At 37.6% G+C, this 144,179-nt stretch overlaps 4 protein-coding genes and 2 pseudogenes across 8 annotated transcripts; 3 read left to right on the top strand and 3 right to left on the bottom strand.

Moving 5' to 3' along the window:
* Positions 1-35,725: 35,725 nt before the first annotated feature.
* On the bottom strand, positions 35,726-36,597 carry LOC149830523 (PRA1 family protein F2 pseudogene; annotated as a pseudogene).
* Positions 36,598-50,293: 13,696 nt separating this feature from the next.
* Positions 50,294-68,406, top strand: LOC149830522 (serine/arginine-rich splicing factor RSZ21-like). Of its 2 annotated transcripts, none has more exons than XM_090016564.1 (6): positions 50,294-50,418; positions 51,330-51,428; positions 57,146-57,234; positions 64,827-65,058; positions 66,873-66,995; positions 67,109-68,406. In XM_090016564.1, exons 2-6 carry the CDS (start codon positions 51,340-51,342, stop codon positions 67,131-67,133), a joined length of 558 nt encoding a protein of 185 aa, XP_089872690.1. In that variant the 5' UTR covers positions 50,294-50,418; positions 51,330-51,339; the 3' UTR covers positions 67,134-68,406. The 2 variants fall into 2 exon arrangements, with proteins under 2 accessions (XP_089872690.1, XP_089872691.1); XM_090016565.1 differs by having other exon boundaries at positions 50,316-50,418; positions 51,317-51,428.
* Positions 68,407-70,412: 2,006 nt separating this feature from the next.
* Positions 70,413-95,457, bottom strand: LOC149830521 (uncharacterized). The gene is made up of 13 exons (XM_090016563.1): positions 95,357-95,457; positions 95,210-95,272; positions 94,501-94,674; positions 92,737-92,871; positions 91,702-91,841; positions 84,732-84,818; positions 78,059-78,184; positions 75,763-75,915; positions 75,572-75,640; positions 72,091-72,192; positions 71,105-71,275; positions 70,878-70,957; positions 70,413-70,651 (listed from the first exon to the last, which is right to left on the bottom strand). Exons 1-13 carry the CDS (start codon positions 95,373-95,375, stop codon positions 70,609-70,611), a joined length of 1,362 nt encoding a protein of 453 aa, XP_089872689.1. The 5' UTR covers positions 95,376-95,457; the 3' UTR covers positions 70,413-70,608.
* Positions 95,458-103,012: 7,555 nt separating this feature from the next.
* Positions 103,013-106,415, top strand: LOC149830520 (transcription factor bHLH92-like). Its single transcript, XM_090015840.1, has 3 exons — positions 103,013-103,336; positions 104,068-104,373; positions 105,448-106,415. The coding sequence occupies exons 1-3, from the start codon at positions 103,016-103,018 to the stop codon at positions 105,511-105,513; spliced, it is 693 nt and encodes a 230-aa protein (XP_089871966.1). The 5' UTR covers positions 103,013-103,015; the 3' UTR covers positions 105,514-106,415.
* A 5,940-nt stretch (positions 106,416-112,355) lies between these two features.
* On the bottom strand, positions 112,356-116,737 carry LOC149830519 (pentatricopeptide repeat-containing protein At4g33170 pseudogene; annotated as a pseudogene). 3 transcript variants are annotated; one of them, XR_016433674.1, is made up of 3 exons: positions 113,812-116,737; positions 113,653-113,700; positions 112,356-113,509 (listed from the first exon to the last, which is right to left on the bottom strand). The product of XR_016433674.1 is annotated as a pentatricopeptide repeat-containing protein At4g33170 pseudogene, transcript variant X2 (transcript). The 3 variants fall into 3 exon arrangements; XR_016433675.1 differs by having other exon boundaries at positions 112,356-113,454; XR_016433673.1 differs by having other exon boundaries at positions 112,356-113,700.
* Positions 116,738-129,161: 12,424 nt separating this feature from the next.
* Positions 129,162-130,540, top strand: LOC149830518 (signal recognition particle 9 kDa protein-like). Its single transcript, XM_090015476.1, has 4 exons — positions 129,162-129,233; positions 129,335-129,338; positions 129,429-129,491; positions 130,407-130,540. The coding sequence occupies exons 1-4, from the start codon at positions 129,162-129,164 to the stop codon at positions 130,538-130,540; spliced, it is 273 nt and encodes a 90-aa protein (XP_089871602.1).
* Positions 130,541-144,179: the final 13,639 nt, after the last annotated feature.

Raw genomic sequence — 144,179 nt, 5'->3', positions numbered from 1 at the left:
ATGAGAGTTCATAGCCATATCCTGCCCAAACTCACTTCTGCATTCAAGCTTAAGCAGAACAGGGTCCTGCTCACCGTCGACATAAGGCCTGGGCTCATTGTGGGCGTCGATCGGCTGAGGAGAACGCCGAATCACCTACACAATCAATGGCGAATCCAGGTACGCTCCCTGTCTATTTGTTTTCACAGGGTTTCGCCCAACATTGGGTTATGGGCCCACCACACTTCCGCTGCGCGTGGCCGTGTAGGGCGATTTGGCGTCGGTAGAGTCGTAGTGGGGCGACAACCACCGATTAGCCGAAGACTGTCGCTGTGAGGCGACAGTCATCACCGGTAAATGTCACCTGACAAAAGGCGACAAATTTTTTTCCCTGTTCTGGCAAACCTTAAAAAAAAAAAAAAATTATACCTGTGGCCGTTGGGCTGCAGGCCAGTTTTGCCGTCGCCGGTAGTATTGCCGGAGCCGTCACAAGAAAACCCCTGCACCGTTGGGTTGCAGGGTGGTCGGCTTATGCAGGAGATGTTGTCGTGGTTGAACGCCGGATGGCCGGCAAAAGCAACATAAAAATTTATTCGTATTATGGAGCACACCCATGCACACATTTTAATGCATGTATATTCATGACATAATATTAGTTTATACTACAACAAAAATGCATAAACTAATTATCATAAATTTAGTCATAATTCATGCTTAAAATCATCATGCATAACTTAACCAACGCTAAATACATGAATTAACATGCATAAGTCATGCATTATTCAAAATAAATACTTTATAAAGCATGAAAAATAACAAAAGCATGCTCATATGGGTAAAACTCAGGGTCCACATGTAGGAACCGGTCTAAAAACACTCTGAACCGGTCTGAAACCGCCCCGAACCGGTTCCGAACCTTATAAACCGGTACTTAATATGAACAAAAGTTCCATAAAACCCTATAACCGTATACCAAAACCCCTGTATTTCTTTAAATCTATAAAAACAGGGTCTCAGCATCCCGGAACCGGTGAAAATATGCTGGTGACAGTCACATCCAACATCACATTTTGGAAATGAGGAATATTGCGACTCAACTGAATGACATGAAGTTCGCCATCTCTGACTCATTTTTAGTCCATTTGATCTTAACCTCGTTACCTACTGAGTATGGACCCTTTAAAATCTCCTACAACACACATAATGATGAGTGGTCTTTTAATGACCTCTTGAGTAAGTGTGTTGAGGAAGAGGAGAGGTTGAAGGGTGAGAGGGTGCCAAGTGCACATATGGCCTCTCATAAGGATAAACAGAGGTCGAGGCCAAAGAAAAACTTCTTCAAAAAGAAGAATCAGAAGAGAGCCACTGGGGAGAGTTCAAACTCTCAGGCGAAAGCCAAATCCCAGTTTGGTGGCCCTTCTCTAAAGTGTTTCTTCTGCAAAAAGAAAGGGCATAAGAAGATGGACTGTTTGAAGTTCAAGAAGTGACTCTAAAATAAAGGTAATAAGTCATTCGTTTCTCATGAGTGCAATTTAATTCATGTTCCATTGCATAGTTGGTGAATTGATTCTGGTGCCACGGTGCACATTGCCAACTCTTTGCAGGCATTTCTGAACAAAAGGGAACCAACGGAGCATGAAAGAAGCATCTTCTCAGGAATTAAGATGCGTTCGCATGTCAAGAGCGTTGGGACCTGCAGAATTGTGTTGGAGTCAGGATTCATGTTGGATTTTGTCGATACATTTTATGTTCCATCTTATAGTCGGAGCCTAATTTCAATTTCAAAACTTGATAAATTTGATTTTGTGTTTAAATTTGAAAAATCTGAACTTATTATTATGAAAAATTCAATGAATATAGGTTCTGGATATTTGTGTGATGGTTTGTATCGATTAAGAACCAAACTCCAAATTCAGGAATCTAACTCCATTGAGAACACAATGATTGGCAATAAACGTGGTCTAAAGGATGATCAATCCTATTTGCTTTGGCATCGGAGGTTAGGACATATCTCGAAAGAGAGAGTCCAAAGACTCGTGAAAGAGGGAATCCTTGGATCCCTTGATTTTACGAATATAGAGCCATGTGTTGACTGCATAAAGGCTAAGCAGTCTAACACATATAAGAAAGATGCCAAACGCAGCAATGAAAAGTTAGAAATAGTGCATACGGATGTCTGCGGCCCTTTTTCACCGTGTTATACGGGTGAAAAGTATTTTGTCACCTTTATAGACGATTACTCACGGTATATGTATCTCTACTTATTATCTGAAAAATCAGAAGTCTTTCAGGTTTTTAAGGACTTCAAGAAAGAAGTAGATAAACAAACCGGTAAAGTTATTAAGGTTGTCAGGTCAGATAGAGGTGGCGAATATTATGGTCGTTTCACTGAGATGAGACAAAAGGAAGGTCCATTAGCGCGGTTTCTAAAAGAGGAAGGCATTGTACCTCAGTATACCATGCCTGGTAGTGCTTATCAGAATGGTGTAGCTGAAAGGAGAAACCGTACGCTTAAAGAAATGGTTCGAGCGATGTTGAATCACTCAAATCTTCCTTTGACCTTGTGGGGTGAAGCTCTTAGGACTGCAGTGCATATTTTGAATAAGGTTCCTACGAAGGTTGTTTAAAAGACTCCTTACGAGTTATGGACAGGTAGAAAACCTTCTTTGTCATATATGCACATATGGGGATGTCCAGCAGAAGCTAAATTGTATAACCCACATATAAAAGCTTTTGATCCTAGGACAACTAGTGGTTTCTACATTGGTTATCCAGAAAGATCGAAAGGCTTTAGGTTTTATTGTCCATCTCATACACCACAGATAGTGGAAATAGATAAAGCAAGATTTCTTGAAAATGGTTCTGTTGGGATAGATGCATTTCAAAATATTAATTTTGAGGAAATGCAGGATTCAGGTTTCTCACCTGCTAAGGATAATGACCCGACTTTCTCTATCATTGTTCCTTCGAGTAATGTAAGAGAAAGTCCAGTCAATGAACATCAATCCCAACTAGATCCGGTTGTTAATGAGGATATACAACAACAACAGGATACAGAGATTCATTTTGACCCACCTGTAGCACCTGTATGGAGGTCCACCAGAATTAGGAAATCTGCTATCCATCCGGACTATGTGGTGTATTTACAAGAGTCAAATGATTTCATAGACATTGATGAAGATCCCTTCACATTTGCAGAAGCCATTGAAAGTGAAAGATCAACACATTGGATTAATGCCATGAAAGAAGAGCTTGACTCTATGGCAAAGAACCAAGTGTGGGATCTTGTACCTCGACCTGATGGAGTTAGACCTGTTGGTTGTAAATGGGTTTACAAAACCAAAACAGACTCTAAAGGTCATGTGGAGAGGTACAAGGCTAGGCTTGTTGCAAAAGGTTTCACACAGATAGAGGGCATTGATTATAATGAGACTTTTTCTCCTATCTCAACTAAAGATTCATTAAGAATAATCGTGGCCCTCGTAGCTCATTTTGATTTAGAGCTGCATCAGATGGATGTGAAAACCGCCTTCCTGAATGGGGATCTGGATGAGGAGGTATACATGCAACAACCTCCTGGTTTCTGTATAGATGACTCAAATAACTTAGTTTGCAAATTAAATAAGTCAATTTATGGACTTAAACAGGCCTCCCGCCAGTGGTATAAGAAGTTCAATCAGGTAATTATGAACTTTGGATTCACTGAAAACATTGTTGATCAGTGTATTTACATTAAGACTAGTGGGAGTAAGTTCATAATTTTGGTATTATATGTTGACGATATTCTTCTTGCAATTGATGATTTGAGTCTTTTACATGAAACAAAAGATTTTCTTTCCTCTTATTTCGATATGAAAGACATGGGTGAGGCCACTTATGTCCTTGGAATTGAGATCCGTCGTAACAGAACTAAAGGTGTCCTTGGCCTATCTCAGAAATCCTATATCCTTAAGGTTCTTAAAATATATGAGATGGAGAATTGTTCTCCCAGTTCGGCACCTATAGTGAAAGGGGATAAATTGAGCTTGAAGGACTGTCCTCAGGATGATATTGCGAAGGCTCAGATGGATGCTGTCCCATATGCTTCAGCAGTTGGGAGTTTACAGTACGCGCAGACCTGCACTCGACCTGATATAGCATTTGCTGTGGGAATGCTTGGTAGATATCAGTCAAATCCAAGCATTGCGCACTGGAAGGCAGCAAAGAAGGTCATGCGTTATTTACAAGGAACGAAAGACTATATGTTGACCTACAGGAAAGCTGACCACCTAGAGGTCGTTGGATACTCTGATGCGGACTTAGGAGGGTGTATTGACAGTAGAAAATCCACTACTGGATACATTTTCCTTCTAGCGGGTGGTGCTGTCTCATGGAGAAGCGCAAAGCAGTCTACCACTGCTGCTCATACCATGGAGGCAGAATTTATTGCTCTATACGAGACTTCGTCACAGGCCATTTTAATAAGGAACTTCATTATGGGTCTTGGTATAGTGGACTCTATTGAGAGACCACTAAAGATCTTTTGTGATAATGAAACAGCCGTGTCCTTTTCAAATAACAACAAGAGCTCAACATCGTGTCGACACATGGAGTTAAAATATTTTGTTGTTAAAGAAAGGACTGAGAATCATCTGGTATGTATTGATACAATTGGGACGAAGAAAATGACTGCGGATCCCCTTACTAAAGGGCTAGCACCGGGATTGTATTCCCAACATGTAAAGGGGATGGGTCTTTTTGATTCCTTCTGATGTATGACAATACATTATGTAATCACATTTGTGTTTATGTTTTGATTCTCTAAAGTTTTGTGTTATTGTTGATTTTGCATAAAGAATCTCTCATATGGGTTAGAGAGAATAGCAGAATAACAATATTAAAGGACCAATAGAATAGGTGTGAGACCAACCTATTCATAAAGGTAATTTCTTTACATGCCTATACACTGAAGGTGAATTGTAGTGTAGTACAAGAAAATATGACATTTCATAAAGGGGTGTTCATATCCTTGACTCATACGATTCATCCTTGTGATAAAGGGTGGCATGTGAACCCACATGAAGAATTAAATCGAGATAACGATATACACCTCAATTTAGTACACTTTTGGTGTCAATGGGTCAAGTGGGAGAATGTTGGACATTATGGGTTACGGGTCCAACCCGCAATCTGACCCGGTTTGACACCATGTTAGTGGGTCACGTAAGTGACTAGATGATGGAGGTAGTGGGTGGGAGTTACGTGAATGTGGAGAGACCACATTCACGTAACTGCCCAATTCTCCATTATAAATATGGGATTAGGGGCTATGAAGATGATGAGAGTTCATAGCCATATCCTGCCCAAACTCACTTCTGCATTCAAGCTTAAGCAGAACAGGGTCCTGCTCACCGTCGACATAAGGCCTGTGCTCATTGTGGGCGTCGACCGGCTGAGGAGAACGCCGAATCACCTACACGATCAATGGCGAATCCAGGTACGCTCCCTGTCTATTTGTTTTCACAGGGTTTCGCCCAACAAGTTGTTGTTGGCCTGCTCGGCTGCTGCCCCAGTGGTTGCTTACTTTTTTAAAGGTTTTTGTTGCTCTTCACCTATTTGCCAAGTTAAAAAATGTAAACATGGATGTTAGTGCTCTTAACAATAAGACGTGGCTCTTTTTTGTTTTTTTAGCTGTTCAGATCTGTCACCAATTGGCAATGCCCGGCAAGAGCATGATATATTACTGCATGCATGATAGGACTGCTGAAAACATAGCTCAATATTTGCTCTGTTTCTTAGTCTGTTGAGTTGTTGACTAACCATCGATTTATTGTCTCATGTTAACATAGGCAAGTGATCTATTTTGATCATTTTAGTGACTCACCGTAAAAAATGCTTCTGTTTCATGGTTTCCCTTTTTTGTCCTACATTGATGCATCTCTATTGCACACAATTTTTTGTTTTTCAAAACCATTTTTTCATTCTTCGAGTTTAGTCAGTTGTTGTAAAACTCGACTCGGGTGGGCTCAGCCAAGCCAGAGAAGGGGCAGTCTCTCCCTCTTCCCCACTTTCATGGTGGAGGAAGAGGGGGAGGCTCCATTTTTAATGCCATTTAAAGGGGAAGCCTCTCCTTCTCCCCCCACGAAAGCAATGGTGGGAGGTGAAGAGACCATCCATTAATGGATGAGGAAGGGGCCGGGTTACAGGTGAACCTATATAAGAGGCCCACAAGCCTCTCATCCCCCTTTGGTTTTTTGTGAGAAAGTGAAGGAGAGAGGGAGCACAATCCGGCGAGAGGTAAGCCTTCTCAATTGGCAACCGACAACCACCTTGATTGTCGACAACTTCAGAAAAAAAATAAATAAAGGAGGGCATGAGGGAGCGAAGGGACAAAAGTTCGCCTCTGTCCCTACTGCCCCCAGCGAGAAAGAGGGGGAGGGGCAGGGGTGACCCCTGCCCTGCCATCCTCTATGTGATAAGAAAGAGGGGCAGGGGACAGAGATCACCCCTGTCCTTGACGCTTTCTTGGAAGGGGAGCATAGGGAGGCATCTCCCTCTGCCTTCACCGCCTTTGGTGCACTGAATCTGATATTGGAGTGAAAAAATATGTTTAATTTACTAAATAGGCATAATAAGGGTAAAATAGTTTTTTTTATCTTTCAAACGAGATTGGATCCAAATGTTAAGATTCACAAGTAATCCAGAAAGAAAAGTAGAGTTTCAAGGTTCTGAGAAAAAGGATTGATTATGAGAATGTCACGCTTATACCATGGAAGGGGTATTGTAAGTATCGTAGCATGCTTGATTGAAAATATATCTATGTGATAGATTGTTATCCCTAAAACTGAGGCGTGTATTTGTGATTATATGTTGAACATTAGTTAATGAACATACATTTGATATTTTATAATACACTAACGCAAAAAATAAGAATTTTTTTTTACCTAGGGTAACAACATAGAGATTGATAAAGAACTCTACTAGGAAGAACATGGTCTAGGGCTTTATTAGAGGTAAGAATACCTCGTTTGTGCCTAAAATTTTTAAGAAATTTTTAGGTAACCCTTAAGGGTTAAAAACATTGCCTATTCGATACATGTAGTAAGTAGCATGAACCCCAAACCTTGGGGGCATGTATAACCTCTCGGGCTCTTCAGCTAGCTAACGACAAGCATTTTGAGCTCTCCAGTTTGCAACCGATGAGCAAAGCTGCAACGATGATATGTTCATAGTCTGAACCAATGTGAACTATTTTGTTGTGAGTGATTCATATATCTAGGCAATACTATAGACTCCAGAGTAGTCTATATGGGTTGCTACGTCCCAGAAGACTATTTCCGAAATAGCCGATTAGTGTAGAGTATTACATTGAGAATGAGAAAAGAGAAATGGCAAAGATGGGTAAAATATATAACATGTTTGCTTAGTTAGAGAACTAAACTAAGAATAGAAGCTTAGAGCGCTACAATTGTAATAGTCGTGTCTTATATTGTAAATTAAAACTTACAAAGTTTTAAACTCACCCTCGCTTTGTTATAACTATAGGATCAGAAAGCGTGACGAACATGAGGACATGACTCATGGACTTGGACTAAGCTACTGGTGACCTGAAATACTTGGACTACTTTATTTTATTTCTGTATTTTATTTTATATTATGGATGTCTATTTGATCATTTAGCTTGGATGGACACTTATAATTGTGTTGGTGATAAATGAATGAACTTGATGGTTACGTAGGCCTGTGTTATATAAAAAAAATTGATATGTTTTGAGGTTGTTTTGGTAAATTTTCTTTGGGAATTAACGTCCACAAACCCAGGCTTGAGAGGCGCCGGTTCGGGTTGTTACAGTTGTTGAAATATTTTTTGGAATGTGGATGATAATTTCAGGATATATCAGCTTTGTAATCTTAATGTCTCTCTCTGAGTGTTGGCTCTTTTTTTTTTCTTATTTTTTATCTTTGAATTGTATCTCTTGGGATGAATAACAATTTTTATTTTATGAAAATGGTGCTTTTAAATAGCTATATATTTTCATTTTTCCCAATATAGCATTGACTCTGGGCTTTTTTCTCTGGAAGATTTTATTTATTAGCGTTATTATTCTTTTATTTTATCTGTGTGGTTTCTTATTATATTCTCATATATAACTAGGAGGGGTGCTAACTAAAGACATATTGTCATTATAATTTCCGAAGTGGTGGTTTCAGTGTTGTCAAATTTTGGTATATGATACGAAAGATCACTTTTTGAATGTGAGGTCTTTGGGATTGGTTCATGATATTGAAAGGCATCCCAGATCAAGTAATACATTTTTCCTTTTAGAATTTCGTATATGTATTAGCATGTATGTCGGTATTTGATCATGTGGACTAAGTGACTTGCTGGTTTCATTTTTTATATTCGTTTTAGGTTTCTCATATTTTTTTTGCAGTCTTCCATTTTAAGATCTATTCTCGACTTCGTAAAACTGGTAAACATATAATGCTATGGTTGAAATGAGAGTTTTTCATCTGTATTATGAGAAAATGAGTAATTGGTGTTGCTTTTTCTGTTGCTGCTTTCGAGGTCTTGAAACTAATGAGGTTAATGATAGCGTCGCTCAAATGGCCAAGATATCATGTTTGACCCATGGGAATCATTTATTCATGCCTGCTTTGTTTTAATTAATTGAAATTACTTCATGTCAACTGAACATACCATCCATTATATTTTATATTGGATAAATTTCTTGAATATATATGCATTCACTTGATGCATGTATGCCTATGGATGTTGGTGTAGACTCTATTTCTACAAGAACATTTTTTTTTATACACAGTGAATACGTTTTTGCTGGTTTTCTCTTATTGAAGCATTTACTTATTTTCTACCATACATGTGCAGGGCACTTGAAATGGTAGATGTAGTCCAACAGAGACTCTTCAAATAATGAAAGAGGAACTCAAGAGCCAAGTTCTTGCTCCAACTTCTGTTTACAATGTTTGTCCCATATTGAAGGAAAGAGGAATTCTAGCAAAACCCACACATGACATCACAATAACATTTATCTCCCCCACCATGCACGAAGTATCATGCTTGCTTCAATTTCAAGTCAGTTTATGGATTTTTTTACATTTTTCTTAGAATTTTATGGCTTCTACACCCTATGCTTTTTCAAGAAAATAGAGTTGTCCTATGGATGCACATGTTTGTGTGTGTGATTGCATGGCTGGTGGAAACTTTGATTAGTGTTTTTGTCTTTCCATGATACCATGTTTGTTCCCTAAGTTGCAAATTTTGTTACAGATATAAGCTTGGCAACTGGGCAAACTTGATATTTTTTGCATGGTTTTTTCATGGATTGCATGCCATTTTGGCTTTTAATATCAAGACCATCCTCCTGTAATCCTTTGCAGTCTGGAACTGATCTTTTATTTTTTTTGCAGATAAGCTATGATTAGACAGTTTTTTAAGAGGAAACATACAGGTTATTACAATTACAAATCATCATGGCTGAGAAACCAGTAGGGCTGTTTATTTCTAGGTGTGATCAGAATTCTGACCTTTAGCTTCCCTGTATCATTTTTATACACAAATTTTTTTTTATCATCATGTTTTTTGCTACTATGTGGTTTGTTTAGATATTCACGAGCAATGTCATGTTTGCATGTGCAAAAACTGGGTGAAAATTTGAGAAGAAAACAAGGGTGCTCATCAATGAATATGATAATATTAATAATGGTGGGAATTTGATAATTGCAGTTCAAAGCACTGTTGGAAATTGTAATAGCAATTTTGCTTCTGCTTTATGTATATTGATCAAATCGGGAAGATAACTCTGTGTTTACGAGTAGTGTCCAATTCATCTTTGAGAGTAAGGTGGGTCTCCTTTTTGGGTTAAGGTGCTCGCACCAATTAAGCAACCCTTGTTCCTAAACAGATTCCTGGTCATAAAAAAAAAGGAAGTTTATCAGATTAAGCTGTGGCTCTATGAAGAATATGAGTTATCTAGAGCCTAGAGATAATAAGGTTCAAGTGATAGATCTAGATGGACCTTTATCCAGACCCAAAATTCCAGTGTTCGGGTTGCACCATCTTAACCACGAGGTCTCAATGCCCAACTAACTTGATGTATCTTTTGCAAGAAACAAAATTATAGTCAAGTTCATTCGCAGTGGGTGCAAAGTTGGAGTGCAAACAGAATTTTCCAGGCCGGATCATGCTAGATCCGAATCTGTATATCCAAAAAATAATGCGTCCCATTCAGATGGGACTTTCGACCAAACTCAATTCATTTGCACCCCTTGCTCAAAGTGTATGCAACTATGCAATATTAAAATACAGAGTGGAGAAATTTACTGGGAATCCTCTAATCTTTGCTCATAGTAGCTAGATGCATAGTGACAAATATCGTGAGATTTATGAAAATCTTGCAATAATATCGCGAGAAATTGCCTGAAAGTTTAAAACAGCAAATTCTCGTGAGATTTATGAAAAAACATAAATACCGCGATTTAAACATGATATTTACATTTTAAACTGTTATTTATCATGAAAAAATCGAGTATTTTTTATTTTTTAATACTTTTTATTAATATTTTCTTATAAAAATATGTTTTATATTTTTAAATTTATTTTTTTATTGCCGAGATTTTGCTAAAAAAATGCGAGATTTATGAACATTTTAAAATTTCTCGCGAGTTTTTGAAAAACAAGATTTTGCCCAAAAAGACGTTTGTCACAATGGCTGGATGTAAGGACTAAACAATTTTAGGTCTTTCACTCGGACGTTGCAATCGTATATAACTTGAGGGGGCGTTTGAGAGATCACACAAATAGTCTATCTGACTATTTGTTTAAGCTTGGTGAAAAGATCAGGTGCAATATGATTGCACAAATATTTGTGCATTAAGCACCTGATCACGTTCCATCTTGGGGACAGGCCATTCACTTGTTGGGCCTAAGGCCTGATGAAGGGCAACCAGGTGCTTAATGCACAAATTTTGTGCCATGTGATTGCACCTGTCCGGGCAAAACATTGAGATAATTAGGGTACCTCGCCACTTTTTTTCTCCATTTTTTTTTAAAGGCAAGCTGGGGTTAGGCAGACCCCTACCAGTTATACAACTATACCATTGGGTTTTGAACCTACAACGCCCCAACATAAAGTGAAGTGCACTGGCTGCTCCTACCAGACAAGCAGAGCCCCCTGGTGACTTTTTCTCTCATTGTTGGGGAGAAACTCCTATCAAAACGTGGGGAGAGTTTTCACCATGTTTGCTGCGGCACGTGGGCCCCACTAAAAAAAGAGAGAAGTTTTTTTTTTTTTTGTGAAAGGCAAGCTAGGGTTATATGGACCTCCCCACCAGTTATTATTCAATGTACCCCTGGGTTTTGAACCTGCAACGTTTCACCATAAGGAGATGTGCACTGACAGCAACTACCAAGCAGGCGGAGCCCCCATTGGTAAAAAAAAAAAAAAAGGGAGAAATTCCCCCAATGGAACTTTCCCACCTTGCATGTAACCCGCCCTTAGTTCTGGTGGGATAGCAAAAAAAGCAAGGACAAATACTTCTGTGCTTGCTTGTTAGGTGTGCATGTTAGCAAGATTGGAAGAAAATGATCCTTAAGGATTATTTGTCTCGGCATTCAAACGCTCGATAGGGCCTGTTTGTTTCATGTAATTTTTATAGGAAATTCCTGATTTTCCCTTCCTTATCTTGTTATGGATGAAACAAACATCTAAGCATCATCTCGAAAAAGTGCCGTACCGCGACAAGTGAACCTCAAATTTTCCCACCTTCATCTTTTCATGTGCAAGTCTCATCATACCTCCCCCTTGTCAAAGAACTTTCATAGGAAAGCTGATCTAGCAGGAGTTTTTAGAAATCTGTGTTCTTTTGCATAAAAGACCTTTCTCTTCCACGGAAACCAAGCAAACAGGCCCTTGATGCATGACATCTTGATGAGAACAATTTTCTCCAACTCAAATTCATCACTGCTTAACAACACAACCAAAGAGCTATAGTGATGATCTTTGAAGTTTGGTAAAGTTGTTGCTTTTGCCATCAAAATTCTTTCCTTTATTGCTTCAAAGCTTGAAATTGACTAATCACTGGAATCTTTCAAATCCATATTCGACATGAAGACTATTGCTGTTGCCTTTATTTGGGCAAAGAACACTAAGATCAGATCTGTGCTTTTCAAGAGTAATAGTGGTATTGTTTGCTGTTTCAAATATATCTTAATTTTAAACATAACCTTGCCTAAATGAAACTCAGGCATGATGTCTATAATGCAGTGATCTGCATGTGGTAGGATTGCTTAGAGGTTTTTCTTCACTTATACATAGAATATGAGAACTACCATATGAATTGCAATTTTTTATGGATTTTTTGTTCTTTGCAGCTCTTGAATCATTCTATTATGATGCTTTAAAATCATCAGCTTTAATATTTATAAATATTCACGCATTCAAAAATCACAATTTTCATAAAAAATACATGATCCAAGAGTTTATTCCTAGCAATTTTTTCATGTCTAACACATCTGCATGATTGGATTTGCAAAAAAGCATTGAAAATGCCCATATTTTCTCATATTCTAGTGGGCTTGGGGCTTCACAACAGAGGAGACACATCGGTGAAGGAGAGGCTCGGGGCTTTGCAGAAGAGGAGCGACCTGGGGCTCTGCAGCAGAAGAAAGACGTCGGTGGCCGCTCCAGTTAGCAACAGAGAGAGAGAGAGAGAGAGAGAGAGAGAGAGAGAGAGAGAGAGAGAGAGAGAGAGAGAGAGACTCAGGTTGGGTTCCGTGATGGGAGGAGGGCTTTTCGTTGGGCATGAAAGTAAAAAGTGACAGTCATTCGATCTTCTTAGATGAGACAACTGAGCACAGTTCTGAGCCGTCAACATATTCTGGTGACCCAATATGTATATCATGATGCAATCCTATAAATTAAAATATGACAAACAAGTATGCAAAAATTATTTTAATTTTTTTTTAATTTCGATCATAGAGATGTAATCTATTGTTGAAATTTCTAAATGATTCGAATGTCGACCATGGAGATGTTAAAACAAAAATGATTTGGAGGCACACACTATGGTGCTCTCTTAAAAGCAATCGTTGCCTCTTATGGTAAAAATCTAGGTGCAGAAGGGTGAAATGCAACCTTGCTTATGAAATACAACCAAGCCCGCACCTCTCATGCTTTTTTCGATCATCTTTCGCACTAAGGCAACAAACTATCATGACACAATTACCTTGAGCAGCTTAATAAAGAAAAGAAAACAATTTTTGATACAAGAGTGAAAAGAAGAAAAAATAAGAATGAAATCAACTCGAACCAAGCAATACCAAGACTCTATATCTAGACTAAGGGACCTTTCAAGGTATATATAGAACTAGGTTAGATGGCGGGTCAATAGGTACTCTGAGGCCAATTGGCCATATCATTTAACACGCTCCATAATGACTCTTAAAAGCCTGCATGCATCCACTAACATCCAAAATGTTGGGCTAGCTATTAAGGCTAGGCGACACTCAATTATGATTCAGAATAAACCTTGAGTAGTTGGTCAACCTCCCAGACCCAAACAGAGGTGGGTTGGGCCGAATCCGAATTCAAAGTTCAAAATTCAATTGACAAGTGCCTTAAGGGCCTTGCCCTCTAAGTCAACTCTATACCTTTTAAATCTAATTTATTTCTAAAAAAATATTCAATATGAGATAAAACATAATTTATAAAGTAACCTTTATCTCTAAAACTCATTTATCAAAAACTTAGACAAATAGAGAGTTATTTGGCAAAAGAGTTTGGTTAAAAATTATTAATTTTGTGGGTTAAAGTTATAATAGAAAAAATATGAAGTTGCTCAGAAAAGTCATATGCATAAATGAAGGTACCTTTTATGTTTAAACTTTTATTTAGTGTGAAAAAGATTCAAATCGTCTAAAAAACTAAGTAGCTAAGCTTTAAACTTAATTCTCATTATGGACATCCTAAGCCTATTCACACACATATTTCTTTAAGGTAACCATATGTATCATTAATATATAGATGTTGCATATATTAAGAGTCTTATGCAGCTTTAACGATAACCTAATCTCATAGAAGGTCACCTACACCTTCACACTCATATTGGTGAGCTCATCAAAAGTGGAGAACTATTTGAACCACAATGACCAAATTGGCCTATTGATCTTATTAAGAGTTATATGACTCATTCTCCTATCACAGGTTTTTTGAGCACTTACATCAGATTATTATGTATATCCAATTACTCCAATCACATATTTTTTGTATTGAACCAAAAACTCAGGCAACCTCAATCACAAGATTGAGTTACCATCATAGGTAATTTCTTTAAGAGGTTTTAATTTAATTCCCTTGAATGAATCTACTTGGTTTTGACATGATATCTCATAATCAACAAAAAATATTCATTGCTTGAGTAATAATTCACATAATTGTGCTTTAGACTTTATAAGTCTACATGACGTTATGAGATGGGCCTAGGTTGTTAGGCAAACAGTTTAGGTTTAAATTCCATGAGTGTTATTCCTTGCATAAGCCGAAAAGTGGCGACTCCTTGGGAGCAAGGGGTAAGCCCATAGAATTTTACACTGCGAAGATAATGATCGTAAGTATGGTGGGGCAAAGCCAGCATGACTGGGCATTTGATCCTAGCGGGAAGTTTTTTTGTGTAAATAAAAAAAAGCCTAGATTTCTCTAAGTTCATATTATACACCATTATATAAGTGCTTAATTTATTTGACCTTCTATATAATATATGACTTTCATACTAGCAAATATTAGTACCATCAATTGTATTCATAAAATCATGTGAGTTGTCACCATGTGTCTAGATGTCTAAAATTCTTGAACATCTAGACAAACTAGAGTAAAACTCATCCACTTATGGAATTAGAATTGACATTCTTGTCATTGTACTTTTAAGTACATCATGTCCTATAATATTAAATTATCAAAATTCTTCAGGGCATGAAAAGAGTAGCATTTATACTGCTCATTTTTCTATATTATCAATCTTTGGTTTATCTTACTTATCATATGATTGGTCTAGTTCTAACTCAAAGCATAGATAAAAATTATTATTGGTATCTATATACTTTAATTGAAACCGATATATTCTATTGTAAAATAACACTAGGATCATATTGTATATTAAGAATTAGAATTTCTTTAAAGTTTTTCAAAAGAATGGATTGTGATTCACTTGCATGATAAAACAATTATAACACATTAAAACAATCAATCTCATAACATGAAAATTTGATAACAAAGTCATGTTTCACCAATGTTATAATAATTTAAGGTGATTTTGCACACATAAGAATGAATCAAATATCCAAACCCATGTTTCACCCTTTATTTGAATTAAAAGATATCTTCATCCATTTCTACTACTAGTATATCATCGAGTATGATTATTTTAGTGTCACGAGAATACAATTTGAATTAGCACACCTAAACAACACTACACAACTAACCAAAAAATAAAAGCAAAACATGAAGCATGATAAGATATCTCATTCTTGATCCTTGGTACAAAATAAAACTAGATCATGCACAATTAAACCTTCTTATGTTTCAATACATGCATATGTTATATGTGTCTCTTAAACAATCTTATTTAATTTACAAAAAAAAAATTATCTTAAATAAATGAAAAGCTTTTCAAGTTAAATATAATTTTCAATACAAGGAACATCAAGATTCATATTCTCAAGACCTTGATAAAGGGTCAAGGTTAAAAACATAATGCTTGGATTCAAGAAAAAGCTCATAAATATTACATTTTCTTATTAATTTACACATAATCATATGAGTCTCATTTAGATCCATATAGATGGGTTAAAGAAAAAGTCATCATATCATTCAAGAGAAACTTTAGATATTCACATCAAAGAGTTCTCGAGATTTAAAATAAAGGTCTTTCCCAATGATAATAAAGGTATTGTCTTTACATAATAAGATGAGAGCATTCATGTATCCATATTCATTAAACCTCACATGACATTCATTTATCAATCAAGATACATACTAATCAAAATAATCATAATGAATAAAAATATTTTATTTAATTCACAAGTATAAATATGAAGCCATACTTGGATCAAAAAATTTGAATATGGGTAAAGATCCCAAAAAACAACAATGGTTTATAAGGGTTTGAACCACCTCTAAAAAAATAAAATATAACAACATATGCATCTAACACTATTAGGAACACCAACAACAATAGGATCTAGAGAAATGAATTAAATGGATATGGGTCTGAATCTAAATACATCATTCGATAAATATAAAATAGACCCAATGCAAGACTCAACTTCAACTATAATAATATATAATTATATAAAATTAGTTGACATATATACATAACAAATAAATGATTATTAATCTAAAAAAGATCCAAAGCAAAAAAGTAGATATAAGTATAGATCTAAAACTATGAACTTATAAAACATGCTACTAATAGGACTGATCCAAAAATTAATAATGATCTTAAATGAGCACAACATATAAAATTTAGTTTGCACGGTTAATAAGTGTATATAAATGAACATTAATTTCAACTGAATCCAAAACATGAAAGTGAATATTTATCTAAAAACCAAGATCTTGAGAAACATGTTACATGTAGAAAAGACTCAATGTGAGACCTTGAGTGAACACTAAAATTCAGCTCACAAGGATAAATAACTAAATAGATTCAATTAAAACAAATTTTTTAAAGTGAATTAGGATAAGGGATTGGATCTAAAAATCAAAGTTTAGATTCAAAATAGGGCCTAAAAATAAAAATATACATGCGCCAAATTTCTACCTTCTAATGATGAAAAACACCAATATAATTCATTTAATGGTTTTAAGAGATTAGGAAAAACCCATAGATCTTTCGCAAGGGTCAAAAATACATGAGCATGCAACCACCCTATCCAAAAATGCATAGACTATAGTATCTTGCCAAGAGGATGAAACAAAAATTATATATCGGATTAATAGCGTACCTTACTCTATTTCATTTTCTACAATTGATCAAACATCTCTCTACGTGGTCGCCATGCAACATGATGTCACTTTTAAATTGTTGAAAATTTTGTAGTATCCGATCATCGTCTATAAAGATGTTAAGAACCAAAATGGTTTGGAGGCATGCACTATGATGTTTTCTTAAAAGCGACAATTACCCCTCCGAAAAAAAATTGGATGAAAAAAGGTGATCTGAAATTTTACTTCTAAGATACAATCAAGCCCGCACCTCTCGTGCTTTTCTCAATCACCTTTTTCACTAAGGCAACTGACTAGTACAACACAATTACCTTAAGCAACATGATAGAGAAAAAAAACAACTTTTGATACAAGAGTGAAAAGAAGAAGAAAGAAGAATAGAGTATAATTCATCCAAGTCAAACTCTATTATCTAGACTAAGGGACCTTCAAGAGTATATAGACCTAGGTAAGATGACTAGTCAATAGGTCCCTAGATGTCAATTGACCACAACATTTAGCATGCCCTATAATGGCTTTTAAAGAATTGCATGCACCCACTAACATCGAGAACGTTGAGCTAGCTGTTAAGGCTAGGTGACACACAGTTATAGTCTAGAATGACCCTTGACAGGTTGATCGACCTCCTAAACCATTTTTGGTGTTAAATCTAAGCATTAAATATCTCTTTTAAAAAGGTTTTATGAGGTCCAAAATGGTTCAAATATGAGTGATAATGAGATTGGTCAAAGTTAAGCCAAGACACCTGACTCAACTGAACTGGGTTGAATTCGAATTCGAATCCAAGTCCAAAGCTAAATTTAAAGTTTAAAGTTCAATTGACAAGTCCCTTGAGCCTTGCCCTCTAAGTCAACTCTACACATTTTAAATTCATTATGTTTCTCAAAATTGTTTATTATGGGACAACATATTTCATAAAGTGATTTTTTTCTCCAAAACTTATTTCCCAAAAACTTAGGCAAAGAGAGTTATTTGGCTAAAGAACTTGGTTTAAAAAGCTATTAATTTTGAGCCAAAACAACTTCATTTATGAACTTGATTTCACAGGTATTAACTCTTGGATTTTGTTCCCACATGTAGGTAGGTTTTTATAGGGTTTAAACATCAACGACTCGTAATTATTATAAACTTTTAAGATAAAAAATTGTTTTTTAATAAAAAAATGATCTAGGTATTAATTCCTAGCAAATTGACCATGCTGAACAGGTTTATAGGGTTAGAATTGCAAAAAGAGTACCTGGCAGACCCATTTAGATGTGTTTAATATATTGGAATGACTATATATATATATATATATATGAGAGAGAGAGAGAGATTGGTCCCTCCTAACAAGTTTAGAAATGGGCAACCATTAAGTTTTTAATGAAAGATACCTTAACCTTATATTCCTTTTCTCTTCAATGCTTTTTCGTGTTGGCAGCTTAAATAAAACGATGGTCAACTGGTGCATCAGTTGCATTGTGGTCCTTTTAAGATATCATAGTGCATTTCGGGCACCATAAAGGGTTGGATGAGTCGCAAGAGTTGCCTTTTATTGTTTTTTGTTTTTCCTGCTTTTTCTATTTGACATTGTCTCCATCTTTCTGGCTATGTGCGCTCTCAAAGAGACTACAAATTTCTTTTATTCTTTGTCAACTTTTCGTTTCTTGAATTTTAATTGTACTGAGATAATGGTCTTTCTTTTTTTATAATCACTGCTAACTATTTCCTAAATTATGATTTTACTGTTAATTTGATTTTCCGGTCAAAGTTTGCTAGTTAATTTTTTTACACCATGAGTCAGTTTTTTTCTTAAAAATGAATGCCCATAAAGAGAAAGAAAAGCATATTAGCGGACAAAAAAAATATATGCTTCAAGTACAATTAGAGAATTCATGCACACACTGTATTTTCTAAATCCATCATCCTGACATTTGATCACTTTAACTTTATTTTCCACCACATTACTCCCTAACCATGCTTTAAACACATGCTATTTTGCTTGTCATTTAAGCTTAGAATCAAGAACAGCATTGTATTTACTTGATGCTTTTTTCCTGCTCCTTACTCTTCCTTTTTCCCCTAGTGGGAACCAAAAAGAAAAATTCTATGCTTCAACCATGGAATAGGAATACCCAATGTCAAAGGATTCTTGGAGAATTTTTTCTCCTCTTTATAACCTTTTTTTCCTTTTACCCTTTTTTTCAGTTTTCTGCTTAAGGTAGAGCCTGGCCTCACCTACACTCTTAGTTGGATTGTGGGACTCATTTTCATTCAAGTTCATACCTCCATCATGAACGTTGTCCCACTCATTTCCCAGAGGGATGAGGTCAAGCAATTCAAACCAATTAACATTGTGAAACTGTTAGCTCCAGTGAACTATTAAGAGATGTATCGAAATGGCAATGCCTCTCTTAACCCAATCACATTTTTTATCCATTCCAAAAAGATCATGTTTCTTCCATAGAACTTGCTTTTCTTTCTCTTTGAATTTTGCTTAATATCTCTCTTTTCAGACCAAGACATTTATGCATGACTAGCTTTTCATAAAAAGCATATTGGGGCCTCTACAAAGTGGACTCCAAGTCATGTGAGCAACAGGAGAATCTCACCTACATCATCATGTATTTAAAGGACCCCAAACAACCACAATGTAAAATAATACATGTAGAAGTGAAACTCCCAAACATAGGGGAACTCTCTCTCTCTCTCTCTCTCTCTCTCTCTCTCTCTCTCTCTCTCTAGTTGAGGGGACTGTTGTCTGGTTCGAGACCATTCATATTCAACAAATCACATGAACGATCTCGGACCAGGCTTCATTCCCCCCAACTGACAACTTTCAGCCATATCCATATGGACCCATTCTGCAACTGCAAGGCTTGAGGCATCCTCTTAAAGAATTCATGTGGTTTAGTTCATTTCTAGTAGACTTCAGGTATGTCGGCGTCTTTTAATTCCTTTACATTGAATTCCACCTGATCTTGGTAAAGCATGTATATATCTGACATTTGTGAGGTGCACAGGTGCAGAATCCCAAAGAAGGGAGCCAATTTAATCAAACTTTACGACACATCAGCTTATCAGAAACACCTTATGTTCATACAAATGAGTCTAGAATTCAAAAGGGGTCGGTGTGAAGGCTCTAAAACAAATTGAATCTCTTCTGATTTGATGCCTTTGTATGTGTGATCTTGGTTTACTTAAAACTTTGCTTGAGAAGAAATGCTTTTTTTGACAGAAAATGTATTAACTAATATAACTAATGTACTAGATGATATTTTAAACTTTTAATATTGTAAACTTATTCCATGAGATGCTATCATAGGGGGACCTTTTAATTCATTACTAAACACTAGAAATGTTGCCTAACGGCCTGAATTTCCAGCATATCACATTTCAGATCATGCAGTAAGATATATGAGAGAGTATTTCATACCTCTTGTGCAGTCAAATAGTAAGAATTTTCTCTCTCTCTTCTTTCCCCTATAATTTGAATCGATATCATTGAGAACTAATCTTGAATGGTAGTTGGGCAAAACAAAGCTCAGTTTTTTTTTATTTATAAAAATAACAACAATATTTCGAAAAGAAAAGTAAAAAGCAGGAAGATAAAAGAAGGGAGGTGGGGTATTTATAGCCTACGTGTGTGCCCACGTTGTGCTATCATGGTGGGACCCACACATGCAAACTTGTGGTAGAAGATGGCGATGTGAATGAAAATGCATCTATTTTTCTCTTTTATAATTGGAAAATGGGTAATTTACAAAGAGCTGCTTAACTTATTGCATATTTAGAATGATGATTAACATTTCAGTAATTACATTTAGCTACCCACTTTTATGAATTATGTTTGAAAGACATTCTTGGTCTTAAAAACATTCAATTAACCTTTGTTGAGTCAAACCAACTGACTAGAATACCCTGATTGTCAATTTGTTTAACAAAAAGCCATAAGAAGGCATGAGATGTGGTGTTATGTAAAAGGAAAAAAAATGTCATATACCTCAAACGGGTATTTGAAATGCATTCAACTGAATGTAATAATTTAAAACTTGGGTAGCTTCTGTAAATAGCTGATAAGTTAAGCGGATTTGTGTAAGTTACTTTTGAAAAAATAAAAGAATACACCAATATCGTGTATTAACTATTAAGTCAACATAGTTAAAGATGGAGGTTAAACCATAAAGAAAAATGGTACACATTCTTTATAACTGATTACGTTGTGATTTTTTTAGTCAATGGATTAATCTCCTACCTGAGTTCTCAGGAGCCATTTATAAATTTATTTATTTAATGCTGAGTATGGTTATGAAGGTACATTAATCTGTCTGGAGTTTTCAGTCCTAATATCTCAGCTAAAACCCCATATCATTTTATCTATGACCCAGATATTCTCACATCAGGGATTTTTGGCAGTAACTCATTGATTTTTTCTTTTTTTACTGAGTCATGGAAAAAACCACATATGAGCTAATTCTTTTTACTATGCCGTTGTTATTGATAATGGTCGACACGATTTGTCTAGGTTGACTGCCAAATAAGAAAAATAATAAATGCCAATTTATAATGATATGTCAAAAAAAAAAAACAGCTTGTGTGTATATAGATTGTTGGGGAATTGCAGAGTGGTTAGGGTTCTGACCTGATTGGTTTTTTGATATTTGATATTTACATGGAGAAACCACCCTCAGGATCAAGGACCTAGCCATGCTGGTTAGGTTCTGACCTAGTTAGTTCATAATAATTAAGCACTATTTGTGGCTTCCTCTTTGAGCCTGCAATCAGCAATCTTATATCTGTCAACTGGTCAGATGTTATTCGACATCCGACTAGGATAGGACTGTGAACAATTAAAGAAAACTGAATCCGATTTGGATTCAGTTCAGGATTTCAAATCTGAATCCGACTGATATCGAAATCTGATTGCATGTATTTAATCTAAATCAGTATTAGCTTTTAGTCATCCAAATACAAAGCCTATTGACCAATATCCCATTAGTTGGATCTGATATGGTCATATTCATCCCACATCTGAACTGTTTACATCCCTAAGCTTATATGTAAATTAAGCTTCATGTCTGTGTGTGTGTGTGAGGCAGCATAAACCTTACGTACTGTTAACAAGGTATGAAAGTTTATCTTGAGCTTTTTGGGGGACTGTGACATGGTATACAAATTTATCTTTTATGCTGGCAACCGTGAATTAATCTAATTTTCCTTGTGTTTCCACCACCAGTAGTAGTGTGTGGAGATTTTGATTGGGTTGGAGCTGTATAGTGTGAATACTTTTGGTAGAAATTACTTCGAATTCCAACCTTTTTTTTTTCATCCCAAATTCATCTTTTTGGGTGCTTTTGATCTTCTCATTGGAGTGCCTTTTTGTTCCTTTAATGATTAAAGTTGGTGCATATTTAGAAAAGGTTGAGGGTCTTAAATTTTTTCAGATGGTGTTGATGTTAAACGTATAATAGCAACTTTTGCATACAGTAAACCTGGGATTTATAAATTAGGAAACAGAAATAAAGTGTTGGGTTGTTACTTTTATTGAATTCTTCGGTTGTTTCTAAATACTTTGTTTTTGTGGTCGAGTTCTGAATATTCCAAACCCTTCGAGTACAAATAGGAAACAATCACAATTTGAGAAGGCTAATTATCAGTTTTTTTTGGATAAGCAAAGCGGTTAGGCAGATCCCTACTTTGTACAAAAGAAGGAATTTGGAAAGCATTGGACATACTTGTGGCTATGACAAAATAAATTGAAGTGTATATATATATATATATATATAGCAAATGGGTAGGTGCGTGATGCTTTTTGTGCCTACCGAGTTTTAGAAAGGTCGTTTGTATTTTTTCTAAAATTTGACCATACAGATGTGATCTACAAGCTTGATTTTAATGGGAGTCAATTTTTGGATCGTCCGATCCCAACACCAAGTCAGGTTTTTATAAGATTCAAAAATCAACGGTCTACAATTTCTAAAAATATTCAATGCTTAAAAAAATCATCTTTTTTGTCAAAAAAAAAAAAACATGATCCAAGTGTGATTTCTAGCAAATTGATCGTGCAGAACACATTTGTACGGTCAGATTTTTGAAAAACAGCCTTAAAACCCCTATCCACTGGTGGTTAGTAGGCACAAAGAGCGTCAGGCACCTACCCATTACTCCATGCCTACCAAGCTTTGGAAAGATTGTTTCTATTTTTTTTAAAATCTGACCATACAGACTACATGCTTGATTTTATGGGAATGACTTTTTGATCATTTGATTCCAACACTAAGTTAGGTTTTTATAAGATTCAAAAATCAACGGTTTAAAAATATTCAATGCTTAAAAATCATTTTTTCTCAAAAAATTATGATCCAAGTGTGATTTCTTAGCAAATCGATTGTGCGAGGGTCACATTTTTGAAAAACAACCTGAAAACCCCTATCCACTGGTGATAGACACGCAGTATGCACACCTACCCATTACTTTATATATATATATATATATATATATATATATATATATAGGTAGGTAGGTAGGTGACTGATGCTTTTTGTTTCTAACAAGCTTTGGAAAGATTGTTTCTGTTTTTTTTAAATAAGATGTGATCTCCATGCTTGATTTTATGGGAATTGACTTTTGGATCGTTTGATTCCAAGACAAAGTTAGGTTTTTATAAGATTAAAAAATCTGACCATAATGATAGGATGCTTCCAGAGCATTTGCTCCCAGCTAATAGAAGCTTAGCATTTTCAAAATTTGAGTGTTTTTTTAGTTTATCAGACCATATAGATATGATAACATGTTTTAGATCATGTGATTGTGTCACACATGTAGGTTTTTAAAGATCTTCACAAAAATCAAAGACTCATAATGTACCAAAATTTCATAACTCTTTTGAATTTATAACCCAGCATGAACACCTAGCCGCACTGGCCTGCCATATCTATGGTTGTCCTGCCGGCTGCTTAAAACTCCAAGGCTAGGACCCCCCCCCCCCTACTCCTTAATCATAGCTATTGGATCTATTGAGATCCAATGGATGTGGTGAGGGCTAATATAAAACGCAAATGGGACCTTTTACAATGGTAGGTATTCATTACTCTTTTGTGAATTCTCTCTTTATCTCCCTCTCATGCACCACTTTTTGAGAAATTTTTAAATACCCCCAAACTTTTCAATCTAATTTATGGGCACACAAAGTTTGCAAATTCACACCAAAGTTTTTACTCAGGTTAATCAAATTGCTCCAATCATGAATTAACGTGGGGTTGTTCTTGGGTTAACACTAACTCATATTTTGAAATTATCATTTTACTCTCATATAAATTTACTAATTTATCTTTATTTTAGAAGTTTGATCATAGGACCTACCGTTTAAAATGATATTTGAATTCCTGACCTCTTTAACATAAAAGAAAATGCTAACCACTGTATATCAAATACACAAATGCTAACAATTCAAACAAAAAAAGTAAACCAATGACCCAACCCACTTCGGGTATGCATGAAGTTTCAAGTTTCCAAACATAGAATTAGTTGTGCTATTAGTGGGTTCAATCATTGTTATATTAATAGATTTTAGGGCTGTCAACCGGTCTGGTACCCGACCAATCAAAATCAAACCAAACCCGGTAAAATAATAAATTATTGGCTTCAAGTTTTGCCAAGTCATTATCAAGCACAACAAACACGAACATGAATGTGTTATCAATAGTTCAGGTCATTAATGTTTGATTGGCTTGCTGGAATTTATACATGGTTATGGTTATATGATTTTTTTTTAATTGTTAACTAACATCATGTTTTATGTTAGAGACGTTTCCAGTTCAACCATCATTGCAAACATTAATTATTTTTACATTAAATACATTCTATTAACAGTCTTACGGTCAAACTTATAAAATAAGGGTAAATTTGTAATTTTCTTCATGAGTTGTAGGGTTAAAATGGTAACTTTAAAATATGAGTTTGTGTTAACAGCCCCATATTAATTCATGATTTGGGTAATTTGATTAACTCAAGCATTGGTGTAAATTTGCAAACTTTCAAACTTTTAATGTGCCCATGAATTAAATAAAAAAGTTTGGGGGTATTTGAAAATTTCTCTACTTTTGTTTTTTTATATATATATACTACCACTAGATCATAGACCTAGAAGTGCTGGCTTTGCCTGCAATTCTTATTATCACTGTCTTGACAACGTAAAACTCCATGGGCTTACCCCTTACCCCAAGGAAGTCACCACCCTTTGGCTTTGGCTTGTGCAAGAGGTGAAGCCCATGGGATTTGAACCTAAACCCCCTGTCTAGCAACCTCATGAGCCCCATCCCACTATGCCAAACCCATTTGGGGGCATGCCTGTAGTGTGTATCTATTTACTGCTAATGCATACATGTATATATAGTCCATGCATACATGGATATAGTCCATGCATACATGGATGGATGAATGGCATACTCACACATTCCCCATGCTTATCACCCTCTCATCACTTCTTTAGGCTTCTCTCTCATGTTTTGCACCATCATTTTGCAATATTCCTAATACTACTGGACGAGAGCTCCACCTCTCCTATCTGATGCAGGTAATGTTTCATTTTTCATTGCTAAAAAGAAATGATTTTGAAGATTTAAATATTAAGATGGTGGCTTGTGAACATGAATCAGAAAAAAAAAATAAAAAAGATGGCTTCTAAGGTCTCATGAACACCTTCCCTTGTGTGCATAGGTCACACGAGTTTGATCATCATTCACTGAGTGTGCCTTATGGTTTGATAGATGCTCGGAAAAACCAAATGATCTAGTACTTGAAATGAAATTAAAAGAATTCCTTATGTAGTTTATATTATTTGAAACAAAAAATTTGTGTCAGCCCAGTATTACCCTGACCCATTTATTCAGATAAGTGGGTTTGGGCATTTGCAAAACATATTTGGTAGGGTATGACCCCTTAATATTTATCCAGACAACATATATGAACCTGAACCCATATCCGGATGCCACTAATCGGGCTGGATTAGGGTCAACCCTTACCGGGCCCTGATCCAACACACTTGATTTTGGTTAGCATGTACACATGCTTAGAGAGATAAAAGAGGGCCCATTTTCATAGAGTTTTCAGTAAATGCATGAGAGAGAGGCCTACCAAAAGACACTGGCCATCCATGTATTAAAGCAATGATGCTCATTCATATACGCATGAGAGAGAAAGAGATACATGAAAAGTCAATAACCAAGCGCTTGGCTTCCAATATTGAGAATGAACTTCTGTAGAAGCCTTTTAAAATGAGTCAGGTTTGGATTGGGCAGCCCAACTTGAACCCAACTGGAGGTAGGTCAGGTCTGGTCATGGGTCGGGCTAATCTGAACCCAACTTGAGGTGGGTCGGGTATAGGTTAAACTCACCCAGTTCAACCTGAACCCAACTAGAGGTGGGTCAGGTTCTTGGATCAGGCCAACCTGAACCAAACTTGAAGTGGGTCTGCTCATGGGTCAGGCCAACATGAACAACCTTTGCATTGTGTGTTTTCGACATAAAAACACGACTCTTTGAGGGGGTGAAATTTTGGCACATTGTGGAATGTTGATTTTTCAACCTCTAAGAAAACCTGAATACACGCCGAAAAAACATGATAAAAAAGCTCGTCCCTACTCAACAGAGCACATATATTACATAGAGTTACCGGAAGCGCCTAGGGTAATGGGGAAGCATGCTTCCCCGATACACGCTTCGGAAGTACGAAACGTTGCACTTCCGAAATGCATGGGGGAAGCATCCCTTTTTTGGGAAGCGCGCTTCCCTTTTATGGAAAGCTCGCTTCCCCATGCTTTCCCCTCGCTTTTTCATTTTTTTCATTTTTTTTTGCTTTCCCTTGGCTTCCGGTTCACTTCCTAGGTCGCTTCCAAGACGGTTCATAATTTTCTTCTAAGTGGTCTCACGCTTTCCTGCTTCCTACATTTTTGAAAGTGCCTCGCTTCCCGCTCCCGCTTCCCGCTTCCAGCTTCCTCGACTGGTAACTCTCTGATCTTAAAAAAAACAGAACACTTAAAAAATAATGTAAGGTTAAGATCAGGCCTGAACTGGCCTTTTGATGGGAGACCTGATGAAGACACTACGACATGAGCACTGCAGGGAACTACAATCTTCACGTTGTTTCCTAGATTTGCTTTAACCAGTGCTCCGTGGATATTGCTCAGTGCACCGATTAGAAAGGGTTGAAATTGTCCTCCATAGCTCTGGAGGAATGGCTCATTTCCAACAGCAACATACCTGCAAAATCAACCAATAGTTATTTTTCAGATGAATATCTTAACATCTGTCAAATCATCATTTGTTATAGCATCTTAAGATCACAGGAAGGAAGCTTTTGTGATAGATTTCTCATCAGACAAGTCTAAAGTAGACAGACACAGGATGCTCAGAAGTTTCACGCCACAATTATGAGCTTTCTCTAGTTCAGCGGATCAAGTTCCCTTGGTAAAAGTGCTCCTGAAGCTATGCCCTAAGCATATGACACCCTGCTAGCAATGAAGCATCAGGGAGCAGCAACATACATGGTGAGAACCCAAGAGGCAAGAACTGAAGTTTTGCATGTCCAATTTGAGAAAAACATAATTTATGCCCTTATTTTTTTATTTTCCTACACTTTCTAATGCATGCAGTTAGTTATTTCCATTATGCAAGTCCAACCTTTTTTAGCCCATTTTTTGGCTGTATCATCTCCATATGAAAACCCAAATGAACTATTTATCTCTCATAATTTATAGACAAAACATAGATACTTTCAAGATAACTGTGGAGATCTAATAAGCCAATAAGCAATATCTAACTCTGCAACAGGCCCACAGGTTGGCATGGAAATTCATGAGCAAATGTTACACAAGTGTGGTACTTGACACACCAGCTACATGGATAGATGATCAAGAAATGAAAAATGCATTTAAATGAACGTCATGCTCAATGAAATCCTGACCATTAACAGATCCAACTACATCAGGTCCAGTTGTATGAGTCAGGGACCCACTTGGACCATCTAAAGTTTGGCACCTTTAAAACCCGCCACCAGCAAGCCAGTCTTTGTGAAGACCAGCAACAAACCAATCAAACTAGGAAATCCAAGCATCATAATTTAACAAAAAAGTATGACAACAATTGCTGTGACAATTTCAAAGATAAATGAGAACAATCACCATGAAAATTTCTAAGTTGAAAACAAAATGTCCTTGGTTTAAGAGAAAAGAAAGAGGTAGAAGGCAAACATAGTCAAACGTAGATAAACTTGGTTTCAGGTAAATGAAAAATATTCACAAATCATGTAAAAATCATTCATCACTTTGTTGAAGAGACTGTTGAAAATGAAAATGAACATGAAAGTAATAAATCATTCATCACTTTTATGCAAACATTTAGATTGAAGAGTGAAGACTGATTTAGATTAAAACTATATGATAAACTATTTGATCAGAAACCAGAGTAACACATGAACATCTCAAGCTTCTTCCACAGGACCACAGCCAAGCATGCATTTTGCTAACAGACTGCATACACAATGCAAAATAGTTGCAAATTTGGTTGTAAACTTAGATCAGGCAACAGACTATAAGAATCCATGTTTCAGTCCACTAGAAAAAGAAACCAAATGCATAAGTATTTGAACAGTTAATTTAAATGAAAAAATAATAATAACTTATTGATAATCTGAAGACAAGTAATACGAAAATGCTTAGTTAAATCCTGAATGATTATACACTAAAGAAAAAAAAGACCAGAAATGTATACAAGCGGGAAAAATGATGCTGACCTCTAGATTTGATTGAAGTATCAAGTGTTTTTGAGTATAGAGGTGTATATCCTCTATGTTCCTTGTTACGAGAAATTTTAATCTTGGAATAGCTATAACCAACATCGGCCAAGGGAATTCAGTGACAGGACCTTGGCAGTGCTTAAAGGACTCTTCTGCACTGTGCAAATAATTTGAATATGCTTATGCTGATTGAGTGGACAGGTATGACATGCATATGATCAATAGTTTCCCCTCCTTTTTTCAGGCTGAGGACCAGCATTGGTCGACATGACAATGGATCATTGAGTGGCATGCCTCTTGCAAATCATGTAAGTCTCATTTTTTCCATGGACATAATTGAATACCTGAATGAAATTTATGAAGCATTTTATGGAAATTTACATGTGTTCTTATACTGAAAGCAGACTTGAAGATTTTCAGTTATTTGGAATTGAAGTGGTCAATTGAATCTTAGAATTACTGGAAGGAAACCTTTTGTTGGTTATGAGATGTCTTTATTTTCCTAAAAGGTGTCTAATTTGATATAATTACTGTCATAATGTTTTAGCAGCTTTTCCTATGAGTATATTTCAGAGACTCTTTTCCCTGCATCAGTGTTTGTTTTTGGTTACGTGATTACATGTTCTGAAGTCTTCATCCATGATATCTTGTTTGTTATAAATTGGAGCCAGTGCTGCATTTTGAATGTGTTGGATGTCAAGTCTGACTCACACGATCAAAATCTTGAGCAGACTTGTAGAAGCTAAAATAATTAGAGTCCATGTTTGATCCGGTCTAATAACAGATAAAATTAGTCGTATTCCAGATTATTTAAATTGGTGCTACTGAGGTTTTAGAAAAGGTAGTTCATATTGTGTAACAGAAATCATACAAAATGCACAGTTTCACTATGTTTGGGACCATTATCTTCCCAAAAACTATACAGACAGGCTAGACCTTTCAAGGTTATGGATGAACTTTTATGAGTGACACGACACATGCACTACTTGATGCTACCATGCTTGAGACTTTTGTGTAAGGACTATGACACGTTCTCAAAGAGCATTTAACGAGCAAACGTATATTATTCTTATTTGAAACCCTTGTTTGTCTTAAGAAAATATCCTTCCAGAACTGCCGTGTGCTGCCTAAATCCAAGGAAAATCCCCCCGTGGGACAGTGTTCATTATTTCTTTCAAGGCTGCTTCGAAGTGACAAAAGTTTAAGACAGCAATTTATCTGCCATGAAATTTTTTGGGGAGATTTTCAGAATTTTTATTTTTCTCCTTTTTTATGGAAAATATAAGCAAAATTAAACAAATTTATATTTTTTTAAAATATAGAAAAGAATAAGAAATTTGTGAAAAGATCAAATAAAAGTTTTTTCCCAAGATTTTGCCAATAAAAACATATGACGTGATAAATTTGTGATATATTATTTTAAATGATAGATTTGTGATATTTGTGAATGTACTGCAGTTTTGTTAGCATTTTTAACTTACATCAAATTTTCTGGAAGGTTGATTTTCAGCATTTGTCATTACGGGTGTATGATTAGCAGGCCAAGGACTTGCAGTCCCTCATGTTATAAGCTCTAAGGTCCCCTAGCATGTGAAACTATGTCTGCTGACATTCTTTTTCCTTTCTAGCATCCAGACTTGGCTTTGCCACTCCTTCAGGAGTGTCAATCATGATGGATTGTTTCTCAAACTTGTTTTGGAGGTCCTGTCCTTGGTAATTTATGACTGATGAGTGGTACAGATAAACATAATTAACAGAAGTCTGAACTTCTTGTTGACTAAGGAGTCACATACCCATAAAATCATTGCAATGGCGATAATCAATTATTGGCTCTAAGCTGATGCTTTCTCAGGATAAAAGGCTGGTGTAACTGAAAAACTTAATTCTAACAGTTAATTAAGAGAAATCTCGCAAGTTCCAATCTTATCTTGTATGTGAATAACTGTTCATACCTTGCTCTGCTATTTTTAATCATATGAAGTTGGATCTACTAAATGCATTGTAGTTGAAAAGGCCATCATCCAATATTAAGGAATGGGAAACCAAGTAGGTCATAGCAACAGCAAGACACAAATCAGGATATGGTATTTCAAAACAAAATAATCAGGGAAATGATGGAACAAATAGACATTTTATGAAATATTTTAACACTCCTCTCATACTTGGGATTAGTAGCTATCCTCTTACAGATCAATCAAACTGGGATTGAGGCTGAAGTGATCAGAGTGCATATTATTCACATCTTGTAAATTGTCTTGGATTTCAGTACACGTCATCAATGGCTGTAGAGCAATTCTCATTTACCCATGAGGACTTTTCTTTTCTAAAATTTTGAAGCTTGAGATCCCATTCTCTGGTGTGTGGCCTCTAGATTGTCTCTTGTATACTTATTTTTCAAAATGCAGTTACAAAGAAGATCTGCAGAGGAGAAAATTCAATCTTTTTTATGTTATCCCAATAGGATAGCCTTAGGAAAGAAAAACTGGACATCCTGAGCCAGCAGAATTTGTGTTCAATTTTCATTATCCGGTAATTTTGTTTAATTCTAATGAATTGCCGAATCACATGGAATCAAAGAGAATGCATCTTTGGTAAAGATCTGATTAACTGATAATTGCATGTTTTGCAGATTGCTGATTACATTCAGAGCAGCGGAGCGCAGCCAGATGACTTTGCTGTTGGTCTACATGACGAATTTCATCCTATCAAGGGGCATGATATAGGGCAGTTTCCTGGTTTGGAACCAAAGGAGGTATTTGATAATCAGGCATTCACTCCTTGAGCTGTGTTAGGATATTTTTTTTTTCAAATGATATGGAACCTCACTTACCATGTGGATAGTAATTATGCCGTTTATGCGTGGCTGTAAACGGGTTTCAGGCACTGTAAGTGGGCATCTAGCTTTCACTCATCCCCTATGTCTTTCCCATTGTCATACCCTTCCTAAGATCTCATTGATGCAAGTTGTTTTTTTCAAACCTTCAGCATGGTTAATTTGATAGGAATCAACCCTTGGATTTTTACAAAAAAAAGATATGATATTTTAAGTCAACAAATGATGGCATTTTTATCGGTGTTTATCTTTGGATTGCCAGAAAATCCTACAAACGGGTCAGATTTTGGCAATTAAAATGTCAATATTCACTAAATGAACCATGCAGAGTACACCTATAGGGCCAAATTTGATCAAAACGACTTGCATCAATAAGATCACAAGATGGGGTATGAAGATAGGGATGACATAGGGGATGGGTGGAACCGAGTTGGTAAATAGGTGCCCATCGTATTTCTACCACTAGGGAGTGGTAGAGAAATTTTTGGCAGAAAATTAAAGTTATGTTTTCAAAGGCCAAATGTTTGCACTCGGATAAACATATTATGAGCTTCTTGACCATTATTTGACAAAATGATGCCTTTGTGCCAGATGCCAGCAGTGTTGCCCATGTAGTTAAAAACCAACTATCAAAGATCAGAGCATTTAGCCAAAGAGAACTAAAGCTAGCCACATGAAGCTGGGTCGACATTCTGCTGCAGTTTATGCACTCATTTTGCTAATGGTATTTGAAATTCTGGGCCTTTTGCTAGCAGGGCAACTCCCTGGTTGGGCATTATCTACTACAAATTGACAATCTCTGGAGGATGAAGAGACCAATTGGTTTACCTCGTGGGTTTGTCAATAATCAGCATGTAACACCATATCACGGAAGAATGAGATATTAAAACACACAGAAGTTTAACCCACCTAATAAAAATGGCTGTTAATTTATTAGAATGTTTGGACTTGGAAGCCTGCTCTCTCTCTCTCTCTCTCTCTCTCTCTCTCTCTCTCTCTCTCTCTCGTGTGTGTGTGTGTGTGTGTGTCCTTAAGCAAGTCCGGAATGGAAGACATTTTTGCTTAAGATCGTTTTATAGATGTTTGATTACAAGAAAACATGATTTGAATTGAATTATTTGAACAAAAATCTGATTTTTATTGTAAAATTTTCATGCAGTATCGGCAATTTGTAGATTTCTTAAAAATCTATCTGAAAAAAAAACTGGTACAATGCACGTTTTCCTCCAAAACAACTATAGAGATCACACTTGTACGATCTGATGCAGTAAAACTCACAGGGTTCGTTCTAGTCCATTCATACCTCATTGACAAGCTAGTTGAGCTATTCAGGTTTTTCTTAAGCACAACCAAGATGATGGATCTGTAGCTCTTCTGAAGAAAAATAAATTTGCAATTTAGCATTGAATTGAAGCAAGATGTCTGATTAGACCACGAATTGCAGATGGAAACACCATTACCATATGTTACCAAATAAGGTTTTCCCAAAATGTGGTGTTAGGGATGGAGTGGCCCAAAGCATCCCCTTGTGAATGGTGTTGGGGTTGTTGACTCCGATCAAAACATAGTGTTTTGCCAACACCACTGCTCTCAAACAGCAAAGATGTTTGGGGGAACCGCAATGCTGCATGCACTGCTCCAAAACAGCAGAGGGTGTTGGACAAGCTGCAATGCACCCCCGATGCCCTTCAGATGCGGGAACACCCAACTATCTCCAATGCCAAGCAACCAAACAGAGACTAAGATAAGAATTAAGAAAAGAGTTCAGGTTTTGTGAACGTTTGTGAGGACCTACAAACATTGGCACAGCATATCAACAATATAATAGCGCTGCTAAGCTATTCCAGGGAAAGAGGAAAGCCTGTATCATAGACATAAACAGAAGTGGAGAATGAATATCTGGTGCTAGAAAACACTGGCCAACTCAGCTACTACTGTATGGCAACAACTACATCTTACTGTAAAGTCCCACTGACGGTCTTCAAAGAACCCCATCAGAAGACCAAAACTCTTATGTGAAGGCATGTGTGCCCCATGCTATCTAGAAATTCATCAAATTGGAGGAACAAAGAACATCCTCCAAAAGGATAATACCACTATTCCCATGTGAACATACAGAAAACACCAATAATAGTGGTCAGTCGACTCAGTCCTCTAATGATAAATTTGTGGAGAATATCATGCCCCGAACACCCTCCCATACAGCTCATCTCCGGCTGCATCCCCATTCTTACAGGATTTAAAGGATGAAATTAAGAACACAAATCAAAGAAAAGGATCTTTGCAGCCAAATTGATCCCTAGAACTGTCAAGTTCTTGAAAACAAAAGCTGTTTCTTTGACTAAATTTGTTTCAGAAACTCCTAAATGATGCTTTCTCTCACAAGGCTGTGCCACTAAGGCAAATCTCTTGATCACCACCACAAAAAATTCTGGAATATATCAAGAGTCAATGCAGCAGACTCTACAGCAAAATTGAATCTTGAAATAATTCTTACAGTGCCACACCGTATTGCTGTTTTAGGTAATCCAAAGTGCAGGATTTCTTGGGAGGTGCAGTGATCACAACTGTTTGATTCTGAATTAGAAGCAGAACTCCAGAACCTGAACTAGGGAAAAGAAAAGGTGTGGTTGTAACAAAACATGAACATTGAAAGGAACACCCAAGACCATAACAAGAATATGATGTGATTATAGTGTATGAATGGTTTTGTACATGCGTCCTAGGATAGTGCATCTCATGTTCTCTCATGCATATGGCCATAACCTATAAGTATACACATCTAAGGTGCACATGATAGAAGTCCAAAGATTTCTGTTTACAAAGGGAGCTCTACACGACCATGTTCCTCTTCTTACTCCCTTCACGCTAGATACTCTTGTAAAAAACATGTCAGGTAACTGATATTTCAACTTTAAACCGCCCAACCTGCATTGAGGTACTTCACTTCCATATCCTTTGTTGGACTCAATGTGCGGCTCACGCAACATCTATCAGACTCTTCCAAACTGACTAGCCATCAAGTTCATATAGCTTACCTGGTTTATCCACTTTCCCTTTGCCAATACTTGCCTTTGAACTATACCCTGGAAACATCCACATAAAGATTAAATATTTATATTGAAAGATCAAACCCTCTAAAAGTTCAATAAATAATCCATCCATTAATCGATAGGTATATGAGTATTGCTGTGCTCAAAGTTAGATTCACATTAATTTCTAAACATTTCCTTTGTAGCAGAATTAGCCCACTTACATGATTGTGTTGCACAACAATCTCATTAATGTCTAAATATCGTTTCCTGAGTAGCAGAATTACTCATGTACATGATTGTGTTGTACAGGAATCTCCCGTAAAGAGCACATGTGGAGCTTAATTTCCAACATGCAACATAGACTTTCATCCATTAGCTTTCAAATTCCATTTCCTTCTCATAACAAAGTTGCTGCAATTCAAATACTAGCTAAAATTTATGGCAAAATATATACACTCTGTTTGGTTCTTGGAATTATTTCTAGCATACCATTTCCTTCATATTTGTTGCTGATTCACTCCAAACTTTTCTCTACCTATTCCTCTTCAATAACGCTGGAAATTGAAGACATCAAATGATGATAGAAGATATAGACATGGAGGACAATGTTTTCAAGGCACACGAAAACTCCAAAGCAGAAATTGTTTTCCACAATATCGCAAGAAGGACTCGACCAACACTCCAGTACATCATGTTTCCTGATGTCAAACAGAGGCACATGCAGCAGCATGAAATGATCGGCATTCATCCTACAAAACCACCAAGTTCAAGTGAAAATTTGGTCCTCGAACGAATCCAGGAAGCCTGATACTGGAAGAGCCTAGGTGATAAACTGCCAAAATAACTCGATCTAGTGAAGCCTTATTGTATACTTCACAAGAAAACACGATTTTCGCCACATCAAATACCGGATAAACCAACTTTGCGTAAAAGCACAATGATAAAAGCAATATATATATATATATATATATATATATATATATATATATATATATATATATATATATATATATATATATATATATATATAGGACTAAGGGAGATGCTAGTTAAATAAAGGACCAGAGTGTACAAGAGAGAAGGAAAAAAAAAACAAATACATGTATTTTCTTCCAAAAACCAACGAGAACCTTCTTTCACGTAATTCACGGACATACATGGTTGCGCCCAATGAAAAAAATACAATGCCAAGTGAATTCTACAATGGATCCCAAAACCGTCAAAAAGAAAATAGAAGCACCAACGAAAGAGGGAAAGGAAGACACGATTTGCAATCTAAACTGATTCAGTTACCCAAAAGGTAAGAATTTTATAATGGAATATGGGGGAGGAAAGAAAAAAAGGAAAAAAAAAAAGACCACCTCTCGCGTTCAGACTTCAAACTCTATTGTAAGAATGCATCGAGCCCCCAACCACCGAAAACAACCCTCCCTCTGAGGCCTCCAGCTCGTCGAGAAACAGGCCATCCGTGGACCTAAACGCCGCGTGTATCAGAACAATCGCGGCCCCGATGAGGAGGGAGACGAGCACGTTCAAGGTGACGTGCGTCAAGAGAAGCGCAACGATCGTCACGACGGAGAGCACGACGAGCACCAGGCGATCGTCCATAGTCTGGCCGAGGATCACAAACGGCTCGTCGCGGAAGAAGTAGAGCAAGAACCAGGCGACAAAGACGACGATGAACACGATGAGGGAGATCGGGTGCCAGAGGAGGCCGAGGAAGAGGATGAGGAGGACGATCATGGCGTAGTTGACTCGGAAGTAGGCGAGGTTCTGCCGGATCCGGACGAGAGACTCGCCGAAGCTCGGCGGGCGCGAGAAGGCCGCCGGATTCGCGAGCTCCCGCCAGGGTTTCCGGGTAGCGATGGCCGATTCTCCCCTCTCTTTGGCCCGAGAGATGAAGTCCGCGGACGCCGCAGTGGCGGCGGAGGGGTCGGATGACGCCGGAAGTGTGCCGTAGCCGTACTGTGAGGCCATCGGCCAGAGAGTAGAGGCTACGGTTTGAGTTTACGGCAGATTTTAAGGAGAACGAGGCGTTTTCCGGCAAATGTTTCACCGGCGAGACGACGGAGAGAGCGGCGATGATTCACGAGAGAATCGAAGGCGGGAGAAGGGCGAAGTAGAAGGCTTATATAGGAAGCATTTTATGGAATTGTCACCATATTTTGGACAAAATTACGAACGTAGGACTGTTTGAATGGGCTCGTAATAATTGGTCCACGACGAGCCCATTCAAGCACACCCACGATCAGAGACCTAACTGCGCTGGCTCCGCCTGTTGTTGTCCCGGCAGCATAATACTCCATTAGCCCTTTCTCTTAAGGCACGCTTCGACTGACACTCACAAGATTTGAGAGCCTAGGTCCTATCCCACTATGCCAAACCCCTTTGGAGCTCGCTCATTTGAGAATGAGAGTATAAGCTCAATTAGGTAAATGAGTCCGAGCTCAAACACCAATTTACACTAGCTAAATATTCATTAAGCTTGTTTAATCTATATGGTTTACATATAATCATAGTCACAAATCTTGTTATTGGGATTTTTTGGGCAAAGAAATGTCCCACTTCAAAATAAGAAATTGATTTTTCTCAAATATTTCCTACGTTAAAAGTGACTCAACAAAGGCTGTCACTGGCTGGCAATTAGGGATGTCAAAGGATCAGATTTTATCTGATACCAATACAATCCAACTTCATTTAATCGGATTTGGTAAGTTACCAAAACCATATCCGATATGGTATTGATTTTTTGCGACCAAATCAGACAGATATCTGAATATGTAAAAAATCGGATTTGGTATGAGTTTTCACCAACCTAATCTGAATTCGAATTCGAATTTGAATCTGAATATGAATATGAATAGCCAACATCTGATTAGGCAGAACTAGTATTGGCCACATCTGACCCGAATCCAAACCTTTTACATCCCTACTTAGAATCTCAACTTTGGGAATGGGATACTCCCCAAAAATGAAAAAACATCTCCAAACAAAAAATTATTATGTAAATTGTTTATAAATAAACTAAAAAGCTGTCCACCCTTATGAACTGTTAGCACGCACCCTACACACAAATCAAACATGATGAGTAGAGCTTAATTCAGTAATCTCCCTCACTCACATAGCTGGTAAACAAGACGAACTGAACCGAGCTTGAGATGTGTTCAGGGTTGACTAGTTTGGGTTAGATTTCTAATAGACCATCACTGTGAAGCATTTGCATGTGCACCGTGCATGTAACAATAATTGCATGGAGCAAGGATACTTTTGCTTTTTCCTCGTCTTCAACTTGGCAAGAGTAAAGGTGTTTGGTAGGAGCTGTTAGTGCACGTCACCATGTGTTGGGAGGTTGCAAGTTCAAAACCCAATGATATGTAACTAACCCCAGGTTGCCTTTAAAAAAATAAAATAAATAAGTGTCATAACAACGTATGCTAGGCATGGTTGGTAGGAGCTGTCAGTACAAGTCTCCTTGTGGTGAGGACCTTGCAGGTTCAAAACCCTGGTACCTTGAATAATAACTGGTGGGAGTCTGCCTAACCCCAGAGAAAGAGAGAACATCCCATCACTGTAAAGGGTATGGGACAGGATTCCCTAATGGCCATGGGCCAAAATAATTACCACAAAATTAGGCAGCAGATGCTATTGTCGCTTTACAAGGTGTCTTTGGCGATTCTCATCTCTCTAGGTATAAAAAAAAGCTGCAGGAGCTTCGTCCAAGATACACCCCACTAGACATTATCATATTATCGTCAAGAAAGGCGCATCAATGTCTCAACATGCAATAGAAAGGTTCAGCAAGTATCCCCCTACAGCACTCGGCATCTTCAAATCCAAAACACATGGGATGGGCACCTCGAGGGGACCTATTGGATTTAACCCACTAGTGGTCAGTGGGCTTGTTGGAATTTGGGATCGGTGGAGTGAGCAATATTGTGTGAGAGAGGAGAGAATGGATTGGATTTAACCAGCTTGCTTACGGGGGATTTCTTGGATTCACATCAATATTTCTTGGACAAATCGTGTGCAACAGCTGCACCACGTTCGTCGACCCTCAACCCTCTCTCTCTGTCCACCATCGGCGACCATCATCATCAGTGCCAGATTTGTCCACCAGCTTTGCAAGGGACGAAATACAAGATTGGTTGTCTCTGGTTGCCATTTACAGGCTTACAACGATCTGTGATTGCTCGCTGTGGCGTTTTACTTCGATGCTAGGTTCGGATTCGACAAGAATGACACATGATCTCTGGTTGAGTGTGTTTCATTGCATGGATATTTGAGAAGAGGAAGGGGCAAAGAACATCATTATGCTTTGATTGGTTTTTAAGTTTCATTCAGTGTAATGACTTGTATGTGTGCATTCATACTCGAGTAAAAGGGCTGCAATATTCTTTCCTGCTTGTTTTGGCGTGTGAAAACCTCTAAGCTGCAATATTCACGAATTGTTTTGAACTTTTGGTGTGTGTGTATATATATATACAGTAGTATAACAGGATGATAGTATAAACACTTTGTGTAGGGTGACCTTCATTCATTAGTATACTATCTGTTTATCTCTTTTTCTTCTGAAATGTTCTTGTAAACTTTCAAAAGAAACTCCTATTTTTTTTCTTTTTTATTTCAAATATTAAATCAAAAGGTTAATTCTATGTATGGTTAAGCATATCTTGTAGGATTTGGATAACTTTGTTTCCAAGTATGTTGGTAGCCTCTGAAAAGACTGAAGAAAGAAGAATTGTGTAAAGCATCTTATGTTGGCTATATTTTTCCATAATTCTTTTGTTCCCTTAGATGTGAAGAATAGAGAATAATACTGTTGAATTTTTCTGTTCTTTCCCCTTTGTTAAATTATTTTGGTTATTTTCCTATATGATTTCTGCTTAATAATGCTTTCATAATATGTTGATTGAATATTGGCTCAATGTTAGAGCGGCTGTGAAGGACAAGTTCATACTCACATGATCTTTCAACTAGAAAACCATAGGTAAATAGAAATCAATAGAACTGGAAATCAAAGAATAAAACTGAGAGAGAGAGAGGACATGAAAAAAATAGATTAAAAGAAAAACAAATGAAATAGGAAGCAGAGACAGAAATTGTATGGAATCAACATAACAGAATACAATGTATATTAACTCACCTCCACCACCATTCATGATCTTCAACAACAAGTTGAACAATAATAAATGTAGTGACGATGATGAGAATGATGAAGACAATAAAGAAAATGTTGTAGATGGTGTAGATTCTGTGTCTCCATACACTTGTAAAGATGTAGTAAAGTTCAATATAGATAGCACTGAAAGGCAATAATCATGCCATCACCATCTGGGGGATAGTCCCCTTATACCAAGGCAATGGTGGGATTTCTCTGGGATACTTTGTGGTCCGAACTGGAGCTTGGAACTCAGCCTTATTGTTTTTACCAACTATTCCACCCAAAACAAGCAAATGTGATGTAACTAGTGCCCATATGAGAAGGATAACCGGTATGGTGCCAAATGGCAATGCTGCAGTAGCGCTATATGCTATAGCAACAATGTTCAGGAAACAGAATATGAGGAACAGAGGCCCACAGAAAAAGAACCCTGTCAACAACAAATTCCTCACCTGTAATTCTTTTCTGTTTTTATTAATTGCTTTTGGTGTATTCATACTCAAGTACATGACTTGCTCTCTCTCTCTCTCAAAGTATTATTGTTGTTATTGTTTCTTTTCTGCAACCAAGTAATTCTTGTTGTTTGCTTATTCATTAGATACTCTAATAAGCTATACTTTTGAAGAAGAAAAAAGTTGACTATTGTAAGCCAATCGCTGCAGCTGGCTTATACCAAAAATTTTCACCTTGTGTAGAGATTTAGGTAGCCTGGTTTTAATTCAAATGCAACTTTATTGTTTACAAGTAATAGAAACGTTCCTGACTATTAGTCTATTTGCATTGTAAATCAGAAACGTGAAGCCCCACCTAGCGAAAAGCCTGAGTCAGTGAGGACCCACTTGCGCAACATGATTATTGTGCTTGAAATGATTGAAAGTATCATTGGAGTGTACAATGGAAAGACTTTCAACCAGGTTGAGATCAAGCCAGAGATGATCGACCATTACCTGGCAGAGTTCTCCATAAGCTAAAATCTTGTCAAGCACGGGAGGCCAGGTATTGGTGTCACCCACTCGTCTAGGTTTATCCCTCTCAAGTGACAGGGCTTTTGCCGATTTTATATTTTGGTAGTGAAACTCAAGGGATGCTCTGTAGTGTTTATTTGTTTCTCTTTTGATTAGACAAATTTTGGTTGCACTAGCTATTTTGGATATGTGATTATTCAATCTTGAACCTGACACTATATATATATATATAAGTAGGGCACATAACATCTTTCCTTTGATCTTAAATGGTTGTAGACAACATCTTATCATAGGTATATTGTACAGTTATGTATGCAGTTTATAGTGATTAGCCAGTAGCAATCTTAGGGAAAAGAAACACTCAGCCGACTATTTTTGTCATTGATCTTATTGCAGAAACTCCTTACAACATTAAAATTTTCTGTTATTAAACTTAAAACATAATTTAATTTATGCTGTATACACTATTGTGCACGTAGACTTTGTGTAAGGTTATTAGCACATTATAATGTCTTTATTAGAAAATGACTTTGAATGCAATAGGTTAAAAAATGAACTGATAAACATGCACATAAAGTACGAATACACAAACCCACTAAGGGGTAACCAAATGCACATAAAGTGCAAACTCATAAACCTACAAAGGGGTGAAGCCAAAAGGGCTAAAAAGAATAAGTTGTGGTCCCACCACTAACTCAAGAGGCCACTTCGTAAGTGAGTCGTAGGAAATCAATTTTTGTTATATATACTTCAGGATAAAGTGATTTTTTTGTTAAGTACACAACAAAAATTAAATTATGTTTTAAGTTTAATAACAGAAAATTTTAATGTTGTAAGGAGTTTCTGCAATAAGATCAATGACAGAAATAGTCTGCTGAGTGTTTCTTTTCCCTAAGATTGCTACTGGCTAATCACTATAAACTGCATACATAATTGTACAATATACCTATGATAAAATGTTGTCTACAACCATTTAAGAGCAAACGAATGATGTTATGTGCCCTATATATATAGTGTCAGGTTTAAGATTGAATAATCATAGCAATTTGCTCGATGAAATGAATATCAGTATATAACTTTACACTTACCTTTGGGTGACTCACTTTGGAATCTAACACACGTACAAGGCTTAATGAATGAACTCATAATCGAGCCATCAGGTCAGTTTAAGGCTGGCACAAGAGTTGCCAAGCCAGGGTATTGAGGGTTTTGCACTGGGCCTCAAGTTTATAAAGTGAATACTCCAGTAAATTGTAATATAATAATTTATGCTTGACTGATTTAAAGGTATCAGAGCATTTGTGCTTATCTGGTTTAAAGGTACCAGAGCACTCTGGATAGGTTTGTATAATTAAATGATAAAATTGATAACATACTTATTTAAGGTATGAAGGATTAGGAATATACTACAATTGTGGTATGATTCATAAGTTTTATGAATTTCAGTGTCTTTGAGCTACTGAGTTCAGATTAGGGAAAACTTTGATAAGTTAGGTAATAAAATTAATAAGATAGCAACCCACTCAGACACGGACATACCTTAGAGAGGGTAGGTGGTACACAACTCCGAGAGCATGTGCTTTTAGCGTCGAACGTCAATGACTCGTTGGTCCTCAGTCCTCGGAGTTAGAGAACCCGGGATTCCAAATTATCCTAGGTGGTAGCTCCAAGTTCTTCTGCAAAAGTTAGTGATGCATCCTGTTGTTTGACTTTTGGGAGGTTCGCTCAATTATTTAACTGCTCCCTTAGGATTTCAATTTCAATTAGACGTTCAGGTTAATAAAATACCAAGCATAATAAACCCATGAATGTTCTCTTATGTTACGGTTGCCTTGGCTTGCGAGTACTCGCAGAATAATTTAAGAGAAATTTAATTAAACTTTTTATGTGTTTCAGTCACATAACAGATTGTGAGATTTTATACTTAAACATGTGTTTATTCATTTTATGTTAGTCCATGAATAAAAAATGTGATATGCAATTGATAGATTTCTTGTTACTTGTTTTAATATGTCATGTTTTATCTTAGTTATGCTTTTAATTGAATATTCAATTACATTGTATGTTTGTTATAAAGTATATTTGCATAATCATAGTATTTTCCTACTCAGACTGGTTGTAATCTGATTCAAATTACTTTACCATTTTTCAAGAGAAAAATAAAGGAATCAGAATAGTTGCAGGATGATGTACAAGACATGACACATGAATTAATGATGTTCCTAGGATGTTTAGAACTAGTTTAGTTCATTTCAGTTTTGTTACTAGAATGCTCAAAACACTTACTTTATTATCAATTGTTATTAGAAATGAAATGGATGGTATTTGCTTTGAATTTCCCTGTAACGTGTTTGAGATGCTTAACCTTGTTTAAATTAAATATTTCTGCTGATATAAAAAACAAAATTTCTCAAAATTTGGGTTAGATTTCGGGTTGTTACATTTCTAGCTCACTACTTTTAGTTATTGCATTCTTTTATGAGAATCCAATGATATACTTTAGATCCAATACCTGAATCCAACTTTAGATTCAACATATGGGTTCTAAGTGTGAGACCCAATAGCCACACTGGATTCGTACCAGGATCCAACATCTCCCACTTAGTCATATGGGTCAAACACCCACATTGTATCGTATCTGGTGCATCATATATTGTGTATAGTACTTCATGATGCACCCAACAACCATGCATAATTTCTTGGATTATATTAATGATATTTTTTCTCATATGTTATGGGTTATTTCCAACATAATCATGTGAATTTTTTCATCATTCAATTTCATGTATGAGGTTTTCACACATGCTATGAGTTATTTCTTACATAGTCATGTGAATTTCTTTCATCATTATATTCAACTATGAGGCTTTCGACATATGCTATGGGTTATTTTTCATATAGTTATGTGAATATTTTTTTCATTTTCAAGTATGATGTTTTTCACATATGTTATGAGTTATTTTTCACATAGTCATATGGTTTCCAATCACGTGAATCATGATACTTTTCCACATATAGTATGAGTTTAGCTATGAAATCATCCTTTAATGTACTCCTTTCACATAACTATATGGGTTTTTTATCATGTCAAATTTTTTATCATAACTCTTAATGTGTAATATAACGTACAATAATTTGTTTTTAGTATTTACCATTCACTACATAATCAACTATGCAACTCATAGTTTTAGAACAAAGTAAATACATCATAATGTGGGTCTCACGTAGTCATGGGGTTTCATATTGCTCTTTCATGACCATACCATAGGACTGTTAAATTGTATCTCTTAATATATATATATATATATATATATATATATATATATATATATATTTACATATATATAAATATATATTCCTTTAATTGTAAGCCCTTTGGGGCATTTTGTTTATTTTCTATTTTTGCGCATATTGATAATTATGAATATGACTGTAATTATTTTTTCTCTTTTTATTTATTTTTTCTTTTATTCTATTATTTTTTTTGGTTGACTTTAGTCAACCTTGGGATGGGGTCCAACATCTAGTCATTGGACCCCTTCCAATGACTAGTGGAGCCCTTCAAAGGCCTCCTAGTGGCTTATAAATAGGGGTCTTGCCCCATTGTAAATGACAAAGGGTTTTTACCCTCTCCTTTAATGAAGATTCATTCTTTTTAGCTCTTTTGGCTTCACCCCTTTGTAGATTTATGAGTTTGTACTTTATGTGCATTTGGTTACCCCTTAGTGGGTAACCAAATGCACATAAAGTACAAAAAAATAAAATGGCACTTGAAATGAGTGCATCAACAACTAGAACAAGAACACAAAAGCCACCCATAGTCTAACATCACACACAATGGTGTGAAACAACAAGCCTTGTCTATATATAATGATACTCAAAACAAGTGTATCAACTACTAGATCAAGAGAACAAAGCCAACAATGGGCTAAAAACACACACGAAGGTGTGAACAACATTTTTTGTCTACATAAAGTGACACTTAGATAGGAGGCATAGAAGGAGAAAGTCAATTGAGGTAAGAAGACTTGTATTGACAAACACTAATGCAAATAAAATTAACAATTTTAAACATATTTTAAAACACTATGATTTCAAAAACAATATATATTCATCATAGGTACTCATAATAAAGAGCATCCATAGTAAAATCAATGGGCAAAGAGAAACTGAGTGATATCACACACTCATAATCAGAGACCATAAAACAGTCAATTTGAGTCAAACCACATGTGACAACCAAAACTGGCCTAAACTGAGGTGCCTTTAACTCACCTCAATAAACATCTCTAATATAACAATAATACGGTAGAAAAGGAATCAAATAATAAACTGTGATGGACAACATAAGTGTCATAAAAGGTAAAGAATACTCTTAAAAGGACATTCTTTGAAAGAACCATTTTGGAATAATCCAAGAATCAAGTTTTTACAATGCAATTATATGCATACCAAATAATAATAGATGTAACTTTATGCAAAAATAAGATGTTGAATGACAACAATCTTGAATGAACAAATAATAGATTTAGACCAATATAGTCACTCTTAATAAAAGTGAAGTTTGAAAGATTCATGAAAAACCATGAAAGGAAGTGAAGTCCACAATTAAAATTTTAAAAGAGGCTAAAAAAATAATCTTTCTTAATGAACATAAAGGTTCATTCAATTCACACACAAGAACCAAAACACTTAAAAAGAAAAGAAAAGAAAATATCTCATTAAAGTGAGAAAAACCCATACTTAAAAAAGAATCCTCAAACAAACTTCAAATACTTCTTCACGAACAAGATCTCTTAAGAACCATAAAGGTTCATACACAAAGCAAACACTTAAGAACCACTAGGGTTCACACACAAAATACTCAAGAGAGATTCCAAATGAAAAAGTAAAGAATATATTTCATACAAGTGGGACAAAACCCACACTGAAAGGATTAATAAGTTTATAGACTTGTTGTAACTGTACGACATAAAATTGCACTAAGGCAAACTTATAAGTTTCTTAATGCATAGTAAACCTCATTATATGACTTAAGAAGTTAGAACTAACTCATATTTCAACAACTGTGCAACAACCATTAAAAGAAAACATAAATTTTACAATGGGACACACTTGAAGACAATCAAATTGGAGATTCTTTAAAAACGTCAAGATGCAAAAAGATAACCGTATTTCATATGACAACAATACAAGACTATGCTTTTTAATAGAAACTACTCTTAATTCAAAATAAAAAAAAACTTTTACAATTAAATATTGCTCATATGAAATGATGCATTAAGTGATCCTTGTTAAAGAAATTAGATCTTAATAAAAATTTCATAGATGATATATGTCAAGATTTTTTCTGAAAAATACGCGATATTATAAGACGCCACAAAACAATAATTATGAAGAGAGTATAGAAGAGTAATAATTTTATACTACATATATCATACAAAAATTTTAATCATAAATTCCTTTCAAAGACATACTATTCATATGAAAGGTATACTTACAAACAAAGTTAAGTATATAAATTCAAAGCACCAACGATCATATATAAAAAATAATAATAATTCAAGAAAAAGGTTATATATTCATCAATCTTAAGTCATATGCAAAACTTGTTATCAACAATAGAATCACAAAAGCTCTTAAATTTACACACACAAGTGAGATTAATATCAAATTATGCTTGAAAGCCAAACATTATTAATGACCCATTAAAACAAGATTTTGAGTTATCATATATCTAGAAAAACAAATTTACTGAAAAGATTTGAAATGTGATATGCGAAAAGTAAGGGTTCAATAAAGACCCAAATAACACAAGCACTTAATGTGCAAGAGCGAAAAGAGCAACATCTTAATGAATAGCATAAGCATTAGATGTGCAAAAATACTTTTTGATTTAAAAGGCATAATGATAACAAAAAGCACATGTATATAAATGATCAAGAAAGTAGCTTCATAATGCATGACACTCCAAGAAAAAGAATACATATCGAATAAATTCAAGAAAGAGAAGAGAAACAATAAATACTACCATTTTTTTAGTGACATGCTTCCCGATGCACCGAAGAACAACTTGATCATCTCCTCACTCTAATACCATGTTAGAAAATGACCTTGAATGCAATGGGTTCAAAAATAAACCGATAAACAAATAGCTCTTGATTTAATGACTAATGTTGTCAGTGATTTGGAACCAAAGAGAATTCCATGTTTCATGCTCTAGAAAATTTAGTTTTTACACTAAAACAAATGAAAAAATAGCTCTTTATGCTTTAAATTTTTTGAATGAGGATATTCTTTATTAGACCTCTTTCGTGAGTAATATTGAAATTGAAAAATGGATACTGCTTCATGAGATTTTCTTTTAGGATTTGAAATGAGATACTCAATGAAATGCACTTTTGGTTTATTTATTATTATTTTTTAATTTCCTCTTATTGTTGTATTTCAATGTTAAACTTCTATTCAGGAATGGTTATAGATTTACATTTTTGAATTAGTGCCCGTCCGCCTTACTAGTGATCAATAAAACGTGAGAGCTCCACTCATCTGGTAGCTGCAACCTGAGAATGTCACCAAGTTAATGGAACGCTGGAATTCAAAACTCATGGGTGCGCATCCTTTGTTACAAGGCCTAAGCTGGTTGTACTTGGTGGGCAAGGAGGAGCAGGGATTTTACAGCAAAAAAAACATGGTTATCGTTAAAAAGAAAATTTTGACAAAAACAATGTATAACAATTTAATCATCACCAACGGATGGCTCCGAGTGGACGGTAGGAGCTGACAGTGCATGTCTCCCTTGTGGTGGGTCGTTGCAGGTTCAAAACTCAGTGGTGCGGTGAATAATAACTGGTAGGGGTCTGCCTAACCTAGAGATGGCAGTTGACTGGGGTGGAGGCGGGGGACAGGGTCTCCACCCTCGCCCCATCTCAAACTTTTGCCCTCCATCCCCGCCTTCATTCCCACATGGGTTTTTATTTTAACCTCCATCCCCCGTCCAAATGGGGCGAGGCGGGGCCCCATTTCTCCTCGTTCCACTATCATGCCTAAAGGTATTTTAGTTATTTTACTAATGGGAACGGGACCGTAAGTCCATCCCCGCCACCATCACCACACGAGTTTTGATTTTAACCTTCATCCTTGCCTCCATTCCTGTTTCACGTCCTCTATCCCTGGTCCAAGCGCTCTTCAAACTCGGTCTATAATTTTAACCTTCATCCTTGCCTCCATTTGCCCATCTCTACTTTTTGCAGCAAGCACTCACTTATGTCTAAGGCTGCTAAACAAGATGAGTTGCTTGTGGCTCATCATGTGTCCATCTCATAAAGAGCTTCTTCAAACTCATTAAATAGGCTAAGCAAGCCGAACACGAACAACAATGCTCGGCTCATAGATCAGATAAGGTGATCTGTCTAATCACTTGACATCTTCACTGTCCATTGATTTATCCTTGTGGACATTGTGGAGGGTGAGGATGCCAAATCACTTTTATAAAAGTGATTTGGCCGATCAGTTGATCGGGTCTCCAGCTGACCTCTTACTAACAAGTAATAAGTTTGTAGTTCAAAATTCAATTCATATTACTTATAAGCTATGAAACAATATGTTTATTTTGTAAACGAGTCAGTTTCAACTTAGCTGAGTAGGTTTAGGTTCAAAATTTTATTATTTTAATTTAAATATATATTTTTAATAAAATAAACCAGTTTGAGCTCAAGCTTCGGGTTGGGCTTAACTTGTATAATGACACGCCGAGCTTAAACACCTTTTATTTGGGTCATTTACCAACACTAATGTTATCACTATCAGTGCACATCGGCCTCTACGAGTAGTATCGGAAAAATTGAATTGTCTGTTTTTTAATAAATATAAAAAATACTAAAAAGTATATATATATATATATATATATATATATATATATATATATATATATATATATATATATATATATATATATATATATATGAACCCAATTAGTAAATATGAAAATTATTAAGAATTTAAGAAAAAAATGCAATCCCTTTAATAAATAATAAAAATTTTATGTACAATGAAAAAAAAATTACGGCCTCAAAGTTCATTACTCCTTGGACTTGGAAGCCCACCTATTGTTATTAGTATCAGTGTGCATCGGCCGATACTAATAGGATTGGCAAAATTGATATGTTTCAGCCCTGAATTGTCTATTTTTTAATAAATATCAGAAATACTAAAAATTATTTTGTAAAAAAAAACTAAAAAGTATATATATATATATATATATGAACCCAATTAGTAAACATAGAGGATATTATGAATTCAACAAAAAAAAAATGCAACCCTTTTAATAGATAATAGAATTTTTATGTACAATGAAAAACAAAAATTTAGGGCCTCAACTTCTCTTGAACCGCCCTGAACCAGGAGCAGATCAGGTCATGCTGAACATGAGCGTTTTTGCTCATGCCGACATCGTGGCCGTCTGTTTGCATTTTGGATGAATGCCACGTGGTTTTGTTGACTTTTGTGCTTTTTAAAATGCAAATCGGATGGCCAGGGTGTCTGCATGAGAAAAAACGCTCATGTTCACTATGACCTGATCTGCTACACCCTGAACCCTATCTATGTCATATGGGTATAGACACAAACACTGATGCAATGTATATGGACTTCAAGCACGACTAGGAGATTGTCATGAAAAATTGGGTATATGGACGTATTTTTAAATATTTAATACATAAAAAGATTTTTAATCACATTTTAAGATATAAAATCAATTTATTAATAATAATATCATACAAATGGTGTTGAACATGTGTCATAGCGTGTCTCATCACATGCCTGTTGTGTTGATTCTCCGGTCCTCGCACGTCTGCAAGAAGCACAGCTCGCAGGTCCCACGCCCATCTGTGCACCCACGCAAACGCGGGAAAGGCGGACGCTACATTTGTGCGTCCCACAGATGCAATTTTTATGTCGTCTGATGCCAGACAAACATTTTTTTAAAGGGTGGAGAGGGCCAGACAGTACATCCTGTTCCCTCCATGAACAAGTACAGGACAGGATGCGCTGTCCTGTCTTATGAGCATTCTCGATTCAAACGACCTCTAAAGGGATTGGCACGCATTGTCATAAAGACACACAAATTTGGGTGCATGTCCCTAGTGGCACTAGCGGACACTTTCGCCGACATGGACACTAACACTAACCAACAAATTTTTTGATAAATTTAATAATATTTAATACTTTTTAATAATATTTAATAAAAAATATTTTTTACTATCAAAATATCGAGATTAGCTTTTATTGATTACAAAATAAAAAAAATCAGAAATTCAGTGTGTCCTCGTGTCCTATTTTCTGAAAAAAATCAAGCTTACAAGTCGAAATCGTGTCATGTGTCACGTGTCCTCATATGGACGTATCACCATGACATAGTTAGTACGAGTCATCGGGTCAGATATTTACGAATTATTTTCTATTATGCACGTGGCAGCGCTTTTTGTGAGAGCGTTATTTTCAAATAAAATAGTGAGTCACGTGAGTAGTTTTGGAAACATTTTAAAGATCGGAGCGGGCGGCCGTAGGGTTTCGGAGCGCGTCCCTCTAAGTCTCAGAAAGGGGGAGAAAATTAGGGTTTTTCTGAACCGGAGCGTCTGTTTTCCTTCCTTCTTCCTCTTCTTCTCCCCTTCGGTAAGCATCTCGGCTTCTTCGGTCGACTCTTTATCTTCCTCTCTCTCTCAATTGTTTGTTGGTCGTTTTCACGGAGTTTTCTCGCTCATTATGTTGCTAGCTTTCGGTTCACTCATATTCTTTTTTTTGGGTGCTAGTCGTTGCTTCCTCTTGTTGTTTGTTTTCTTTCTTTTCTCTGATTGTGTTATCTGGCTTAGTGTTTGTCGCGGATTTTGATTCTTCGCTAGGGTTTTGGTTTTTAGCTGCCGAGGATCAAGGAAAAATCTAGTGTAGTTTGTGTAAGATTTTGAAGAATTGATGCTTCGATCTTGAAGGGAACGAATATGGAGGAGGGTCTTGTGTGTCCCAGGGCTTGCTTTTTTATGATCGCGTTCTTTCTCGAAGGGGTTGGTGTCTTGGTCAATAAGACCTAGTTTGTAGGTTGTATTAGTATATAGGTTTGTAGATGATGGAAACGAGGGGACTGTAGTCGTTATATTATTTCGTGACTTCTGTTATTTTCCGGAATTGTATTTTGATGTTTTCAAGATTTGGAAATTCTATCATCTTGTTTACCCTAACCTCGTAAAACATCACAGTATTTTCTACCCATTGGTGACTTTTTTTTATCTAATATACATATATATGGTTGGCCCAAACACGCGCATGCGCTTGCTTCTCACATTTCTTCCTTGACCACATGACTTTAAATTATCGCGCCCAATTTCTTGTTAGATATCCATCTCTTTTTTTCCTTTTCTTTTTAAATTTGAAATTCTCTCTCTGAGTTTCGGGTTCATTTGGGATTGTGAACGGATCGTTCGGAAAATGTTCTCTTCCGCTTTGTATTCTATTTTCATTTACTACATTATGTTCTGGAACTTTGTATCAGTTTTCTGATATCCTGTGAAATTTGGAGCTGGTTGAATCAGGTTTGTCAAAATGTCTCGTGTTTATGTGGGAAACTTGGATCCACGAGTTTCTGAGCGTGAATTGGAAGATGAATTTCGAGTATATGGGGTGCTGCGAAGGTGAGTGTATACATTATTATTTCCCTTGTTCTGTGGCATTCTGTTTTCGTGAATTTTGTTTGATACAAATTCTTGTGGCGTGTTAGTTTTGTTGCACGCAGAACTTCTTACGTTTGTTGATCTATAAATCGCTTCATGGAAAGATGGACAAACTTATGTAATTTACTTCTGAGCACATGATCTTTTCCTTTTATAGCCCAATTTTCTAGTGTACTTCAAGTTACTGATTGGCCCCTTCTTGATTTTCAAAATCTCTACATTTTGGGTAATGACATTTGTAAAAAATGATATTTGTTTAAGTTGTATTATTTTGAAGTTGGTGGATATGAAACTTCTAGATTTTTATAAGAAAAAAGTAATCCTTTTCTTACCAGTGCTAATATATTATATGGATATAGTTACTCTCAGAATTGTCTTTCAGAATTTCAATGGAAAGAAAACAAAAGGGATCTTTGAATAGTTAACTTGCATTGAGGGATAGTATTTGATGAAATTGACAAGCATCATAATCTTTTTATGCTTCTTTTGTTCTGCAAGTTGAACATGGATATATTTTTTGTGTTTAGCTCCATCAGAGCATGGATGATCACATTTTTATTTGATCAGGAAATCCAGTTTCTTGTAGTGGAATATTAAGAGTCTCTTGGAACATGCTTGAACAATGATACGATTGCACAATTTCATCCATCAACTTTGTTCACTTTTATGGGCTCCTTTCAGCACTGCTGATGCATGCAATTGCTCCTAAACCGCTTTCATTCGTTTTTTCCTATTGCATTTAGGGGTCTTCAGAAGTACCTTTCTTCATGGGAATTGATTTTTGGTACTCTATGATGTACTTCATGGGAAAACTTGTGTGGAGAGAAAGTTTCTTAGTTGGCTGGCACTGTGAAGAAATTTTTTAGGTTCTTCAAAGTTCAAACTTGGGGTGGGCAACAAGCTGGCCCAGCTTGCTAATGAACTGAGCTGTTGACCGAGCGGGCTTGGTGAAAGCCTGGTCCATCATTTGGCAGGCCGGCCCAGTGGGAAGTGGGAAGCGAGGCACTTTGAAAATTTGAGGAAGAAGGAAGCGCAGGATGACTTAGAAGCGAACCAAAAATTGTCTTGGAAGCGACCTAGGAAGCGAAAAAAGAGAAAAAAGAGAAAAAAGAAAGAAAAATAAAAATGGTATAAAACATAATACTTCAGTCACCATAAGTTATGGTGGTGCAATACCACCATAGAAGCACCCATATATATATATATATATATATATATATATATATATATATATATATATATATATATATATAATCATTGTCACCGATATCGATGATATTTTGAAAATATTGTGAGAAATACTGATATTTTAAGGTAGTTGATATTAAAGGTAATTTCTCACGATATTTTCAAAATATCTCCAAAAGACAAAATATCATGATATTTTTGAGAAAAAACTCTTTTTTTTTAAGTTTGAATTTTCTGTTTTTTGTTTCATTTATATTTTAAAACCTTTAAAACATGTTTCTTTATATTTTTGAAAGAAAAATAATGCAAAAATTATTATTTTTTTAGTTTTTTTGTTATTTATATTTTTTCAAATTTTTAAACTCTCGAGATTTATCAACTTTTGAAAATATCTCTGAGAAACCCTTGCCGAGAAATTACATTTAACGATACAGGTGACTATGATATATATATATATATATATATATATATATATATATATATATATATATATATATATATATATATATATATATATATATATATATATATATATATATATATATATATATATATATATATATATGGAAAATCTAACCTTTGATGATGTTTAGCATGTTTCTTTTATTATTTTCATGTGTTAAATGACTCGAATATGATGTTCTGTACCATTTTAAATCACCCTTATTTTTGTGAATTGTGAGCCGTTGTTTTTCTCTATCTCAAAAATGGAATACTGAGGTGTATTAGACATGATAAAACCTTCTAATATAGTAAATAAATCATGCCATCCGTTTAGTTAAATTTACCACAATGTGGCTAGATGTATACAAACATGAGTCTATACCACATATTGTATCATGGTCCAGAACCAAAAAGGATGGAGACCTCCTGTTCAAGTACAACCGTGGTGCAATCATACTCCTTGAAGAAAAAGCTTGATGAGCCATGCATTCCTAAAGATCATCTAAAGAGATCGGCTACCTCAAGATGAAGACTTTTTTCTTCTTTAGAGTCATATGTAACAGAACCTTCAGAAGTATGCATATTGCATATTACATACTCATTCATAAAAGCTATATTTCATAAAAGTATACGATAGTTTCAAAAAGCACCTTTTTGAAAACCAATAATTGTACCTTCTTACAAACCTTTATGGAAAAGGTATTTTGACATGATATATTAGCTCATGATTTCAAAAAGCAATAATTGTACCTTCTATCATGTATAAGACAACTTAAAAAGAAATAAAAGAAATGATTTCAAATGTGTAAGAAAAAGACAAAACATAGAAATCGACTAGACAAAGAAAAACAAATATAATATGTTTTGAAAAGACTTTAGTTACCTTTTTACAACTCAAGAATGTCGACTTACTTGAAGTCATCATTCTCTTTGTAAAACATTAAATACCTCCTCTACAACTCTTTCTAGAAATAACTATTTTAATCTCACTCAAGAATGTTGACTTGCTTAAAGTCTTCATTCTCTTTGTAGACATTGAAAAACACATCATAAAGCAATTCTTGATATGACTATTTACAAATAAAGATCTCAAAGCATTTATTGTACTTACACTCATTTAAGTAATGAAGTGACAATTTCTAAATAAAATACTTAAGTACTACAAATCATTAATTAGAATGAAGACAAAACTACATGATGGCCTACAATCCAACGTTCAATGTACTATATATATATTCGGGCCGGGCAGGCCCGCCGGACACCCGGTCCATTGCCCACCTCTACTTCAAACCAAAGTTGCTAGCCAAGGAAGCAAGAGCGGGAAGTGAGGCACTTTTAAAATTTTATGAAGCGAAAAAATGTGAAACGACTTAGAAGCGAGAAGAGAAGCGAATCAGATGCGACCTAAGAATCGAACCAAGATTCGAAGGAGAAACAAAGAGGAAAGCGACCTAGAATTTGAGTTGAAAGCGAATACAAAAAGAAGCGAACACGTAATCATATATTTTTTAGTTTATCCATAATCCCATACCAATGCTTAAAAGATCAATAGGGTCAAACCCATGGTTGCCAGTTGAGGAAGCGGGAGCGGGAAGCGATACGGGAAGCGGGAGCGGGAAGCGAGGCACTTTCAAAATTTTAGGAAGCGGGGAAGCGTGGGACCACTTAGGAGCGATTCGGGAAGCGTCTCGGAAGCGACCTAGGAAGCGTCTCGGAAGCGACCCAGGAAGCGTCTCGGAAGCGAGGGGGAAGCGAAAAAAAATAAAAATAAAAAATAAAAAATACAAAAAATTTGAAAAAACAGGGGAAGCGTGGGGGAAGCGTGGGGGAAGCGTGGGGGGAAGCGAAGGGGAAGCGTGGGGGAAGCGTTGGGGAAGCGTGGGGGAAGCGCGCTTCCCATTAAAGGGAAACGCGTCCCCCATTAAAGGGAAGCGCGCTTCCCAAAAAAGGGGGACGCTTCCCCCCACGCTTCGGAAGCGCGATGTTTCGCGCTTCCGAAGCGCGCTTCGGGGAAGCGCGCTTCCCCTTTTAGCTAGGCGCTTCCGGTAACTCTGGTCAAACCACTCGGGCACAAAGAAACAACAAATGGACCGTACATAAGAATAAGTGAATAATCGTGTAAAAGAGATGTGTAAAATGTCAAGTTATGTTAAGCACCATGAGATAAAAGGAAAATGAAGCAAAAAGACCGGCTCTATGTATCCTAAACCACTACAATTCTTGAGATACAACCACATAAATATGTAACATAGTTGGAACTATCAAACATACCATTGAATGATCAAAAGGCTGTTAGGGGAGCCATAATTATATACACTTATCATAATAATCAAATCATGGCGCATGTCCCATAGAATAACACATGAAAAATGTAAAATAACCTTCCATTTGTAAGCAGTCTGCATCAGAGTTGCCAGTTGAGGAGGCGGGAAGCGATTCAGGAATCAAGGCACTTCTAAAATTTTAGGAAGCGGGAAGTGCGAGATGTCTTAGAAGCGAACCGGGAATTGTTTCGGAAGTGAGAAGGAGAGCAAACCGGAATTGAAGAGGAAACGAGGAGGAAAGCGACCTAGGATTTGAGTGGGAAGTGAATAGGAATCGAGTTTTCCCGATATTGGGCCAAAAAAATTTGTTGAAGGTTCCAAGGCCCTCAAAAAAAGAAAATTCACTTCCTGATATTGGGAAGCGAGTGGGAAGCAAAATGGGAAGCATACTTCCCATTTAAAAGGGTCGTGCATTTCGGAAGCGATGCATTTTGCGCTTTCGTAACACGTTTCGGGGAGGCATGCTTCCCCGTGTCCTATAGCATTTTCAGTAACCCTGGCCTGCATGCTTTGAAGTTATGTACAGCAGAATTTGTACAGTTTATGAGTACTACAAAAATTGTCAGCCTACGTGTAAAAGTGGAGTCAACTTTTGGTATTATACGCAACTGAAAAATCCATTTTTACATTGTCTTTCCTCCTAGATCCAGTGAAACACTACTTTGTGTCCAACTATGTCAGGGATTCGGCCAACCAGGTGCCGCACCTGCGTCGATGCGATGCGAGTGCGTGTGCGGCACCCGATGCGGTCAATGCACCCAGGGTCATATATGTCCAACTTTTGGACTTTAAAAAAAATCGCCCAATGAAATGGGCTGAGGAGAGGAGAATTAGGGCAAATGTTTTTTGCCCTAATCCTCCCGACCCCGACGCCGGTGACGACCTCGAGCTACCACCGAAGTCCGGTATGTATTTTGTCTCTCTCATTCTCTCCTTCAATCTCTCTCTCACCTCATCTCTCAATCTCTCTCTCCCCGTAATACGTTGGTTCTGCCCACTTTCTTGTTCTCAACTCAAAATCACAGTTTTTGGTGTTTTTTCTCACATTCAACACCATAGATGTGATATATAGGTTTGTGTTTAGTGGGAACCAGCTTTTGGTTCATTGGAATCTGACCTGTATACAGGTTTTACCGGTGATTCAAGAATCAAAATCAATGGCTATGAAGTATGAAGCTATCAGTTTTTTTTCTCATAAAAACATATTTTTTCATCAAAAAATCATGATCCAAGAGTCTATTCTCACTAAATTGAGCATGCTTAACACATTTGATGATATTATGATAATTGTTTTTTATTTCATTAGTGTTACTTTTGTTAACTGTTAAAACTTAAAAATTATATATATATATATATATATATATATATATATATATTTTCCCTTTCGCTCCCTTGCACCCAAGTTTTTTGAAAGTGCCGCAACCGCACCCATGTGACATAGGTGTCCAACTAAACAACTAAAAGGCAACCTACAAATGTTGCATATATAGGTCTGATGTTCATTAAAAATTTAAAACAACAAATGCACCAGAAATACTTGCATTTTTAAGGTATGGGTATGGGGCTTGACCTTTTCATTAGTAAAATGATCCCTTGCAACAGTTTGTCATTATTTTCTGTTACTGGTGTGTATCATATCTTCTAATGGCATTCTCTGGCCAATATTATAGTTGAATAATATTTTTATTCTGTTCTAATATCAGATCTGTTTATTGATTGTAGTGTTTGGGTTGCACGAAGGCCTCCTGGTTATGCATTTGTTGAGTTTGATGATCGTAGGGATGCTTTAGATGCAGTCCGTGCCTTGGATGGTATGCAGTTAAAATCTATGATGGTTCACTTTTTTCTTCCTTTATTAATTGGTTAGTCAAGTATAATTTTTCTTGGCTTTTTCAAAATAGTGCAGATTTTCTTGGCGTTCAACTGTTAGATATGATTGTATTCTAAATCAGTTGATAAACAACTTAATCCTTGTCTCCTTCATCATTGGAATCAACTATTCATTGTAAAAGGTAGTACAGTATTTTCATGAATGAAGATAAAGGGTGAAAAAGAAAAATAATTTTGGTCATACTCTTTTTGATCAATTCATGATATCTTATAGTTTTAATGTAATACATTTGCAGCAAAGAATACTTCTGAGATTGTTCCTTTTAAAGGCACGACCTGTCTACCATTTTGTGTAAATGGGCTTAAATTCTAGTCTATCATGTGCCATTAGATGTGATATCCCTCTTTGAGCATGAAGGTGATTGTGGATTTGATGCTGCGCTAAATAAACAATGCTGAAACTGGTAACCATGTGTAGGGATGGCAATGGACCGGGTCTTGGGACAAGGTCTCCACCCCTGCCCCATCTCAAAATCCGAACCTCCATCCCCGCACGGGGATGTTAAAATATATGTAATCAATATATATATATATATATATATATATATATATATATATATATATATATCACAAACTACCCGATAAGGGGTAGTTCTGTAAACTCGCCCAACAGGGGCATTGTAGTCTTTTTTACTTTTCTTCTTTTTCCTTTTTTCTTATTTTTTTTTTGTTTCTTTTTTTTTGTTCTTTTTGTGCATTAAATGCACAGCCATTGGGGGCCCCAACAAAGAGTCGTTGGGCCCCCAACGGTCACATTTGTGACTGTTGGGAGCCCAACGACTCCTTGTTGGGACTCCCAATGGTCCCTCTCTCTCTATTTTCTCTAACTCTCCCTCACTTCTCTCTTGCCTATAAATAAGTGGGGTCTCCCCCTTTGTAAAGTGGTGGCTTCTTTAAGCCTCTTTGTGCCTTTATAAGATTTTATGCTTTCTAGCCATTATTGGCTTTTGTGTATGTCCTCTTTTGGACTTGTTCTTTGATTTCTATGTGTGAATGTCCATTGTAGGACATACTTTCCTTTTCCGCATATTTCATTACATGGTATCAGCGCCTTGGTTGTGCTCTTGATTCATATATCTAGTTTTCTAGTTATTCCTCTCTCTTGGTTTGTCCTCCATTCTTGATTATATGATGGAAGGAGAACAAAAGATTGATCTCTCCTTCAAGCTTAATGGTACTAACTACATGATGTGGGCCGCCGCCATGGAGAACAACCTCAAAGGTAAAAAGCTTTGGGGATATGTTATGGGCACCATTAGGGAACCTCAACTTCAACTTACGAAAATGGATGGTGATCAAGAAAAAAGCTCTAGAAGGAAATGCTCGCATGAAGGCTATTGAAGATCACCAATCGAAGATAAAAGATTGGGAAAGTAAGCATGCAAAAATTCTTGCATGGTTCATGAACAACGTGCAGCTAAAGATTTGCGCCAACATTGCTAAATTCTGCCAAGCAAATGAAGCATGGTTCTTTATGAAAGGTATGTATACCCAAAAAGACCTTGCTCGTCAATTCTTTATCCAAGAAAAAATCCGTACCATTAAGCAAGGTGAAATGAGTGTAAGAGATTACTATAACACTCTTGGACCCTTATGGGATGAGCTATCCCTTCTTGAACCCAAATGGGTATCTAGTGAAGATGTGGAAATGAGAAGAGAACAAATGGAAAAAGAACACTTTTTCCAATTTTTACATGGGCTTAGGCCCGAATATGAACAAGTTAGATCCTCCCTTCTTCATAGATCTAAACCTCTTCCTTTGGAAGATGCCATAGCCGAAATATGACAAGAAGAAACTCGTCTTGGCATGATTAAAGGAGGAGATGAAGTTCTTGGCGTGTCTAAACTCGGCAATCATATGAAAGCTTATAAGCCTCCACACTTTGGGAGGCAAAATAACTATAATGGCAATTATAGGAAAGCCATTTGCCATCATTGTCAAGAACCGGGTCATATAAGACCTAATTGTCCGAAGATAAATGAACCTCCAAAAGGTAAAGTTGCTATTATTGAAGAAATTTCACAAAAGGAGGAGCCAATGAAAGGGAAAGAGTCCTTTTCTCTTGCTCAACTATCCGAAGCACTTCAAATTCTACTCAAATCGCCGTCAACTTCGAGAGCCGCCATTGCCTTTTCCTCTCCTCAAGGTATGCCTTCTTGGATTCTTGATTCTGGAGCATCCTTTCATATGACCCCTATTGAAAATGGACTATCCAATGTATGTAGCAACTCCAAAAATTCGTTTGTTTCCACCGCCGATGGTACCTCTTTACAAGTTAAAAGTTTTGGAACTTTTAACTTTTCAAAAGTTTTTTTTGTGCCAAACGTAAGGGTAGTACCTCAACTTAATTTAAATCTTTTATCTGTTTCTCAAATATGTGATCATGAATGTTTTCTCCTTCTCAACCAAGGATTGCTCTATACAGGATCTCCAGTCCGGGAAGCGGATTGGGCAAGGCCATAGAAGGGGAGATCTCTACTACATTAACAATTTGAAACTTCCTACTAACTCATTTTGTAATCATGTTCAAGATAAAAATATTGAAACTTGACATCAAAGACTTGGACATCCAAGCTTTTAAAAAATGTACTCCTTTCCTTTTGGAAAGAAATTTTGTAATGAGAAACATTTTGTTTGCAAGAGTTGTATTTTTGGAAAAATGAAATCCACCCTTTTTCCAAATAGGACATTTGTGTCCAAAAGACCCTTTGAATTAGTCCATTCAGATGTTTGGGGTCCTTCTCCGGTCATATCAAAAGGAGGATACTCATATTATGTTACTTTCATTGATGACTACACTCGATATGTGTGGATCTATTTTCTCAATCTAAAATCCGAAGTTTTTAATTTCTTTAAAAAATTTCATATGATTGTCAAAAACCAATTTTCAAGTAATATCTTCATTCTTCGATCCGATTCCGGTGGAGAATATCTATCAAATGAATTTCAAGAATACTTAGAAATCAATGGCATTTGTCATCAAAGGTCATGTCATAGGACTCTTCAACAAAACGGTCTAGCCGAAAGAAAGCATAGACACATCTTGAAAACCACTAGGACTCTTCTCATTTCCAAAGAAATTCCAAAATGCTATTGGGCCGAAGCCGCCTTAACTTCCACTTATTTGATAAATAGAATGATATCCTCATCTCTACAAAATATATCTCCATATGAAAAACTCTTTGAAAGAACTCCCGATTTTAATAGATTAAGAATTTTTGGGTGTAAGTGTTTTGTCCTTACACATAAAAGAGATAAGTTATCTCCCAAAGGTATCGAATGTGTGTTCTTAGGATATGGAGAAAATCAAAAAGGTTTTAGGTGCTTCGACCCCAAAAGCAACAAACTATATGTATCCAAAGATGTTACCTTTTTAGAAAATGAGAACGACTTTGAGAAAAATAAAGATATTGATGAAAGCGAATATGCTTCATTATTTGATTTCTCTCTCAAGAATATGTGACTCCTCACGAAGAGAAAGTTCCTAATGATTTAGAGGATACTCCTCTTAGTAATGTTGAAAATGGAAGTAATAATTTTGAAAATAGGTCTATTCAAACCTATGCTAGGCGTGGTCAAGAAGCTCCCATAAGTGCTTTAGAAAAATATTCTCAAAATTCTAACTATGAAGAAACCTTTGCTCCCGTAGCTAGAATGACTAGTGTTAGGACTCTTATTGCGGTTGCATCCATTAAAAAATGGCCTATCTATCAATTGGATGTCAAGAACGCATTTCTTAATGGCGAACTAAGTGAAGAGGTCTATATGGATCCTCCACCAGGAGTATCTATTGGTGAAAATAAAATTCTTAAACTTAAAAATGCACTATATGGGTTAAAACAAGCTCCAAAGGCTTGGCATGACAGATTTAGCAATGTAATGACTAGCTTAAATTTTCGTTCATGTTATACTGACACTGCGTTGTTTGTGAAAAGTGCAGGGTCCTCTGTAGTTATTCTACTACTATATGTTGATGATATGATCATCACTGGAAGTGATGAGCAAGGAATCCATGATATTAAGAAAATTTTAAAAGAAAATTTTGACATGTCTGACCTTGGTTTCTTAAGATATTTTCTAGGTATTGAAGTTGCCTGTTCTCCCCGAGGGTATATTCTCTCTCAGATGAAACTTGCCGCTGACATTTGTTCCAAGTTTGGAATTTCGGATGATAAGAAGACAAAAACCCCTGAGGTTATCAATGCAAAGCTAAGGCTGGAAGATGGGAACCTTCTCGAGAATCCTACTCCGTACCGTCAACTCGTTGGGTTTCTGACATACTTATCCATCACTCGGCCAGACATAGCTCATGCAGTTCACTCCGTCAGTCAGTTTCAACATGCACCCACAACTGTGCACATGAGTGCAGTCTTAAGGATTGTCAGATATATTAAAGACACCATAACTAAGGGAGTTTTTCTTTCCTCTTCATTATCTCTTGATTTAATTGCTTATACAGATGCTGATTGCGAAGGAAATCCCAATGATAGAGTCTCAACCACTGGTTTTTGTGTTTTCCTAGGTGACTCTATGATTTCTTGGAGTTGCAAGAAGCAACACAAAGTGTCATTGTCCTCAACAGAAGCGGAGTATCGTGCAATGGCCACTACAACCATGGAGCTTGTGTGGCTTAGAAGTCTCCTCAGTGATGTGGGCATCATCATCTCAGTTCCTTCGAAGACGTGTTGCGATAACAAGAGTGCTATTTATATTGCAAGCAATCACACCTTTCATGAGCGTACTAAACACATAGAGATGGATTGCCATTATGTTCGATATGAATACCTAAAAGGCACCATAGCACTGCCCTACGTCACATCTGAGTACTAGTTGGCGGACTTCTTCACCAAAGCCCTTGTTGCTCCTCGTTTCATGTTTCTTCTCAACAAGCTTGAGGGAGGGTGTTAAAAAATATATATATATATATATATATATATTTATCACACACTACCCGATAAGGGGTAGTTCTGTAAACTCGCCCAATAGGGGCATTGCAGTCTTTTTTACTTTTCTTCTTTTTCTTTTTCCTTTTCCTTTTTCCTTTTTTCTTATTTATTTTTTGTTTCTTTTTTTTTGTTCTTTTTGTGCATTAAATGCACAGCCATTGGGGGCCCCAACAAAGAGTCGTTGGGCCCCCAACGGTCACATTTGTGACCGTTGGGAGCCCAACGACTCCTTGTTGGGACTCCCAATGGTCCCTCTCTCTCTATTTTCTCTAACTCTCCCTCACTTCTCTCTTGCCTATAAATAAGTGGGGTCTCCTCCTTTGTAAAGTGGTGGCTTCTTCAAGCCTCTTTGTGCCTTTATAAGATTTTATGCTTTCTAGCCATTATTGGCTTTTGTGTATGTCCTCTTTTGGACTTGTTCTTTGATTTCTATGTGTGAATGTCCATTGTAGGACATACTTTCCTTTTCCGCATATTTCATTACAGGGGATGGATTTTAACCGTTTCATGTCCTCCATCCCTGTTTCTTGTCCTCCATCCCCAGTCCAAACAGGGGCGAGGTGGGGCCCCGTTTCCCCTCGGTCTATTGTCATCCCTTAGAAGGATTGGGGCGGGGTGGGGCAAGGTGGGGGAAACCGTAAGTCGATCCCCACACGGGGATGGATTTTAACCTTCATCCCCGCCTCCATCCCCTCACGGGGATAGATTTTAACCTTCATCCCCGCCTCCATCCCCATTTCATGCCCTTCATCCCTGGTCCAAACAGGGCGAGGCTGGGCGGGGCCCCGTTTTCCCCCGGTCCACTGCCATCCCTGGTCCATGTGAAGATTAGGGCTGCCAATGTATGATTTGGGTCAGATTTTTTGTTCAACTTGGATCCAAATTATTGGCTTGAGAGGGGCTATGGAGACATGAGTAAAAATGCATGGGTTTGGATCAGTTCTTAAACCTGAGCATGTTTGGTTTCAGAATAGATAAACAATGGGATAGATTATCAACCAAAACCCTTTTTTTTTTATAACATGGAAGTACCTCACCCATCCCCATGAGTGGGATGATTTGAACTTGGGCCTCTCAGTTGACAGCAACTTTAGGAAGGCACTCTAGGCATTTGTTAGTCTTGTTTCTGTTAATATTCTTGTGAGAGAAAACACCCTATGCTGATGTATTTGGGACGATTAGGGTTGAGTTGGGCTGGCCCATGATATTTTACGAAAACAATGTTAAGTTTTGTATTCAAGAGGAACAATATGGTCAGACGTGGACGGCCATATGTCTAACCTGCCCATACCCAAAACCTATTCTAAATCTAAGTCCAAATGCCACATAGATAGGTTGATTATGGTTGATCCTGATCCAGTCGATGGATAGCTGGTGAAGATACAAATCTCATGATAAATAATTAAATAGGTCAATATTAATTTCTGGCTTAACATTGTGAAGTAATAGAGTTGATCATTTATATTAAATTAACTGGATACGATGACAGTACTTATATTTCTTATCAACAATTTGATACATCTCACCATAATTGTCTCCTATATATTGTAGGATCGTGCCTTGACTTAGGTTTTCTTGTTGGGACTGGAACTCAACCATATTCCAAGATAATTCATCTATTACTTGGTGCATCTAGTGTGATTGCCTAGAGCTGCCACGTCATTTTGTGCAGTTATGACATCCTAGAAGACAGTTGTTGTGCATCTTAGTGATCTAACTTGTGCATGTTGTTGTCCATGACTCAATGCAACTAGATTAGGTTTGAGCTTTTTGTCATTTTTTAATTGCAGCGCTTCTGAAATCTCTCTCTCTCTCTCTCTCTCTATATATATATATATATATATATATATATATATATATATATATATATATATATATATATGATCAACGTAACTAGATTGCATTTGAGCACTTTTCCAGAAAGCTACGTTACACAGATACTCCATTTTGATTGTCGTTCCGTATTATTGAAAACTTCATAAAAGTGGCTGTATTCCCGTATCTTCAACCTTATCCCTGTGACAGCCAGAAAGATGCACAGAATACAGTAAAGCAGAAAATCATATTAATCTGCTCTCCTTTGTCCCATCGACTGTTTCACGTGCGTCACCCAGGCCATAAGGGTAATGATGACTTGATGTCACATTGTTGACTGAAGGAGCTTTATTTGGAGGTTATCATTATGTCATTGAATTTTTCCAGATATTACCAGAGAGGTGAGTATGATTAATAGGTGTTTATGAATTGAATGCTTTACCTCTAGGATTACTTCCGCCAAAGCATATTGTTGACTACTGAATGTGTTGCTAAATTTATCAAATTTTTATATATGCGGTGATTAAATATTGTTAGGTAATGTTATGTGCTTATTTTTCATTCAGAGAATTTGTGCAATTTGCTGTTTCTTCTCCTTTGTTTTTCGGATGGATGATGATCATGTAATTTGCCCTAGACATGAACAATCATGGATTTCAATTTATGTGGCATGTTGGGATTTAATCTTTTAATCTGTAATTAGCACAGTTGCAAAATTAATGGTGATCTGTATTCCCTTGGTCCATGACAGGAAAAAATGGATGGCGTGTTGAGCTCTCCCATAATTCAAAGGGTGGTGGTGGTGGTGGCGGCGGTCGTGGTGGTCGTGGCCGAGGTGGAGAGGACATGAAGTGCTATGAGTGTGGAGAGCCTGGGCATTTTGCTCGAGAATGCCGTTTGCGTATTGGTCCTGGTGGACTGGGAAGTGGATGGCGCCGTAGTCCTAGCCCTCGATATCGACGTAGCCCAAGTTATGGTCGCAGGTGTGCCTTCCTGTTCGTGATACCTTTTATACCCCACATTTTTCTGTATGCAAGCTGTTTTAGATGTGGGAATTGGAAACTTTTTTGTTACAATCTCAAGTCCTTGACAATTATTATTTTTGCCTTCATGTGCAAATTGTTCATACTTATGCTTGGTGAGGGAAATTGCAAAACTATTATGATTTCAGGATTCTTGATCTTTGTTGGTCTTCTTGGTTTTACTGACAAAAGAGTGGAGGCCAAATTTTGAGTTTGAAGCTGGTTATTTCAGTCTTTGCATCCCCTTGGCAAAAGTGAGGGGACAGGTCCAGTCATGAACCTCTAACCCTGCTTATCTTTTTTCTAACCCCTTATTCTCCTCTTTCTGGTCACCTTTGTAATGTGTACTACATGTATAATACTTGCTTTCTGTGTGAAGTTTGGGATCTTCTGATTCTTGCTTTTAGGAGTTCCAGTAATTAAGGTTTATTTTTTTCTTTTATGAATTCCAGAATTGTTCAATTTTCTCCCAAGTTGTTCCATCTGTTATGAATATGATGCTGTTATTCATGGTTTTTTTTTTGGTTGCATGTCCAAATGTGCAAAATGGTGTTATTCATGGTTTGTGCCTTTCTGTTCCTGATACCTTCTGTACCCCACACTTTTCTATATGCAAGCTGTTTTAGATGTGGGAAGTGGAAACTTTTTTGTTACAATCTCGAGTCCTTGACAATTATTAATTTTGCCTTCATGTGCAAATTGTTCATACTTATGCTTAGTGAGGGAAATTGCAAAACTATGATGATTTCAGGATTCTTGATCTTTGTTGGTCTTCTTGGTTTTACTGACAAAAGAGTTTAGGCCAAATTTTGAGTTTGATGCTGCTGGTTATTTCAGTCTTTGCATCCCCTTGGCAAGAGTGAGGGGACATGTCCAGTCATGAACCTCTAACCCTGCTTATCTTTTTTCTACTCCCTTTTTCTCCTCTTTCTGGTCACCTTTGTAATGTGTACTACATGTATATACTTGCTTGCTGTGTGAAGTTTGGGATCTTCTTCTTATTCTTGCTTTTAGGAGTTCCAGTAATTAAGGTTTAATTCTCTTTTATGAATTCCAGAATTGTTTAATTTTCTCCCAAATTGTTCCATCTGTTATGAGTACGATTCTGTTATTCATGGTTTGTTTTTTCGGTTGCATGTCCAAATGTGCAAAATGCTTTTTTAAAAAAAAACTGCCTATGCTTTTGGTATGCGATCTGTATCATTATGTGCTGTGTTAGTCAAGAACCTTTCTGTTCGAATATATTTTTTTGTTGTCATGATATGTATAATTTGAAAACCATTATTTTTAGTCCAAAAGCTAAAGGAAAGCCTTTCGCTGCCAGTCGTGCTTTACAGCTGGATGTTGACTTGGAACTGCAATACACGAACAAATGAAAAAAGTTCATTTTACAAATTCTCTTCGGTTGTTGGCTTCTCTTGTCAGGCCCTATTTGCATGTGTATTTCTTTGAGTTAATCAATAACCACCCAATGTTGGTGCGGTACTGCAAGTACCGCACCAACATTGGGTGGTTATTGATTATGGTATTTTCACTTTATAATTTGTGGTAATAGCTCTCAGTTGAAGAAAAAGATCTTATGGATATCTTCCATATCAATCATATTATAAATAATCACTCTTCTATGGGTATCTTATTAATCATATGATCATATCTCTCTCTCTGGGTGTGGGGTTGCATGTTGAGCTGCCGGAAACATTGACCTCCCAGTTAAAAAGTCTCTTGCATAGATTGGAATTTAAAAGTATGCTTGTAACCTTGACAATTTATGGCAGAAGTTACAGCCCACATGGGAAACGTTCACCACGCCGTCGGAGCGTATCGCCTCGTCGTGGACGTAGCTATAGCAGGTCGCCTGATTATCACCGAAGTCATCAAGACTCACCTCATGCGAATGGGTATGCTTTGGTTTTATAAGAGCTCTAGTGTACTGTTTTAATTCAGTAGTTTTTTTTCCCGATAGCAAAAATTGTTTTTATCTTGTTTAATTGCCACCGCTGTCCTGTTGCAGGGATCGGCGCCGGAGTAGGAGCTGAAGATGAGTGAGCTGCAAAAAAGTCAAGAAGTTGGGTGTGTGCTGAAATATTTTGATAGACTGGAAGTTTTCGCACATGAACCTTGCTATCATGTCTGCTTGAGTGAACATTGGGAGTTTAGTTACACCTGGACTGTGTGATTAATCAGTGGCTTCTTCAAAATTCTTTGCTGCTAATGACGCTTTCGAACTCTGTGCTGGTGATGAGGGGGATCCTCAGTTGCCTGGCATTTGAATAGGTTATATTCCAACTTGAGTGCCTATTTATATATCTTTTACTTTGCTTAACAGTGACTTATATTACCTTCATGGCTTGTGATTGTCATCATTGATAATATAGAGTGATTTGGGGTTAGGACATCATGAGAAATTTACTTAGACCTGCACCTTTCTGTTGTTTTGAGGTATGGTTCTGCACTTCTGCTTAAACGACATCATCTGGAACTTCTACTCTCTTCTACATGGGTTTCTGCTTCAATGTTTCTCATCATCTACCCATCGCCTCTTCTGGTTTTTCTGCACGTGTCACTCATCAACATCTTCAGAGCTCGATGCTTTAGATGACCTGCCTTTCTGCAAAGAAAACTCAAGTTTCTTTTCATTAACCTTGAGATTTAGCAATGCAGTTCTACTGATTTGGGAAGATGAAGGCTTGCATCTGCCCCCGTCATGTGTTCCTCTTCTAGTCGATCTGCATGTACATCATGGCTACCTGAGCGTCTGCCTTCATCATGTGTGTTCCTGTCATGGTGGATTTTGATTTGCTTCATGGCTGCTTGGCATGTGCCTTCATTGTATGTGTGCACGTCATAGTGGATCTCTGCTTTACAAAAGAGCATCTGCATTTGTTGTGTTCCTATTGTAGCGGATCTCCGTTTACATCATGGCACAGTTCAGGCTTGTGCTGCTTCTTTTCTGCAATGCCTCTGGCTGAAGGAACGTCAGGCTTCGTTGTTGGTTTGCCTTCTGTTTAGCTTCAGCGTTACAATATAGGACTCTAAATTGGATTACGGCTCCTGCCTGCATATAGGACTCCTCTGGCCCTGTTCTACCACAGGTCTCCGTGGTAGTAAGCTTCATTCGAAGTACCAGATAACTGAAATTTGGATTCAAAGTAAGCTTCAATCGTTGCTGTTGTTCCCATTGAGACAGTTGTATCTCAAACCCCTTGATGACAAGGTGTTATGGTTGAGTGATCGACTTTTGCAGATCTTTGCATAACCTTGTGAATGTGCTGTAAAAACAATTGGAGTAATGAAGCGCATATTAAAGAATGTGTCTTGAATGGCCAACATTTTCAACCATGTACTCTATAAATGTTGGTCTGATCCGGGTTCCAATATCCAAGTGAGGTCACTGACACGAGTTCGTCTTGATTCTGCTCCATGACTACTTTGGTGTTGTGTGTTCAATCTTGCTTAGCTGGTTCGCCATTTTATCTGGAATCAAGTGCGCTTTTGCTTGACCCCAAATGAGAACTCTTCTCATGGATGTGGGATAACAATTCTCATGTGATCTTATATAAACAAACTTGAGAATGTTGCAGTGCGATTCTAAATCTCATTTGGTGCCATTGTACTGACTTCTCATGTGATTTCAAACCACATTTTTCACCCTGTGATTTGGTATCACATGAGATGCAAGCAAACCTGCCACTAATAATGCTTAAAAACACTTACTATTATCGATATATTTCATAATCTTCATCAAAACTTCAGTTCTGTCAAACAAGGGATTAACATGATGCAGACGTTCAACTGACTTTGCCCGTCTTTTTTTGAAAGAAAGATTAAACAATGATTTCACCAATTATACATATTAATTGTTATTAGCTGGTTTGGTTGTTGAGGCTGGCCACGATGGTTTAGTAGGCTTAAATTAAAGTCCATGTTAAGAATACCACCGTGGGGATTGCCCGCATGGCCAACGGGGTGTGGTTGTGAGGGTGCTGTGATGAAAGCACCAGATGCATGGTGCATGGGTGTGTCTGTAGCTTTCAGAGGTCGGTCATGTAAGGCACAACAGTCGTGCATGGGGCCCACTCGGGCTTTTCCTCGCTTTAGCGTGGGTTCCTCTTCATAATAAAAATGAGTGCAGAAATGTTCATCTGAAAAAGTCAGGGCGTTTTTAAAAATAAAATAAATGTGTTTTTTTTTTTTAAGATCGTGAGAAGCAAGAAAAAATGCAATAAATTCAAAGCCTGCTGGCGAGGAACGCTCTTTTTGACTTTTGAACTAGTGACATCCTGTCAATAAGGTCATGTTCACAAGTCGCCCTTATAAGACTAGCAGAACCTTTGTGAGCCACTAAAACTAGTAGTTTGTAAACTAGCAGTGTTTCCAACTAAGGTTGCAAATCGGTTGGATATGAGCAGGGTGCTTGACCTAACACTGTATGCGGTTCAAGTAAATTGGATCCAGTTTTAGTTCTGGATCCGACTCACATCTCATTGTAATCCCAAAGCTCAGTGCCTTGTATGAAACAAGCCTATTTTACGACTTCATCAAATTGAACAGTTAAGATAACTTGGGAAATTGAAACGCAAGGAAAATTTCCTAAACAAGATAAAGGATTTATTTCCAGCCAGGGACGCAAATGGGTTGGATATGAGTTAGTTTATCCAATTCAGTTATCATAGTTGAATCCAAGATCCAGAACTGGTAACATTTCTAGATGGGATTTCATGGAACGTGTAAATTCCTTCAATTTTTACGAGAATACAAAATGGGTTTGGATAGACCCACTTATAATCCAGATCCAGATTTGGTCTGAACATTTCAAAACGGGATTTCATGAAACACATAAATTGCTTCAATTTTTACGAGAATACAAAATGGGCTTGGCTAGACCCAATTTCGATCCAGAACCAGTTATTCACTAAGCTGATAGGATATGTAATTTGCAGTATGCAGAGAAATGAGATTTCATATTATACACTTGGATGAATGTACTCAGGAGGCATGCATGCACACACCCACAAAAACACGCAGAGAGAGAGAGAGAGAGAGAGAGAGATGTTCTGAACAAGATCCCCAAACAAGCTATATACATTTTGGCCCGAAGGGGTTGGGGTAGGGGGCTTGGGCCGAGGCTGACAAACGCATGGCTGAGGTTCGAGTACTGTGGGGGTCATATCCCCTTGCATAAGCCAACACCCTGCATAGCCTTGAGAGCAAGGGTCCCAGCCTCGAAGTTTTTACCCCATGGAGGGTAGATCTATAATCTACCTGCCATAGGGGCCAGGGTTTCTTTATGCAATAAAACAAAAAAAAAAGCCATTACCAAGATCTTCACACAAAATGCTTTAAGCAGTTTCCAAGATCAGCCGCGATTGGATAATATATACTTTTTTTTACACCAACCCTAAAGACTCATGACTCCCTTCTAAAGAAACACAAGTGTACAATCTGCAAAAGCATTCACACCCACAAAATGAAGATACAATTCTCAATGGCACCAGTACCATCCAAACCTTGTCATGCAGGGACATGGATTTTTTTCCCAGCTTCAACAGCTTCCCTGCATTGATCATTTAAAGAAATAACAGATGGTTAAGTGAGCAATGCTAACAGAAACAGGTGTACTATTCAACAAAAAAGGAAAGCAGCTTCCAGAATGTGTTTCTTTAGCAAATACCAGTGATGATTATGAAGCTATCTGGCATATTACCAATGCCGCCTACTCATCTCCAACTTCGCAATAAAAATGTAACAAAGGAAAAAGAATTAAAAAATTAGAATAAAACCTGAAAGCGTCTACAAGCTCTTTGTTTTCAGGATCCAGCAACACTCCTTCATAGAAGGCACTTGCAGCCTCATCAAACCTCTGCAGAAAATTTCAAGTACCAAGAAGCAAAATTCAGAAAAGAAAGAAGATATGAAAATATTTTTGTGCAGGTAATTTTACAGGAAAGGGGAAAAAGAAGAGGAAGGAACAAGAAGAGCAACAGAACAAATAATAGATAGGACTCACTAGCAACAGACGTAATGCAGCCCCTTCCCTATAGCACGCTTTTGGCCAGTCTGGCCTTAATGCTCGGCAAGCCTTTGCATCAGAAAGTGCCTGCTCAGCTTGCCCTAACCTGATCCAACAAAGGCTTCTGTTTGATAGTAAAGTTGCATCGTTTGGGTTTAAATCGATTGCCTACATTTGTCATGACAAATAATACTTCAAAATTCTTATATGCAGTAACAGCATGGTGACAAGAACCCAATATTGTAGCATTTATTATTATTGCTAATAACATTGAAGCAATATGAAATTATTATTATCATAGGAATAATCATGAGTAACTGAATCAATTATCTCATGATCTGGGTTAACAACAATGGGCACTGAAGAATCAAAGAGAATTGATTCCCCAAGGATATGTATTAAGAACAAGAAGTGACAGATGGAACATTTTTTGTACTAATAGAAAGACAAAAATAAATTTTGATCCTCATAAGTATCATGTCATTTTGAAAAAAGTTAAAAAAGTAGAATTTCTTGTCATGGCTACCTCTGTTTCGACTTTTATCCGCTGTATGACAACCTTTCCAAATGTGTGTGACACATTTGATTTCTTAATTTCACCTTTTTTTCATAAACTTAATGCAGTTAGCATTTACTAGGCATCACCCAGGCACCTAGACAAATGTATGCAAGAGGACTGTTGTGTAGGCCACGTTTGGTGTATTTGATAAAAATTGAAGGCAATTGACCATGAAAAGTCCTAATAGATAAAACTGCTTATCATTTGACGATATGATTGGAATTAAACTAACCATAGCTATGGCTGCCAGCAAATGAAGTACAAAATTTAAGTTCAGCCTATTAATTACTTTTACCTATTTGGTTAAAAAAAAGGCTGAATAAACAAACTTCCTGTATATGTATACTTAAGCCTAGATACTACTCAAATACATCACAAGTAACATTACATGGCCAACAACCAAAAAGGATTTATGGAAAGTTACCTGTGTATATGCATCTACAGACATGAGATAATCCTTCCTCCGAAATGCTTCATCTCCTCTAGATTTTGCTTCCAAGGATCTATTCTTTGACTTATCTGAGACCTGAAGAGAACATTCACAAAATTATGTGTGCAATGAGTACAGCAAAAACTGAAAATAGCAAAGTACATGTGACTAACTTTAACATAAACGAAAACCAACTCATAAGTATTGATACAACACATGAATGATTATTACATACTGGAGGATGCACAGCGCCCCCCCCCCGCCCTGAAAAAAAAAATGGTGGACAGCATGCACCTTGTGGGTTTGAATAGAGGTCAAGATTGTGATGGAAGCAAAGTTACAACAGAGTAACATGCTGGATGTGACACTGCACACATTTTGATGCTTGGCCAGGGGGTAGAGGGGTTCAAGAAGGAATCTTTTCCACTCATTCACTTGAAAGACATGATTTTAGCAACAAACCCTGCATTGTTCGAGCAGTAAGCCTTCCTACATGGGAATCTTAATAAAAAAGTATTACATGGAACAACTGGCTGGATATAATGAAGGAGATACAAAATTTGAAGTTTACAAATTAAGGAATGCAATATATGGTCTTACACAAGTTCACGTTCTTGGTTTGAGAGTTTTTGCAGTGTTGTACATGAATATAGATTTTATTGAAGTCAATTTGATTATTCCCTGTTTGTTTTAGGAATGATAAAATCATAAATGGTTTTACACAAGCTTCACGTTCTTGGTTTGAGAGTTTTTGCAGTGTTGTACATGAATATAGATTTTATTGAAGTCAATTTGATTATTCCCTGTTCGTTTTAGGAATGATAAAATCATAAATGCATAACCATTATCATGTAGATGATTTTGTGATAACAAGGAACTCTGATAAACATAGGATGAAGGTGAAACAGCTTATTCATGAAAAACATTACACATTCACTAGGATATTTTCTTGGATTAGCAGCAAGATAATACACAAGAGATCTGAAAATGTGTGACCAAGGATGATGCTAATTGGGGTTTTGCAAGCCATGTTCTCAAAAGTTGTGTACAAATGTTATAATTTAATACCAGATAAAGGAAGAAACAAATCGTCATCTAAGACAAGAAAGTTCACTATATCTCACAAGTAGGAAACACTTTCAATTTCCTACATTTTGGTAATAATATTCTAGCACTGTATTTACTCCCTCATTTATGCATGTAAAAGCTCTTATCATGGGGAATGTTTTCCACTCGATGACATAAAAAAATGTACATTCTAAAGCAAGCATGTCCAACGTTAAAGCCGGATTGTAAGTCTTCAATTTTCATATCTCACATTATAGAGAGCGATAAAGAGATTGAAAGATGCCTTGCATGCTTGCTCAATGTAATCCCTTATTCGTAAGGGTTTTTTCATAAAGAGCTTGTTGCCCAGTGTTTCGTTTTTTTTTCAAGAGAAACAAAAAATTGTATTTAAATTGCCAGGTATGCTGAAGTAAATGTTCATCTTTTCCCAAATCAATCAACAAGACAGATTTTGGAACACATTCAGATATTTGGGGAACTTCAACCAAGGAATCATTATGTAATACGGCATGAATAGCTTATTGATGATTATAGCAGGTTTACTTGGTTATTCACCATGAGACGCAAATGCAAAACATTCTTTTCCTTTTTTTCAGTTATATATCATTGTTAAAAACAATTTTCTGTATCAATTATTGCCTTTAAAGCTGACTTATTGAGATAGTCTTTGACCTGAACTGCTAGAGCAAAATGGCATGCACAAACACAAATATCGATATGGTACAATGCAGTAACCATGATGCCCATGAGTGGTACTTCATATACCAGCTGCTTGTTGATCAACATTTTAAATAAAGTTCCTACTATATTTTCATGTTGTAGGGAAAACATCCAAAATCTTAAAACTTTGGAACTGTCGGCTACATCCCTTACATGCAGACTAACAAAAGGCCAAGGCAAAAGATTCAGTCATAGGACTGAAATTCTTTATTTCGCTACAAGGGTCACCATTCACCAACATTTCCATCTCACAAACCATTAAATTTTATGTTTCTTAAAGTACTGTCTTCCATGAATAGCTTTGAAGCTAATTGAGGAGCCTTCCTGTGAATATTAGCATGCCGAAAGTGGTAAAATTCATGGTTTCAATCTGGTTCAGGTGTTGCAAAAATAAGGAAGTGATGTGGATGAAAAAGAAGATGAAGACAGTGGAAATAAATAGATGAATGAAACAACCAAGATACCACAAGGAGAAAGGCAATTGTTGTGTATAGCAGAAGAAACAAGCATTTGCTAAACATTCAAACTGAACCACAAGGCAGGAACAGAGATACAGCAAGAGGTTGACTTCCAGTCTTAGAACTCAAATGAAGAAAAAGAAGTGAAGAACAATTCATGTCAGACCTGCACTTGATAGAATGACGAACTAGGAAACAGTCAGTGGACATAAAAATTTTGTTGACAGGAACTTAAAAAGAATACTGTTAAGTAATTAGATAGACATGGAAGGAAATTAAAGGTGGATTGAAGCCTGGAATGAAAAAATCAAACCCTGCAAAATCTGACAGGTTCTACAAAATATCAATAAAATATTCCACCTCCAGATAGCTTATAAAAAAGGCCCTGTTTGGATCTGTTTTTATGTACTTTTTACATGCATAAATTAAATCACATTTTATAAAGAATGTTGCTTTATTTTCAATAACATGAATGTTTGGATTACCAATTATTTAAATTAAAATGAAAAGAAAAAGAGGTAAGTATGAGTAGTGATGGAGGCAGTGGTGGTGGTGATGGAGGCGGTGGTTGTGGTGGTGATGGTAATGGTGAATTGGTCATGATGATAAGGGGAGGGGGGGAGTGGTGGTGGTGATAATGGTGATAGAGATTGTAATGGTGGTGATGGAGGTGGTCGTGGTGATGGAGGTGGTCGTGGTGATAGTGGTGGTGGTGGTGATGGTGATAGTGGTAGTGATGCTGGTGATGATAGTGGTGCTGCTGACGATGGTGGTGGTAAGTAAGAAAACTAGTAAAAAAAAGTAGGTCCCTACCTATTTTTGAAAACATCACATGATTTCTCACCAAATTTATAAAATCTCATTAAAAAAAATAAAAGTAGATCTAAACATCAAACTTGCTATTTAAAACAAGCATAAATGCTATGGAGCAATTTATAAAGGGACCCAAATGGGGGCAAAGAGAGTGAAATTTACAGGTGTATTTGAAGAAAAAAATTAAAGAAATATGTGTTTCAATTCAAGTATAAATTATCATCACATTTTGTCAAATGGAATGAAATGTTGAAAACCATCACCAAAACATCCAAATGTGAAACTATGGCTACAAAATCAGAATATATAGATGGTAATAAAATTATTTGCCCCCCTAAACAATCAGCCGCTTCGGCATTCTCAAGAAAAAGTTGGCCAACAACAGAAGTGGAGCAAAATGCAGAAAAGAGAAGCACCTCAACATTCTTTGGATTTTGGAAGTTGCTATAGTCAAGCTTCTCATCATCACGACAAACTCCTATTTCCTTGTAGGTCAGAAGAGAATTATATATTAGGATGCAGCTGCTTAAACTAGAAACAGTACGCAACATGATATTATGATGTTCAGAAAGCCAGATGCCTACTGACAGACAATATTGCACCATACCACTTCTCTTTGAGGTTCTTGCTGCACACACTTAATTATTCCATCAACGCTCCAATCTGATACATCAGTAACAGGAGAAGTCAAAGGAAAAAGAATCTCAACTGCATCACGACAACCTCTAGCAGCAGCAGTTTGTATTGGCTTCCAACCATCCTGTAAAATAATATACATACGACCATGTGAGTTTATAATTGGGTTTAAATGGATGAACATAAATGGGCTGCTTCAATCCCTACCACATAAACGAAAGTTGTAAAAGCAATAATTTTCCTTACCAACAATCACAATTTAGTCAACTAAAAGCTAAGGACCAGTGCATCTATCATATGTTGGAAGCATGAAAACTATAACACCTTGTGTATGCATGTGTCACAGAGTTGTAAAAGTCAATGGTCCAATCAAGGACCAATCCACAAAAATGGTTTTAGAAAGATCAAGGGACTAGGAAGAACAATTCACTGCTGCTTATATGTAAAACCTTATTCCTGGATAAGGCCATAAACTTTGCCAGGAAAATGCAAAAATAAGAGATATTTAGGCAATAGGTTTCTAGCCAGCCAAATGGCAAGGATCCTACTAGAAATAAGATAACAGCTGGAAAAAGAAAAATACATGAAAGCTACCCAAAATATTATACAAAAAATGATAACCTATTTTCTCCAAAGCTTGTTTTTCTTGGCAAAACCCCAACAATGCAAGTGGTCAAAATCTCCTGGATTGTGAGGCAACACCAGCTCTTTTTCAGTCACTTTCAGAAAACTATAGAAGATATAGGGCTGAAACCTAGCTTCTTATCCATATCTTGATGTTTTTCAGTCACAAGGTGGCCAGAAAATACTGCCCCTATATCTTGATAACAACATTCTGTGTTAAGGTTGGGAAACTAATAACAGTTGCCTCTTAAGCTCTGCGAGACAAAAGTCAATGGTGATTCTTTCAAGCTCACCCAAGGACAAATAAGGAAATTTAGTCAATTCTACCCAATGTCCACTTCACCCTCTCTTTTCTCCAAGAGTAGGAAAGCTGATCTGAACAGGTGACATCCTTATAAAACTCATGGTAGCTCTTACAACTCAAAAGTGCACGTGAAACTACAAGTTCAAGCAAGTTTCTTGTGATGAGAGTGCTAACTGCTAAGATGTGATAGTGGATGCTTTACAGTTCAAACCATAGTCACAAATATCGGTATCGGCTATATCTCGGCAAGGCCATTCTAGCGATATTATAGGTTTGGTGATAAATCTCGGGGCTTGAAAAATAAAAAATATATAAAAATAACAAAAATAAGTAAGAAAGTATCATGTTTAGATAATAACATACATATATAACAAAAGGAATAAGTAAAAAATGCAAAATAAAGAAGAAAATTTAAGATGTAGAAAGTAAATAAAAATAGTAACAATAATCGATAATATCATGAATATTATTATCATGAGAATAGCGAGGTATTCTCATGATAATATCACGATATTATCAAATTGGTGATATTTTCAAAATATCGTGATATTTTACCTATAATATTGTTTGCTGAAAATACAGCAATAGTATCACGATATTTTGAAAATATCACCAATAATAGTGACTATGGTTCAAACACATCAATGATTATTGTTTGGTCAAACCACCAACACAAGGTTGTGTTTACAAAACCCCAAGGAGGGCAGTCTATTACAAAATTAATGCATTTATCTAGTATAGGCTATGTAACCGCAACACGGCTACACAGTAGCCGTGCCCGTGTCAACACGAGTGCGGGTACGGGGTGTAGTGTGGGTATGAGGCGGGTTGGGTTCCGCACTACACCTCGTTTTGGGTCTACCAACCCGAAACGACATGGTCAAAGCGTCGGTCAAAGAGGTGGGGCCATTTTTGTCCCGCCCCACCCGACTCTTAAAACCCTCCCCAGCCCTCCCTCTCGACCCAAACCCTAACCGTCTATCTCCCTCCCCTTCTCGCTCCCTCTGTCTCCCTCCCCTTCTCGCTTCCTCTCTGTCTCTCTCTCTCGTTTACCTCCTCCCCTTCTCTAATGGTTATCAGTTGAAGTTACCTCCAATTTTCACTAAACGTGCACCCTAAATAAAAAGGGTGACACTTTGTAAAAGAACAAATAAGTAACTTCCACAAAGTGATGCAATGAACACTTTCTACTGAAGGCAAATGGTCATTGAGATCTCTCAAGGCACCAAAAGAGCAAGAAATGTATCTATACAAAAAATAGATTCATAATTTCTCGAAGGCCTAATGATAAAACCCAAACAATATGTAAAAGAACTCCACAAAGCTGATTTTGCATCACCTCATCTAACACATTTGGATCAGCACCAGATTTTAGCAAGCAGTTGATAATTTCCAAGCTTCCACAGTCAGCAGCTACATGCAAAGGAGCAGCCCTTTCTGCACTGAGATTTACCTTTGCCCCTCCCTGTAATAATAAAAATAACAAAAGGTCTTCAGGGATACAAAATCACAAAAAAAGTTCTATAAAAAAAGAATTAGAAGAGAAAAAAGAAACAGGACTAAGTTGACCATTGTGATATGCCATGACAGAATAATTCATAAACCGTATACATAAGATTCTAACAATATTCAATCTGAGATAAAAACCAGTGTCTCTACTGATATTCATTGGCATTTTCACCATGTCAAGGAAATTTTGCCAAAGAACTATAATTATAGTGTTCCTCTCAAAGAATGCATACAATGGATACTTTGGTAATCTACAGGGGCTGCACAGTTTACATAACAAGAGCAAATAACCCATCTAAAGCAAGATGAATGGGTGTGTACGGCATGCTTTCCCAATCAAAGTTTCATATAATTGCATACTGATAACATGCAGCCTAGTTGTCCACCTAAGAAGGGACAGTTTAATTACAAATTAATGAAGCAATAACAACAAAGGTTAAGAGAGCTTGCTTGATCTATGATGTTTTCAGCTAACATCTGTTCATGTAATGATTCTCCATGACAACCAGCTGCCTAGCTTCCTGAAATTGGTACTAGTGACAGGAGTCTCTCTCTCTCTCTCTCATACACACACACACACACACACATACATTATATATATATATACAGTAGTGGGGAGTAAGTGCCTATCAAAGTTAGGAGCCTACCACAAGCAAACAGGGGCTTTCGGGTTGTTTTTTACAAATCTGACCTCATAAATGCATTTGGCATGGCTAATTTGCTAGAAAACAATACTTGGATTGTGTTTTTTTCGAAAAAATACATGAATTTTCACCTTGAACATTTATGAAAATTGTAAATTGTTGATTTTCAAACCTATAAAAGCCTATCCACGTGTTGGAATCGGACAGTCCAAGAGTCCATTCCTATAAAATCAAGCATGTAGAACTGTCACATGAGTACGGGTGCGGGTACGGAGGGTATTGTTAAGATGGATGTATTCTTTTGTGTGTGTGTGTGTGTGTATATATATATATATATATAATGGGATTCTTTTGTTAAGATAGATGTATTCTTTTGTGTGTGTGTGTGTCTCTCTCTCTCTCTCTCTCTCTATATATATATATATATATATATATATATATATCTTAGTCAACCTAGGTTGACTATTTCTAGCCGTTGGAGGCTGGTCCAACGCCTAAAAGTAGTCACCTCGTTCCTCTATTTCTCCCTCTTCATTTTTCCTATAAATAGAGATGGGTGTGTGCCTTGTATGATGAGAGAGTGATGGGTAGTTTTTAGGTTTTGGTGTGTTTGAGTATTTGTAGTGAGGTTTGTAATTTTGCATTTCTTTTTTATTATTTGAATTTCATTCTTAATGAAATTATTCATTTTATAATTCTTGTATGTATATATATATATATAATGGGATTCTTTTGTTAAGATAGATGTATTCTTTTGTGTGTGTGTGTGTCTATATATATATATATATCTTAGTCAACCTAGGTTGACTATTTCTAGCCGTTGGAGGCTGGTCCAACGCCTAAAAGTAGTCACCTCGTTCCTCTATTTCTCCCTCTTCATTTTTCCTATAAATAGGGATGGGTGTGTGCCTTGTATGATGAGAGAGTGATGGGTAGTTTTTAGGTTTTGGTGTGTTTGAGTATTTGTAGTGAGGTTTGTAATTTTGCATTTCTTTTTTATTATTTGAATTTCATTCTTAATGAAATTATTCATTTTATAATTCTTGTGTTTCACTGTTACTTCTATGGTGAGTGTGTATTCAAATAAATTGTATTTTTGGTTCTTTATATCCATTCTGGAGTGCATCAGGATTCGTGTCATTTTCATGGCAGGTACGACTCAACAATTTCAAAAAGTGAGGATATGGTGACATGATTATATATATATATATATATATATATATATATATATAAAGAGAGAGAGAGAGTTTGGGTATGGATCGGGTGTGGCTCTCCATTAGGATCCATATTAGAAATTTGAAAACAAAAGCCATTGAATAATTTTTTTTTTTAAATGGTAAGGGGTTGAATCAGTGTTGTGAAAAGCGTTGAGGCATAGCGAGGCACTCCACCAAAAACCGAGGCGAGGCGTAAAGCGTAAGCCTCAAAAATTCTTTTGAAAACTTTTAAAAAATTATAAAAAATATCTAAAAATACAAATAAATAAATAAATGCTTTATTGATGAAATAACAACCAATAAGAAATAGAAAATCTCAAATAAGTACTAAAAAATATGAGATTAACATATAAAAGTAACTACAAACTGATTATATAATTGGAAAATATATGAGATTAACCAAAAAAAGTTAAAATATACTAAGAAACTTATTACATAAATGAAATAACTGGAAAATATATGAGATTATTCTAAAAAATATGAGATTAACATATAAAAGTAACTAAAAAAATGATTACATAACTGGAAAATATATGAGATTAACCAATAAAAGAAAAAATATACTAAGAAACCGTTTACATAACTGAAAAACATATGAGATTAACCAACAAAAGTTAAAATATATGAGATTATTCTAAAAAATATGAGATTAACATATAAAAGTAACTAAAAAACTGATTACATAACTGGAAAATATATGAGATTAACCAACAAAAGTTAAAATATACTAAGAAACTGATTACATAACTGAAATAACTAGAAAATATATGAGATTAACCTACAAAAGTTAAAATATATGAGATTATTCTAAAAAGTATGAGATTAACATATAAAAGTAACTAAAAATTGATTACATAACTGGAAAATATATGAGATTAACCAACAAAAGTTAAAATATACTAAGAAACTGATTACATAACTGAAAAATATATGAGATTAACCTACAAAAGTTAAAATATATGAGATTATTCTAAAAAATATGAGATTAACATATAAAAGTAACTAAAAAACTGATTACATAACTGAAAAATATATGAAATTAACCAACAAAAGTTAAAATATATTAAGAAACTAATTACATGACTGAAATAACTGAAAAATATACGAGATTAACCAACAAAAGTTAAAATATAGTAATATACTAAGAAACTTACCTTGAGGCACATAGGGCCGCGCCTCAAGGCGAGGCGCGCCTTTTGCGCCTCAAGGCGCGTTTTTGATAACATTGGGTTGAAAGTTTTTTTTGAAAAGGGGAGGAATTTTAATTTTTTTTAATAAAAAGGAGGGTGGGGAACGAAAGGGGGCTTTCGTCTCTCTCTCTCTCTCTGGCAAGTGTGGAGAAGAAGAAGAAGAGAAGCAAGTCGAGGAAGAAGATCTGGTGTGCTCTCTCTCTCTCTCTCCATCTACTTTTTATTCTTCCTCTTCCTCTTTCTTATTCTTCTTCCTTCTCTTTCTTTTTATGCTTCTTCTTCCTTATCCTTCTCTTTCTTCTTCTTCTTCCTCCCTGCCCTTCAACCCCAGGTCAAAAGTAAAAAAAACATGTTATTTGGGTTGGGTCAAGGTTGGACCCGACCCAATCCAGACCAGTACATACTCGTGCAGCGTTCGACACCCATAACTGTGTCGGGCCATGTCAACATGGGTACGGCTGCTTGTTAGACGTGTCTATGTGACAGATGTAGAACAAATTTGTAGGGTTAGATTTGAGAAAAACATGAAAAAAAACCCTTCAGAAGCTTGGTAGGCACTGATTGGAGTAGGCAGCTACCCCCTACTCTCTCTCTCTCTCTCTCTCTCTCTCTCTCTCTCTCTCTCTATATATATATATATATATATATATATATATATATATATATATATATATATATATAGTCGACGGTAGCTACCTACAACGATCCATGCCTACCGCAGCCTACGGGGCTTTTGAAGGGTTCTTTTCAATGTTTTGCTTGAATTCGACCATACAGATGCATTCTAGGTGCTTGATTTTGTAGGAATCGACTCTTGCGCCGTCCGATTCCAATGAGTGGGTAGGTTTTTTATGAGATTTGAAAATTGATGGTGTAAAACTTTTATAAATATGATAAATATTCAAGACTTAAAAAATCACATTTTTTTATAAAAAAACATGATCCAAGTGTCGTTTCCTAGCAAATCGACCATGCATATGCAGGCTCAGATTTAAGAAAAAACCCAGAAACCCCCGTTTTGCTTGCGGTAGGCATGAAATGGAGTAGGCAGCTCTCTCTCTCTCTCTCTCTCTCTCTCTATATATATATATATATATATATATATATTCATTTAAAAGCTTTACACAAATGAAAATTCAAGTACCAAGCTTTCCAAGTAAAACAGTTCATGGATAACAATGTAAGACTGCATCAGTTAACCCGAGTCAGACTGTACTTATTTTTAGCAGAAGAAAATCAAGTTAATAAAATAATGAGAGAGAGAGAGAGATTTAAGGACAAAGTATTCTCAACGCAACCAACTATAAGTGAGCAATCAAAGACAATTGACACAAAACCAAAACAAGTAACTAGTCACTCTTCATTATTCCAGTAGACCTATGTCACAGGGACACACCATTTTGGATGTGTGTCCCCTGGTGACATGAGCGGACACACCGACTTGGACACCAACACGTATGGCATTATTTTAATATTTTTAAATAATATGTTATTATATTTTAATTTTATTTCAATAAAAAACCATCTTTAATGTTAAAATATTTAAAAAAAGTTTTTTGTTGATTAAAAATTAAAAAAACTGTGTCCTAATGTACCATTTTTGAAAAAAAAATTGAAATTTTGAGTCAAATCCGAATTCTGCGGCCACAAGTCCACAAATTACTGTGACATAGCCTGCTACATAGATAGACCCCAAAATTTCAGGTCAGGAGGCTTTTTATTTTAAGAGGTCCAAGAATCTTTTTGCCCTAAGATTTAGTCCCTTGTCCAAAATAGATTTTCTAGATGCGGTACTTGGGCTTGATAATGCCTTGTAATAGGAGCTGATGGTAGGGTTAATTGTTGAGATTCATACCACAAAGGGTTATCTTCAAGAGCATTTGGATTCCATGAGCTTAGCACACACTAAATTCCCCCATGCCTCGATTCAGTCAATAAGGTGGCTTCTTTGTGTTGCTTCCCAACATTTCTAGAAGGATTTGTAGGAAGGTTGTAAAAAGTGTATCATAACCCGTATTGGTTGGGCCCAAAATAAGATACTTATTGTATAGTAAAAAATAGCATTTTTAACAAAAAATACCAAAAAAATCAAGAAAATAAAAAAAGAATGTAACACATGAAACAATGATAAATAAAACCGTAATATCTCATATCAAACAATTATGAGCTGCATAAGACATTGAGCATTCAATAATCAAGATAATATGGATATGAATGGCACACATATCTCACAAGAAAAATGCAAAATATGAAATAATATGCATATTAAACAACAAAACTAAGCTAAGTCACAAGATTCATAATAGTGCATGTTTACGTAAATAAAAACAAAATGCAAGTGTTTTCAATACTTAAAAATTTTACATCACCATTTTTTTTCAAAATTCAAACAAAACCGAACTGGATAATGTCAATCATGATTATGATCATCATCACCTTCTTCTTCTTGCAAGAAATCAATCACAAATCACTCTCAAGCTCTTTAGGAAGACCTAAAACCAGCTTGCCTATCAACAAATAAAGTGTATCGTAAGATATGCCCTGTATCGGAGTGCATCGTACAATACACACCCGTATCAAGATACAAGTGTGTAGTGTATCGATTTTCCCCAAAGTTAGGATACTTACAACACTGATTTGTAGTCACCCTTTCCTAGCAACACCTAAATACTTTCTTTAATAATTTTCATAGATTCCAAACCAAAAAACTTTTCAATTAATGGTTTCCTTTCCAGATCCAAGGCTGTTGGATAAATTCCAACTTCCAACACAGATATATATAAAAATATATTACACCATTAAAAAATCTGGAAACTAAACCCTAAACTAAAACACTAGCTTTCCACATGTTTCCTTCCTCAAGGACACCAGCATTTGCTAGGGAAAGCTCTGTATGTGGCACCAACCTATTTTCAATTTTCTCATATGGTTCGGTTCAAACTTCAAATGAATCTGAAAATAATACTCATACATCTCTTGCTTTGGGGCATCAGAAATGAGACCACATTAAATGGGTTCCTGGTATTGGCCTAAGCCAAAACTTAGTGCAAGGTGCTTATAAAATATCCCGTCTGCCACCAATCTCGCTGCATAAAAACCATCTGGAAGATGAAGTTTGGTAGGATCTAGAATCTAGATTGTAGATAGGATCTAGCCTATATGGAGAGAGTACAAAAGTTCCAAACAAAGGACACTTAAGGGAATCCGCTCATTGTGAGAACTCAACTATGGTTAGCACCAAAATTCCATTATCCTAAACAAAGACAAGAAGAATCCATGGCTGAAAAGCAAAACAAACTCTAACCTTAAAAAAGAAAAGAACTAACAAACAACAACCATAAAAAGTCATGCTCATGCTTATTACTTTATAGGGAGATAAAATTGTAGCACATGTACCACTGATAACAAAAACACACACCCAACACAGGCACAAACAAGGAAAGAAATTTTACCTGGATCAGTCGCTCCACACATTGGAGGGAACCAGCCATGACAGCTGCCAATAATGGAGTAGTAGCACCATCAACTTCAGCATTTGGCTGAAAACAGAAGGCATGCAATATATGTTAACTAACAGCTAAAATAAATCCAATCAGCAAGAACGAGGCACTTAACTACAATCTTGAAAATTGACATAGAGATTATCATAAAGTTCAATGATTAATGATTATTGTAATTGACTGCTTGGATTACAGAAAACCGCTTAAGCAACAACAAAAAAATGCAGGGACACATTTTAAGAGCAATCTATAATAATGCATTGAGAGAGACAAGTTGCAAAGTTTGAAATAACCTGAGCACTTACTGGTGAATATTTTATCCAACTTGAATCAGAGAAAAAAACATAACAATGCCATACAAGTATAAAATGCAACACTGGGTTCATACTTAGACCTTCGGTTTCTCTCTTATTTCTAACACAAAATAGAAAACCAACTCATACTGTATCAAAACTGAGACAAAAGTAAATCCGTTTACAGGCAATATCTTACCAACGATTTATCTCTTACTTCTAACTTAAAAAAAGTAAGCCTATTAATAATGTATTAAAAATAAGACAAAATTATAACTGTTTAGAGGCAGTATTCCAACCATCCTATTACCTATAAGCATCCAAGAAGTGCTACTAAATTGCTTTCACATTTAGTCCAGTCCATCCAGGTCACACCCAAACATGCCACACGCAAAAGCGACAACGAAACACAATATAGAAGCAAAAGCAAAAGGCAAGGTACTCTAAAAAAATAAAAAATTCTAGGGAGTGAGAAGAGGGAATCAATCTCAAAATAAAATTTTAGGGAGTGAGAAGTGGGAGTCAATCTCACAAGGTGCTTTAAATTTATGATGTAGCAAATACAGAGTTTTACTGTTAAGACATAATCATCTTAAAATAAAATATGTATCCGCTCTCAACAAAGTGAACCGACTTTACAAAGCCAAAAACCTTGTCTAATACCATATCAGATTTCCAACAATTGTGAAATCAATTCATGTTCTAAAATATATATAAATTGAAATGCAGACAAGTTGAAAATGAAATGAAATGGGGATCTTCGAAACACGAGCTTAGATTCACAAGGGCAAGTGTCAAGAATGACACTAAAGCATAACCCTTAAAAAGGGTATAACTGGAAACAAAATACAACAACAGCTACGCCTTCATCCCAAAACAATTGGGGTCCGCGATATGAACCAACAAAGAAAATCATTCTGGGTCTTCCACATGAATCCTTCTCCTCCAATCATTTCTATCCAATGCCATGTCCTCGGTGAGGTTCAAAGCATTCATATCCTTTCCTATCATCTTCATTCAAGTCTTCCTAGGCCTACCCCGACCTCTTTTAACTAATATATTTTCCCATTTCTCCATCCTTCTAACTGGAGCATCATTAGGCCTTCGCCGAATATGTCCAAACCACCGTAAACGATTCTCTCTCATCTTATTTTCAATGGGTGCAACACCTACCTTCTTACGTATTTCCTCGTTCTAAATCTTATCTTTTATTGTATTTCCACACATCCATCTAAGCATACGCATCTCAGCTACACTCATTTTTTGAATATGATGTCTCTTGGCAGCCCAACATTCCGTACCATATAGTAAAGTGGGCCTAATAGTCGTCTTATAAAACTTTCCCTTCAACCGCAATGGCATTCTACGATCGCACAACACTCCAGTTGCACTTTTCTATTTCATCCACCCAACCTTTATCCTATGATTTATATCTCCATCAATTTCTCCATACTTTTTGAATGATGAAAACAAAATAAAAATAAAAATGTATTCTTTATTGATATGAAAAACCAATTACTTAAGAAGCATTGGAATTAAAATACAAGAGGGGTTGCACCCTTTTATATACACAGCTGAAAGAGGACTCAATAGAGTTGTTGGGCTGTGTCAGTCCAACAACTCTATTGCTAGTCAAGTCTGGACAGGACTTGACTAGCAACAATCATTCTAGTTCAAACTGAACTAGATGACATAAAGACAAAAAAATAAAAATAAAGGAAAAAAATTACAGAAAAGAAAGAAATGAAAAATATATTTATATATATATATATAATAATATATTATTATTACATATATATGTACAGTTTTACATTTCAACACTCCCCCTCAAACTTACGGTACAATGAGCGAAAGTTTGTCTAAGAGAAAGTGAAATCGGGGAGCAGCGAGAGGCTTTGTAAAGAAGTCAGCTAACTGATATTCTGAAGTGACATATGGCAGATCAATTATCCCGTGTAGATATTCCTCTCTGAAGTAGTGATAATCCATTTCGATGTGTTTGGTACGTTCGTGGAATGTTCTGTTACTGGCAATGTAGATCGCACTTTTGTTGTCACAACACATTTGTGAAGCCTTTGTTGCTTCAGCTCCCATGTCAGCAAGCAGTCGTCGGAGCCAAACTACTTCCATGGTCATGGTTGTCATGACTCTGTATTCAGCTTCGGTGGATGAGAGAGATACCTTCAGTTGTTTTTTACACCTCCACGAGATCAATGATTCCCCTAAAAAGACACAAAAGCCTGTGGTTGAGTGTTTGTTATTAGGATCACCTCCCCAATCAGCATCGATATATGCAATTAAATCAAGAGAAGAGGAGGAAAATAAGAAAAGTCCTCGTGAAAGAGAGGACTTGATGTATCTGATAATACGCATGACTGCTCCCATATGAACAGAAGTAGGAGCATGTTGAAATTGACTTGTTGTGTGAACAACATGTGCTATATCTGGTCTGGTAATTGATAGATAGGAAAGTGCCCCGACAAGTTGTCTGTAAAGAGTAGGGTCTGCAAGAAGTTCTCCATCATCAATCTTCATTTTAACATTAACAACTTATGGAGTGTCAACTTTCTTATCATCAGTAATACCAGACCTGAAAACAATATCAAAAAAAAATTTAGTCTGAGATAATAAATATCCTCTAGGAGAATAAGCAACTTCAATGCCTAAAAAATATCTCAACAAGCCCAAATCAGTCATTTCAAAATGAGATTTAAGAAGTGTTTTGATTGTTTTAACTCTGTGTTTATCACTTTCGGTGATGATCATATCATCCACATAGAGAAGAAGCACAATGATCCCTGCATCAGAATTCTTAATAAACAAAGTAGTGTCAGTTAAATAGAATTGAAAACTAATATCAATCATAACACGACTAAACCTATCATATCAAGCTTTTGGTGCTTGTTTAAGTCCATAAAGAGCTTTTTCTAAGCGAAGGACTTTACCCTTAAGAATACTTAGACCAGGAGGGGGTTCCATGTATACTTCTTCAACTAGCTTTCTATTTAAAAAAGCATTTTTGACATCCATTTGAAAAACCATTTTTTGATAGAAGCTAAGGCAATTAAGGTTCAGACAGTTGTCATACGAGCCACCAGAGCAAAAGTTTCTTCATAATCAATCCCATATTCTTGGGCATAACCATTTGCTACTAAACGGGCTTTATATCTTTCAAGAGTACCATCACTCTTGGTTTTAATTTTATAAACCCATCGACATCCTATAGTTTTCTTCCCTGGAGGAAGATCTTGAATATTCCATGTAGAAGCCTTTTCAAGTGCATCTAATTCAGCTTGCATGGCTTCTATCCATTTGATATCATTTTTTGCTTGAAAATATGTGGATGTTTCTTCATATGAGTGAATTAATGCAATAACTGCCCTATATGTGGGTGAGAAAGACTCGTATGATACAAACTTTCTTGGAGGCCTCGAGACTCGGGATGATTATTTTTCAAGTGCACATGGAGGATTAGACTTTTGTCGCCTAGAATATTGAATACTAGTATCTCTATGAACTTCTTCATTTTCAACATTAAGACCAATAATTCTTTGATCATCATCAAAGTTACAGTCAATGTCATATTCATCAAATGTTGATGTTAGATCTAGTAAAAAGGAGTAGTCAATGACGTCTTTTAATTTTCTAAAATCAAAGAAACTCTCATTTTCAAGAAATAAAACATTTCTAGACACATATAATCTATTATTTTTGAAGTCTAAACATCTATAACCTTTCTGTTTTTCAGCATATCCTAAAAAGGCACAGGGGATTGCACGAGGGGAAAGTTTATCATTTTTGTCAGAAAATATGAAACATTTGCATCCAAATATTCTTAGTCTAGAGTAGGTTGGAAAAATGTTCATAAGTTTTTCAATGGGAGTGATATTTTATAACGAAGAAGATGACATCCTATTAATGAGATAGGTGGTAGTTAAGGCAGCTTCTGCCCAAAAGTCTTTCGGAACTTGATTTGCTATTAATAAAGTCCTAGTGGTTTCTATAATATGATGATGTTTTCGTTCTGCCAGTCCATTTTGTTGAGGTGTATAAGGACAAGATCTTTGATGTGTGATACCATGCAATTTAAGATAATTTTGAAAATCTGTGGATAAAAACTTTCCCCCTGAATCTGTGCGAAAAATAGTAATAGCATTTTGAAACTTGTTTTTAAACATTTTATGAAAAGCTTGAAAGTATGAAAATACTTCAGACTTATGTTTGAGAAAGTAAATCCACGCATGTCGAGAGAAATCATCGATAAAAATAACATAGTAAACAAATCCTCCTTTAGAAATTACTGGTGTAGGACCCCAAACATCCGAGTGTATTAATTCAAGTGGTCTTGAAGAGAAAAAAGTTCTTTTCTGAAATGGTAATCTTTTCATTTTGCCGAGAATACAATATTTACAATCAAATGATTCAGAGTTACAAAATTTCCCTAGATTTGAAAAATGTTGGATTTTGGCTATATGTGGGTGACCAAGTCTCTTATGCCACAGTTTCAACTCTATTTTTTAATATTATAACAAACATTTTTATTCGGCATTTCCAAAAAATCCATGTAATAGAGTCCTCCTCTATGGCCTTCCCCAATTAGCTTGCCTAACCGGCGATCATGTACCCAACAACCATGAGAAGAAAATGAAATATTACACCCATAATAAAAAATTTGAGATACAGATAAAAGATTTAAATTTAATTTGGGAACATGTCTAATTTCTGGAATAGAAAATTTCTTTGTTTTATAATTTTTTTCAAAATTTCCTATTCCTTCTATTTCAAGAGAAGTTTCATCAGTAGTAAAGACCTTTGACACACTTGTTTTATTTTTAACACATTTGGATAGACTTTGATTATTTGGGGTCATATGAAAAGATACACGAGAGTCAAGGAGTCAAGAAATTTTACCTGGATCAGAAAAAGATAAGATTGATGCGTCGGTTGAAGCTTCAGATGAGGAAGAGGCACCTTTGATGAGAGACTGAAGAATCTCCATTAGTTGGGCTAGGGAAACTGGTGCATCCTGATCTTTAGGCTCCGATCCAGCAATTGCAACTCTTTTTTCTCTCAACTCCTTAAGTTTGGAACATTGTGGCCTGTAGTGTCCCGGTTCATGACAGTGATGACAAATAACTTTCTTCTTATCATAGTCACCATTTTGTCGGTTAAAGTGAGGAGGCCTATATGATCGAACATGATTCCCTGGTCTAGACACGGCTAAAACGGAATCATCTTCAATTTTTGAAGAACCTTTCCGGAGACGATTTTCTTTCATTGTTAACTCTTCAATAGTTTCAACAATAGAAGGAATTTTTCCCCAGTGAAGTAGGGCCGATTTAGTGGTTTCAAATTCCGACCTTAATCCAGTGATAAACTGGTAAAAATGTTCAGCATCGAGTTGTTTCTGACGAAGCTCGATGTCTTCGACACAATGCCACTTTGGTTCTAAAAGGAAAAGTTCTTCCCAAAGTTCGGACAACCCATTGTAATATTCACGAATAGTTTTGTCTCCTTGTGTCATCATTCGAACTTTTTCTTGGAGGTTGCACACGTGTGCAATATCTTTAAGGGAATACATATTCTTAAGGTATTCTCATGCCTTATCGGCATGATCAAATTTGGCAAGACTTGAGCATTTTTTAATTTCAACGTTATTGATAAGCTATGACATTATCTTCGCATGAGATATTCTCCATTCTTTCCATTTCTTCTCGTATGAGGCAATAACCTTGATTTTCTCTTCTTCCGATAGAGAGACCTCTTTATCTCCCTTCTTTTTAGTAAGAGATAGCTTAGGTTCCGAATCACAACCATCCACAATCCCCCATAGGCCTTTTCCCCATATATGGTGCTTCATGATTAAAGCCCATGTTATATAGTTCGTATCGCTTAATTTCATAGGCATGATGGTGACTTTATCATTGTCATCCATCGATTACAAGGAGAGAAAGAATAGGGATAGAAGAGAAACAAGAAGGAAAATGAAAAAGAAAGAAGAAAAAACAATACAACAAGATGTGAAATCTTCCCCAATGAAGTGATAAAACACTTCTCTTCAAGTGGCGAACACTTCTGCAAACGGGCACGAAAACCGAGTCAGCTTTTCCTCAAGATTTAGTACTTCCGCGACTCTAATACCATGAAATTAAATGGGGATCTTCGAAACACGAGCTTAGATTCACAAGGGCAAGTGTCAAGAATGACACTAAAGCATAACCCTTAAAAAGGGTATAACTGGAAACAAAATAAAAATAAAAATGTATTCTTTATTGATATGAAAAAACAATTGCTTAAGAAGCATTGGAATTAAAATACAAGAGGGGCTGCACCCCTTTATATACACAGCTGAAAGATGACTCAATAGAGTTGTTGGGCTCTGTCAGTCCAACAGCTCTATTGCTAGTAAAGTCACGACAGGACTTGACTAGCAACAGTCATTCTAGTTCAAATTGAACTAGATGACATAAAGACAAAAAATAAAAATAAAGGAAAAAAATTACAGAAAAGAAAGAAATGAAAAATATATTTATATATATGTACAGTTTTATATTTTAACAGAAAAGAACTCAAAACAGGAAACAATCTAATAAACTGCAGTCCAAAAATAAAGCAAAGCTTGTCTTTACATTTGCATTGTGGTCTAATAAGATCTTCACTGCATCTGGTTGGCATTCACCTGCAGCCCATATAAGTGGAGAACCAGCATCACTTTCTAAATCCACATCAAGACCTTTGTTGAGTAGAATGGTCAACAACTCTATGTTTCCTGCACGAGTAGAATGAATAAATTAGAAAATAGGTAATATTAAGCAATCAGTTTGCCCACGAGAAAAAGCTCCAACAACTGCTATACGCAAAATATAGCTCATTATCATAAAAAAATTAGGCCATGACTTTACATCTAAATGAAATCCCTCAAATAACTAATAGTTAATTAGAAACAATAAATATAATCTAACAATAGGCCCGCAAAACAGAAGCATGCACGAAGCGATGAACAGTGATTTGCTAATAGAAGGCATCGATTATGTAGTAATACACCGCAGATAGATTCAAATTTCAACCTCAAATCTATTGCTAATCAGTCCAAATATACAAAAGTGGGAAAATACAAGAAAAATATTTTCTGGTACAAAATGCATGACTAGAAGAAATATGACTTTACATAGCCACAAGTGCATGCGTACTGCTGTAAAAGGAAAATGGACCAAAAAGGTATGAAGAACACAATGCAGAAAGTGTGAAGTATACATAGTAGTATACAATGTATCCCATATTATATAATCTGTAGCAGCACCCATAAATACCAGCATTGACATGGCACATTGGGCATCTTGAAGTATCCATGTTACTCGTCACCTTTTTTTTCTCTTATAGTAATTGAATGTTTCTCTTTCTCTCTCTAAAAAAGAAACATAGTAAAACATATGTACAGGACATCAACACTAAGATGACCCACAGTTTAACTAAAAGAACATACAAATCACATATCCAAATCATTGACCTACAAGGGCACACAACCTCACTCTCAGTGTAATAAAACAAGGAAAGAGAACTCAAATATTTGTTGTGTGTTCGAAAAAAATAACAAATCATTTCAGGATGATTGTAAAACTGACCTATTATGAGAAGACAAACTTGAATGAAAAGGGTAAGCAAACCTGTTCTAGCCGCATGATGCAAAGGAGTGGATCCTGACTGACTGGAAGCAATTGAAGGATCAGCACCATTTTCAAGGAGATATTTGGCAGTCATAAGGTGTCCTTGACGAGCAGCATGAAAAAGAGGAGTTTCACCTAAAATGCACATGGAATACCTTAACGAGTTCTTGAACAAGTTTAAAAAGTGTTATGGCTAAAGACTGCTAGAAACGCTAAAATCAACTGCCTATAATAGAAAAACTACATTTTCCTTTTTCTTTTGAGTTCCCAAAAGTATAGAAGGAACAAAAAAAGTATGCAATGGATAACATAAGAAACCACAATAAAATCGCAAAGAGACAAGGGAAACAAGAAAAATATGCACAAGCATCAACCACAAGATAAGCTAATTAGTCTCCTAGTTTGCTAGCCTGCTACAGGTACACTGCAGTTCATGAGCCTGTAAGCCACGAAAAGGTTTAAGTCCCATTAGAAGCAGCAAGAACTTCCAAAGCCCTGAAGCTGGAGCCCATCTTCGTTTCAACAAACTCCATGTTGTCATCCCTTCCAAGTGGATTTTACTGTCATCATTATCATATTTTATCATTTGTTCTGATATTTGACAAACATATAAACCAAAATGAAATAACCCCTTATAAGGTTTCCAAACATCCATACTGGTAAATAGATAGCCAGAATGCTGCCACCACAAACATGAATTAAGCAGGCTCAAAGTAAACCAAAAATGAAATTAATTAGATCAAAGTGGCGAGACAAATGGCTTGAGCTTGGACAGTATAGTTACCACTTCCCGAGCACATGGAGAGCATAATTCAATCCACTCATGAATAGCTTGGTTATGAAGAATTAACAAGAGGAAGAAGAAAGTTACCAAACCAGGTCCTTGGGCCTAAAAATGTTCTGGATTTTCAGAGACAACAATTAATAGATTGTTGGGAAAGCACTAATAAGTTTGTTGGACAGAATCAAAGTACACTGTGACTTGTGAACAACCAGTAGTAGACAGAATAAACTTCATATAAACATCAACATAAATATTTATGTTTTTAAATGCTTTTTTTAACATCTGTTTGAAATTAATAGAACTGTTAGAGAGCTAGAATAGAAACTAACATATGAGTTTCTCATATAGCAAATTGTCTCAAACGCCCATTTGTAATTAAAACTGCAGTTTTAGGCCATAGGCAATCATTCAAGCTTTAGTTCCACCAAAAATAAAAAAGAGGAAAAGCAAAGCTGTAGCGAAAATGGAAAAGAAACTTTAGAGAACATGAAACAACCAACATCACCAATAATCATTTTACAGATTAATAATTTCAGTTGCATCGACATCCTAATTGGGTATTCTCTGGAACTAATTGAGGTGAAGTTTTTTTTAACCATGATAGTGGAACATGAGCCTTAAATTTACACCATTTTCAGACTGTTTCTCAAGCAGGAATAACATCACAAAAGACTGTCAATTATATAGCTGGTATCCTAACTCCCAGCAGTTTTTGCATAATTCTTTTATCTGCCCCATTATGCAGATGATCCCACCATAAGCAACGGCAAAAACACTTTAATCGGGTATTTAGTTTCTAGCTAACTGGAATCTTAGAATTCTGTCGTTCAACAGTAATAAAGAAGAACTAAAAGTGCCATCTAGTCCAACAACCAAAATCACAGTAGCCAATGACTAATTCAACCTAATCCTTACATCACAAAGATCTACATTTATGAAGTTAAGCACCGTCACTATATGAAAAACAAGAAAACGCATACCCCAATCATCTTTTATATCCACATCAACCCCCAACTTCTCAACTATGAACTTGCAAATCTCAATCTGCCCCTCCCTTGCTGCAAAATGGAACGCCCCCCGCCCGTTTGCATCCTTCACATTGGCGACGGTCTCCGCCATTCCCTTCTTTTCTTCGTCCAGGATCTGCCCCATATCTATTGAAAAAAAAAGAAACATGCTTAAGAAAAGGCAACAAAATTGAGAAAGGAAAAAGGAATCATGAATCTCTTCCACAGACGAACGCATTATCAGTATTAATTTTTTATTATCCCACTAACACCAGAAAGGAAAAACAAAAGCCCGTGAACCTCGAACTAAGGTAGTGTTTGGATGCACCCACCTATCCAGATAATAGAATCTCCACAAACTAAAGTGGTGGGTATTCTATTACGGAGAATAATGCAATTTCCAAACTTATCCGTTCCATCTGGATAAATGGGTGTGCACCCAAACACGGCTCCAGTCCTATTTCAGCACCACCAACAAACCAAAAACGGAGAAAATTCACGCATTTCCCCTCAGCTTCGATTCGGATGTGCGACTTATCCAGAAAACCGAGATAAATCGGGATATTGCACGAAGCACGGTTTAGTATCCCAACTTATCCCAGTTTTCTGAATAAGAGGCCGCATCCAATTATAAGCCCATTTAACAAGGAGGAAGGAGAGAAATAAATCCAAGAAAACTTACTCTTGAAGAGCTCGAGTTCTCCATGGCGAGCGGCGTTCAGGAACGACTCCACTCTCTCCTTTACTACAAACACAAAGAAGAGCAACCAACCAAAGAAGAGTAAGAAGAACAAGAAAAAGAAGAAAATCTAGAGAGAGAGAGAGAGACCTTTCAGAGAGAACGCCATTACTCGAGAGAGGCGAAGACGACGACGACGACGACGACGACGACGACGGTTTCTTGACTCTTCCTTCTGCTTTTTCCTCTCAAACCCGTTCTGAAGTGAGGTGAACATCGAGGGTTCGAGCCGTTCGGCACAAAGTAAACGGGTCGGATCTGGTTCGGATTAGATTGTAGACCCTACCCAAGGATAATTGGATCTGGCTTAGCTTAATCACATTCTTCATATCCGATTAGCTTATCAGAGATTTACATGTATTTGGATTCGGATGTAAAGCTCTAAAAACTGAACTTGATCTGTTCGGTCAGCAGGGTACGGAGTTTTTTTTGCTGAATCTGACTACAGTTGTCTCCATGCTAAATCTGAGGAGACAGGATCAGGTGAGAGGCACCTGAGCCCATGAATTTGATGTTGTTCATCCATGTGATAAACATAACCCAAACACCATCATTGGATATTTTGCTTCTCCCATAAAAAAATTCAGTGTCGTTCATGTTCATGTTCTACATGAACCGCATCTAAGCACAAAAAACGAACTGAAAAATAAGGAAAAATGGTGGTGTTTGGATTGCCGTTATCCAGAAGAACGGCATCCAGGCACCTCTAACCAGAGGCAGAGCAATGTTTGGGCCAGGGTGCCCACCCTGACCTGAGAGTTTTCCTTAAGAGGGGCACTGGTGGCCGCTCCAGTCTGGCAGTTCCCCACTCCCCCTCGTATCTCAACTCACAAGGGGCTGGGGCGGGCTGACCCAACTTTAGGGATGGCAGTGGACCGGGGGAAAGCGGGGCCCCGCCCCGTTTGAACAGGGGATGAAGGGTATGAAACCGGGATGGAGGCGGGGACGAAGGTTAAAATCCATCCCCGTCCGGGGGTGGAGGCGGGGATGGACGTGCACTTTTCCCCGCCCCGCCCCATCCCCACCACGATCCCCGCCCCAACCACTTTTCCCCACAATATCCCCGCCCCGCCCCGCCTCATCCTCGTTTGAACCGGGGATGGAGGACATGAAAGGGGGATGAAGGCGGGGATAGAGGATAAAATCCATTCCCCGCCCGGGATGGAGGCGGGGTGGAGGATAAAATCTTGAGGCGGGGCGGGGGTGGAGACCTTGTCCCCCACCCCGCCCCACTGCCATCCCTACCCAAGTTCCCATCCTCTATCCCCCATCTCTCTCTCTCTCTCTCTCTCTCTCTCTCTCTCTCTCTACTAAGATCCGTGTCCTCTTGCCTGGCCCCACTACTTGAACCTGGCAAAAGTAAGTATCATCTACATCGATATAATATTCTATATTACGTATAGTATCAAAATTTGAACTCGGTGAGATAGAGACTCATACAAAGAGATAATAAGTGCGAGAGATTGATGGTTGCATAAAAAGTAAGGGTGTCAACAGGCCTCGTTTACATGGACCGACCGGAACCAAATCCTATACGGTCTGGTATGGTGATAAATAAGAAAACCCAATTAAGACCCGAGTCCGAATCCAAAGGTTGGATTAATACATGAACTCGGGTATAGTTTGTGAAATTTTATATCAGACCCAAACCCAACTCAAGTTCTGATTAAGACCCGCAATTTTTCAATGTAAAAATGATAAAAAAATATGGTTTTACCATGTATGATTCATGTAGTTCTTACCGGTATGGTATGGTTTTTCTTATAGTGGAGCCGATTAGATCAAATCCGGACCCAATATATACCCAAAAATTTGGTTTCACATGTGTCCGAACCAAACCCAACCGGGACGCCCCTAATAAAAATATAGTCACACCCCAAAAAAGTGAAGAGGGAGTTCCGTGGTAATTTTTAGTAAGAGAGATATTTAAAAGTAAAATAGGTATATAAACTCTATTGGTAAATGAGAATTTAAAAATTACTCTTGCAGTAATTGTTTAAGAGTAAAACATGAGATATTTAACGACAATATATATGTATATATATATACATATATATATACACCGAGAGATTCTTATTTTTCAGAAGGCTTGTCGGTAACACATTCTCTCATATGTGCCCCCTCCTCTCTCTCCACATGGTGCTTACATCACTACCTGGTTCACCTCCTTCAAACTCTCCCTTCTATGCATTATCCTCTATCTCTCCTACTCACTCACACACACACTTAGTGCTATCAATGGATCAACACATACGGTCAAAACATGATTGACTCAAATTATACTCTCACTTCAAATTCAGTAGTTGAAGAACTGCAGACAAGATAGTGTGACTCCCGCAACCATTCCATGGTGGCTCATCAGCATCTCTAAGTAAGTCATAAAATCTACTAGTTGCATCATTTGTTACTTATTCCTCTACCCTAGTTGGTACATCACTAGGTCCCATAGCAGAACCCATTTTTGGTTCTGCGGCATCAAATATCAAATCTACATATAGATTATCGTGCACCATATCCACTCGTGCGTCAAAATTATTCCAAAATTCTCCACCATGAAGCATCCAATTCTGATAACCACTAACAAAACCCTTCTTCTACAGGTGATGTTTAACATCATGAGGTTCTACAAATTGATTGTTCTTACACATCTTGCAGGGGCATCTGATCTGACCGGTGTGATCCACTATATTGACACTTGCCATTGCGAATTCAATAAAACTGTCAACACCATCCACATATTCATGCAACACCTCATTATCAACTATCCTACAGTACATCTATTCACGGTTTACAGTCATTTTATCTTATAATGTTATGGATATTATCATCATCAGTTAAAAGAGAATCATAATAATGCTATGATGAAAAAAATATCTAATTTATCTATTAATTATTATTTTATGATTGTTTGTGAGCAATTTTTTGTTTCAGTTAATGCGTAAATTTTCTTCTTTTCTATACCACAAACATGCTTTACATAAAATGCAATTTCCTGAACTATTATGCATGCATTGATAATTCAATACTTTCGTGTGTAACACCATCATATCATATTTATACACATCACAAAGATATTTACAAATATGAAATCACATTCCATAAAATGATACATTCATTCAAAGCATGTTTTCATGATACAATTTCACATGGAAGGCATAATCAAATGGAAAATGACATTACAATACATTGCACAATTTCACATGCAAGCATGAATACAATCACATCAAACATTGCAATACATTCAAATCATTCATATCAAAACAATGTCAAATATGTACATGCAGCAAACACACTCCAATATCCCGTTAACTACTACCATGCCGAGCATGGAATCCGAACTCCAAAAATAAGAACACTTCTATTTTTATACAATAAAATCATGCTCAGCATGATCTCCAAACTCCATCAAAGTAGTCCTAGTTATCCACGACTAAGTGATTCTGTGAACAAAAAAAGATTGCATCCAAGAAATTAAATAACATGTGATGCACTTACATCACTTACTTACCACGGGTATTTACCCGATTTGCATTTTGCTTGTTTATTTTTGCATAGCATTTTAAGCCGCATGCGATGCTTAGCATTAAGCATCGCACATTTTGCTCTCTTACGCACCTGCAATCCACATTACTCTTGCCCGCCAAAGACAAAGACACAAGAAAGTACCAGCCCGACAGAGCAAACACAACGGCAGGGGGCGGATCCCCCTGCCACTATTGCTTAAACAAGGGCAGGCAGCGGAAGCCCCCTGCCGAAAAGTACCAATGGCAGGGGTGTGGGGCCCCCTGCTAGACGAGCAAACACAACAACAGGGAGGGAGGATCCCCTGCCGTTGTTGCTTAAACAAGTGCAGAGGGGCTCCGCCCCCTGTCGAAAAATACCAACAGCAGGGGGGCTCCGCCTCCTGTCGTTAGAAAATACCAGCGGCAGGGGGGCTCCCGCCCCTGGCGGCCGAGCAAACAGAACGACAGGGGGGGTGGATCCCCCTGTCGCCCTTGCTTAAACAAGAACAGGGGGCCTTCGCCCCCCTGCAAAAAAATACCAGTGGCAAGAGAGGCAGATCCCATGCCACCCTTGCTTAAATAAGGGCAGGGGGTGCCCCCCTGCCGAAAAATACTATCGACAGGGGGGGTCGGATCCCCTGCCGCCCTTGCTTAAACAAGGGCAGGGGGTCCGGCCCCCTGCCGAAAAATAACAGCGATAGGGAGCTCCAACTCCCTACCGGAAAATGCCAGCGGTAGGGGGGAGGGTCCCCTGCCGACAAGTTGAAAAGAGGGACAGAGAGGAGGCGCGGGTATAGGAGACGAGCTCACTGACGTACTTTCTTGTAGGTGGGTCGCCGGAGAGCAGCACGAGGGCGGTTGAGGGAAGAGCAGGTGTGGAGATCGCCGGGCGGTCGCCAGAGAGCGAGAGGTGGCCGAGGCGATCACCAGAGAGCGGGAGGTGGCTGGGGCGACCGTTGAAGAGTGGTAGGTGGCTGGGGCGAGCAGCGCGGATGAGAAAGAGAGAGCAAACACAATTTTGTGCCCTAGATGGGCGTTTTACATAAAAAAAATTAGCGACGGATTCACGATGGTACAATCCTGTCGCCAACACCGATGCTAATTAGTGACGAAATAATATCCGTCACTATTTTGTCGCTAAGTTCTGACATATTTTATGACAAAATAATATCCGTCGCTACTTAGCGACGGATTGTGCAACGAAATGATTCTGTCGCAAATTCCGCAACTAATTCCAAATTTAGGAACGGCTCATTTTCTCTCGCTAATCTGTCGCAAAATTATGACAGATTTTTTCTGTCGCTAATTGACATTTTTCTTGTAGTGTTAGGATAAGCCACAGAACGACAACCAATTAGAGATTGACACCCAAATTAACCAGCCAATCATATTCAGGCTGTTGTGAAGTAATCAAATATGAATCCTTAGATCCAAAATCCCATTAGAATTGGATCCCGAATATGAGATCCAGAATCTATAGTCCACCACAAACTTTATAAAGAAGAGCCTACTCCCTATTCCACAGAATCTAGAATATAGAACCAGAGTAGAGGAACCTATTGCACTAACGCCTAGACTTAGCCTAAGTGCCTACACTTTGCCCGAGCCCACTTAGCCCATTTGACCTAGTTATAGATCCATAGAGTTAGTATACTAGGTCCACTATGTCGGACCAAGTCAATAGAGCCTCAACCCTATGGAAGCTCTTCCTGATTCATCCCATGCTCGCTAAATCATTGTAGAGGGCTACCTAAGCCTGTTGTGAGTTCATTTTTCTCTCATGTACCATACTTTCTCATTTTATCTCGGTTTATTGCATTGATCTGGTTTGTCTAACTCTTTGAATTTTGTTTTTTGTTTTTTTTGTTTTTCCAAAGCGTCAGTGGTGCCTGGCACAATTGAGTCTCATTTACTTATTTTCAATAAGCCGAATAGAGGTTCACACAACCCTAATATATAAAGATCCAATCCGAGGAGCTATGATTCTATTGGAGCTAATCCCTCCCACTTGAGGAGGAGAGACTATAAAATTGCAAACTTTTGCAAAATCTGACTTAAAAACATTGTTTATTTTTTTTAAACCATTATTTTGGTAAAAATCAACACATCCACACTGCATAATTTCATAAATTTATTTTTACTAAAAAATAAATATAAAATACTCGAATAGGGTCGCATATTACTAGAAGTTTGAAAGTGACAATTCTAGGTTTTTTCAATTTGTGGGGGACCAAAATTCTTTTTGCATGCTTACAAACTTAGAAAAATGAAAACTTTTACTCATGAGGCCCTGTTTGATATGGGGAACAATCCTACGGGATTGATGGTCCTTGTGGGAGCTTCTTTGTTCTAAGACATTGGTTTTTAGGGTGTGTTTGGTCGCGTGTTGTGTGGGATACTGTGGCGATTCACCTATTCATTGTTACGCTGAACACAAATTATATAAAAAAAACATCTACCTGCACCCCCCCCCCCCTGTGAAATGACTGGGTGGCATGGCCTCCAATGAAAGGCAGGTGGCATCCCATATGATGACACCCTGGTCTCTCTCTCTTTATTCTTCTTCTCTCTGACCATTGATTACGGTTTTGAATCAAATGTCTTTAATTTGATTAGGGCTTTTCTTTGATTTGATTAGGATTTTTTCTTTGATTTGATTTTATTAGGGCTTTGAATAAAACATGTTCTTAAATTAGGGCTTTTATAGTTAATTTGTTTAGGGTTTTGCTTTGATTTGAATAGGTTTTTTATTTTTTATTAGAGCTTCAAATAAAAAAATTTAATTAGAATTTTTGATAGTTAATTTGATTAAGTTTGTTTTTCTTTGTTTTTTTAATTGAGTTTGAATTTGGGCTTTTTATATTTAATTTTATGGTTTATTCATGGTTTCTTTGATTTTACGATTTATTTATGGTTTATTTTTCTTGTAGTTTAGGCTTTTTGGTTTATTTATGATTTGTTTTCTTGTATTTTAGGGTTTTATGATTTATTTATGGTTTTTGCATTTGTATATAAATATGAATTCTTAATGTTTTCTCAAATTACTCAAATTTGAAATATTTTTGGTACTTGGATCTAGTTTGGGATCCATATTCAGGGATAAAATGCATAATTTTTATGGCAAACTTTAATAATTAGATCCAATATGACATTGATTAAAGCATTTATATATCAAATTTTTTTAATTCTTATTATTTTTTGATATTTAGATCCAATTCGAGATCCATATCAAGAGATAAAATCCATAATAAACATGTTAAACCACTCATATGATAGTTCAGATAGATTGAGTCATATGATCCAAAACAAAGTTATCCAACCCATTATCCATGTGTTTCCAAGATGTCCACACAACATAAAGATCAAACACTGTACACAAGGAATACAACTTCATGTCCAGTCGAAACAAACATTGTACAATTATTATAGAACAGGCAGAACATGTGTTCTATCTGTTATGTTATATATGTTGTTCCGACACATCAGTCTCACTCCTAGGGATGCGACTACCGCTTTCTGGACAAATGCCACCCAGGCGGCGATTGTCCATCACACCAGACACGCCCTAAATGTGTATGAGAAAATAAGTTTGATAGAAAATTATAGCTAGTAGAGTTGTCTCTCCAGAGCCTCATTTAAGCTCCATGGCCCATTTCTTATAATGCACCCAATTGAGTTGGATCCAATTATATAGGCCTGTGCTCTAGGACTTGCTTCTCTGACTGTCCATTAATTTGTTTGGAATTTGGATTTGTATGATCATGAGCTGCGAGTATTTTTAAGATCTAGAACCAACCCAATACCTGATCCAGGCCAGGCTATATTTCAAATCCAAAGACTACCTAAGCAATTCTTAAGTGATAATTTTCTGCAGAATATCAAATTAGACCTGGACCCACACCTAACTGGGTCCAGCCTGACAGGGACCAGCTTACCATCCCACCCATTTCCAAGGGACCTACCTGTCCAACCGAAGTTGCTGGATGCAGATGTGCACTCAGGTCTGGCCCACATAGAGGACTCGTCCAGATCCAACCATGTTTCATCCTGGACCATAGGTGGCACGTAACATCAACAACAGATCAAAAACCCTAGCACAAGTTGTGTGACCAAGACTAGTCCTGAGTCGGACAACTTTGACCATTAGTCAACTGGACCCACCTTCTAACATATGTGGTCCCCAAGTTTCAGTTATATAAGAGCCACTTTTTCTCATTCGGACCCTCCAAAGAAACAAGGGAAGAGGATGGATTTCTTGGAGTTGTTCCTGGAGGCCTATCCGGAGTTTTGTTCCATGGACTTCCCTCAACCCGCGCCGAGCGCCTTCACCGCCTTTGAGAGACCGGCTGTGCTGGGTCTGAACCGGAACCGGAACCGGAACCCAAACTCCCAGAATTTGAACAAGCGGGTAATAGAGATGCTCCATAGAATCCAAGCATCCACGGCCAATGATCGCGAGCTCGAACATAATCCGGGCTACCGGCATATGATCAATGAGAGACAAAGAAGAGAGAAGATCAAGCATAGCTTCAAGATCCTGCACTCTTTGCTGCCCCTAAGAAGCAAGGTCATCTTACCTCTTTTAATTTAGATATTTTCTTTTCTTTTTTAGATAATCCAAGGGAAAACCTATGGTGCGATCAACAACTGCACATTGGCTGGCCTCCAATGGATAAAACCCTTGAGGTCCCCCAGCCCACCAGGGAGTACACCCAGCTTAGCTCTTTTAGATCTTTTAGTTGGTATATATGTTAGGCTACCCCATTCTTATTTGTTGTCAAAGGGACACGCGAGACAGTTCATTTGGAGTACACACACAGGAGTAATGAGCTAGTTTTGCCCCATTTTTTCGTCCTGCTAGGCTTATTAAAAATCATAGTTTTTGGTATTTTTCTCACATCTAACACTTGTTTAGTGGAAACTGGCTTTTGGGTCACCGGAATCTGACCTATTTACAGGTTTTTTCAGTGATCAAAATCAAGGGCTATGAAGGAATCAAAATTTTCTTGCATATAAAAATAGATTTTTTGTCAAAAAATATGATCTAAGAGTTGACTCCCACTAAATCTAACATGCTAAACATATCTAATGGTTCATATCTATCATAAAACACTTCAAACTATGGGTCTTAACCGGGCAGAATGAGAAAAAAAGGCCTAATATGTTCAATTATCTCTCTCTCTCTCTCTCTCTCTATATATATATATATATATATATATATATGTGTGTGTGTGTGTGTGTGCGCGCTCATTTATGATCAATTTGGCTGACAAGTTGATGTTCGTTTTATTTTTCTAGAATGATAAGATGTCTATAGTTCAAATGGCATCTCAGCAATTGATAGAGTTGAAGAGATGGAAGGAGGAATTGCAGAGAAAAAATGATGAGCTAATCAGATGGTTGAAGACAGAGAGAGGAGGAGGAGAAGGTCACAATGAAGAGACAGTAACAATAAGGTTACAGGTGGCCAATTCCACTAATTCCCCCATTGATTGTGTGATGGGGGTTGCTGCATGCTTGAAGAGGAGAGGGTTTAGGTCCATAAGGATGAGGATGGAGGTCACTCCATTGGAGCTGTCAGCCATGGTGGACGTGCCTGCTGAGGTGAGAGAGAGAGAGGTGTTTGGTTAATTTGAATACTGAATTACATACCCTTCACACCCATCCGGGGCAGCAGGCCTGTAGAAAAGGTGCTGACCCTTTCATTTTAGGTTCGACTCTCACTGGGTGTGCAGGTGCTTTTAACTGGCGAGCTCTGTAAGAGCTTGGTGTTGGTGATCACACCTGCACAGGGAGCGGACCCATTAAGTGACCTGGTTTTCGACGAGGGTTCCTCTGTCATAAAAATAATTTGCGTGCTAAAACTCACACACAGACAAATGAAATATGATTCAGTGATTAGATTCCCAATACACCATAATCACAAATCTCATTCTTGGGAAACTGGCGGCAGAAAATCTTGTGAAATTTTAAAAAATGTAGTTTTTTCTCGGAAGAAACATGGGAAAATATCGGTACATGTAAACAAATACAAATATATGAGATATACATCATATATAATATAGTATAAAAGCATTGGAAAATGTTTTTCTGTTTATGGGTTACAATCACGTCAAAGTATGAGAAATATATAAATATTATTTATTTATTTATTTCAGAATATCATTCTATTCTTGGTAAATTATTACGTTAAAACTATGATATTTTCATGACAGCAACAATATTTCTAAAACCAACGGGCGTGTGGTTGGTAGTAGCTGTCAGTGCACGTCTCCTTGTGGTGGGACGTTGCAGGTTCAAACCCCAGTGGTATGTTGAATATTATCTGGTGGAGGTTGGCATAAGAAAAGCAATATTTCTAAAACAAAGATGAAGGCATCTGATCAAACCTCACTGGCACGCGGGTGTGTCGTAGCTTTTGAAGGTGGGGCCACCTAAGGCAGGTAGTCGTGGGCCTCGTGGTCCCTCCTGGGGTTTGAGTGCCGGTTATCGTAAAGGTTTCTTGTCATAAAAAAACAAAATCTCTCTCTCTCTCTCTCTCTTGTTTGAAAAGTGATATTGGTGATATTTTAACATCAAAGTATAAAGGATTACCATTAACTCTCACCTAACCCCATTTAAAAATGCCAAATTGATCTTGTTTTATTGATTAATCATTATATATATTGGCTGTTGAAGGATGCAGAAGCAGCAGAACAAGCCATAAGACAGAGCCTCTTGGTGGCTGGTGACAGTGGGGCGTGAGTGGTGACGTTATTCCAGGAAAGTGCAAGGAACTTTTCAAAAAGTGGTTGGAGTACATGTTCATCTCCTTGTTTTGCCTTCAAAATTGACCGTTAGCTGGCAACGGCTACTTCCACAGGGACCTCATTCTTTTCTATTCTTTGTTGCAACTTACAAATGAACCTCATTTCCAGGCAACTTCTTAGTGGCCATTCCAATTTCTTGATGGTTGGTGAACTGTGTTGTTGGTTTGGATTGGTACAGATGGTCAGTGACTATTGCTGCCATAGATGATTGGTCTAAACTCCCATGTCACACGGACACTTTGAAAAGGACACAGGATAAGTTATTTTTGTGTAAGTTTTCATTTTAAGAGTAACATAGAAATGGACAATGACACGAGAGCAAATTGGCTAGTATCAATATGACATAGGGCTGGAGGTATTTGGGTTTGGGCAAAGATCCACATTACTCTTGGTAAATGGGCTAAAATGGATCTGGATATGTGATTTAGTTTAGGTCCAAGTTAAAACTAAGTATGCTTTGTGGATCCAATCATACCCATACTTTTTTTTATTTTTTTTTGTTTGGCAGATTACAAAAATTTCATGTCTTTTCATCTGTCTATCTATAACTGCCTAACTTATTAATTATTATGTTTAACAGCTTGCCTTTTCTTGGACATGAGCTTTGTCTTAATATGCTTCAGGCATTCATTTGACGCATGAAATTACTTTGTTGTCTCTAATTGACCAAATAGTTTATAGAACGTTCTTTTTGTAATAAAAGAAATGATGCATCTTGGCACAAAGCGCGCCTTAGTTGCAAAGACAAAAAAGTTTGATCAAATGTAACAAAACAAAATTTATATACAAATGACAAATTAGGTGGTTTTAAGCTGTCAGGACAACGACAGTAAGTACGGCAGGCAGAGCCAGCACCGCTAAGTCTATGATCTTGAGGATGGTTTCTCCATGTAAATATAAAAAAAAATTAGGTGGGTTTTTCTTATTTGGGAAGTCATTTTTTTTGAGGTCTGAGTTTATGCAGTTGGAGCCTGACTCAGGCCACTACTTGTCGTCCTAGACCCGGTTGAGCAAGATCTAGGTAGGGATGTCAATGAATCCAATTCACGTTGGATAGCTTTGCAGTGTAAGCAATATCAATTAATAATCACATTGCTCATAAGGATTCCATACAAGTGGCTAGGTGGATCAGATTTTTTTCGATGATCAAGCTGGGGGATTAACACAAGATTGCAAGGAAATAAAAGTGTCCAGTTAAATGATATCCCATTAACACAAGATTGCAAGGAAGATAAGGCAGAGAGATTGGTTACTCTGTCGGCTGTGGTAGCCTGTCACAATCATCAAACATTATACATCAGGACACCATAAAATAGAACTCAGAGATGATGAAATCAACTACAAACAGATGGCTTGTAGGAAGAGAAAACTTTTAACATTCCATGCAAAAACAAAAAAAAGTAGATAGAAGGAAAATTATGTTTTGAACATTCCACACTCAAAACTATGATCTCTCTGTCTCTCTGAGTAGTTTGATACCTCCACAACACTGTTGATGAAGTAGATAAAAAAGCAGAACATTCAATGTTTTGAGTTGGGCAAGATTTGCCAAAAGGTATTTCCCATACTCTGTTTCTCTCCTGATGCATCAGTTGAACCAGTTATAAACAATCACGTGAATAAACCAAAAAAAGGTGTACCCTTTAGCTGTAACTTTGACTTCCCATGTGGATAGAGGGAATGTTAACAACCAAATCCTGTCAGCACGCAGCTAATGATGGGGTCTTCTTCTTCTTTTGACTTAACAAAAAAAAGGTGAGTTTTTTAAAACATGTGAATGTTAAAGACGATGCATGGCTTTAATCTTAGGAATTCAATGATTCAAAATAAACAATTTGACCAAGATTGACCTTTGAATAGGATTTTGGTACTCCCTCAGTTTTTTTCTGCTGAAACATTTCCAAAGATGATACATGGCATGTTCAACCTTGAATCTGAATCTAAAACCATTTAAGGCATATCAGGTTAAATCGGATTCGGTATTGCTGAGTTAAGTCTTCAGAAGACAAAATTCACCACTTGAAGCAGATTGCTCATCTTATTCTGAAATACCACTCAATACAGATAAAGACTTGCCCCAGTGACTGTCAACTTTGCAAAAGTGGCTATGAGATGCAATTTCATCATCACCTTTTTACAGATATGTATGCACACATAACATACAATTGTGATATTTTAATTTGAAAGCATCATCATAATTTCAAAATATCATGATATCATTTCCTAAAATAAGTGGGACTATGGCTTAAAGCTATTGACAAACCGATCTAATAGATCTGTTCGTATCAAATTCTTAATTCCTACTAGTATCAAATTCTCTGGGGGAATTTCAATAGCCCCCAGTCACAAATAGGGCCCACCTGCCCAACATGCCAAGGACCCAACAAGACATGCTCGCTGGTCAAGGCTGGGGCCTAGCACGTCAGTCTCTAACGAGCCTCTGTGGTCAGGCTGGCAAATAGTGGTCAGATTTGGGGAAAGTAACTGTATGATTGTTCTTTCCATATGCTTGGCATCCTATGCAACACGGACTCTTCTAACAGGGCACCACACCAGCGTCGCACCCAGGCGGGTGCGACACTTGGACACAGCTTCATTTGTGCTAGGTGAAGTCAAACACACTGAGGTCCATTTCTATCTAAAAGTAGATTCAGTTAACCCTAATCAAGTTCATTTTTATCTATATTATATATATAAATACATAAATGGACACAAATACCCATAGTGTTAACTTAAAACTGACAATATATATATATATATATATATATATATATATATATATATATATATATATATATCCTCCGTGCACCAAAGTTTCTTTAAAGTCTCGCACAGCTGCATCTGCACCGCACCTATGTGACATAGTTGGCATCATAAACGCTCTAACCTTTTCTTCTCAGGAGGTAATTCCTCTGCATCACCATTTGGGAACCGATGATATCAAACTTTATCTCTCCTGCATGCCTTGTGTGTATCAAAAATCAAGAGTTCCATAGCAATCTCCATCTTAGATCAGGAATCACTTATTGGCTCTTTAAAATTTCTCTCTCCAAAGCTTTTTTGATGCCCTCGATGCCTAACTGCTGTAGTGAACACAATCACAAGCATAAATAACAGCAAAGATACCGTTGTCACATGTTGAGGAAGAAAAGCAAAGATCACTCCGGTTCCCATTTGGATGCAATTTATTCACCACTACAATTAGTAACCAGAGCTGCTAATCTTTGACAAATCGTCAACGTGCGTACGTGGGCCCAAAGTATGGCATGAAGAAGGCCGTGGATTTTTTTTTTCCAGATGACTGAGGAATTCAAGTACTCATTGTCCAGGATGCTCAAGTTAGATCCTCATTTTGCACCGAGTACCCTTGTTTATAGGGATGCTCATTGCATTAACGTTGCAACTTCTCCAATTTCGGGATTGTTTGACCATTGTCCTTAAATAGTTTTTGAAATTTATCGGCAAAGAAGTTAGGTTTGTGCTTCCACCAACTTCTTTTCCTAAGTACCTCATTGCTGTAGTAGGTGTTATGCCAGCACTATCAGCCATATCTGCAAAAAGCTTACGAGGTTTTCCCATTGTCCGGTGAGACCTTAGATTAGGGGCTTTCCTTGGAGTAGCAAGTGCATAGTTATGGGTAGGCAAAAAAGTAGGCACAAAAAACTTTCCATTCTTGCCTTTTTTTTAACAACAAATTTTGCAGTACATCTCTCATCTTGCTTCTGGTACCATCTTTCTCCTTAGCATTAAAGCCTTCCCTCAACAACAACTCTGCCTTCATCCCAAAACAATTGGGTTCAGGGATACGAACCAAAAAAGAAAATCATTCTGGGTCTTCCACATGAATCCTTCTCCTCCAATCATTTCTATCCAATGCCATGTCCTCGGTGAGGTTCAAAGCATTCAAATCCTTTCCTATCATCTCCATCCAAGTCTTCCTAGGCCTACCCCAACCTCTTTTAACTAATATATTATCCCATTTCTCCATCCTTCTAACTGGAGCATCATTAGGCCTTCCCTATTACATGCAAATTCCTTACATGTCAATACACCATTCTTGTTCTTATAAAAGCTCTGCAAACCTTGATTTTTTTCATATAAATGAGAAAAATTATATGAACTCTTATCTTCATCAAACTCCGTACCAATCTCTGGAATGCAACTGCTTCCAACAAGTGCATCTTTTATGGATATATGCACATTTCTTGATATAGCAGTCTAGCCTTCAGTGTAATGACTACTTTTTCTGCATTAGAAGCCATTTTCTGAAAAGACAGTTGTATTGGATACAGTGCTATGCAGTGTTCTAACATAATTGTTAAAAAGGTGGACATCATTAGTAAATTAATATAAATGTGAACATAGCAAATTATGCCAATGTACATGTACAAACAAGTAAATAAAATAAAATAAAACATAAACAAAAACTAGAAATCTAGGAGATGATATCATTTTTTAAATTTAGATCTAATAATTACCATAAAAGGGATAATGAAAAAGGATGACCCATTGTTAATCAAGATACAAACTTTTGAGATACATTAAAAACTTGATTCTAGCCAAGCATGTTTGCCTAATAAATAAACCATGCTAAATATATTTAAGAGGTCTTAGATCTAAAGCATGTTTCTTAGCAAATATGTCATGGTAAAATACATCTATTTGGTCAAATTGAGTAAATAATGCCTACTATTTGCATGTCTAAGCCACATACATGTGTGCATGCATGTGCAAGTGTTGCAGATTGGGTTATGTGTGCTGAAAACAAAATAGCTTGCAAATAAGAGGCACGCCTCAATAAGGCTTGTTTGAATGTTATAAATTTTAAAATAAAATAAAACTATTTAGTCTTGCAAGTGCATTGGCAAGAGGTCAAACAGAGTAAATAGGAATCCCACATTAATGATGTTTTTTCGAAAACTAAAAGGATCATAAGTGCAACAACTGGGACTCACGTTTCAGCACCATTTTAAGACTCTTGTTACCAGCTAAGAATATGACAATAAAAATTCTTCAACAATATTGGAAAAACCTCCAAAAATCACTCATATTTTCATGATTGCAATATTCAACATCTAATATGCTACCGACTTTAGGTGATGCTAGGTGGCAAGCATGTTGAACAAAGTTGAACCTCATGTGCTGTCTCCTTGAATTTTCAAGAAAAATCCCAAAAGTGATGCTTTGATATGATTTTAGTAAGCATACATTTATATAATGCATGCTTCTTAAGTAACCCTGTTAACATATCATACTTGTCTAAGTTGTCTTTTAGGACATAGTCAAGTGACTCAGGTCACATAGAAGACAAAAATATTGACTGCATGTGACAAACCTAAGGGAGCTTTAACATCCTTCATGCAAAAGTGCAATTTCAAAGAGCCAGAAAGTACTGAAGGAAATTTAAATGTATTTTGAAACTTATTTTATCCTTTGAATTTTTTCTTTACTTTAACAATAATCACGTTATCTACATATAGGTGCAATGCTATTATACTAGGGTGAGAAGGTGTAACGAATAGAGTGACATTATAACTGAGAGTTGTTCTCCCAAAGCTTGACCACATTAAATCCATCAAACTTTGCCCTAAAGAGCTGGCTAAGTGGGTGATCCAGCTCATGATCTATGTTGTGTATGCACCGGTGTTGTTAAAAACGCGCCTCAAGGCGCAAAAACGTGCCTCGCCTTAAGGCAAGGGGCGTTATGCCTTGAGGCACATGTGTGAAGCGCAAAACCCTCGAGGCGTGCGTCTCATAGGCCTTGAGGCGCGCACCTCAGAATGAGGCGTACACGCCTCAATTTATTTGGTCAAATGAGGGTCAAAACCCTCATTCGACCAAACATTAGAGCTTAAATGAAGTGCCCCCGACCCTAATTACGGTCGGGGGCCCTTTATTTTTTATGCTCATTTTTTTCTCTCTGCTTTTTTTGCTCACAGCCATCTCTCTCTCAGCTCTCTCAGCAGCCTCTATCTCTCAGCTCTCAAAGCAATCTCTCTCGTGGTGGAGCCTCGAAATAGGTATGCTCTCTCTCATATCTGATTCCTCTCTCTCTCTCTCTCTCACACACACACACACACACACAGAGAGCAGTAGTCTCTATCTCTCTCGTGGTGGTTCCCTAAAACAGGTACTCTCTCTCATTAACTATATATGTAAAACATCATAAAATATATGTAAAAAGAGAAAAACGTATTATTGGTTTGGCTGCGTGGCTATCTAGATTTGTTAATCTCTCTCCGTCTCTCATTTGTTGGATCACATCTTATATGGTACCTATACATGACTTATACCAACTATACGAAAAATCAAAATTAGGATTTGTATTTCATGGCATTGAGCAATTCATTTTTGTTTTATTTCAGATTACCTGAATCAGATCCATCGGTTGGATGGTCAAACGATCAATCAGATCCAAGATCATGCTTAGGCAGCATAATCTGAATCAAATTCATATGCAGATTTGATATATATGGTGCATGAAAGTAAAATTAGTGGTCAGGCATGCTTGAGCCTGCATATTACCTGCTTCTTGAGCAGATCAAGATTTTTACTTGCATATCCAACCAAATCATGTCCAGTTTGATTCACAAGCAAGCCTCATCCAATTGGAAAGCAAGCAATCAACTAATGGAAGAATAAAAATTTAGAAAGAAACCTGTATAAGTGTATATTGACAATGAAAAAAAACTCACTACCACCCTGCACTGCATATTTTTGCACATACAAGCGTGTAGATTAATAAAAAAAAATACGCATCACTTATTAATTGCTACAAAAGATTTCGACCATTCAATCACCTGAACAATACTTCCAGGACGACGTGCAAGATCATCTTCTCGCCTATCTGACTTTAGCCAATCCACACCGTGCGCTGCATATTTATTTGAGATTTTTTATTTCTTGTTGGTTGTTGCTTCATCAATAAAGCATTTTTTATTTATTTATAATTTTAGATATTTTTTATAGTTTTTTTAAGTTTTAAAAAAAAATTGAGGCTTACGCTTTACGCCTCGCCTCCGATTTTGGTGGAGCGCCTCGCTACGCCTCAACGCTTTTCACAACACTGGTATGCACTTAAATATTACCATGAAAATTACTACAAGTACATGGGAAATGCTCATATTAGCCATAGGTGCAAGTATCTTATGATCTGTCATAAACCTGAGCATAGCGAATAACCCTCTGCTACAGATATTTCATTTTATCTTTCACATGTTTGGTATTACTATACATTTTTCTTGTACAATTCACAGGTCTGACTTCTTTTCATGTGGAGGAAACACTCCAAGTTCACGTTTTTTGTGGCGCTATGATTTTCCTTTAAATATCAATGAACTTATCGTATTCATGAGTGTTATTTTTTGCACTTCTAGCATTTGTGTGTTTGTGCAGATATTTGTTTTGACTATTCATGGCTTCAATGAGGATTAGGGAGACGACAAATTCATGCAAGTTAGAAGCTAAAAAATACATATGTTAGTTGAAGTTATTGTACTGATGATTCTGAGGTTCCATTGACCATTTAAAAGTCAAAAATATTAAAAATATCCATAAACTTGATATTCTAAGCATTAGAATTCTCTGTTGCAGTTGTCCATATTGATACATATAAATGCATATACATTGTGTATGTTGTCATAATACACAGAAACATGTATACATGTATGTGTGTCTGTGTACAAGATGCATTTATTTTGCAAGATGAAAGTGCTAGTGAATATCCATGGTATCTTAGAAATAGAAGGTTTTTGCATTTTAGAAAAACAAAGGTTTGCCTTCAAAAAAGAAAGAAAACAAGAACTGATTAAAAGTTCATACAGCACCAGCCATGTATTGTTATTTACCACCATGTCTTTGAGAGCAAAGCCAACACCTTGATGCATCCATTTAAAAGAAGAAAAAAATGTTAACAATGTTGAAACTTTGACCTATTGAAGATAGAATAAAAAAACAAAACAATCAAATAGGTTTTTGATATTACACCTACAATGCTGAAAGAAAAAAATCAGGGAGATCTGAAACCATGCCGTTGATCCCCTAGATCTCTATGACTAGGAAAGAGAAACCGTACCGGAGGGAAGATTCAAGATCTCAATTGGGAAGCAGTCAGTTCTTGCCGCTGAAGCAAAAGAAACAAAAAAACAGAAAAAAAAATCCAGAACAAGATAAAAATGGTGACTCAATGTTGAAAGGAAAAAAAAGTAAGGAAACTCTAGCACACAATAAATACCTTGGGTCTCGGTGACGGCAGCAAGGAGTTGGGAGGAGGAGGAGCTCTGGTGCTGCAGTGATGGCGTCAGGTAGAAGAGGAGGATGAGCGGAGCTTTGATGATGAAGCCCTCTTTCGAGCTCATAGATGGAGGAAGGAGGAGCTTCGGTGATGGCGTCCAAAAGAGGAGGAACTTTGATGATGGTGGACAGTAATGAGGTGGTAAAAGGGGGAAGACTAACCCTAATGGCGTGATGGCGTCAATGGAGGAAGGAGGAGTTGCGGTGATGGCGTCAATGGAGGAAGGAGGAGCTCTGATGATGGTGGACGATAATGATGCAGCAAAAGGGAGAAGACTAACCCTAGTGGCAAGAGAGAAAGAGAGAGGCAAAAACCCCAAAGGACTTTTGTCTTTTAGGCTCACCTAGATTTTTTATTTTTTTATTTTTTTGAAACGCTGCTAACGGCATTACAACGTTAACGACTGGCTGGGTGGGACACGTGGCATACATCGGCTGTCGCGTCCAATGGTCAGGATTGTTGAATGAGTTTGAAACTCATTGGACGAACGACCTGATCGGCTTCCGATTTTACCACAATGCCCGCTTATTTTGAATACGCTCAGAAAAAATGTAAGCATGATGCCAAAATCATTATGCTTGAACGTAGCCTACCAATACATGCATTCCATATGAAGAACCCCCACCACGCATTTATGTTTGTTAGTGCACCTTGAACAATTTTTTGCAGCTAGCAATCACTAGCATTTATTGCCCATATTCGTGGTTCATCTGCAATCCAGTGCCAAAACCCCTAATGACAACCACTCATATGCTGTGAAAACTTGCCAAACTTCACAGCCACCCGACTCACTGCTATCTCACAACATCCACCAACATTAATTCTCCAATCTTCTCCATCAGCCCTGCTAGCAAGCTGTAGATTTTTTCGGTGTTAGGATGGGACTTGTCGCCAGACACAAACACATGTATGTGCCGATTGACCTCAATCCAGCTCCGTCCTGCTTCCTTTAGGGCCCTTAGTTTCTGCATCTCCCTCCGCATTCTAGCTGCCTCATCCCACCTTGCTGTACCTGAGTATATGTTAGAGAGAAGCACATACAGAGAAGCATCATCTTCATCTTCACCATTATCACCTTTAGATTCAAGAGCTCGAAGTCCAACTCGCTCCCCAATCTTGGAATTCCCATGCAACATGCATGCAGACAACAGCACACGCCACACTGCCCTGTCTGGAGGAAATGGCATCCTTAGAGCCAACTCCTCTGCCTCTTCAAGCAGGCCTGCTCTGGCAAGAACAGAGATGAGACAGGTGTAGTGCCCAACACTGGGGGAGAGCCCGAATTTTGTGCTCATTGATTTTAGATAATGACGAGCATCGTCAACCACCCCAGCATTAGAGCAGGCAGTGAGAATGGCGAGGAATGTTACATCATCTGGCGATACACCACCTCTATGAAGTTCCTCAAACAGTTTTTGTGAAGCATCTTCATTGCCCTGCTGAGCATAAGCCATGATAATCGCATTCCAGGAGACCAAATTTGGGGCCATAATCGAATCAAAGGCAAGTTGAGCATCATCGATCATTCCACATTTCCCATACATGTCGACAAAGGCACTCCCCACATAAACATTGGTCTCAAGCCCAACTGCAATGGCATGAGCGTGGATCATCCGTCCCTGGTCATAGGCAGCAGCATCTGCCGATGCACGAAGCGCACCAGATAGGCTGAACATATTGGACCGTGCACTTGAAGCGCACATGAGCCCGAAAAGCTTGAGAGCATCCCAGGGTCGTCCATTTTGCGAGCAGCAACAAATGATTCCACCCCAAGAAACTTCATCTCTCTCAAGCATTCCATCGAACACTTGAAGTCCATAATCAACCCAGCCACACTTAGCATACATATCCATAATCGAGCTACCCACGAAGGTTTGCTGATCCAAACCAAGTTTAACAGAATGGGCATGGATCTGCAGGCCAGGCTTCACGGCCGAGATTACCGCACATGTGTGGAAAATTGCAGAGTAGGTGTGTTGGTTAGGGAGGGTGTGGTAGCTGAGCATGGAGACGAAGAGGCGCAGGGCGAGGAGGGGAAGCTTGGCATGGGTGTACCCTGTGATGAGAGTGGTCCAAGATACAACATTCGGGTTGGGTATTTCGTCAAACACTTTGTTGGCACTAGAAAGGGTGGCAGGTGACTTGGAATAGAAGGAGATGAGGTTGTTTAAGAGGAAAAGGTTGAATTGGAATCCACTTTTTATGGTTTGTGCATGTAATTTCTTGCCAGAGATGAGATTTTTTGGAGAGAATGGCCTCTTGCAAAAAGTTTTGGAAAGAGGGGCCAGGGTGCAGCTTCAGGGGTGTTACCTCCTGGCACAGCAAGGCTCTACTCCAAGTGCGGGTCGTCTCCGGCCGCCGGCTCGGCATTCCTGCAGATGAGGCAGGCGGGCTTCTCTGACGTGCAGAGCGGCATTCAGGGAGGGAGTGTCTTCTACACCGTCGATGATGGCATGGTTTACACGCTGGGGCAGTGCGAGGGTGACTTCTCGGTCGCCGACTGCAGGACCTGCCTGAAAACCGCCTTCCGGGAGGTGAAGGACTGTGCGGTGCAGTGAATTCCGGCCAGGTTTACCTTGCGAGGTGTAACGCGACGTACGAGTACTACCCAGATGGTGGTTCCGATCGATACAGGAACTACAGCACCTGAGTTGGGGAAGCTAAAAAACCGAACTTCCCACTGCTGTCTACCTTCGTAAATTTGTGGGATGTACCTGGGGAATGTCCGTATTAGCATTACAAAACGCCATCATCGTTAATATAAAAGGACGGTCTAGAGCTATTTTTTCATAAACAAGTGTTCGGTTGTGATCTCCACCCAGAGGTTTCGAATGTTTTTTCTTGGGCAAATTTTTTATGGTGATTTTTTCAACGACAATTGTGAGTGATTTTTTTATGATTATTCATCTACTAGGCATCATCAATGTCGGCACTTTATTGATAACTTTTTTAAAATCATCGACCATGAGTGTTTCTAGCAAGCGATATTTAATGGTTGATTTTTAAGTTATCTTGACATATTCAATAAGGGTATTCTATTTTTTTAAGTTAACATGTCATGATTTTTAATATTTTTTTATTATAATTTTTTTTAAATTTGTTTATTATAAAATAACAATTAAAGTAACTGTCTCGAAAAGGATCACGCCTACACCATGTGTTAATGATGAAACACAACATGAAAAGCTAAAGAAGAAAAATTATACATTGGTGATACTTTCTTCTATGAAGATTAGAGTAGGCTTGACAAGTAGGTAGAGAAGGACCTTGTTTCGTAGCCAAAAGCCTCAAGTGTCTGATGTTTACCCACAAAAAATAAAGTCTCTCTCAACGAAAACTCAAAAATTTGCACTCAAATAAGCACCAATGAACATCAATTTTGATGCATAAATTTATGACTAAAGTTGAAAACAAAAAAGGTCGAGTGTGTAACCACAATCATGTTTTCCATTTCGAAAGTATCAAAGGAGAAAAAGGTAAAGTCATGTGTGCAATCGGTGGTGAAGAAGTTAATGTCATTAGCTCTATTTAAGATTGTTGATAGCCTCAATGCCTGACTAAAAGAAGTTTGAGATACGACCACCTGCAGTTACAGTGACAATGGCGAGAGAGAGAGAGAGGAAGAATGTGAACACCGTGATGGAGAAAAGGGCGAATGAGGTATCTCAACAAGGAGAGGATGCAAAGGTTGAGGTTGAGGTGATTGTGAAGAATTTAAAAGATAAAGATGTTGAGGTGAATATTAATATTGATGGTCCTCAAGACATGGAGGAGAGTGAGAGTTCTCAAGGGGCTCAGGAGTTTGAGGTGGAGGTTGCAAGGAATGAGGTAGCATATCAGCCCTTGGAGGAGCACATGCATGCTTCAAAGAAAAGGTCACAACGACAAACAAGGTTTGATGTTGGTAGACATGTACTTTCTTACGGCAAATTGTCATGTATATATAAGTGTGCGTGAAACATTTCTTTAAAATAACTAGTTTGATTCTTGAAGTTTAATATTTAAAATGATACATATTGGTCTGAATCTAAAGCATTTTATAAGAAAACTATATTGAGTATTGCAATTCATTGATTAATTTGTGAAACATATTTTTAGGATAACTAGTTTGAATATATATATTAATTATATATATATATATATATCATGTTTTTATGATAACTAGTTTGATTATTGCAATTGATTGATTAATTTGTCATGTATGTGTAAAACATGTTTTTAGGATAACTAAATTGATTCTTGTAATTCAATATTTAAAATGTTATATTTGTGTATCTTTAAGCATGTTTATAAGATAAGTTCTTGCAATTCAATATTTAAAAGGCTGGAGTTATCATGGTTGATGAGCCACTTTGATCCCAACAATGATTGGAGGGAAGGGTGATACTACAGTGGAAAAGGAGGTGAACATTCTGACTCTACTCCTTTAGCACATGCATATTTATTGATATTGGTGAGAAGACAATCCATAGATTATACATGCAACTGTTGTAAGACCTAAATTGTGTTGATGAATACACATGGGAAGTATCCGCACTTGCACACCTATATATAAGTTTGAGTAACATGAGGACTGAAAGAAAAAACACCGTCGACATGTTGATGGTGTTGGAGGTATTTATTCCTTCATCGTATCTTAATTTTTTATTTATACTCAAAAAATTCATGTATTGATCATTATAGGTTTGGACATGGAGCACATATCCATCGTAAGACCCAAGAGACGTGAATGTGTCTTTGCATTTTCATGTGTTTCCATATGGAGTCGGCCACACAATGAATAACATGAGAATAATCGAAGAACGTCGGGTTCTCATATGGGAAGAGTCATATGCGCAACAAAGTTGTGAGGACTGACTAGGACATATGTAAGTATGCATGAGAAAAAAATTTCTACGTTTTTATCAATGATATGATATAAGACTAACCATGAATGAAATTTCGTTATGTAGGTAACATGGTGCATGTACGAAGACACATACAAGGAGGAGGAGAATGCGATTGTGTAAGACATGGACATCGTAAGGAGGGACATTTGGTTGCACAACATGAATGACGTAGAGCACCAAATGGGCAACTGTGGTCCAACAATTTGAATTTGTTCGATAACCACTTTGTTGCCCTCCGCAATGAGAAAAAGCGTCGCTTTTTACGTGAAAGATTAGACCAAGGATTAACCCACGTTATTCTTTTCTGAACTTGAAAATTGGTGTAAAGGTGGTGATGACATCGACTTATCATCCATGGTAAGTGCTGATAACAACGAGGATGTAGTTGCTAACAACCAACACTTTGCAATTAATCCCTCCACAAATAAGGATATTGAGTTGGAACTTGGGGCTAGGAGTTCGAAGCTCAAAAGGACTACAAATGGAGTGAATGCATAGTTGGCTCTTGCACTGGCTGGAAACCACATGCTGAAGAATTTGCTTCGAGCAAAGAAATTTATTATACAGTTTCAAGCTGACATAATTGCTAACAAGGATTGGGTTATCGAAGAGCTAAGAGCGCGTCTAACACATCACAACAATGACTTCAGTATTTGAATATTTTTTGTATTTGCATACATATAACTTTTGTAATTGAATACTTTTATAATTTTGATTGATTAGTTGCTTGTGTAAATTTAAATTCATATGTATATGATTCGTGTGAATGTTTGAATTTAAATTTATATACAGTGGGTAAAATTCTGAATGTATATGATTTGAATATACAATAGGTGAATGTTTGAATTTAATGAATTTCTTAGGCTATGAATTCTTTAATGTATATAATTTGAATATCGAATGTGTAATTTTTGAAATGTTATATATACACTGAATTCTATACAACTTTCATATATCATAGTGTGCGAATTTAGGGACATTCACATACTGTTATGCGAGCCTAAGGAGGTTTGCAGGTGTAACACCCCAAAAATCTGGGACTTGAAATTTTTTATGAAAAGGTTAAAAGCTTTGAAATTGATTATTTATCAGAGTTTAAAATAGAGGTTCAGCAGAAAATCATGTTTGAAATAGTAAGTCCATGAACCTTTAGCACATTACAATGCAAACTTTCTCTTAAACAATGGATTTGCAACTCAATATATTTATTAAAATAAAAAAACAGAGTTTTGATCTAACTGTTTTAATAATTTAGAGTTTAATAAAAAAAAATTTAAAGAAACTTTATACCAAATTTACTAAAATGTCCTAAAAAAAAACGTCAGGAAAAAAGTCCCATCTTGATCTCATCACGTCATCGTGTCATCGCAAGCCGCATTGACCTATACATCACCTGCCCATGAAATGGGTTAATTTCACGAAAAACTGGTAAGTGCACATACAGAAAAATATAGAAGAGACTTAAGCAAAATAATTTAATATGACACGCCATGGTTTTAAAACTCGCCGAGTCAACTCGGTGACTCGGCTCGGCTCGGCCCTCCAGCGAGTCAACCCAGCAGGGTAAACTCGGCTTGCCTTTAATCGACCTTGACTCGGCCTGACTCGGTCAGACTCGGCCGAGTTTTGAGATATTTGAAATTTGATTTTTTGGGTATTTCAAAACAACAGTTTAATAATAAATAATAAATTACAAGACAAACCAGTTCAAAGATACAATAATCTATCAATCTTTATGTGTTGATTAAACATATTGGCAAAAAAAAAATGATTCAAAGATCTAACAAAAAAGTGAAGCATACACGTATCAGCTTCATGTTCTGGTGTTGGGTGCCTTTGAGTGTTGTTTTATGAACACACATCATATCCTTCATTGTATATAAAAATACATTTTTGTACAAAGTCTGTATCACACCTGTGCATAACAATCTGTACCCTGTCATCCTTATTTTTTGACAGAAACACCCATATCATACCAGTTGTGCTGATCTTGTACATGTATCCATGTGACAACATTTCCCTTGGTCATAATTGGAATTTCTTCTGGTGATTCATTCTCTTATTGTTGTTTTACCTTGTTGCAACTAATTCAATCTGGCTTTTTATGCAAGATGATGTGTTGCTGTTCTCAATGAGGTGAGATAACTAGAAAGGAAATCTAACAAAAGCTAGGGTATCTTCTGGAGAAGTTTAGCTGAAATTCCTAAACCATTCAATTTAGAAACTTGAGTTTAAGTATGTTTCTAACTTTCTAGACTCAGTTACATGGGGCCTTCATTGAATACCAAAGACATGCTTGTTATGAAGAAGTTTCATGTAACTTGATCTTTCCATGTGACCTTGTTATGAAGAAGTTTGTACTTTTTCTACTCTCAACATGCAATTTTTTATTGTCAACTCTTTAGACTATATGTTTACTGAAAAACATGGTTTGAGACAAATTATATATTGTTTTTCTTTTAAAATCAAAAGTTAACAAAACCCGGTTCGAGTCACCAAGTTGACCCGCCGAGTCACGAGAAAATAAAGAACGAGTCGAGTTCCGAGTCACGGGTTTTAAAACCTTGCGACACGCATATAAGCAAATAAATAATTAAATCTATGATAAGCAGCTTAATATTACAAGTCTCATATTGCAAACTATCATGAACATAATGCTAAAATTATTACAAGCATTTAACTAGCACAAGTAAACTAGTTGCCACAAGCAAAAAACTGTGTAAGCAGTTAAACTAGCAAGAGCAATGTTACAACATGCAAACACCGTTCAACGAGTAGTAGAGCATGTAACATGCTACAATTATCACATGTGCATAACTCAATAAATTCTGTGATCATATTTAACTTATGTTTCGATATTAGCTGACCAAGCGAGTACGCACAAGGCACGACTCTAGAAGCAGCCGATACTGATCCAAGGGTTTATTATGCTATGATTTTTATGATACCCCACATAACTTACTCAGTTCGCTCTTAAAAAGACGGTCGATGACTAAGAGAGAATTTTCCAAAGCATACGTAAACTATGGATGCATCCTGCTCATGGGGAGCTACCACCTATGATAATTACGGTAGTCCCTTTCCCCTAACTCCGATGACGAGGGAATCTAAGTCATTTGCCCATGAGGTGATTGTTAACAACCTGTTCATCAAAGTTTTTGTAGCTTTCCGTCATCTCTTTTGATGAGAATCAACGAGTCAAATGGGTGCATTAGGGGTTAGTTAACCGAAGATCCATTCTGAATGCTCTGGTCATTCGACCCAACTCGAGCATCTTGGCTGTGAAGGCAAATCATCACCATTTTAGGTGATCTCAGCATCATGTCAAGCATCATGTCATTTGCATATTTTGAGGTTGTCATAACCTCATCATCTGATCATCGTAGCACCAACGTGACATACATGTCCAAAAGGTATGATCATACTTATCTAAATAGGGATGACAGTAGACCGGGGGCAAGCGGGGCACCGCCCCGCCTCACCCCGTTTGGACCGGGGATGAAGGGTATGAAACGGGGATGGAGGCAGAGACGAAGGTTAAAATCCATCCCCGTCCGGGGGTGGAGGCGGGGATGGACGTGCACTTTTCCCCACCCCGTCCCCGCCCCGACCACTTTTCCCCGCAATATCCCCGCCCTGCCCCACCTCATCCCTGTTTGAACTAGGGATGGAGGACAAGAAACGGGGATGAAGGCAGGGGTGGAGGATAAAATCCATCCCCGCCAGGGGGACGGGGTGGGGTGGAGGATAAAATCTTGAGGCGGGGCGGGGCGGGGGTGGAGACCTTGTCCCCCGCCCCGCCCCACTGCCATCCCTATATCTAAAGGTACGACTACGATGAAAGAGTAATGGTTTCTCAAAAGAAACCCCAACATAATGTATTTCAACAATGCAATCATTTTAGTTTACATTTGATATGTATGTTATTTGAACATTTTAAGGTTGTCACAACCTCACCATCCAGTCATCGTATCACAAACGTGACGTACTTGTCCAACGATATGGTCATACCTATCCAAAGGCACAACTACGATGAAAGGATAATGGTTTCTCAAAAGAAACCTCAACACAAAACCTCACAAAGATTCAAATAAATAAAAAAATGCTCATTTGACTTGTTTAGTCTTTTAAAACCACAATACAACATTGTGTCATTCGCACATATGAAATCGCTACGGATCTCACATCCATTTTACTGCAGTATCAACATGATGTGCATGTCTCATGACATTGGGTTTGATAAACGAAATATGGGTTCTTCAACATAACATGCTCATGCCCCTGGTTGGGGTTATCCGAATTGGATTGTAAACTCAAATCGAGGTTGTAAAATGTTTCTCCCAAATGTGTTGACTTGGGAAGGCTTAGTTGCAGTTTCACAACTTGCAAGACTTTCAATCTTTGTTTTTGCAAAATTTTGCATTTGAAAACTGGATTAGTATAAAGAATCCCACTTAAAAAGAACTGTTGCGTACAAGCGCAACTCACATCCTTTAAAAATGAGAGAAAATAGGATATATACAAGGTAGCATTTACTTGTATACCACAACTGCGAGCATGTGCATATTATAGTGTGACAACAAAGTACAAGCAATACTCGATGTGTGAAATCACACACTGGTCATAAAATGTATAAGCAAAATGCATGAGGTACAAAATCATACCTCGACCAAAAAGATGGGCAAGCAAGTAAATGTGTAAGTAATGCACGAGCTATGAAACCCTATGAAACCCTACCTTGACCAAATATCTGTGCAAGCAAGTAAATGTGCAAATAATGCATGTGGTATGAAGCTGTACCTCAACCAACAAACGTAAAGGCAAGTAAATACGCAAGGCAATTAAGTGCAGAAAAAATAAAGTAAATCTTGACATATCCAGCATGGCCATTTAAATTATTTCAACTTAATTTGGTTCATCTACTACCCTTTTTGTGCAACTTTCTCTTACTTTGGGAAGTTGCGAGGTTGCGATCGTCTCTGAGCGTAAGTGATGACGGCTCGGGGTGCGAGCCGGCTCTGTTGCACAAAATGTAAAAAAGGTAAATAGTTAGCAATTTCTAAAGAAACGGGAGGGGAGGGGCGGACTCATCTGTGATCCCGACCCAACCTGACATTAATTAAGGGAGGCAGAGGCAGAGGTTGAAGCTGGGGAGGGTGGCAGAAAGCGGCAGGGGGCCATCCCTGCTAGCTAAGGGTATGAGCCGCAGGGGCTAGGCCCTGCCTGGTGCGAACAATAGGAGGTAGAGGGCCGAGGCTGAGGCCTGACGGAAGCTATTGAGCCGCAGGGGCCATGGCCCTTGCCTGATGGAAACTATCTAACGGCAGGGGCCTTGGCCCTTGCCTGACAAAAATTTCCAAACGGTAGGGGCCTCGACCCCTGCCTAAAAAAAGTAGTGCAAGGGCCTCGGCCCCTACCTGACGAAAGAGCTGGACGGCAGGGGCACCGACACCTGCCTGACAAAAGCCCCCTGCTTGACGGAAAGGCCGAACGGCAGGGGCCTCGGCCCCTGCCTGATAAAAAGCTGAACGATAGGGGGCTCGGCCCCTGCCTGACGCAAATCCGAAGAAGAGGGAGACAGATGAAGAAGGAGAATCAAAGTGGGTTTCGGTTTTACCTGAGACGGCTGCGGCGTTGGAGCTTCGGCGACTGCTGCTGGAGGGGTTGCCGTCGATAGGTACCCAACAAAGAGGAAAGGTGATGGCGTCGGTGGGTCTGTCGAAAGGGGAAACAGGCGAGCGACGGTAGGGGGCTCACCGGCGTCCCGTCGGAGGTCACAAAGAGAGAGAGAGAGAGACGATAGTGAAGCTCCGACAAAGGGATGAGGGAGGCGAGGGAGGTGGACGAGAGAGGAGAGGAGCCAAGAGGGAGGAGGAGGGAGGTGCAGGCCGTGAGAACCCTCCCTCCCCTCTGCGTTATTTAAAGAGGGATCCGGGGGAGCCAATCGACCCTTTTCAATAGAGGGGGGAAAGGGGGCGTCGAACGGCGCGGGAAGGGGAAAGGGTTTTAAAAGAAAAACCCTCATCCCGTTCTATTTATAACCCTAGCGGGTTAACGGGTCCGGGTGAGATCCGACCTGGGTTTAAATTTTTTTTTCTGAAAAACATGGGTTTTACATGAGGACATTTATACACTGTGATATGAAGATATCAAGTTCTACATGATGTTTATGCGAATGTATTCTAATATTTGTGAACTTGAGAATATTCACACATTGTGACACGAAGATAAAAAATTTTGCATGATGTTTAAGAGAATGTATTTTATTTTTTGTGAACTTGAGTGCATTCAGATGATGTTTATGCCATTAATTTCAAACTTGAGTCATTCATATGACTTTTATGTGAATGTACTACATTATTTGCTAAGTTGAGTATATGTGCATGATTTTTATGCGAATGTATTTTATTATTTGCGGATGTCTTTTTTCAACTTAAGTTATTATATATTTAATTGACATTCACAAGTGTCTTATACACGAAGGTCCTTTGGTTTGCAAGATACATTTGTGAATGTGCATCTTAGCATCATATGTGAATATTGATACTTTTGCATGATGTTTATGCGAATGTACTTTATTATTTGCGAACTTGGAGACATTTACATCATGTACATATGAATGCACTTTATTATTTATTGGTCATTTTTTTACTTAAGTTCTTATGTGATACGCATGTGAACTGTTACATGTATTTATAATTTTTTTGCTAAATATATGAATGTCGTCCATTTATGAAATACGACATTGTTACCATAGATAATTTATATAACAACTAAAATTTATATAACATAAAACATTTACAAAACTTACAAATTTTACAAAACATCTAACCTGGATTGAAATTAAGCATCCAAAATTTATAGTACATCAAATATTTAAAGAACATCCAACTTGAATCGAAAAACATTCAAAATTTATAAACCACTTCAATGTTATTAGAACATCCAACCCAAACTAAAGTTAAACATCAAAAAATTTACAAAACATCAATGAATAAAAAATATTCAACATTGATGACCCATAATTGTCTACAACTAAGATTTCAAAAATATGGACAACTTCGACACCTCATCGTCTGATGTCTTCTCCTCCCCTTCACATTTTGTTTGGTTTTTTGGGACTTTTTGTTTTTTACTATAGTTTTTTTGGTTATTTGTCTCTTTCTCAGCTTTCTTTTGAGCAACCTCTTTTTTCTTCTACGTCCTCACACATTTATAGAATTTGACAATATATTTTTAGTAGTCTATTGTATCATCATAAAAAAAGTTATTAGCAAACAACTATACAATCAATGTAATTGCCCATTTTGTTATTGAGAAATACTATACATTAGACAAGCTATCCAATCACTGTAATCATAAACAATAAATCACTTTGCAAATAATTGTACCTACAAATCAACTTGTTTACAACTAACCAAGTACAAGAGAAAAACAATGATATTATTGAATAAGAAATATGATCATACTAGATGTTTGTTGTTGTCATCTATTTTAGTAGTGAAACCTGTGAAACTGTGGAGTTGTACAACCTGAACTTCCTCGCGTTCATATGCATTTCTCAAAAAACACATTGCTTGTTCCCCAATTCATAAAAATTAAAATCTTCAGCCGAGTTGAAGGCATAGGTACGTAAAATTGTTGATGTATTGTAAATGTAAATGTACATTAGGCAAAGTTATTCAATAGATACCTTCTTACATTCCTTAAAAGAATACTATAATTTGCGGCTCCCCAAGAAGAAACGGGCCCCATCTCACACTACTTTTATTTTGATCAGTTGTTATGAACACACTACAAGAAAATCATGGATTAGCGACGGCTTATATCCATCATTAATCTGTCGCTAAGCCGTCGCTAAACAGTTTAGCGATGGATTAACGACGGATTAGCAATGGATAGAGGCCATCGCGAATTTTTGCTCGCTAATTAGCGAAAAAACTTATTTGTCGTTAATTCCGTCTCTAATTTGCGACAGATTAGCGATGGACATTATCCGTCGCTAAATTAAAAAAATAAAAATAAAAATAAATGATCCCTGTCGGGCGGTATTCCGGCAGCAATAAGCCGGACTTATACCGCACCCGACAGGCATTGTCGTCCTCCGTGAACCAGCGTCGTCGTCCTCCGTGAACCGGCGTCACCGTCGTCCTCCGTGAGCCGGCGTCACCGTCGTCCTCCGTGAGCCGATGCTCTCCGGCATCGCCGTCCTCCATGAACCGGCGCCATCATCTTCTGTGAACCGGCGTCGCCGTCATCCTCCGTGAACCAGTGTCGCCGCCCTCCGTGAACCGGCGTTGTCGTCCTCCGTGAACCGGTGCCGACATCCTCCAGCGATCGCCGACCGTCCTCCGGCGTCGCCGTCCTCCGTGAACCGTCCTCCGTGAATCAGTGCTCTCTGGCGTCGCCGTCCTCCATGAACCGGCGCCGTCATCTTCCGTGAACCGGCGTTGCCGTCATCCTCCGTGATTAACCAGCGTCGCCGTCCTCCATGAACCGACGTCTTCGTCCTTCGTGAACAGACGCCGACGTCCGACGTCGACGTCCTCCAGCTATCGCCGACCGTCCTCCAGCGTCGCCGTCCTCCACTCTCATGTACATGCTCTCCAACGCACTCTCCGACGTCGACGTCCTCCAAAGAAGTCGGTTTAAATCGAGTGCGATCGATTTAAATTTTGAAAGGGAGAGAGGGAAAATTTCGCGCTCGGTTTAAATCGAAAATTAGCGAGGGAATTTTTCCGTCGCTAATTAGCGACGGAAAAATTCCCTCGCTAAATCCCTCGCTAAAATGTTTTTCTGGTATTGAGAATTAGCGACGAAACAATTGTTGTTGTTAATCCGTCGCTAATTATCGACGGATTAGCTAGAGAAAACTTTCATCGCTAATCCGTCGCTACTTAGCGACGGATTCATGAAGAAAGTTTTCTCTAGCTAATCCGTCGCTAATTTGCGACGGAAAAAATCCGTCGCAAATTTCCGTCGCTAATTAACATTTTTCTTGTAGTGACAATTAATGATAAATAATTAGTTTTTATTACTTGGTAGCAGAATATGATGATTATTGCTTTGTGTACTTACTAAGAAATAATTGGTAAGGTAAATGGTCTTTGGCCGTACATTTCATCTGTCATGTCTTGTTTGTTGTACTATTGAAGTTTTTCTATGAATTTGTGTAGATGATACATAATTGGTAAGGTATATGATATATTTGAGTTTACATGTAAATGTACAAAACTGACACCTACTTAATTGCCTCTTTTTTAATTTAGTAAATGCTTAAATCACCAATTATTTAACTTTCAATAAATAAGAAAAGAGGTTAGAAGTGGTGAGGGTTGATGCTGGTGGTGATAATGGTGATGGACCAATGGTGGATGATAGTGATGACATAGTGGTGGTGGCAATGTATGTGTTGGACATCTAACTCATTGTCATGTGTACCATGCAGTCAAGCACTGCACCCACCCAGGTCACCCAAAAAGCTTAAGAAGAATGTGCTGAACCCATATTCATCCCACGTTCCACTCCTTTCCGTGAGTAAGCAAAAGTGGGAATGGACGAATAAAAAACCAGGTGCAATGTGATCGTATTTTTAGTATGCTGCTGCATCTGTTCACCTTCTATTTCAGGGGTAGGGCTTGGTAGCTTTTTTTGAAATAATAATAAATCAAATTTAAATAAAAGAGAGAAGTACAGATGTGCCGTAAGTGACGAGAGATCACTATACAGATTTGGTGCAAGCCACTATAGATCTCTTGCAAAACAGAAAGACAGAGAACCACATTACAAATTAGTCCTTCCTGTGCAGATTCTGCGCCTCGGCGAAGACAGGTGCAAGGAAATCTGTGAAGGCCGGTAGAAGCAGGTAAAAGTAGAACCAGAAGAGAGGACCATAGAAGAGAGATAAAATGAGTGTGGGGACAGCCATTGCACTCAGTTGTCCTCCCCATCCAAGGTGAATATGATTTTAGCTGTTACTTCTCTTCATGCCAAAACTGCTTAGGAAAGAATACTTCACTTGGTACATCCCTCCAGCAGTTAGCGCCACTGATTTTGCAGCAGAAGTGTTCCGGAGTAGAGGCTGGACAGGATCCAATCTATCAGACTTGAAAAGTAGCAGCAGTGAACAGTTTCAGCCTGAGTCGAACAACATAGGTTTATCCAGCAATTTAGCTTGAAATGAAGCTCAACAGTCCAATGAAGTTGCAACCTGCTCTGTCATATAAATTGAATCCGCATCCGCAGTCCGCAAGCTTAGGGAGCAGCGCAATAACAAGTAGGAAAAAGAGAGGCAAAGCCCCAAAATCCAGCGACCAATTGTGTGCTCCCTCTCTAGATCCCGAGCCCTCGTTGCCCTTCTCGCTCGTTGTCCCGATCGGTGGTATCAGATCCCCCACACAGATGGTGTACATAGATTCGTGGCACGAGTTCATGGAGAGATCCGTCCAGCTCTTCCGCGCCGACCCTCAATCGGTACACTTCGCTCGACCCCCTTCCGTTTTCCCCATTCGATCTACCTCCTCATTTCTTGACTTCCATGTGTTGTGTTTGAATTCCTTTGTTCGTTTACCCAGTTGGGTAGTCGCGATATCCGGTTTTTCGACTCGATTCCCTCTTTATTTCTCAAATTCTACTTCTTGTTCTGATTTCTAATTGTTTTATATGAAGGAAAATTGTGGTCCAGATCACTGGGCCACTTGAATCAGGTCTGCTCTTACATGATACCTTCAGGTAATAGAGATCGTAGAAGGAACGAAGATTCTTGGTTGATCCCATACTAAATCAATTGCATGTTTCTGCCGGTTCAACTACTAACATTTTATATATGGTGGTTACATTATTAAGCTATTTAATCTTATAAATCTTATGTGAATGCAAGCACATGATGTTGCGTTGAAACTTTACATTAAATATAAGTAGTATTTTATGTGTGGTCAACCCTGATTCATATTTTCCCATGTTTTATGTGGCCAACCATGATAAAGACTGATTCACCTAGAATATGAGACAACTGATGTGATCAAACAGAAATGCTCTTCCAATTCAAGTGATGAACATGCCTTCATTTTGTGTGTGTATTTTTTTGTTTTATCCAAAATACCCGATAGGGGTATTTTGGTTTTTTCACAATGTAATATAAGTTGTGTACAACTTATTTAAGACTTTTTATTTTCTTATTTTTTATTTTCTTAATTTTTATTTTTTGTTTTTTATTTTCTTAATTTTATTTTTTTGTTTTTATTTTTCCTTTTTTGAGACCATTGGGGGCCCCACTTGTATAGATGTTGGGGTCGGTGTTACCCCCTCATTCTTATAAGAGTTCTCACACTTTCTTAATAAAATTATCTTTTTTTGCCTTTTGGCATTACCCTTCTTGCATTTAATGTGCTTGTGATTTTCTTTTAGTGGGTTTGTGTATTTGCACTTTATGTGCTTGTGATTTCTTGTCTATTATTGGATCTTCAAGTGCTATCACTTTTTATTTGTATTTCTACCTATTTCCTTACACAAATACATTTATGTATGGCCTATTCCCATCTTGGGACTTGAGAAGTCAAGAACTATATTTATTATCTCATATGTTCTGCTTCATTATTTAGTTTCTGGAACCAAATATCCTTTTTTGTGCTTTGTTGATTTAATTTTATTTGCTGCCGTGCCTCAAATTTAAGACGGATCAAGCACAAGATGCTAAAAAGATGGAGAAGCTGAACAATATCTTCTTTACACTAATGGCTCGTGGTCCTGATGGTACCTACAATTCATTATACTTTCTTTGAAGATGCAACTTATTGGGCATTGGCCATTTTAACAAAATGGGGAAAAAAGTCTTATCTTTTTCTCTTTGTAACTGGTCTTCAGCACTTACTTTTTTTTTATTTTGAGACTCATGATTTTTTGTGTGATTTACTCTCAGTAGTGCTGCACATGAGTCAAGATCTTCCCCTGTTCCAGTTTGGTTCATTAACCTTAAGCATGGTTGAGTTTGTTAAGCCACCCTCATGTCAAGTTCAAGTTTTGTTTGATAAATCTCATTGAGAATTTTTTCAATAATAAAGAAGAATAAAATTGAGATGATTTGAAACTCAAATTCGAGCTTTTATTAAAAGAAAATCATATACATAATAGTATAATTTAATTATATGTTAATCATTTTTAACAAGATCGATGCATTGCTTTAGCCATCAAATAGATAAAAGACTGTCCCAGGTGATAAATATATCCATGCCTGAAGTGGCACATGAAAATATGAAATTGTACATCTTGGTAGGGCTGTCAATGGGTCAGGTTTGTCTTGGGTACCCGACCTGATCCCAACCTGGATATTTGGATATGGTCATAAAAAATGCCAAATCTAATGCTATTCGGGTTAACCCAGACTTGATCCAAGGAACATGTGGGTCGGGTTTGGGCTATGAAGCCTATGATCTTTGTCTGAACATCCAACCCGGGCTGGCTTACCTTGAGTATTTTTCTTCTGTATTTTCATACAAAAAATGTACATGATGAATATCGCCGGTCATGAATTTATGAGGACCGAGAACATCACGATTATATTCTTAGGAGGCATGATACTTCATGGGGAGTTTGTTGGATAAATTTTTTTTATTGATTTTTAACGTTTAATATTGCCTGCATTAGTCTCTGGTGCGGATGTACATACGATATCAATGAGTTTGAAACAATCAATATTTCATTAAGTGAAACTAACCTTATGGATTTTACCAGGAAAACCCGATGAGCCACCATTAGGGGTGTCAACAGGTCGGGTTTGGTTCAGACCCAGGTGAACCAGACTTGGGCCCAATTTTTGGGTATGTTATCAGGTTTGGACCCAGGTGAACCAGACTTGGGCCCAATTTTTGGGTATGTTATCAGGTTTGGGCCCAGGTCTACTATAAGAGAAACCATACCCAGACCTGACAAGAACTACATGAACCAGACCCGGACCATACCTGGTAAAATAATATTTTTTTATCATTTTTACATTGAAAATTTGTGGGTCTTAATCGGAACTTGGGTCGAGCCCGGGTTTGGTATAAAATTTTACAAACCATACCCAGATCCATGTATTAATCGGACCATCGAGTCTGAACCCAGGTCTTATTATTTATCACCATACCCGGTCCCTATAAGGTTTTGGTCTGGGTAAACCCGATCCATTGACACCCCTAAACACCATTCCGAGAAGAGCCACCGCTTCCATATGCGACGCCATCTCTTTGAATGTGTGTAACAAAAGGATGGCCTAGGACCAGCTGCCTGAAACACAATGGCTCTTCTATTCTACATGTATAGAAAGATCCGGCCAGGCTTTGCAAAAGATGATTTGAATTAGAGAACAAAACCAAGCAGGATGGGAGGCCGATTCTAGAATGAACTCACACATAGGACTACGATTAGCCAGGTGACATCCCATCTTTTGTAGCCGATCAAGAGTATAATTGACTTTCCCACTCAAAAGAGTCCAAGTGAAGAACCTTGCTCCAGGGTCTAGGATCCATTTGTGGGTTCATTTTAATTTTTTAGATTTTTTAATGTTTGGATCATAGCTAGGGTTTGGATCCATATTAGTTTAGGGTTTTTCTTTCTATTATAAATATATTATTACCAGGGTTTTATTTTCGGATAGATGAATAAATGAGTTTGAATATTTTCTTTAATTTTTGCTTATTTTTTGTTAGTTTCTAGTCTTCTGTAGCGTAGTGTGTTGGATCCAGGTATTGCATCTTAAGTATGAATTTAGGTATTAGATCCAAAGTATGGTCATATGGGTCTTACCAGATAATCCAATGAACCACTTAGTTAGTGGACTCTTTGTGTGCAGTTAAAGTAGGAATGGTTTTTGGATAGTGGGGCGTTGAAGAAATGGGCACATTCTTAATAAAAAGCTGAACAAAGTTGTCTGCAGTACACACAGGCTGAGCATGGATGAAGATAGTATATTTTGAGAACCTATTCACCGCTATAAAGATAGAACGGAATCCATCAACGATCAAAAGCTCTAAGATGAAGTCCATAAAAGTGCTTTGCCACAGACGGTTAGAGATTGACCGAGGCTAATTAAGAAGACCCTTAGGTTTATGATTGCTAGACTTGTCCAGTTACATATGAGGCAAGTTCTCACATATTCCTCAACATTGTTGTACATATGCGGCCAATAGTAAGCTCTTTTGATGAGAGCAAGAGTGCAATATTGGCCGTTGGGGTTTGGCGGATCCCTACCAGAACAACAGCCACCCCATGTGGCAGAGGGATTCGATCCTGGGCCTCCAGCTTAACACAGGACCCTGCTTACCACATGGGATACCACCTCGATCGTTGGAGAAGATGCTTGCTTTTCAACAAATTCGACCAGGAAAGGTCCTCTTTAGAAAGTCTCCATTCATACCCATCACCAATCACCTTGTGTTGGAACATTGCAGGTTCAAAACCCAATGGTAGAGTTGTATAACTGCTAGGGGTCTGCCTAACCCCAACTTGCCTTTCAGAAAAAGAAAAAGTCTCCATATCCATCGACACAGCAACACTTGATTGACAGAGGAAAGTCATTGAATGCCTAGACCACCCTGATCCGTAGGGGTAGCTACAGTCTTACAAGCAACTAAGGCCTTAGACGGGCCAGAGTGGTTCCATAGAAAGCATCTAAATTTTTTGTTAAAACGAGCCTCAACCTTCTTAGGAAGGTGAAATAAGGTTAGCAAGTGCAAAGGATTAATAAAGTTTAAAACATGTTTGATCAATGATGCAGGTGTAGGCTTTGAGAGGTAAGGTGGTTTCCAGGATTGAAGTTTAGATTGCAGCTTACACTAAAGAGTCTACCACGATGGCGCGGCTTCACGTCCTTTCAAAATTTTGAAATCAAGATAGTCTAATGGAAGGGAGACCTCATGGCTAGGGGTGGGCATCGGGCCAGACTGGCCCATTTTAGAGCTTGGCCTGTCGGGCTTCAAGTGCCCACAGATGGTCCAGCTCTTACTGGACTCGAGAACACGAGCCGAGTTCGAGACGAACCTGGGCTGTTCGAACTCGTCTCAGTACAAAATATATATCTGACGGCTTTGTTCGGACTCGGCTCGGTTTCGAGCTCAAGCCGAGCTTCGAGGCATTCTAAAAAAATCATTTTTAAAAAAATACTGTGTAAGGTGAGTTTCAAACCCAAAACTCTCAAGTTTTCCAAGTGACCAATCACTAACCCAAGGCATATATTTTAGTAATTGACATTGAAAATAATATATACATACTAAAAGTACTCTATATTAACAGCAAAAAAAGTGAAAAACAAGATTAGAACTATGAGCCTTTTGATAAAAACCCGACCTGCTCGTTACACTAACAATAACTTATTGAACATAATTGCAAATATATTATATATATATACTTGTATCCGAGCTTTATCTAGCCTACCGAGCTCGGTAGATTGATCAAGCTCAACTTGTTTGCTCGTCCGAGCCTTAGAACCATGTTCAAGCTCGGTTCATTTAAAGCACAAATGAGCTTAACCGAGTCGAGCTTGAACTAGCTCGGTTCGTTGGCCATTCCTACCCAGCCTATTGGCCATTGGGCCAACGTGAAGCGGGTCGGGTCAGACCCAGTCTGACCCAAATCCATTTGTAAATAGTAATAATTAACAAGTTCCCAACTTCTTATGCACATAGTTTTCATAAAATTAATGTAACTAATTAGGTAATTAGTAATAGTTACCAAGTTACTATGCAATAGTTAATTTTTTAATTTTTATATTATTAAAAAATTAATAAATAATTCAAGCCTATCGAGTCGGCCCAATATCCCGTGGGCCCGCCTAGGCCCGATCCACGTATATAACGAGCCAGGTTTCAGCCTGATACCTAACGGGCTCGAGCCTAAAACCTTGGCCCAAAGCCGGCCCATTGCCTACCCCTACTCATGGCCAATGTTGTCAAAATACTATCTGCTATCGAATCGTTTGGCCAACAATTCAAGTGAATCGGCCAATACTGATTCTCAAGTGAATCCTTTTGAATCGGTTAAAAAATAATTTAAAAATATTCTGTGTCATTTAGAACATGACACATGTTAAAACCATTAAAATAATATCAAAAAATTAATTTTAAACATTTTTTACATTAATAAAAGAATAGCCGATTCAGGTTAGTATCGTATCGATTTTCTTCATATACAATTAGGGGTGGCAATTTCTGACCCGACCCGCCAACCCGCCTCTTAGGCGGGTTCGGGTTGGGCTTAAGCCAACCCGTTTAATAAACGGGTCGACCCGCGTAATAAACGGGTGGGTCAACCCGCCAACCCGTCTGCCCAACCCGCCAACCCGACCCGCCAACCTGACCCGCGAACCTGAAAACCCGTTTACCCGACCCAACCCATTTATTAAATGGGTTGACGGGTCGTGTCGGGTTACCCGTTTATTAAACGGGTCGGGTTCGTGTTTGCCACAGCCGACCCGTTTAATAAACGGGTCGGGTTCGGGTTGAGGTATGCTGACATGCCGACTCGCCAACCCGACCCGATTGCCACCCCTAGATACAATACAAACAAGTCGATTCACACCAATACTGACAACATTGCTCACGACAGCCAGAAAGGGTTTCACCAAAGGCTTTAGCATACCTGGTGGAGTTAAACATGACAAGCTGACACTTTTGTTCGTTAACTGACAGACCCGATCACATTCAAAAGCCTTGAGCAACATCCATACTTTTAATATTTGGGACTCTCAAAACCGACCCGCATATAAGAACATCATATGCATACTGTAGCATAGAAAAATTATCCAAACCTAGTAGTTGGATGTCTTCAATATAGCCCAAAGTGATTGCTTTCCTAAACAAGGTGTTAAGTGTTTCTCCCACCACATCAAAGAGAAGCAGAGAGGGTGGACAGCATGCCCCAAGCTTCTCTCCAAGCTGAACAAATCATCACTGTCACCATTGATCAAAAGAGTGATTTGCGCAGATGAGACCAACTCCCTCACCTATCATGTTGAGTTTGTTTTCGAAGCCCAAATTGTTAAAAACCCGATCGCACATGCACGCACATGAGTGAGACAGTGATTAACATGGTTCGGCCATATGAGCCTACTACATCCACGGGAAGAAGAGGCAAACTGCCTTATGCTATTACCAGCTGAATGCTTAGCCACATATAGGACGTCCCTTTATATGGAGAATACAATGAGCAGATCCAACCAAAGGAGGAGACTAAGAGATAAAGATAAGACCATCAGCAAGATAAAGATAAGACCAAACAAAAATTAGTAGAGGGGCTCTGCGGGAGTCTTCATGGGCAGAACTCTCAAGGGCGTCCTCCAGTTACCAAATATAACAATCTCCCCTCAAGTTGGAGCGCAGATGTCAATCTGACCCAACTTGTCGCTTAATTGGTGCTGCTGCTCATGACTTAGGGACTTGGTGAAAATATCTGCCGATTGCTCTCGACTTCCAACATGAGAAGTACAAACTTCTTTAGATTGAATCTTTTCCCTCACAAAATGACAGTCAACCTCAATATGTTTAGTTCTTTCATGAAACACTAGATTAACACTGATGTATATAGCAACCATATTGTTACACTTGAGTTTCATTGGTTGAGAAATTTTCAGGCCCATGTCAAGGAGAAGAGCTTTAATCTAAATAAGTTCACACGTGCACGCAGCCATAGCACGATACTCGACTTCAACACTGGATCTAGCTACAACAGATTCTTTCTTGCTTTTCTAAGTTACAAGATTACCACCAACAAAAGAACAAAAACCTGTGGTTGATCTTTTGTCATTAGGATCACCAGCCCAGTCCGTGTCAGTAAATCCGACAATGTCAAACTTTTCATTTTTCTTTATAAGAATTCTTTTTTCTGGACTTCCTTTAAGATATCGAAGAACTCTATGGGCAGCTTTGACGTGAGTGGACCGTGGTCGATGCATGAACTAACTGATAATACTAACAGCATAATTGATATCGGAGCGAGTAATAGTCAAATAAATTAATTTTCCCACGAGCTTTTGAAAACTTCCAATGTTAGTAGTGGCTTCTCCATCATCTTTCTTGAGTTTGCAATTAGGTTTAAGAGGATTATCAACAACTTTTGCCCCAATTGTCCCAGTGTCTCGGAGAAGATCTAATGTGTATTTCCGTTGACACAAGAAAATCCCTTTATTAGAGTGAGCCACTTCTATGCCAAAGAAGTATCTTAATTTGCCAAGATCTTTAATCTCAAATTTGGAGTGCATGACCTCTTTAGTTTTTTGTATCATAGCCAGATTATCTCCTGTTACAATTATGTCATCAACATAGACCAATAGGATAACAGTGCTCTGAGAGGAGATATGCACGAACATAGTATAATCGACAGTACTACGTTTATATCCAATTTTAACAAGAACTTCGCTAAGTTTTGAAAAACCAGGCTCAAGGAGATTGTTTAAGGCCATAAATAGATTTTTGGAGCTTGCACACTTTTCCAAGATCACACTCAAAACCAGGTGGAGGATCCATATAAACTTCTTCTTCTAAATCACCATGGAGGAACACATTTTTAACATCTAGTTGATAAATACCCCATTGTTCATTGGCAACAACTAAGAGAAGAATACAAATAGAACTCATTTTTGCAACCAGAGCAAAGGTTACAGATAAATCAATACCTTCTTTCTGCGTATACCCTTTTGCTACGAGCCTTGCTTTGTATCTTTCTACAGAGCCATCACTATTGTATTTAATTTTATATATCCATCGACATCCAACCATTTTTCTTTCCTTGCGGTAGTTTGACAAGAGACCAAGTGTTGTTTTTTAGCAGAGCTTCCATCTCGTTGTTCATTACCTTTTTCCATCTGATATCTCCAACGGCTTCTTTAAAACTAGATGGTTCATGTTGAGAATTAATTTTAGATAGATAGGCTTGATAAGTCTCAGACAACCTTGAGAAATCAAATTGAAGTTCTATAAACTGGGTTTTGGGGTTTTCAATGTCACAATAAGAGTAGTAATCTCTGAGTCTGACCAAGGGTCGAGTGAGCCGAGAGGATTTCCTTATATTACCACTCTCTTGGATGGAATTGGACGTGGTCTGACTTGCATAAGGCTCAGAAATGGGATTTGGATCTGGTATAGAAGGGCTGATTGTTGCTTGGATTCGAGTCATCTGGGTTATTAGGGATGGATTCAAAAAACGTCTCTGGGATAGGTAAGAAGGTTTTGGGACTGGTCATATCGGGCTGGTTTTCCTCCTTATTGGGACATGGGTAGTAGGCTTCGTTTTCAAAGAATTTCACATCCCTCGAAACATGCAACCTTTTTGTGATAGGATCAAAACACTTAAAACCCCTTTTTGAAGCCAAATAATCGATAAAAACACATTCAATGACTCTTTTTTCGAGTTTATTTTGAAATTTTTCTTGAAGGTGGACGAAGCACTTGCACCCAAAAGCTTTCAAATGTTTGATAGAAATTTTGTGATTCCTCAAACTTTTCATAGGAATTTTATTATTCAAACTGGAACTTGGGACACGGTTTATAATATAACATGCGGTAGCTATAGCATTCGCCTAATATTGTTGTGGCATGTTCATTTGAAACATGAGAGACCGGGCAACATTGAGTGACGATTTTTCCTTTCTGCAACTACATTTTGTTATGGAGTTCTGGCATAGGTGGTTTAAGGCAATATCCCTTTTTGGGTCAAGAAATCACCAAGAACTTCATTAATGTATTCTCCTCCATTGTCCGATCTTAGATGTTTTATCTTGCGCTCATATTGAGTGAGTACAAGGTTATAAAAAATTTTGAACACTTTGGCTACCTCGTGTTTATGCTTTAAAAAATATACCCCCGTCACACGAGATTTATCTTCAATAAAGGTAACATAATATTTAAAACCAAGAATAGAGTCGATGGGGGCTGGACCCCACACATCAGAGTGAACAACCTCAAAAAACATGCTACTGGGACTAGAAGAATTTTGGAAAGGAAGTCGAGTTGCCTTGGCAAACTCGCAAGCATCGCACGATAAATTATCATTATGAAGTTCATGAAGTAAGAATTTTAGAATTCTGGCTGGTGCATGTCCAAGATGAGAGTGCCATAAACTATAAGTACTACTGCAACATAAAAGAGTTTTACTTGGTTGACTGAATACGTACAACCCGTCACATTCAATGCCTCTACCAATCATCTTCTTAGTTTTCCTGTCTTGAAACACCACATCCTTTGAGGAGAAAATAGTCAAACAATCATGAGTTTTTGTAATCTTACTCACAGATATCAGGTTAGCTTTAAGTTTAGGGACAATAAGAACCATAGAGTCATGATTGATAAGTTTAATATTTTTTTCTCTGGAGACCATCATAATAGATCCATCTGCCGTATATACCGGTTTTTCAGAATTAGTCAAACTGTTGATGTGGTTTGTCATGTGGTCCGAGGCCCTGGAATCAACAATCCATTCATTATTTGAGAGACACGAGAAAAAAGTTTGAATCTTACCTTGTTGGTCTGCAGAGACATCGCTGACTAGTGACGCAGTGGCCAAATTAGTCTTGGCCATCTGCTGGAAGAACCGAGTCAAATCATCTTTAGTGACAAAATTAGTTGAATCCCTTTTTTTACCTGTTTCTTTGTCATAGTTGGGCCGACCAACGATATCCCAACAACGATCTTTGGTGTGACCACTTTTCTTACATTAAGAGCATTTGGTTTTAGGCCTTGTTTTGATTCTGTCATGGATAATACTTTAGTTGTCTCAACAGGAGTAAGATGTTTTTTGAAACCTACCTGAAATGTCATTTGTTTTGATTGCTCTTCCTTGTGCTTTGGTCCTGGATTTATAACTTTTTTGCGAATCACTTCACGTTGAACCATGGCACAAACGGTATTGTATGATGGTAGGGGTGTCGACATTAAAATTTGGCTACACAAGTTCTCATAGTCAGGCCCAAGGCCGACCATAACTTTAAAAACTTTATCTTCCTCGAGGCGTTTCTTGTTTTCAAGAATGTCACTGGTTGGTGGATGATATTAGAGCAATTCATCCCACATTCCCTTAAGTGTGTCAATGTATACACTAAAGGGCTTGTCTTCGCGGTTATACTTAGCAATTTCAAGTTGCAGTTCATATACTCTTGCAAGGTTGAACTGTTCACCATAGATTTCTTTAACTGCATCCCAGTTTTTTTTCACGGAGTTCATAAACAAGAAACTCTTAGCAATGGCCGGTTTCATGGAGTTTAATATCCAACTCATGACCATATCATTTTCAGATTCTCATTTTTCATAAGTGGAATCTGAGGGATCAAGCTTCACGTTTTTTCCTGTGATGTGTCCAACTTTGGATTTCTCACTTAGAGTTTTACAGTCTTTGCCCAACTTAGTTAATCAGTCCCTGAGAAAAGGGTGTTGGTGACTTTGAGTAAGTGATTTTGATCATGGTAATTGACATTCGCATCCGCAGTATTAGCAGATGATGCTCCACCATTATCGGTTGTCGATCTTCCCATTATATTGTCGGTACTCGATCTTCCGTCTACTGTCATGAGAGACTTCGACCAGTGAACACCACTAAGAGTCACGAACCTGCTTTGATACCATGTTAAAAACTTGACCGAACACACATGCACATGAGAGAGACAACGATTAACGTGGTTTGGCCATATGAGCCTACATCCACGGGAAGAAGAGGCAAACTGCCTTATGCTATTACCAGGTGAATGCTTAGCCACATACAGGACGTCCCTTTATATAAGAAATACAATGAGCAGATCCAACCAAAGGAGGAGACTAAGAGATAAAGATAAGACCATCAGCAAGATAAAGATAAGACCAAACAAAAAATGGTAGAGAGGCTCTACAAGAGTCTTCATGGGCATGACTCTCAAGGGCGTCCTGCAGTTACCGAATATAACACAAATCATGTAGACTTTGTCACAGGAAGCTCCAGCTCACTGTGTCGAAAGCTCTGTAAATCAAGCTTTAAGATGAAGATAGGCTGACCCATGGATGAAAGACAGATCGACCCATGGATGAAAGAGAGGTGCACAAGCTCATTGGCAAGCAAGCTGCTATCATGAATATGCCTACTTGAGATGAAAGCACACTGAAAAGGGGACACCAGGTTCGCCAAGACTGATTTGTGACGATTTGACAAAAAGTTCTGCAATTAGCTTGTATGGGTTGTTGATGTAAACCACGATTTACAAGAAAATCTAACCCTCTACAAAATATTTAAGAGAAGCTTAAATAAATTTAAAAATATGAAAAAATCAAAGAAATTACTGGAAAAGAAAAGGAAATAACAGGAAATTGACATAACTGGACATTTAAATAAGAACAATATCTAGGATTTTCATATCAACTCTGCCTAACCTCTCATAACTCTGGTCTTTTTATAAATGAGAGTTTCTTAATTACAATCAGATTAATTAACATATTTAGATAACTTTCTCAAAAGATAAAATTTATCCTAACAATATGGATAAGACATATTGATCCAATATCTAAGCTCAAAGATCTAAAACAAAATCTAAAATCTAAAATGGATCTTTTATAGACCTAGGTCTTGTGCTCCGCTCTTGCATCAGCTGTCGAGAAGGGATATGGGACAAAAGCAAGAGATATATTCTGCATGGTGATCTTTAGAGACGAGGATGATTTCAGATTTGTTCAGTTCTCTGAGCATCCAGCCATTGGAATGGAACTCCAAGACCATCTCACATAGGTCACCTTTGCAGACCATGACATGAATTCAGAAATTCTATTGACACCACTGCACAATCCAGCCCATGAAGGCACGAGGACGACGCTTATTTGACCAAGAGAAAGGCGCTCCCCAGCCAACAAAGGCTAGCATAGGCTTCTGAGATGGTAGTCCCCAAGAGGAAAATGAGAGCAGGTCTGCTAGGTCCAAGAGCAGAGGGAATAGTCTGGGGATCATCAGAGGAAGTAATAGGAGAACCGTTAGCAGGAGTGGTGGCGGGGTTAAATGGGGAAGAAGAGTTGTTGGAAGGTAGAGGGGAAAAAGGTGAGGCGTGAACGAGAAGGTAGGGATCCAGAGCGCGGCTAAGTGCCATGGTTATTTGACACAGGCAATCACATGACTACATTTCATGTGGGGGGCTTGCACTATGTAGTTGTGGGCTCCATGCAATGCTGTCATGTGATTGGCTAGTGTCACATAGTCATGGCACTTAGCGGATCCTTTGATCTAACGGTCAAAGGCAAGGGAGAAGAGGCAAATCGAGCAAGTTGTGGTTCGGGGCCAACTTGCACATATGAGTTTCAACTCATTGATATTGTATGCATATCCACACCAAAGGCATCCATATTGCCTTATTATATTTAATTTACTTTTGTTTGTTTGTATTAGACAAGATTTTCTCAATATATAACACTAGAAATCTATGCACAAGGGAACATAAGCATCACACTAAAAGTGCTTATTGAATTATTGAAATTTCAAGATCTTAAACATGGACTCAAGCTTGGTTCACTATAAATAAATGAGTGGACTACTAAGCTCAAACTCTGCTTATTCACAAAATGAATGAACCCACTTTTGAGATTAAACACAGGCTCAAGCTTGGTTCACTTAAAGTAAATGAGCCGACAACCGAGCTCAAACTCTGCTTGTTCACAAAACCAATGAACCCACTTCTAGTGGCTTATGCATGCTCAGTTCCAGTGGCATCAGCAGAGTAGAGTTTTTTTTTTAAAGGCAAGCTGGGGTTAGGCCCTTACCATTTATACATACAACTATACCATTGAGTTTTGAACCTGCAACGTTCCAACACAAAGGTGACATGCACTAGCAGCTCCTAACAGACAAGCAGAGGCCCCGTTGGTACCAACAGAGTAGAGTTGATGTAATGTCACATATTTTTTGTGCTTAGTCATTTTATAATTTTTAAAAAATTGGCTAAGTCTGAGAGAAAAATCGTTTGGGCCTTAATTTTAGACCAATGTTTTTGAGTCTGGGCTTAGCCCAGGTATCGTCGACAAGGTCGAGATGAGCCAATCGAAGCATGAGAAAAAGTTTTATATTCGACCTTTAAATTCAAGTGAAATTTTAGCAAAATATGGCTTATTTTAGGATGAATTTCAGAAGCAAAATCCGAGTTATATATCGTTAAATGGGTCTCAAAATTCTGAGCGTAACAATATTTTATTTTCCTTGATTCAGGCTACGGTTGACCCAAAAATTATATTTTTTCAAAAATTAAGTAGTTTGTCGGTTCATATTCGAACTTGGATCAGACCGAATCTGATGAATTTCATCCAAATTAATATAGATTTGAACTCTATTCAAGACTCATATTAATCTGGATTTGATCCAGCTCAAGACCCATTTGAATTTTTGAGATAGATTTGGATCTTGAATTCGGATCCAGATCCAAATCCATGCCCAATTATTTTCAACTTTAATTTCAATAGAAACCTTTAAATTTAGGGTTTATTAATGTTAAGCAGCCTCACTACAAGAAAAATATTAATTAGCGACTGAAATTTACGATGAAAATAATTCATCGCAAATTTGCGATGGATTAACTAGAGAAAACTAGTTGTCCCTAAAATTGGAATTAGCGACGAAAAAAAACTGTCTCAAAATCCATCGCTAATTAGCGCCGGATTAGCGACGAAAACATTATGTCTCAAACTCCGTTGCAACTTCGCTACGGATGAGCAACAAAATGTTTTTTTCGCTACGCTGTCGCTAATTTGCGACGACGTTTGAGACAGAATGTTTCTGTCACTAATTCGTCACTATTTTTCGATAAAACCTCCCGTAAAACCCTAATGTGAGCCCCTTTCTTTTCCTTTCTGTTTCATCCCTCGTACGCAGCCGCCGCTTGAGTTCTCTCCTTCACCTCCTTCTTCTTCCCTCACTCCATCTCTCTTGCCGTTGTGTGCCACCGCCGAGAGCCCTGTCTGCGGTGCCACTTCCTCCCTCTTCTCTTTTGCCTTTCCCCATATGCGGCCTCACCGGAGCAGCGTCCTCCTTCCTTCCCCGTTTGCCGATCGATCGAAGCTGCGGTGCCGCCGTGACCACCACCGTCTGCACGCCGAAGATCTCCTCCCTCTCCCTCTCCTTCTCCACCCCTTCCCTCCCCGCTCTCAGGACCAAGCCCTCCGTCTCGATGCTTCGTCTACACTGCATTTGCTTCTTTCTGGGTAGATTGGATCATGTAGTTTGAATTCATCCCATGCTCTAGCAAAGAGTGTAGGTTTGTAAATGGGTTGGACCCAGTTGGGTCCAGATCAAGGTCTGAACTTTTGTGGTCCTTACCAGTCCAGGTCTAGCTCAAGGCAACACATGCACTTGACTATTGAACTTTGAATGCAGGGTTGGATGTTAATGGATCCACAGCTAAGCTCATGGTGCATAGGTGGATATGGTTTGGTTATACATTGCCCATGAGTTGAATTGACA

Source organism: Nuphar pumila, chromosome 8, assembly GCF_984573655.1.
Source record: "Nuphar pumila chromosome 8, dmNupPumi1.hap1.1, whole genome shotgun sequence".
Lineage (NCBI taxonomy): Eukaryota > Viridiplantae > Streptophyta > Magnoliopsida > Nymphaeales > Nymphaeaceae > Nuphar > Nuphar pumila.
Note: the sequence above shows the minus strand (reverse complement) of the source record. Positions and strands in the feature narration are given on the sequence as shown.

Bases quoted from the DNA above. Each gene is read 5' to 3' on its own strand.
- LOC149830522 (XM_090016564.1), top strand. From the start codon at position 51,340: ATGTCTCGTGTTTATGTGGGAAACTTGGATCCACGAGTTTCTGAGCGT. The intron at 57,235-64,826 runs GTATGCAGTTAA...GGTCCATGACAG, and splicing joins TGCAGTCCGTGCCTTGGATG to GAAAAAATGGATGGCGTGTT. The intron at 66,996-67,108 runs GTATGCTTTGGT...GTCCTGTTGCAG, and splicing joins GACTCACCTCATGCGAATGG to GGATCGGCGCCGGAGTAGGA.
- LOC149830521 (XM_090016563.1), bottom strand. The intron at 91,842-92,736 runs GTTTGCTTACCC...CTACTCGTGCAG, and splicing joins GCATCATGCGGCTAGAACAG to GAAACATAGAGTTGTTGACC. The intron at 72,193-75,571 runs GTGCTTCTCTTT...TGTTCTCTTCAG, and splicing joins AAAATCCAAAGAATGTTGAG to GTCTCAGATAAGTCAAAGAA.
- LOC149830520 (XM_090015840.1), top strand. From the start codon at position 103,016: ATGGATTTCTTGGAGTTGTTCCTGGAGGCCTATCCGGAGTTTTGTTCC. The intron at 103,337-104,067 runs GTCATCTTACCT...TTATTTTTCTAG, and splicing joins TGCTGCCCCTAAGAAGCAAG to AATGATAAGATGTCTATAGT. The intron at 104,374-105,447 runs GTGAGAGAGAGA...TGGCTGTTGAAG, and splicing joins TGGTGGACGTGCCTGCTGAG to GATGCAGAAGCAGCAGAACA.
- LOC149830518 (XM_090015476.1), top strand. From the start codon at position 129,162: ATGGTGTACATAGATTCGTGGCACGAGTTCATGGAGAGATCCGTCCAG. The intron at 129,492-130,406 runs GTAATAGAGATC...TGATTTAATTTT, and splicing joins CTCTTACATGATACCTTCAG to ATTTGCTGCCGTGCCTCAAA.